This window comes from Mastomys coucha, unplaced genomic scaffold (genome assembly GCF_008632895.1).
Source record: "Mastomys coucha isolate ucsf_1 unplaced genomic scaffold, UCSF_Mcou_1 pScaffold21, whole genome shotgun sequence".
Taxonomy (NCBI): Eukaryota; Metazoa; Chordata; class Mammalia; order Rodentia; family Muridae; genus Mastomys; species Mastomys coucha.
In genome coordinates this window covers 158286980-158431158 of record NW_022196904.1, presented here as the reverse complement: position 1 = coordinate 158431158, position 144179 = coordinate 158286980, and the positions used below count along the sequence as shown (strand labels likewise).

General features: G+C 41.5%; 2 long non-coding RNA genes and 1 pseudogene across 2 annotated transcripts in view; 1 reads left to right on the top strand and 2 right to left on the bottom strand.

The window, feature by feature from the left end:
- The window catches only part of LOC116101130, a 16243-nt gene extending 1323 nt beyond the window's left edge, over positions 1–14920 (bottom strand). The window contains exons 1-2 of the long non-coding RNA XR_004122799.1: positions 14693–14920; positions 1671–1804 (exon numbers count right to left, since the gene is read on the bottom strand). This is a non-coding gene — a long non-coding RNA (uncharacterized LOC116101130). The remainder of the gene's footprint in view (positions 1–1670; positions 1805–14692) is intronic.
- A 53910-nt stretch (positions 14921–68830) lies between these two features.
- On the top strand, positions 68831–100427 carry LOC116101129. The gene is made up of 3 exons (XR_004122798.1): positions 68831–68923; positions 99802–99904; positions 100386–100427. It is a non-coding gene; the product is annotated as an uncharacterized LOC116101129 (long non-coding RNA).
- A 32869-nt stretch (positions 100428–133296) lies between these two features.
- LOC116101128 lies at positions 133297–133674 on the bottom strand (annotated as a pseudogene).
- Positions 133675–144179: the final 10505 nt, after the last annotated feature.

Here is a 144179-nt window from a genome sequence, read left to right as displayed (position 1 = left end):
CAAGAGGAGACAAGAGAAGACAAGAGAAGACAAGAGAAGAGAAGAGAAGAAAAGAGAAGAGAAGAGAAGAGAAGAGAAGAGAAGAGAAGAGAAGAGAAGAGAAGAGAAGAGAAGAAAAGGAAATAGCTGCCATGGCAGGAGAGGAGCAGCTGCCATGCCTGAGAAGGCAGGACAGAGGACAGAGAGACAACCAATGTGTATGAGCAGGGAAAGAGCAGCCCCAGCCCAGCACCGCCCACCCGCAACTGGGTCTAGGCTGACAACAATGGAATATAGATCTCAGTAAGTAATAACTCAGGAGTATTGGAGGGGAGGTGTTAGTCACGTGGAGGTTTGGAAGTGGCCCAACCATTGAGCTGTTTAAGGCATATTAAAATATAAATCTGTATGTGTATGTGTGTGTGTGTATGTGTGTGTGTGTGTGCACATGTGTGTGTGTTTCAATCTGTAACCCAGAACATTGGGGCAGGTATTGAGGAATGTGTAGCTGCTGCAAGGTCGATTAGAGAAGAGATTAATTGGCAACTACTACCGTAGTCAGTGTTTTTGTTTGTTCGTTTGTTTCCGGGTTCTGTCTTAGGAGTTCTTACTCTGCGTGTGCTGGTCTATTACAGCCTGCTGTCTGCTTTACTCCAGTAGCATCTTCAACAGGTGAATCACAGTTGTCTTAACTTCCTGTCTAATCACCTAACTTCCTCTCCATCTTTGAGTCTTAAGTCTGACGCTTGTGTGCTCTCTCTAGCCTATGTTTTTGTTTTCTAGTGTGCCTTAGAATGTTTTCCTAGTAGCCGTGCATGAGGTAGTAGATAAAGTTAGCAGCTGTGAACAGATGTGAGACTAATGTGCTGAGGTGGGAATGGTAAGTTTTCTGTGACTGGCCTCCACCATTTAGTGGGAGGAGGCTTTTGAACTGTGAGCTCCGTGAGGGCTTCTGGCTTCTATTTTCCTCTCTGAGGTGAGCTAGGATGACTGGAGGGGGCTGGGATTGTGTGTCTCCCTTTTCCCAGGTTAGACAGATTCCAGTAAGAGCCTAGCATGTTAGATTCTAGTTAAACAGTTTCTCCCGGTGTCAGGCTTTATTAAGACAGCACAAAATGTTCTGATGTATTTTAAAATAGTTTTTTTCTCACCCCATGGAAGCATGAGACAATTTTCCTCCAGCATTCATTCTAAGCATCTGGTAGAGACCCAGGAGGTAAATTTGCAAATGTATGGGGCTCCTGATGGCAGGGTCTGGGGTCGAGAGGGGCACGGGGTGAGGTTTAAAGCGGTGGGGGTGGGGCTCACTGTCAGAGCTGACTATTGGAGGGCCTCTAGTTGATCATCAGTTGATCTCTAGCCCAGCACTGCTTCTTCCCAAGGGTTTTGAGTTTCTGCTTGGGAAAGCTGTGGTTCTCAGTGTCTACTGTTTTTTTTCTCAAGGGAAAGCAGTTTGTCTCATGTGGGAGCTCATTTCTCTTCCAGATTCAAGAATTGGTCTTGATTTTCAGTGTGTTCTCCTTTGGACCTACCACCTGCTGTTAGGATGTTGTGGCAACCTCCAAGCTCCTCATATGTTCAGTCAAAATGGTAAAGTCTGACGGGTTTTTAAAACACTCCCATGGACAGTTCTTAGACCAAATTTGTCACAGTCTAAACCTTCCCTGTACCTTCAGATGATTGGGTGGTACCTTGCTGTTGTGTGTGAGAACTCTAGCAGAGCTCCCTCCTTCAAGATCTTCACATCCTGCCTCTTCCCTTGTGCTAGTGTTGCTAGGTTAACATCATTTGGAAATGGTCTGTGTTTACATGCACATCTGTTTGTCTGGAAGATAAAGGATGAGACAGAACATTATTGTTATTATTATTATTATTATTATTATTATTATTATTACTATGACTATTATTTATTATTATTATTATTATTATTATTATTAAAAGGAAGAAAAGATATAAACACACTTATTTGTGGCATTCCCGTCTTTTTATCTTGACTGGTTTATAAAGGATCATGATATAGGATCTATTGTGGGAAATTTAACAAGGCAAAGAAACCTAATAAAAGGAATGGCAGTCACTGTGATCCCTGCTTAGAGGTTACCAGGCATTAATACCTGGCTGTGTTTCTTGTTTCTTGATATGCTTGTTCAGTATAGAAGCACAGGCATGGTTTTGTTTTTTGTTTTGTTTTGTTTTGTTTTGTTTCTGTTAAAAAGTTACAATGTGGTAAGAATTCTTGTATGTAGAGCATTTATTGGACCTGGGCTGTGCCTTGCATGTATATTAAATTATTTGATTTTTCATTATAACCTTAGCTTGGTGGTTCTCAGCCTTCCTGATGCTGAAACCCTTTAATATAGTTCTTCATGTGGTAGTGACTCCCAATCATAAAGTTATTTTGTTACTATTTTATAACCGTAATGTTGTTACTGTTGTGTTGTAATGTAAATATCTGATAGGCAGGATATCTGATATGTGATCCCAAAGAACTCGGGATCTAGAGGTTGAGAACCTCTGGCCTCGGTGCTACATTCTGAATTGTTCTCATGTCAAACTGATTCAACAGGGCCTAGAGAAGGAAGCCACTTTCCTGGGGAAAGATGAAGTCTCAGGCAGACAAGAGGTTATAGTGTGTTAGTTCTGTGCTAAGCGAGTACCATTGACACTATATTTTACTATGTAAATTGAATACATTCATTTGTTTATTTGTTTAAAATAAAATTAGTTTAGATCAATTCCTTATTCAGCTGTGATCAGAGCTTCCTCCTGCAGCAGATGGGAACAAACATAAAGACTCAATGCCAGACATTATGTGCGCACACACACACGCACACACACACACACACACACACACACAGAGAGAGAGAGAGAGAGAGAGAGAGAGAAGTAGACAGAGACAGAGAGATAGTGAGACCTTGTACACAGTTCTAAATGAGATATATTCATCAAATTCCCCCCTTTTGCATTCAGGGAACCCCACAAAAGAGAAGGCAGAAATAGTGGGGGAGATAGAGGAGATGGAGGAAACCAGGCCCTCTAAAACAACTGAGCAAAGCTTATATGAACTCATAGAAACTGAAGCAGTAACTGTAGGGCCTATACCAGTCTACCCCAGGACCTTTGCATATGCACCATAGCTTTCAGTCTAGTAGTTTTATGAGACCCCTGAATGTGTAAACAGTTTGGCCTCTGATTCCTCTGCCTTCTCTTGGGACTTTTTTATTTTCCTGTTGGCTTGGTTGGTCCAGCTTCCATACGATGGTTTTCATTTTATCTTATTATATTTTATTTTGTTATGTTCTATTGTGATATCTTAGAGGCATCTTCTTTTCTAATGAGATCCAGAGGGGAGAGGAGATAGGGAGGAACCAGAATGGGTAGTGGGAAGAGAGATGGTAATCAGGATGTACTGTATGAGAGAAGAATCCATGTTTAATACGGAAATAGGGAAATAATCAAAGGAGTTATTAGATTTTGATCAAATAATTAAAATTATAATATTTGTGGTTCAAAACATGTAAGTTTCAGTTTTTGACAGAAAACCTTTCTTGCCTCCCAGAAATCAAAGCAAAGAAGAATTAGCACGGAGGACACCAGGGCACACTCCATTCTTGTCACTACCCTTGTTTCTCATCATTTTTCAACTGTCCCAGTAATCAATGAGTTTGTCATGTGAGAAGGCGAAGAGGAGAAATGATTTCTCTAGCTAGAAGGATTCACATTAACTTCTTCTTCCACTGCTGCTCCCAGACTCCCTGGCAGAATGGTCCTCACACTCTGATAGGCAGGAGCTACATGTCTTGTTCCCACATCCTCTTCTTCCTAAGGGACTCAAGGGGCATCATTCGTAAAATGGGCAGAAAACAGGAACATTTGTCAAATAACCAAATTTACTTACCATATAGGGAGACTTTAATATATGAAATATTGAATTTTGGGGGCCTGAATACCAATTATATGTGAATCAGCATCTACTATACATTTTCTTATATTTGGTGACTTAAAAATAGTGTTCTACCACAGTATTATCAGAAATGCTGAGGCACCTTAATCTAAAAATATTGCTGGGAGCTAATGTTAATCTAATATCCTTATACTTCTGTGCATGAATAAAGTATCTTGTTGTGCACTTTCTGTGTGCATCTATGTTCATAACGCTGAGCTCAGAGTTATCGGCACTGTGTAACTCACGCTTGGATGGAATTTCAAGCACACTTTCCTGTCTATCACAACTCTGTGTCTAGTAATACAAGATAGCACTTTTCCCTTAAGGTTCAGTTCAATATGAACAGCAAAATGACCAAATAAAGCACAAAAGTATACAAAGTCTGGCACTAAATAGACTATAAAATAGACATCTCCAATAGGAGAGGCAAAACAAGAAAGCAGAAATGCCTGGCTTAATCTCTGCTGGGGGTATACACAGGGATGGTCACTCTTGTTTGCCAATATGTACATGGCTGCAAAGTGTCGATATTGGAGTTATAGATGCACTCTAGTATATACATAAATCCTCAAGTATGCAATAAAGAATAATGAAAACCAGGCATGACAAAGAAGTGACAGTTCCTTTCTACATGAGTACATGTGACAATAATGCTGGACATAAACAATTGTCACCAGGAAGCCCCCACTGTGATCATTGTTACAGATGAACCCACTGACCAGTGCTGAGCACAGCGGGCAGAAGCTTGAGGGACAAAGAGAGTGACATAGTCTCAAGGTATGACCCACAAAACCTTTGTTGACTTCAGAGAGAAAGAAAATACATTGACATTTACTTTAAATCTAATGTTTCATAATTAGTTTGTCCAAGTATTTGCTTAGTAGTAGTAGATGTTGGCCAGAACATGCAAATACATGTGTAACAGAGCCCAAATTCTCATTGAAAAGGGATGCCTACATTTTGCATTTTTCTTAACAGGTAATTAGCTGGTTTCCATGAGAGCTGTTGATTTATGTCTGCTGTGTGAAGCCTCACACTAGATATGCTTCAAAATAGGACACATTTCCAGTAGGAAAGCCGAAATGCAGAGTCTGATGATGCCCTCCTGACATCCACTCAACGTGCACTGAGAAGTTACTTACACTTGTTAGCATTTGCCTTCTGGAGGAAGGAGGGAGGAGGGAGGCTCATCAAACTCAGGAAGCTAATGAAGCTTTCTAGTGTGAAGTGCTTCCCATTGCAAACAATTGTGGGAGAAAGGATGCTGGCTCAGATGGAGCTGCCAAGAGTTGCTCCAGGAGCACTAGCAATGTAGCATTCCTGGCTAGTCATCCATGATGGGGATGACTTTCCAATGAAGTAGGTGCCCTTGAGTCACCCACACTCCTTTAAGGCATAGCTCTTGGTTATCGGTTTGCTACTATAGAATTGACTATGTGTGTGCTTCTCTTCTGAGCAGGGTATACCCAGTACAGGGGCTGCTTAGTTCATGCTTAAATCACTAACGGCAACATAGCCATTCACAAAAAGGACCCTTAATAACCTGAATCACAAATGGAACTGGTTAGAATTAGATTCAAGATGTTGTATGTGTTTTGGGCAAACCTTATGCATATTTTCTTATGGGCTAGTGGTTGAACTAATAGCATATCTCTAATTGGTAATGTATACACAGATCACACTCAGAAGTGAAAACTGACCTTTTCAAGTACATTTGGGGGAGAAGAAAGACAGCTTTGCCATAAGAGCACTGGCTATTTTTCCAGAGGACTTGGGTTCAATTCCTAGCATCTAGATAACAGGTCATAAATATCTATAACTCTAGCACCAGTGGATCCAATGTTCTTTTCTAGCCTCTATAAACAACAGGTATGCATATGGCAAACAGACATGCATGCAGATAAAACACTCATACACATAAAATAACAATTTGAAGTGCATTTGGTTCAAAAGAATGCACTGACTTCATATATACTGGTTCAGATGTGATCTTTTTATTTTTTATTTATTTATTTTTATTTTTTTGGTTTTTCGAGATAGGGTTTCTCTGTATAGCACTGGCTATCCTGGAACTCACTCTGTAGACCAGGCTGGCCTCGAACTTAGAAATCTTCCTGCCTCTGCTTTCCAAGTACTGGGATTAAAGGCATGTGCCACCACTGCCCGGCTCAGATGTGATCTTAAGGATGTTATTCATATTCCCGATTTTCTGTTAGAAATGGTGCTTCTGTGGCCTTGGAAAGGTAGGTGAGAGCATCACTCCAGAGATTTTCTAAAGCAGTTTATTTGGAAAAGCGCGCAGTGCTGGGCTAGGTCCTAAGCACTTGTGGCTTCAAGTTGAAGCAAATGCATTCACCAGGTTAGCTGCTGATAAACCACATCTAAATGTCAGAGGCTTAGCCATATTTCCTTCCTTGTGTGGTTGCTAGAGTTTCTGGTCTGGCATTGTTCCACTGAACAGAATTTTAAGGATGCAAACTGCTTCCATTTTACAGCTTTATCTTCCTACAGAACTTCTTGCCCTTCAGTCCTTCGGCTGGTAGGGTTTTTTGTTTTTTGGGTTTTTTTTTTTTTTGGTTTTGTTTTGTTGTTGTAGTTATTGTTGTTGTAGTTTTTGTTTTTGCTTTTCTCTCACTATGTAGCATCGATAGACCTGGAACTTGCTTTGTAGACTAGGGTAGCTTCAAACTCACAGAGATCTGCTTGTCTCTGTCGCCAGGGTGCTGAGATTAAAGATATGCAGCACCACACCTGGATAACTGGTGGTTTTTATAGGCCCGTTCCAGGGTAGTTTCCTGCCTCTGCCCATGTTAATTTTATGTAAATCAATCATATTTCCACATCCAGATGGAAAACATGAAAGTAGAAATTTCTGGTTTCTTTGGAAACTCAGTTATGTCATATAATGTTTTGCTGAGACAGACAGGTGAACAGATGTTTTGTTAAAGCAGACATGTGAAAGAATATTGAAGCAGACATGTAAGAGAATGTTTTGCTGAAGCAGACACAGGTGAGAGGATTTTTGCTGAAGCAGACTTGTGAGAGGACACGTGACTGGCACTGGTTGGCTTTGCACCGCATTGCTGATCTTCGCTTGTCGTGACTTTGTAGAGAGTAACTGAACAATGAACTTCTCATTGCTGTTTTCCATAGACTCACATGGTTTATTCTGCTTTGAGCTGCAGCTGCTGCTTTATGTGTTCCACTCCTTAAGACATTGTCTTTATCCATTAACACTCAATAGTGGGGCTGCAGGATCAGTCAGTGAAGTAACTGCCATACAACATGTAGACCTGGGTTCAAATCACTGACACCCACATAAAAGTCAAGTGTCGGCACACCTGTCTTTTACCGGAGTCCTTGAAGGTGGAGGGTACAAACAAGCAGATCAAAACTTGCTGACTAGTGAATCTATTCAATCAGTTAGCTCTGGGCTTAGGAAGAGACCCTATCTCAAAAGGTGATGTAGGGATCATCATTGCATTAATTACCTTTGTGTTGCTGTTATAAAACACCATGACCAAGGCAACTCATAGAAAGAAGAGTTTATTTTGGCTTATGGTTCCAGAGGGAGAGGCCATATTGACAGGGGAAGCATGGTGACAGGGAGGCATGGGGTACAATGGCAGGAGAAGGGAATATGAAGCAGACATAGGGAACTGGAAGCTGGAAGAAGCTAAGAGCTTTCAAACCCATCCTCACTGCTGTACCTCCTCCAACAAGACTACACCATGTCAACCTCCCCAACCAGCATCACCACCTGGAGACCAAGGGTTCAAACACAGAAGCCTTTAGGGACATTCTAATTCAAACTACCACAGCAGTTAACAGAAAACTCAAATGAAGATTTACTTTGAAACTCAGTACAGGTCCCCTTGTTAACTTTACAGTATTTGGAAGTTACAAATATTTGGGGTTTTTTTTTTTTTGCATGTATTCAGGGTCTCTCTCTCTCTCTCTCTCTCTCTCTCTCTCTCTCTCTCTGTGTGTGTGTGTGTGTGTGTGTGCACATGTGTTTGTGAAAGTATCCATGGGCACACACAAACCATAGCTCATGTATGGAAGTAAGAGGATAATTTGCAAGAATTGGGTTTCTTTGTCATCTATGAGCGTCCTTGGCATCAAACTCATTTATCTCCTGTCTTAGTTAATCATCTATTTCTGGGAAGAGATACTATGATAATCATGCTAAGTCTTACAAAAGAGAGGATTGAATTTGGTCTTGCTGACAGTTTCAGAGATTTGGTCTATTATCATCATGGCAGGAAGCACGGTGGCATACAGGCAGGCATGGTGCTGGAGAGGTAGCTGAGAGTTCTAAATCCTGAGCCACTGGCCCAGAGAGAAACTCTGGACTTGGCATGGGCTTTTGAGACTTCAAACCCCACCCCTAGTGATATACTTCATCCAGCAAGGCTATATACCGCCTACTCCTTTCAAAGAGTGTCACTCCTAGTAAATGAGCATTCAAATCTATGAGCCTATGGGGGTCATTCTTATTCAACACATCTGTCTTGGCAGCAAGCAAGCTTTACCTGTAAAGCCATCTCTCCCAATCTCTCATTTTGAATATATTTTTTTAACCAAGCACAATTATCAATACTCTCAGACAAGCACTTTTAGCTACTTAGATTTGCAAGTTTTGCTCCAAATATTCATCTGCTACTCACCCACATGTTAATGCAATGTCTATTCATAGACCTTCTAAAAATAAGCATAGGTAGAGATGAGGCTTAAGGCAATATATAAAAAGAAAAAATTTTAATTTCCTCCTAAATTTAATTGTCTTTGAATAACTGGAAAGGGTATTATTCATGCCAATTAACAGATTACAAGAATTGAAAACTACTTATCTAGGCCCAGCTATCCGTGTGTGTAGAACTCTTAGTAGTACATAGGCAATTCAACGTTGGAGATGTAGTCTAACACAGTTATCTTTACTCCTAAATACTCTCCTTATTCATTTAACTCATCACATCTTTTAAATAAGAGCTCTAATTTATATAACTTTAAATATACCTATTTTAGAAATGCTTATTGTCTTCCTATCCACAAACACATCTTGTTAAGGTGTGTATACTCTTGGTCTCTTTTCTCTGTTCAATTGCATTAAACATATAGATAAACGTTTCAAAAGTCCATCTATGTTTTAGTTAGCAATTTACTGCTGTGAACAGACACCATGACCAAGGCAACTCTTATAACAACATTTAATTGGGGCTGGCTTACAGGATCAGAGGTTTGGCCCATTATCATCAAGGCAGGAGCATGGCATTGTCCAGGCAAGCATGGCACAGGAAGAGCTGAGAATTCAACATCTTGTTGCAAACAGGAGGAAACTGGCCTCCAGGCAGCTGGGATGAGGGTCTTAATGCCCACACCCACAGTGACATACTTCCTCCAACAAAGTCACACCTCCAAATAGTGCCACTCCCTGAGCCAAGCATATTCATTCCACCATAATCTGTTAATGTCTTTTGCATACTACTACTGTATGTCTTTTTGTATGACTCCAAGAAAGCGACTCTCGTGTGCAGTGGGGTAACCAAGACAAACAATAGGACCTTGAGAGTAGCTAAGGCCACTTGGGTTCTGTGATAGTGTAGTGCAGGGCTCAGCGATAGCTCAGCCTCAGGCTAATGTTCAGAGTGAACACCATCATAGTTCTTGGTGTAGATGAACTTTGGTGAGGAAAATAGTTACATTTGGGTTAACCGTTCACATATTTATTTGTGAAATAAATTCAGCATCAGTAGTCACTTATCCTGGTTTTATTTTATTATCCATGGTCCTAGTAGCCAAGGTGTCTGTAATGTGAATAGTGAGTACTATTGTCTACTTCACAAGGCTGTAATGTGAATGATGAGTACTATTGTCTACTTCACAAGGCTGTAATGTGAATGGTGAGTACTATTGTTGACTTCACAGGGCTGTAATGTGAATGGTGAGTACTATTGTTGACTTCACAGGGCTGTAGTGTGAATGGTGAGTACTGTTGTCTGTAATGTGAGTGGTGAGTACTATTGTCGACTTCACAGAGCTGTAGGGAAAAGGGAGTAAGCACACAGTGAACTATTAGCCCATTACCTATTAGTTATCATGGTGCATGTGTGCACTGAAAAGAACACACAGTAGTCTTTAATGTGATAAAGCCTGATTCAAGAGTGATGCCCCCGATCTCACTACATGAGTCGTTGTTGCTGTGACCAAATTACCTGACAGAATTAAACTTAGGAAGAAATTACTTATTTGGGCTTTCACTATGTGGAAAGATGAAGTTTACCACGGAGGAGAGGGCCTGGCAAATCAGAGTCGCTCAACTCATAGCAGCCAGGAGGTAGAGCAAAGGGACACAGAAGTGGCAGGACAAGATAGAGACCCCTAAGACATGCTACTACAGTGATCTGCTACCTCTTCCTAAAGATCCCACCACCACTCAAAACAGCACTGTCAGCTGGGGATGGAGTATTAGACACATGAGTTTGAGGGGACATTTTATATTCAAGTCATCTCACCCAGCTCCCCTTAGGGAATATTTGACAGTATCTAAAAATACCTGCTGATTATAGAGAGCTGCTACTGAGGTCTAGTGGTTAGACTCATGCATGATGCTAAACGACCCACAGTGAACAGGACAGTCATACAAAGAATTATCCTCCCCATAATGCCACTAGTGCTTGAAAGACTTTAAAACAGTGGTTCTCAGTCTCCCTAATGCTGTGACTCTTTCATACAGTCCCTCGTCATATAGTGGGGGCCCCAACCACACAATTATTTCACTGCTACTTCATAACTGTACTTTTGCTACTATTATGAATTGTAATGTAAATACGAAATATGCAGGATATCAGATATTCTACCACCAAAGGGGTCATGGCCTACAGGTTGAAAATCAGTGCTTTAAAAGTATGGATACACTGTCATGTGGAGTTTGCCATCAAAGTCCCAGAGTCAGAATATAACCTCTCAGGTTTTCTCTGTGTATCCCTGGCTGTCCTGGAACTCACTCTGTAGACCAGGCTGGCTTCAAACTCAGAAATCCGCCTGCCTCTGCCTCCCAAGTGCTGGGACTAAAGGTGTGCGCCACCACTGCTTGGCCTTCAGATTTTCAATCTATACAGCCTGGAAAAAGGATTCATTTCAACCAATTGCTATTAATCACCTGGAGTTCTTGTTTTTCTTGTTGTTTAGATGCAGCATCAATGACTGTATTGAATTGTTTGTAGATTGATAAACATAGGTGCTAAACATCCTTGAGGGAGCATTGGAGGAAGGAAATGGGATGGAGGGATAAGATGTAACTATATTTTAATTAAAAACAGAAGCCAGGCAGTGGTGGCACATGCCTTTAATCTCAGAGCTCTGGAGACAAAGGCAGGTGGATCTCTTGTGAGTTTGAGGCCAGCCTGGTCTACAAAGCAAGTTCCAGAATAGCCAGGGCTGTTACACAGAGAACCTGTTTTGAAAAACCAAAACCAAAACCAAAGAAAAAAGTTAAAAGTTTTCTTCAAACCGCCCCTCCCCCTTTTTTGCCGCCATCCTCTGTGACATGTTAATGGCACTGATATGTTGTCCACCTGTTTGTTTCCTTGGATATGGCGGATATGACTGAGGTTTTGGGGCTATACATCACTATGATAGTCGCGTTCAAAAGAAACTGTGGACCAACAGCTGCGGTGGCTATTAACATACTGAAGTTATGTTGCCTTCCAGGCTTCCTCTCTATCACAAATGTGTGGCTCTTCTCAGAGCTTCTCACCCATTCCTACCCTAAGCCTCTTTCCCCAGCCCCAGCTCCTCAGGCTACATTGTGTAAGCTATGAGCTCTCTTTGTCTTCCTCTCTTGGTCCCCTCTCTCTTGCCATGTCTCACTTGCCTGCACTCTCTTTGTCTTGATCTCTTGCTCTTCCCCTCTCTCTCTTGCCTCTTGTGGCTCCATCCAGTCTGCTGGCCTAGTCTACTACTTTCTCTACTCTGGACTCTTCCAGAGACCTCTGGCTGGTCTCCCTCTCATAGCTACAATACAAATCTTTGCCCTCAACCATACCTTGACCACAGTTAACACATTGATCTGTATGTTTGACCTCTTAAAGACAATTTTTGCACTCTTGGGGAAATTTTCCACCATGGAGGTAGCTTCTTTGAATGAAATTCGAGCAAACTCAGCCATGTGCTGTTTTGCATGCTGTTTTAACTACCTGCGCAATTAAAAGTACCATGATAACCGTGGTCTGCATTTGGGATCAAATTGAAACAACCGTTTAATGTTCAAGAGATCACATTATTGATTTCAGATGCTCACACACATGAATGGCACTTCACTGAAATCTGAGAATGCAAAATAAATAAGTAAAGAAAGAAAGAAAGAAAGAAAGAAAGAGAAAGAAGTCAAAGAAAGAAAGAAGTCAAATCTGATTGTGACCCAAATACAGGATAAACTGAAAAGGAGATTAAAGTTTTCCTGAGAGACAAGTGATCTGACTACAACATCATAAAAAGGAAGCATAAAAACTTTCAAGAGGCAATACGAGGGCAGGGTAATTTGATGGATAAGGAAGCTGAAGGAATAATAAGAACTTTTCTTGTTTGTGGGTCAAAGCTTGTACAGTAACTAGGTGCCCCTCCTCCAGCCCGAGTATTGTTTGAAAAGTAAAGATTAAACACAGTTAAATCTGTAGAGTGAGAAACCTGCCACATCCTGTATTGGGGTGGATTGACAACAGACAGCCTGTAGGCTATCACCTGGTTATCAAACCACAGGGCTGGGATCTCTGGTGTTTTCCTGGATGAGCCTGTTTACATCCATTCCCTTTGTTCTACCGGCTGTCACTTGTTTTATGATGTCTATGAGCCCTCAGTAAAAGGCTTCTGTCTGAGTACAGCCTTATCTCTTACCACAGCATCTCCCTGAATGCCTTATTGTCAGCTTCCCTGACTTCCTACCAATTCTTGTGGGTTTCCACATCCTTAACTTCAGACAATCCAGGCATTGCTGTAGACTGCCTTCTCCAGGCTTCATTTTCAAACTGTAGACCTTAATTCTTATTTCTCTCTACTGAACGGACTTTATAGGGGAAGATAGATAGGCACATGACTGCCCATCCTGATCCCCTTAAATCACGGAGCTTCTGTGGACTAGATGGGCTGTTACATTCAAATTCTGACATAGTCTAAGCATGCAATCTGGGCTTAACCTAGCACCTGTGCTGGTAGGATGTCGGAACCTTTTGCTTTCCTGCTTCCCACTAACAAATATATAGATAGAAACCCCTTTCTTTGCAGATGAGTGAATGGCAGTAAATAGAAATACTAAAGTTCTCTGTAGTATATATTTTAAATTTTATACCTTCCTTATTTGCTAGCATCTAACAGCCACTGGGGATAAATCTTTAAGTCTTTGCCTTTTTGTTTTGCTTTGGATTTTTCTTACTGTTCAAGTTGATGTTGACGCCAGGTGTTCATTTTTCTGTGGTACACTACAGCTTTTTAGGTGTACACTGTGGGTAAGTGACCACATACAGAGGCCTAACTCCTATGCTGCCTGTGACATTTTCTGAAGGTAGAAGTTGTCAGCTTTGAAATGTTTGTTATTTATTTATGTGTGTAAGCATGTGCGTGTATAGGTGTGTGTGTGTGTGTGTGTGTGTGTGTGTGCGCACATGGGGCACACTTGTTGGTGCCTGAGGTCAGAAGAGGTGGTCAATCCCCTCAACCTGGAGTTACAGGGTTTCTCACAACACTCATTGTGAGCCACGTGATGTAGGTGCTGGGAACTAAAGCCAGGCCCACTGGAAGAGGATCAACTGATCTTAGCTGCCGAGCATCTCTCCAGCCCCTGAAGGTAGAGGGTTTTTCTTTCAATGTTTCATATTTATGAGCCTGGCCCTACTCAAGAACGTGGTTGTTTCTTGACACAAGCTCACTGAAGCAAAGGAGCCATTGTTTCCCGCCTTCTCCGTGTAGGCTCTTTGCCAAGTTTATAACAATTCTCCTTTCTCTGGAAACTTGAAATTGGTGTTTGCTAGTCCTTCCTTGAACTCCTGCACCCATCCACCCCCACTCACACTTAACTGACTAGAGGTGAACTGTCCTGTATCGGGGTTGCATTCGCTTCTTAAGATTGAGAAATTGAGAGCCAGTCTATGTGACCAAGCCCAGATCACATAAAAGGCAAGAGCTGTGGGAGTGAAGAGTAGGGGAAGCCAACCCTCTCAAAGCTGAAAAGCAGACATCGCCACATAGGGAAGAACAGGCAAAAATGTGGTGAGAATCCAGAGGCATTCCAATCCATTTCTGCTTTGGCTGTATTTCTACAGTGTCTGCAAGACACCTTTATATTCTTATAATAAATTCCCTTTAGTATTCAAATGGATTCAAGGTACTTTTCCATATTTGTGCCAAAAATCCTCCATTATATCAAACATCCAGATTTCCCACTTCAATGAAGGAAATTATACTTGGCAGAAAAATAATGATCAGAAATGTTTTTAAAATTATGAACTTGACTGGAGATTGTTCTTGTTCAGTGATAGAGAGCTTGCCTATCATACTCAAATCTTTAGGTTGTCCCTCAGCACTGAAATAAACAAGAAACCCAAAACCTTGTAAACAAATCAGGGATTCTTGGAGTATTGAAATGGATTTGGAGTTCAGAACACTGGTGAAGAACTACCCAGGGGCTTTGTGCATTCTTGGTTTTGAAACAATAGGAAGATTTTTTTCCCCCTTAAGATAAAGAGAGAAAAATAATAAAAAATCTGAACTTACCATTAAACATTAAAGCCAAGAGCCCAGCAGTCTAAATAGGATCCGTGCGATATGCATGTTGTTTTTTCTACTTCTGCAGTTCTGTCTTGCTGCTCCACCTGTCACCAAATCCCACGTGTTCTTCCGTCTCATGGTGTCCTGAGCTTGCCTCCTCCCACCTGAACATGCGGCCATCACTTCTTATGAGAACTGCAGAAGCAGCCGTATTTGGGAGCCTGTTGACAGGTGCCCTTGCTATCCATGATTCAGTTCCTGAGGAAGCCAGTGACCTTCTCAACTTCCTAGCTGTCCCGTCACCTCTTCCAAGTGAAACTTTTAATGACTGTGTTTACTTTTCTTCTGTCAACTCCCACACCTGTCTGGCCTCATCTTGTCCTCCACTCCCTCCCTGTCCATACCCTGATAGGGGTTCATCTTAGGCCCATGTCTTGTCAGCTTCCGTTCCTCTGGGGCTCTGACACATGGTATCTCTTCTCCTGGAATATTTTATTTTCTGTCATCCAGTTTTTTTTTTCCTCTTTCACGAGGATTCCTGCTAAGTAGGACTACGCATCCAGTTGTTTTGGTCACAGCAGCAGAGTATATATGATTATATAATGGTGTCGGCAAGTTTCACTGAGACAATGAACGCTTAAAAGGTAGACCAAGAAAAAAACAAGCAGAACAAAGCTGTCTTCAACTTAGCTTTTGTTTTTAGACACTGAATGCATAACTCAGTTTGAATAGTTTCTTTTAGACCAGTGGTTCTCAGCCCTTCGGGGGCTGAGCAACCCTCTCACATGGGTCGCCTAAGATCATCAGAAAACACACATATTTACATGATGACTTGCAACAGTAGCAATGTTACAGTTACGGAGTAGCAATGATAAAAAGTTTATGGTTGGGGGGGAGTCACCACAACATGAGGAACTGTATTAAAGGATCGTAGCATTAGGAATATTTCGAACCATTGTTGTATGACTCATGAGCTACATCATTAAGAATGGTAATATCTCTTTTACAAGTAAGGATATAAGAGTATTAGCATATAATACATTGTTATTATTAGCTTTGGTCCTAGCCAAGCTATAAATTGTAATTTAACAACTTGTTCTTGTGGTTGTTATTGGTGGTGGTGGTGATAGTAGTGGTATGTATGCATTTGCACATGTGAGAGTGAGCATCTATAAGTGTCTTGGCCTCTTGTGGGCCAGGGGTCAGTGTTGGGTATTCTTATTTATTTATTTATTTATTTATTTATTTATTTAAGCAAGGTTGCCCTGGACCTGGAGCCCACTGATTTGGTCAGGCTAGCCTGGGCAGTGAGATCCAGAAATCTTCTGTTTTTTTTTTTTTTTTTCTTTCCCCACCCTGGAGTCCACAGATATGCATTACTTTAGTGCCTAGACTGTTTATGTGGCTTCTGGAGCTATGAACTCAAGTCTCCAGGCTTGTGGGGCAGTCATGTTACTCACTGAGCCATCTCCCTAGTCATTACTGAAAGCTTACGTCATTGAGACAGTGATTTAATCCTTGGGGCCTAAGTTGCTATGGCTTGGGAGGTCTGCCAGGGATGTGGAAGAAAGGGGACTCTACTAGTAAGTAACTCCCAGAGGTTCCCAGAAGAAAGAGGCCCTCAGAGCCATGGCTCGGGTCTGCATCCTGGCAGTCAGCATGAGGTAGGCAGGCTGCATTGAGGGAGTCCTGGGGACCCTTCCTCATGTCTACGTATGTAACTGAGAGTATGTAAACCTCCATAGAAGGCAGCCTGCCCCACTGGGAGAAGACTCCCCTCTAGACTCCAGGAGTGACCAGATGCCTGGTGAGACTTTCTGTAAACACTTCCTGATAAGAGGAGGAAGATGAAAGATCCCAGAGGTTCAGAATTGCTCCAAAGCTTCCTGATAAGGAGAGTAAAGGCAACTTGCAGTGTGATGACAGACAGTGACCACCAAAGAGAAAGGTTGAGAATCTTTAGGCAGTGATGAGAAAGGACAGGAAAGGACACAGAAGGCCTGCCTGGGAGCCAGGGACACAAGCCGGCAGCTTCTGGTCAACAGGCTGTCTGACAAAGATTCCCAGAGTAAAGCTGGGTAGATTTACATGCTTCCAGTAAATCTTTGTAGATAGAGGGTTAGCTTTCTTTCTTATGGAAAGACTAGTCTGGCTGAGAAGTTAAGGAAAGGCTAGCACCTAGAAAATGCTCAGTTATACAATTACGGTGTCATGATTCATTTTCATGAAATGAGCTAAGACCACATACTCTAGAAAAATGCTTCATTGTTAAAATCCTGATCAAGTAAAGGCCGGAGATGTAGCTCGGTTGGTGGAATACTTGCCTGGCTTGCAAGGAGCTCTGGTTGGATCTGTAGCACTGCCTAAACAGGGCACAGTGCTGCATCCCCGTCAAGCATCCACACTCAGGAGAGTGGTACATCCCCGTCAAGCATCCACACTCAGGAGAGAGAAGCAGATGAGAAGTTCAAGATCATCTCCAACTACATTATGAGTTCTAGGCCAGCCTGAGCGACATGAGACTCTCTCTCCAACAAACAAAACAAAACAAAAGCCAAAACAACAAAACCAAAAATCCAACCAAACAAAGAACAAATAAAAACAACCAAACAACAACAAAAATAACAATCACCAAAGTCTCAGCCAAGAGCATTTTCTGAAATTGAAGACCAAATGCCTGCAAATGCTGTCCATGCAGCAAGAACAAGAATCCCGAGGAGAATGTATCTTCAAAAATTCATCTCCACCTTCCCTTTCACTCAGGGGGTGGCCTCTTATTTGCAGCTGTGGGATGGAATCAGTGAACCAAACACTTGAAACCAATTTGCTGGTTTTCGAAGAGGTTATTGATTCTCACAGCGGGCATCAGCTTAGAAAACTTCATTGTTTAACTCTCCGTGCGGATGATTCTTGCCACGCACTATTTTAAGTTGGGCAGACTGTGCATAGTGTATATTCTATCCTGGCTTTATTGGCATCTTCAGAGGAGTTGAGAAATGTTTAACAGGTCTGATTGTTGCCCTGAGTTAAAAATACCTGTATGTGCTCCAGAGGAAATGTCTGATTTGGTGATAGATATTTATTATAAGCATATGCCTTACTTTGAGACAGGATGCTGAGAGAGAGATTTCTGGGCATTTTGTACAGTGCCGAGAAGACAATAGAAATGATTGATAAACACACAATTAAGTAAATATATTTTGGGGTCTTTTTGTGTGTGTGAAAGAATAACTGCTTGAGATGTTGGTGATTTATGGCTTTTCAGAAGCCCTATTCTTCATACAGTAGAGTCATAGTTTAGTGACCTGAATTTTTACTCTTCCAGTAAAAGGCATCTTCCTTTTTCACCACAAAAGAGGTCTGGGGACACCCGCACTCCCTGCGGGATCTCAAGTGGGCCGTCCTGTTTGTTTTACTACATAGTAAAAGTTCAAGTAAGTAACAGTCAGCTTTGAGTGGGTGAGAATGAGCAAAAGCTCAGTATGTTTTAAGTTAGTTCCTGCTCTGCTGTTTTATGGAAGCTGGGGGCGGGGCCTGTACCTTACTGGGAGAGCACCTGCTAGCATGTCTAAGGCCCTGTTGAAATTCAATGCCTGCATTGGAGGAAATGAAACAGAATAAGACAATGAGATAAAACAAATATATATAAGATGATCATGGTACAAACTGCTCATTGCTTCCTCTCACACTTCGTAACATGGGTCCCACTTGGCAGCAGGACGCCTGACATTTTGAAGCAATCTGAGTAGCCTGATTAGCATGGAGAAATTACTTCTTTTGCCACTGACCATTGGTAAAGTGATCATTATGAGCCAGTTGGCTATCACGTCCTTAACACACGAAGGCTTTCATCTGTGACGAGGGGAGTTTCTTTCTGCCTAATGGGGAGTGACATCTTTGTTCCCTGGCCCTTAGCTGTGAGCACTTGTGGTGGGAGAAAGTCATCCCTGTGGACATGCAATCAACGCAAGCTGGGGAGCCTTTCTGATAAAGCATTCTATTCATGAATAAAATCCAGAGCTGCACCTGGGGAAGTAATTAGTGAAGAAAAGAATCAAGGTTCTGATTCTCTCAAACGTCTGCAACATCAACAAGAACAAAAACAAACCACAAACGGCAACAACACCGAGTTATTTCTGTTTGGGGTCCTGCCGTGAGGCGGGAGGGTAGCAGAGCATCCTCTAAACTTTGAGAAGAACAGAAACAAACAAACACAAAAATCACGGGGAGCATTTCACCCAAGGTGCAAGCCAGGGATGGGAGGTGAGCCAGCAGGGCAGGGCCATGCATCCCAGCAGCAGGAGGAGGCATTTGAGTGTACACAGCTTGTCAAGCCAGCAGCCTCAGATTGTAGACCTTACCCTGTGGTTTTAGGCAAAGCCTGGGTGGCAGGCCACTGGTCGCATAACTGTCATCACAGCTGTGTGTCTTAGGCTTTGATGATTGAACTTAAGGTCCTTCTGCTGAATTTCTTAGGAAACTTGCGGAGAATCCTCAGGGATGTGACCCCTGGGGCAGCAGGAGTCTCCCTTTACATTTGTTAAGGTCTCCTTGTTATAGCACCTCCAGGAGTCTGCAGCAGCCACTAAGAAATGAAATGCTGAGACCAGAGAGCCAGGAGGAACCATTCATTCCTGTGGAGAGAGAGGTGGAATGGTATTCCCAACGTTAAAGTAAACGTAAAGTGGTATAGAGAGAACCTGGTTGCAGGATATTTTTAATAATTGACACCCATACCACAACAGCTCTGTTTCTCCCCTCTAATCCATTCTGGAGAAGTTTCATCAGAGACCAGGAGAAACAGGCTTTGGCTTTAAAGTTAAGGCTCTATGGACAGGTGGTCCAGAAGCTGTGTGGGTTCTATGGCAGGATATGAGATTTCCAGAGGCACTGATGAGGCAGGGAGGGCAGAGAAGAAAGAGAGCTGGAGTATGCTGGAGGGAAGTGGGACAGAAAGGCAGGGAGGGCAGAGGAGAAGAGAGAGCTGGTGCATGCTGGAGGGAAGAGGGACAGAAAGGCAGGGAGGCTGAGGGGACTGTGGTGAATGGTGTATGCTAGGCCCAGGGAGTGGCACTATTAGGAGGTGTGGCCCTGTTGGAGTAGGTGTGTCACTGTAAGCGTGGGCTTGAGACCCTCACCCTAGCTGCCTGGAAGTCAGTCTTGCACTAGTGGCCTTCAGATAAAGATGTAGAACTCTCTGCTCCTCCTGCACCAGGCCTGCCTGGATGCTGCCACATTCCAGCCTTGATGACAATGGACTGAACCTCTGAACCTGTAAGCTATTCCCAATTAAATGTGGTCCTTGTAAGTGTTGCCTTGGTCATGGTGTCTGTTCACAGCAGTAAAACCCTGACTCATACAGGTGAAGAAGGAGAAGCAGAGAGCACTCAGATGCTGTGGCCCTTGTCTGCTCTGAGAAAGACTCCCTAACCTGGTCCCCAGAGGGAACAGCGCTCAGTGACTGTATCCAGATGGTTTGGTGTTGTCACTGGTTCCCAAGTGGAACCCAATGTGACCGCAAACCCGAAAGCCAAAGTGGGTGAGTGTTGTGTGGGGAACACGCGATCTAAGACAACCCCCAAAGACAGTGCACACTGTAGCACAGCATGCAAGTGTGTGAATGGGCCTTCTGGGTCACTGAAAAGGTGACAGAGGTCCCAGAGAGTTTCCTAGAAGCCCTGTGATATGAAGATCGTGGTGGAATGTGCCTTACTGTGTCAGAGGAAGTGTGTCAAACCTGGAAGAGTCCTGAGCAGGAGGCAGCTCAATTGTAGAGATCCATCAGCTAGAAGGACATCTCAGCCAAAGCTGATGCAGCACAGAGACAGACAGACAGACAGGCAGGCAGACAGACAGGGGGAGAGGGAGAGGGAGAGGGAAAGGGAGAGGGAGAGGGAGAGAGACAGAGAGAGATAGAGAGAGAGATGTGCATCCCTTCACTGTCCCGGCACTAACAGGAATGAACATGTAGATTTGAGTGACATTATGATTCTTACACCAAAGGCAGGCACTGCATTGATAAGTCATCACAAAAATATAGAGTTAAATCTCTTTACAATTGTGTTTCTAGACGGAGATGTGAACTCAGAAGTAAAATTATTCAATAAATTGAGAAGGAAGCTAGGGAGATGCCTTAGTAGTTAAGAGTTCTTGCTGCTCTTCCAGAGGACGGATGTTCCATTCCCAGCACCCACAAAGGATGGCTCACAGTCACCTTAAGCCTCAGCTCCAAGGGGTCCAATGCCCTCTTCTGGCCTTCCAGGCACCCACACACATATGGAATTCATTAATACAGACATACACAAAAACACATAAATACAAATAATAAAAAATATATCTAAAAGGTCTCCAACATGTGTTTTACAAACCTGCTGGCCATGCAGCCTGAACCATCCCAGGAGCTCTCTCTGTTTTGATTCATTCAATCCTTGAGAAACATTCAGCAGATCACAGTTTATTCCCATTTTACTGACAGGTAAATGTAGGCTCAGTGAGTGAGGCTGGGAGAACCCGTGTAACTGTGCAGTTTGTTGTTTGGGAACACAGGTTGTTCCCACATTTACTGGCACCCCTCCTTCAATCCTCCATTGACACAACTTCCTCTGTCTTGGGTGTCCCTTGGGTGTCCCTTATGGTGACCCACTTCTTTGCTTTTTCTCAGAACACTCCTAATTTGCACACTGCCCCCTTCCTGCACTGTTCAAATCCAACAGTTCATAGATACTTGCCTAGCCAGCCCCCTACCTATCCCTTTAGCACTTCCTGTATTCATCTGATCCCTTTATCAAAGGCAGCTGTGCAGCCTCAATGCTTGGTTAAGCTCATGTCAGCTACTGGAGTGGGAACCTTAGGGGTGTTCTGACTTGTGACTTTCCGGCACTTTAGCATTCTGAGCTGGCAGGTGGTGTGGGCCTTGTCTGTGTGTGTCAAATGAGATTGAAACCAAAATTCTAAAACATGGACTTAGCTTGGCCTGGAGCTTGACCATGTGCTTGGTCCCATGCTGCTTCTCCTCTTATTTTCCCCCAACTTGTTTTTTTTTTTTTTTTTTTAAACCACAAAATAGTTTAAAGAATTGTCCAGTGAAGAGTGACATGACCATCTAGCTTCTGTAATACCTACTCTCTTGTATGGGTGTTATCATATCTATCCGTCTGCCAACCCTGCTACCCAGCCTCTCTGGCTTTCAAACTCGTCCAATGCCTGAAAGTGCTTTGGACCAGATGTAGGATTAAGTCCCTTCCTCCCTCCATCTGTGTGTGGCTTTGATTATGTTTTTGGTTTTGTTTTTATCTTAACCTGTGTCTGATACCCCCTTTCGAAATTGAAAGTGGACAGCAATGCATGATTCGTAGAGTATAGCAAAAGCCACGTGAGATGGAACAAATATGGGGTCTGGGGCCTGGTATGTGTTCAGCTAATGGGTGTGGTGTGGGGTGGGGTGGGACACAATGCTTCCACTTGATCTGGGATCTGGTATGTGTTCAGCTAATGGGGGTGATGGGGTTTTGGGGGGATGGGACATAATATTTCTACCATCAGCACACTTTCTAGCAATTTGGGGTTTGGGCCACTCTTAGTTCCAGTCTCTAGTTTAGTCCCTGAAGAAAGAGAAATGCATGGAGCTGTCAATCTTAGGCCCTTCCTTGATGACGAGAAAGAAGTCTCTGGTTCTACAGCGTGAGGTGAAGTGATCTGCTTCAGGCTTGGAAACTGCATTAGAAATCCGGGCTCCCCCACCCCTACCCTCCACCCTGCTCCAAAAGCCATAGAACCACAGATCATTTGCTTAAACCCAGACAAGACCCAGGGTAGAGTCAATACTTGTTGAAATGTAGAACTTTCCTGGAACTTGAGAAGATTAAGGGAGAATGTCAGAGCTCTTCACAGCCATAAAATCCAGTTCCAGAGCTCCTTTATGCTGGGATTTGCGTATTTCAGAGTCTGAGCCCTCATTAGTACAATCCTCTAAGGAGCATCCCTATTATAGCGCCATCTTTTAATTAGGCTTCAGATCATCTTGCCCCTGAAATGGCCCTGTTGATGGCTGGAGACTGCAGGATGAGATCATGTTCTTTGGGGCTTTAGACCGGAAGGTATTTAGGACATTAGAGCTTTGGTAAGAGAAGCCTCATCCCTATTTGTTGTCTGTATAACCACAGTGCCCATGCCCAGACTCAGTCCTCACAACTTCTAGCATGCCCTTTAGCCAGTCACATTAGGGACATAATGGTGTGAATATTCACACTTTGGATATATGAATTGTGGTTCATCCATATGAAGTTTTCTGTGGCACATGCAGAATTGGACCTGCCAGTTTCAAATTTGTGTTCATGGGTGACAGGAAGAGTTGTTCACAGGTGAGCTGGAAAATGTCTAACATCCTTAAAAATCTCAACAGATTATCTCAGCCTCTTAGCTTAGTGCATGGTGTCGTATACCCTTAATTGCAGCATCCGGGATGCAAAGGCACGTGAATCTCTAGGAGTTCAAGGCCAGGATGGTCTACATAAAGAATTCCACGGCAGCCAGTACTACATGGAGAGACCCCGTCTCAAAAATAAATAGACAAATAAATAATTGTCTCTTGATTCTACATGTGTATGGTTCTTCCTAATAAAATCTGTGAGTGATGAAGTGTGTCTAGTTTTGAAAAGATGCTTTTTTGTTTTGTATTTTTAATTATGTGCATGGCGGGGGGGGGGGGGGGGGGGGGGGGGGGGGGTAGGTACGTGCATGTGAGCTCACTGCAGGTCAGAAAGGGGCTGTAGAATCACCAGGAGCTGGAGTTACAGGTAGCTTTGAGCCATCCTATGAAAGGGCTGGGAACTGAACTTGGGTTCTTATAGGATTGCTGAGGCATTTCTCCAGCCCCTAAGTAAATGGCTTTTTTGGTGTGAAGTACTTGTTGTTGGTGGTGGTGGTGATGGTGCTGGTGGCGGGAGGACGAGGAGGACAATGAACCCAGAGCTTCTCAAAACATAGGCAACCAAACATTCTGTAACTGTTGTCCTTTGCAGCCCCAAGAACAGCTTCTTTTAGATACAAAGTCTTAGTTGACCTTTTCATTTTTTTGCTTTGTTTCTTTTCAACTAAGAGAAAACTAATTGAAACAGAAAGATTGGGAGACTTTCTGAGATGGAATAGATTGGCTATGAAATAGAAGGGAAATGCAAGGAACCCAAGGAGACTCAGATAAGGAAAGCAGTGCTCTGAGGGAGGCTATCACAGATGCTGGGGTTATCAGCAGAGGGTACAGCCTAGAACACAAAGGCAGACATACAAAGGGAATGGCTGCACTTGATCTGTTTGAATAATACATCTTTCACATTTCATTATCCCGGACATCCACCAGACTAGTGCCATTAGGACAGAATTATAATTGCTCATATTTAGTGAATTTTCTTACTAGTCAAGTAACATTATTGGATACCTCCAACTCCTCAGAATTTCAGTCAGTAAGCCAGTCACAGACCATTTGGAGGAAAATGAAGACATTGTCATTGTCTAGGAATCTAGTGATATTACATGCTGCTGGTTAGATATTCTTTTTTAAGATGTAATATTGTAAAAACTTTCCAGGTGTTAGTTGCTTAGAAAAGGATTCTGTACATGATCATGCAATATTTCAAAAAAGATTTATTTTGGTGTGTGTGTGTGTGTGTGTGTGTGTGTGTGTGTGTGTATGAGAGAGAGGGGGGTGGATGTCATGTGTGTGGATGGACAAAGATGCCAGAAGAGGGTATCAGATCCCCTGGAGGTGGACTTCTAGAAGAACAGCAAGTATTACTTAAAGTCTCTTTGCTTGCCTGCCTACTTTTCTCCCTCCTTCTCTCCCTCCCCCTCCCTCCTTTCCTTTTTTCCTTCCATCCCGTGTAGGTGTCTGTGGAGACCAGAAGAAGACATTAGAGCCTTTGGAGTTAGAGTTCTAGGTGGTTGTGAGTTATGTGATATAGTTGCTAGAACCAAATTCTGGTCCTTTACCATAAAAATGGTAAGTCTTCTTAACCTTTGAGCCATCTCTCTAGCCTCAATGATCACGATTCCTTTAAAGTGAATGCTCTATCCCTAATACTTTTGATGACATGGATACCAATTCCATAAGTATCCCAGTTATGTTTGAAAGGTGACTGTAGGGCAACTGACTCTAAACATGGCAAAGTGTCAGGTACAGTGTAATTTTACATATTTTCTCTTGGTGGTACATAGTATACTTTTAAATAAAGCTCCAGGCAGTGGCGGCGGCTCATATTCAGTGTAATATGGAATTTACAAAAGAGAATATAGAAGGTATTCAACTTCAAACCATTTCCTATTCTTGATAATGGTTACCACCCAGAATTGATAAACATATGTAGAATTCTAGGAGAGGACCTACTGACTTGAATATGCCTAACTTTCAAACAGCCTAACTTCTAAGAAAGAAGCAAGGAAAGACCCCATGTACCTGAAGTAAATTGGTGATCACCGATCTCTCTCTACCTTCCAAGCATATCTAGAAGCCAGCAATTTGGACCGTGCACGGCACCATCCCCTCATACTAAGCTTGGGGCTGATGGCAGCCATCAAGACTTCTCCACACTCATTGCCACTAGTGCTGGTGTTCCTTGGCCTTTGTTCCTACTAATCTTCATGACCCTAGTGTCACCTAAAACACTTCCTTCTTGACACTCCAGTTAGCTGAATATCGTGCTGTGCTCTTTCTGTATCATTATTAAGACTACCAGTTTCAAACCTGCCCGGAAAAGCCTTCCAGGCTCTTCACTTCTCTCTACTTTGGCATTTGCCATTCACAACATAGAGGCCATTCAGCATACAATTTATTTAATTATAGTGTGGTAAAAGACACTTCTACCTTTTTCATAAAAATATATTGAAGACCCCAGCAAATGTCTTACAAAATACCAGCTTATAATAGTCTATATCTCTCTAATAGGTATATCTAAATCCTGGGCCAAAATAACAAGTAAAGTAGAGGAAGAGAAGAGAGGAAGCATTTGAATTAACCTGATTTCACCTTTCAGAAATTCTATTTTATTTAAGCTTCCGTAGACCGAGGTATTGCACGGCGCATGGACTAGATGAATGATCAAACAATGCTTTTTAGAAGGAAGCACAGTATATCATTGACAAATATGTAGGAGATCTGGCTGGCTGGTGGCTCTTGCTGGGGGAAGGTCTCTTCCTACCCATCAGGAGCATCTGTCTGGGGATGTTACCTGCATAGCTTAGGTCTATAGCAGAGCATGATAATGAACTCCTGCCTAATCATGTAAATATTATTGCTGAAGGGGAAACATGAGTGGGGCTGGAAGGGTGATCCAGATGCAGAAAGTCCCAAGTCTTTTATGTAAGCAGTTAATTAGGCAGCAACTTCAAGTCTGGAGACAGGTCCCATGGTGTTAATCAAGTGGAATATCACCAGCTGCTAAAAGAGTAGGCTCTTTCCAGACAGGAGAAGCATGCAGCCGTGGGAGGAAATCGTCTAAGGATCCAGTAGCTAAGAGTCCCAGTGGAAGAAGTGTGGGAAGGTGTTGAACAGGCATCACCATGACAGATCAAACACCCTGGAGTCGGTGTCGAAGTTTAGGGACAAGCCTACATTTGGAAGCATTTAGAGGTGAGTTTAACTCTCAGTTCCCCTTTTGCTAGCTTTGGAAAATTTAAATGAACAAGGTCAGCCTTAGTTTCTTCAAATTTAAGATGGAGGTGGCAAGGCCTCCCTGATGAGGCTTCTTAAAGATGAGAGGCCTCACCAGGGATACCCAGGGGCAGGTGGGAGGCTGTGACAGTGGGACGGAGTGGGGTCTGGATTTCTCTCTGCTACTAACTTAGCCTCTGCGATCCTGGGTGTACGTTTATGTGTTTAAAGCTTGTTCTTTCCTTTTTCTGAAAGGGCAGGAGAGTTCTGGCTGGTGCTAGCAGATGAGCTGCTGGCTACCCTGACAGAAGAAACTCAGAGAGATAAAAATGGGGTGAGACATGGCGGGATCCACTGCTGTGGGTGACAATGTGGTCATCCCAGGCAAATTCCATGTTCACTTTCACCTCTGTAACTTCCTTTCTCTAGGTCTGGCTGGAGGCCACCTGAAGTCAGCTATCTTCTACCTTTACTATATGGCTAGCTGGCTGTTGGGCATCACAGGTGGCAATGCCACATGGAGCATGTCTGTTCAGGGGGTAGAGGCTTTCAGCATACAACGAAGACACCTGGGAGGAAGCCATGAATTTTGGAAGGTAGGTGGGACCTGTCTTGTACTATCAGCATTAGTTTCTTTCCTTACATTCCTCAGCATGCCATCTTGCTTCTCTCCCGTCCCCTTGTCAATGCTAAGTTGCTGATTTCCCCTGATCGTAAGACTTTCCCTGATGGACGGAGGTAATCAGGGTGCTATGTTTCCTCCTGGAGCTTATATACATACACAAGGCATGGCCAGGAAGCAGAAAGAATAGTCCTAATTCATGCTTTTACTTTTACCTCTTGTTTTTAAATCTCAGAGTATACTTAATAACATTGTCTGTAGGTAAAGAGTCACAAGCTGGGATGGTGGCCTAGCAGCTGGCATTCCTTCCATCTCTCTGCTACATCCAGGCCTGTGAGATAGCTGCTACGTGTTTATATTTTGTAGTCACACCTACAGCTGGAATACCGAGGAAATGAGGTGGGGAGAGAGAATGGTTTTTTTTCCTATTGAAACTTGACTCACATTCAAGAAGAGATTTCGTCCCAAATTGGCCCAAACTAACGAAGTTGAGGGGGGAAAACATTCACAGTCAAGATTCTAATTTTTCAGTTTGTGTTTCTCACGTGGCTTACTCACAGTGACTCATAGATTCTAACACAATGTGCGCCTCAGCTTTGCTTTTGATAGAGATGACTGCCTGCAGCAAGGTTGCAGTTGGTTAAATAGCTTGAATTCTGCTCATTCAACATCCCCGTTTTGGTGCCAACAGTGGCGGCAACAACCGTGATGATAAAATTGCAGCGGTTTATTTTTTTTAAAAGTTTAAGTCCTCATCGGCTTTGGAAAAAGAGCCAAGAGCAGGGGCAACTGTGAACTCCGTGGAATATAGGTGACTTTCTGTCCCTAGGAAGACATCCCCAACTTGCTAGGCCACTTCAAGGGGATATAGATGGGAAGGAAACACATCTACAGGGTGAAACTGAGAAACAGCACTTGAACGATGGTCACAGATCAAAGCAGGACTCAGGGGCAGAGTAACTGTGGACAGGAGGAGACTCTGGCAGTGAACGAATGAGAGAGGAAGGCAGGGCAAGCAGAGCGGCCTGAGTGGTTTAAGCTATAAAGAACACTAAACAGGAAACAAGATGACCAGGAAAGAAATGAGAAGGAATCCTTCAGGTGCCTGAAACTTGAGAAAGACGATCACTCCGAAGGACCGGAAGTTGGTTCTTCACAGGGAGGTAAGTCTCCGGAAGGAGTAAATAGGACATCATGCAGTGAGGAACTACACTTCTTTCCATCCACTTCTATAGACTCACAGGACATTCATTGGAAGTCTAAGATGGTTCTGCAGAGGGTTTGGTAATTTTGAGATGTGGAGACTGATAGAGATCTGTTGGAGATTGATTTTAATGAACTGATTCAATTGGGAATCTGCATGCCCAAATGCTAAAGGTCCTTGTCCTAAATTGGTTTGTGATCAATCAATAAAGATGACAATGGCTAATGGCTGTGCACAGAGCAGGGCACTTAAAGAGTTGGTTGGGTAGGACAAGAGAGGAACGGGGCTGATTCGCCATGTCTAGGGTAAGAAGCATGTAACACAGTAATGGCAGGACATAAAGCCAACCGGCCATGTGAGATTTCAGGTGAGTGGCCACTGGCCACTTCCTCGATCGGGCCTGGGGTTGCAGGGGAAATTTTAGGAGTGCCCAGCCTTTGAGGTAGCCAAGGCATTTAAAAATAAGCTAATGTGTATGCCTGTCTTTCATTCGAGGATCCAAATATAGTTCCTGGGTGGCTACGCGTGCATGCAGTCCGCTGGGAGCGAAAGCAATGGAGCAAAAATTCCCGAAACAGAGATCAGCCAAGCTGGGTACTCTAGGTTCTGTAGTACTACTCAGTGGTGTTTATCCTGCAATTTGCAGTAGTTCTTCATGAATGTGTAGGAAGTAAACAGGATGCCTATGAATATACAAGATGCCAACATCATGTACAAAAACAAAACAAAAAATTATTAATACCATCCTCAAACCTTCAAGCTTTCCCCAATGGGGAAAGTCATAGACAACCCCAGTATCATTAGCCCATTGGTATCTGAAGAAGCAAAAGTGTTTAAGAGCAACATCAGTGTATTTGAGCTAGATACATTTTAACACAGAAGAAGTTGTTATCAAATAGGACATTATATTGGAAAATAAGTTTTTTTTTTAAAAGTGGGAATCAAGGAACACACACACACACACAAATCCAGTGAGTTTTCAAGGAAAACAAATAATTGATTTCTGAACACATATTTTGAAATGATGTAGTTATTTTACATAGCTCATTTTGAGTGTCATACAGCACATTTTAATGCTCCTAAATTCTCAAGGGGGAAGCAATTAAAGAGTATATAATGCACTTTCTTCCTTCTAAGCTAGAGTGAACCTAAAATAGAACTTTGTAGATGTTGAATAAAGAGTCACATATTAGATTTAAATTTTGGCTTCTAGCGACAGAACACCTTGGTGAGGACAGTGGCTCTACCACATATCAGCTGTGTGAACTGAGTGAAAATCACCCATGCATATTACATGATCAACTGTCTTCCAGGATGGTTTTGAGTATTAAATGAGATAATCTATGTCAACCTCACTATAATAAACATTCTGAATGTTACAGAAAAACATGGAGGGATGCGTTGCCTAGCTTTCTATCACTGTGACAAAATGCACAAGAACCATTGGCTTGGAGGAAAGGGGTTTTGTTGTTGTTTTGTATTTTGTTTTTCCAAGATGTCAGTTTCAGAGGTTTCAGCCCATGGCTGATTGGCTCTGTTGATCTGTGGAAAGACTGTTGTGGGAGTCCATGGTGGACCAAAGGTCATGTTGTTTGGGAAGGAAAAAGAGAGAAATAGTTAAAGACTGTTGTTCCAATATTCCCTTCAAGAGCTTGTCACTAACAACCTATCTTCCTTCCACTTGAACTCACATCTGAAAGGTTCTAAAACGTTTGGTCTTGTTTTTAACAAGTACAGTTGGTATAGCAATTGGTAAGCAGCATCTTTCCTTGATTAGTTTTATGTATTTTTTGTTTGAATTTCCTTATCAGGATTATGAACCTTTTTAAAACTTAGGAGCCATTTTCATAGGCAACTATTCCTAAAAACAAACCAGCAAAGAAAAACCAAAAAAACCCAGCATCATCTCCTGAGGTATCTGCCGTGTTAACTTTTTATTTTAGAAGACAAGGTCCTTACCAGATTTTTGTAGATATTGAGATGACATGACCATCAAGAATGATAATTATAGTATGAGATTTCTGGGTCCTAAGTCTCACTAGATTCAACTCATTGAGAAGTTGCTTAATATTGATGAGCCCCTTTGTCCTTATCTGTAAAATTATTATTATATTAATCTTGATTCATGAAATTAATATGGCAGCAGTTATTCCTTAACCAGCTAATTCTCCAACAACCACACAGAAATACTCAGGTCTATTAAAATTGTCTTGAGCCAAATACTGAGCATTCCTCCATTCTAAACCTCCAAGCTAATCAGGCTTTCTTCCAGGCAATACTCTTTTCTTCCTTGAATTTTTTCATCCTTTCTTGACTCAGCTCTCTTCTCCTGATGTTTTCTCGAACTCCTTCATGACTCCTCTTTACTTCCATCACTTTCTCCATGCCTCCTAGAGTTGGAAATCCCACCTATTCTCTCTAAAGCTCTGTTTTGGCTCTTTGGCTTTTATTGATTGTCAAGGCAGAGAATAAAGAAGGAACAATGCTTATATAAACTTGAGGTGGGAGCTTCTAAGAATAAACATAATAAAGCCATGTTGGGATTGAAATAAAATTCAAATAGGGGAAGAGAAATCGGCATTTGAAAACACAAGGGTGAACTTTACACAATGAATGAAAACATTATGCTACATTTATCTTTAAAATGGGGATCCTAGCTGAATAAGATGGGAATGCGCCTTTAATCCCAGCACTTGAGAGGCAGAGGCAGGCAGACCTCTGTGAGTTCAAGACTAGACTGGTCTACATAGTAAGTTCCAGGACAACCAGATTTTGTAGTGGAACTCTGTCTCAAGCAAGCAAGCAAGCAAGCAAGCAAGCAAGCAAGCAAGCAAGCAAGCAAACCAACCCTGGAGATCCTATGTTCAATGATTGGTTTTCATTTATTTATTTACTTATTTTTCTTTTGAGATAGAATATTGCAATGAGTCACAGGCTATGTATCACATCCTCCTGCCTTTGCTTCTTAAATGCTAGGATGAATCATCATGCCTACTTTTGACTTATACTATTAGTTGAGCATTTTCCACAAGAGACCATGGAAATGAAAGATAATATAATAAAACATTTTTCTTTATCTTATAAATAATATAATAAACATCTGGACTCCAAATTTACAATGAGAATTTGAATGGTGTCTTTGTCAGCACTTTCTATTTTCTCTTTTAGTCAGATAGACTCTCTGAGAGTATAGTTAGATAGACTTGACAAACACAGGATCTACCCATACCCCTTACTAGGACTGTGGCAGACATTACTAATCTATCTGGAATGTCTATCTATTGAATTCATAGTTGCCTCCAAAGTTTTCTCCAAGCAATACTCTAGACACTGTTGGCAATTTGATGAGTATTTATGATATAAGTAACTAAAATTCTTTTTGAAAGGTGAGTCAATTTCTACGAATTAGATTTGCTTAAGGAGAACCGGATTGATTATTAGGTTGATTACTAGAGTTCATTATAGATCTTGAGTTATTTTTCAGATTTTTTATCAAGTATATATAGTATTTTAATAACGATGATGACATTAGAAAGAGTTTAGAAAAAGATGACTTTCTTTTTATTTAGTTCTGTTAATTGTTTTCCACATAACATTTTTATTGATTCTCTGGGAAAGCTGTATCATGTACCCCATAACAATCCCTTCCCACTCCTTCCATGTCTACCTCCCCTTTTGTGACTGACCCCAAAAGAAGTAAAAATAAAAATAGGTCTACTCCGTGTTTTCTATATACTCGTTGGAGCATGGTCAAACTTTTAGTGGCTTTCCCTTTCAATAGAACTGAGTTTTTTCCCCTCCATATCTCTGCTAGAGGCCATCAGTTGTGGAATGCTGGTCTTCAGTCTCTTTATCACCTCTAAACGTTCTCTTTGGTGGTTTCCTGTCTAAGCCATTATGTTTTTAGGGGGATTGTCACAGCAGCCTTCCATGTCTTCTTAACTGTGCATCTGCAGTCATCAATAGCACAGAAAAAGTATCTTCCTTGCTCTCCACAGTCAGTGGGAGCATGGATCATGGACCGCTGCATGGTTTCTGGCAATAGCACAGACCACTACAGTAGGACCATGGACATAGACAAGGCCCTTGAGGATGCCTGGACCGCACCCTTCAACATGGCCTCAGGTGATAGTGCAGCTGGTAGCAGCAAGGACCTGGACATTACCATGGACACAGAAGGCAGTGTAGGGTACTCACATCAATATGGCCGCCAGCAGCAGAATGGCCTATGGACATGGATGTGACTTCAAGCTTCAGCACAGACTGTGGACATCTGCATGGCCCTTGTGGCTTACCACAAACATCATCCCAGCTCCCAACAGATGTGCTGTCTTTTCTGCTGTGTGCTGGTGCCCAACCACCAGTTTGGTTTATTTTTACATCTTTAAAATAAAAAAATAATTATGTCATTTCTCTCCAATTTATTTTTTTCTTCCAACCTTTCTCATGTCTTCCACCCACCTTCCTCCCTCTCAAATTCCTGGCCTCTTTTTGTCTTACTTTTGTTTTGTTTTGTTTTGTTTTGCTTTTTCAAGACAGGGTTTCTCTGTGTAGCCCTGGCTGTCCTGGAACTCACTCTGTAGACCAGGCTGGCCTCAAACTCAGAAATCCACCTGCCTCTGCCTCCCAAGTGCTGGAATTAAAGGCATGTGCCACTGCCGCCCAGCTTGTCTTACTATTACATGTATATTTTTGGAACATAAATGTATAAATACAACCTTCTGTATCCTTTTAGTTTGTATGTATGTATATGACTTCAGAGCTGACCACTCAGTAATAGATAACCAATGTTGGCACTCTATGCTGGGGAAGACTATTTCTCCCACTCTCAGGATTCTTTAATCGCCTGTAGTCCTTTGTCCATGGATGGGGTCCATGAGATTTCCCTCTTCCAATGTGAGCATGTTTGTTGGTATGTCCTTGTTCATATCTTGTTCAGGCAACTATGCTGTTATCACAGGTGAAGCTTTCCTGTAATTTATAGGAGACACGATCTCAGAGCCTATTTCCTGGTCCTTGGGCTCTTACTATCACTCTAACTGCCCTCCTCCTATGATGTTTCATGAGCCTTCTGAGCAGGAATTATATTGTAGATCTGTTTATTGGGGTCGGGCACTCCATGATCAGTTGTTTTCTGCGTTTTGTTGAGACCCAGTTGTAGTTTCCTGGAATGGTCTCTGTCTGTATCAAAAAGAAAGAAATAAATGGTTTTCTACTCTCATTCCAGTAATATATCTTCAGAAGTGTCCTGCCCACCCCCCTCTGGAAGATGTTTTCAAGCAGACTCCTTCTGAAGGTCCAGTCAGAAATGATGATGAATAATCCTCTCTCGTGCCTTTGAATAAACAGAAAGAGCTACATAAAAGAGAGGGAGAGAGTTGGCTGGCAACACTCTGGATCTACTCTTTGTGCTGCTATGGAAGATTCTGTTGAGACAGATGACACTGATAGCTATGGTTCTTAAGAAGAGATTTGCTACAGCCTGAGAAAATGTATTTGGGATGTGGCTCCTGCAGCCATTGACTTGGTGAATAATTTCCCAGAATGGTAGCTTAGTTGCCATTGTTTAATGCATCTTACAGCTGGGTGCCTTTTATTGTACCTTGGAAGAAAGATGCAAATGATAAGTGTGAAGATTGGCTCCTCTGTGCTGATTGGTTTATAGACATTAAACTCTGCATTCTGTAGCATCTTGTAATCAGCATTGTTACATATCATCATGGGATCCTATTCTTCAAGAAAGAGTAGTTTTGCTCAATAGGAATCACTTTAGAAGACAAGAAAATCTGTGCTTCAGAGGAAGCTCTGTCTCCTACCAATCAATACAGAGAGATACCTCCAATGGAAAAGATTTAGAGGGTGTACTGGCTGATTTTGTGTGTCAACTTGACACAGGCTGAAGTTATCACAGAAGGGAGCTTCAGTTGGGGAAGTGCCTCCATGAGATCCAGCTGTGGGGCATTTTCTCAATTAGTGATCAAGGGGGTAGGGCCCTTTGTGGGTGGTGCCATCCCTGGGCTTGGAAGTCTTGGGTTCTATAAGAGAGCAGACTGAGCAAGCCAGGGGAAGCAAGCCAGTAAGAAATAACTCTCCATGGCCTCTGCATCAGCTCCTGCTTCCTGACCTGCTTGAGTTCCAGTCCTGACTTCCTCTGGTGATAAACAGCAGTGTGGAAGTGTAAGCTGAATAAACCCTTTCCTCCCCAACTTGCTTCTTGGTCATGATGTTTGTGCAGGAATAGAAACCCTGACTAAGTCCGAGGGTTACACTGGGAAGAAGAGGAGATTCAAGAAGTTGGAAAGTGTAGGAAGAGATGCTCAAAGTAAAAAGATACAGAGTAAGTTAATTATGCCATATCATTTTACATGTGTTAGGTAAGCAAAATCAAGAAGCTGGCACAGACCTAGGCTCATGGAAACCCTCGTGCACTGCTAATAGGGTAGAAACTGGCATAGACACACTAGAGGCAGTAGAAAACTAGATCTTTGTTTTCTCTCTGATACAGCAGGCCAAGTCCACTTCTGGGCATCTGTTTCCAAAAAGGAATGATCAAAACCCATATGAATCAGATACAGAGGTGTCCCAGCTTGCTTGGAATAGATATAGTAAGCATCTCTGGTATTGGTATAATTACTAACATCACTCTTTCATTTCAAGAGTATACATCCTCTGGGGTTATTTGTGTTTGCTACTGTTCTCATCTTCACATCACTGTAACCAATAGCTGACAAGAAGCAACTTAAGGGAAGAAGGGGTCATTCTGGCTAACAATTAAAGTGGAGATGCTGCTTATAATGGTGGGGCAGGCATGGTGGAGGGCAGGTGAAGTGACCAGTCACACTGAATCCACAGTTAGGAGGTGAAGGGTAGACAATAGTGGTAATGAGGTAAAAGCATCAAAACCCACCTTCAGTGACCCACTCCTTTTATATATGAGTGTATATATGTGTACTCAGTCTCTCTCTCTGTGTCTCTCTCTCTTGCTCCCTCCTCTCTCTCCCTTTCTCTCTCTCAAAACTATAAAGGTCCAAATTCTTTTCTGACACTCAGTGCAATCTCGTGATTGTATTTCATAGGGACTCCTGTAAAAATATTTTTAAAAGCATTAGAAGTTACATACTTCTAATATACAATGGCACAAAGTAAAGATTTCCATTCCAAAGGAGGTGGTGGGAACATACAAAAGAAAAATTAGAACAAAGCAAGAACTCAACCCAACACACTAGACCACAAGACTCTGCAGCTACATATCCAACAGCTAGGACTCATGACTCTCATCTGGGCTCCAAAGGCCTTGGTTAGCCCTGTTTCCTCAGCTCTTCTACCCACAGCACACAAAGCTTATCTCTTGGGCCAGCTACATCCCCACCTGCTGCTTACATTGGAAGATGGTCTACTGTCCTGACATCACCACCATTGTGGAATCTCCACTGTACCTTAGACTTCACCTTCAGAACATCACAAAAACATCTTTTCAGGGCCTGGCTTCAGTGATTTTCTTTTTGGAGCCTTGTCATGAGACTCTATTGGTCCCCTACTGTTGTATCTCACATGCCAGTGCTCACTGTGGCTGCTGCTGCAAAGTTTTACAAGCAGCTTGAGATGGAGTCTGGCCCCTTCAGATCAAAGCTGCAGTATCAGTGTATGTCTAGGAGGATGAATATGGGAAACTATTTTCAGCGGGAAGTTTTATTTGATCAGGAAACTCCTTGGGCAACATTTTTAGCTCAGGCTACCTCTTTTCAAATGAATTAGCCTTTCCACCAATTGGTTCCATAAGTGGGTGGGACCTTGTCATTGGGGCACATGTCCTGTTGTCTCATCTTTTTGGTTGCTTTTTCTCCCTCATTATCTGAAACTTCACAGTCACTCACTGCTCTTCTCAACAAGTTGCCATTTGTCATATTTTTTCTGCTCCACTTTTCACTCTCTCCCATAGCAGAACCTGATTAAGAGCAGAGAGCAGTAACCATGACATGGCTTAAACCCTATCCTGTCTTGTGATTTCCTCTGCCAAACAAATTAGTACATTACTTTTGAATTCAGCCTCACAGTTGGTAGAATGAAGCCAAGTTGCTGTTGTTGTTGTTGTTGTTGTTGTTGTTGTTGTTGTTGTTGTTGTTGTTCTTCTTCTTCTTCTTCTTCTTCTTCTTCTTCTTCTTCTTTTTCCTCTTCCTCTTCCTCCTCCTCCTTTTCCTCCTTCTCTTCTCCTCTTTCTTCTTCTCTCCTCCTCCTCCTCTTCTTCCTCTTCTTGCTCCTTTTCCTCCTCTTCCTCCTCCTCCTTCTTCTTTGTTTTTCTCAAAAAAATGTGTGCACTCATTTTTTTTAGGGGGCTAGTCAGAGTTAATGGATTTGGGTTTGTTTTTCTTCCACCTTTACATGGGTTCTGGGGTCAAACTCTTACTTTAGGCTCTCAAGACATACTTTTCCTGCTGAGCCTCCACTGTCTGCATGTCTCTCAGCATTCCTGTCTTCCGACTCCCACTAGCATGGCCCATTAAGCTTATAGCAGTCTAGGGCTTCTGTAGTCTACAATTCCAAATTATTTCACATTCCTCCTGAAAACCCACCCTCGAGGCCTACAAGCCACACCATCAGGCTTATCATAGCAGAACACTTCATACCAATGTTCTCTGTCATTTGCTGCTCTCATTGACTAAATCCCTGCCGGGAAGAGACTTCAGGGAGGAAGGATTTATTTTGGCCTATGGTTTAAGATGCAGACCAACCTGACAGGGAAGGCATCACAATAGGGATAGGAGGTTACTGGTCTGCAGGAAGCAGAGAACAAACAGGAAGTGGAGCTAGACTCACCTCCTGTGACCCACAGCCTCCAGTGAGGTTCCACCTCCTGCACTTTCCACAGCCTTCCAAACAGTGCCACCATCTGGGGACCAAGCGCTCGACCACTCCAGCTCTGGGGTAGCTCTGGGGTACATTTCACACCCAAACCACAGCTGTGGTCTTCCCAGCACATTTGCCGTGGCGGGAAGTGGAAAGGCAAAGTGTGTTAGTTAGGCTCTTGTTATTTAGCACAGAGAAGCAGCAGACTAAATGTGCTTGTAGTAAAACACTTGCATCTTAAAAGCAGAGCTGGATGGGAAGAGAAACAGATTGAGTTTATAAAAGTTACATTTGCATGGAGTTAAGGCCACAGCAAAAGCTGTACATTCTACAGAACTATAAAGCAGCCAAAGGGTGTGGTCAGTACTGTTATCCTGTGGCAGGAAAGGGAATATGCTGGATGCAAGAGACAGAGTGGGAGGAGCCTTGGCTGGACCAAAAAAGCTAATGAACACAGAGAAATGTGATGATTCTACCTCAGGTCCTGGGTTTAAAAAGTAAGAATTCTATCAAAATACATGGAACTGAGGGAATTTTTAAAAAGTACTCAAAAGAAAAAAAAAAAGAAAGAAAGAAATACTCAAATGTGAGCTTTCTTGGGAAAGAGGTATTTATTTAGTTATCCTCCTCCCACCTCTTTCAAGTTCCACAAAGTGCTGGATGGCGGCTGCTTAAATCACTGTTTGAAATTGGACAAAATGAATGTTAAAATGTTTAGACAAAGAAGCAGACGCGCATGTATATGGAATTACAGCATGTAAGGCAAAAGCAGTGTGAAGCTAAGATCTAAAACCCACAGCAGATGGGCTTGGAGAGATGCCAGGGATGGGTTTCAGATTTGGCACTGAACTGGCCAGCAAGCAACATACAGAAAGGAGATGCCCTCACATACAGGATCTGTGTTGTCGAAAGGAAGAACCACCCACAAACTTGAGAATCCTAAAAAGCAGCGTACATTTCCCATTCTGAAGCCAGAGAAGTTTGTTTCCAAGCTCATTAAAGAGGGCAGCACGTGATGGACTACTGACCCAGAGAACTCGTTTCCGCAGGAAGATTCATTTCAAGGCTGTGTTGAAAAGCAGAATATTAATTTACTCTAATGGAATTGAGGACTCCTTGATTTCCATAGAAAAACCAGGTTGCAGCTTGGTTGAAACCCCAGGACATGTTCCTTTGTATCCATAACCCAGTAGCCTTCAGAAACATGGGCTCTGCCATTAGGTCATGAATCACAAGGGCGGGAGACTCCTGGTCATTACAGCTCTGGCTAATAAGAACAGGAAGAGAAGGGTCCTTCATCCAGATTCTGGGAGAGGTGCCATCTGGGCCCCTGAGGAGCAGGTGAGAGACTTTCCCCGTCTCTTTCTAAATAGTTTCAACTGCCATTAAATTTTTATCGACTGTAAGCCAAACCTAGTAAGTGTAGCATGCATAGAAAGCAAATCTGTCGCGGCTGTCTAGGGACAGGGCTCATTGTTTAGTGGCAGACATGTGCAAAAGGGGTTTACTCTGAGAAATGCTCTTCAGATGTACACTTGGAGGAAGAGAGACAGAGACAGACAGATAGACAGATGGATGACAGAGACCAATAGAGATAGAAGCAGAGAGACAGATACAGAGAGAAAATCTATGACATTCTGTTTTACCCTAGGTTTGGGGCCAATACAGTTCAAGCTATTTTGAAGCCTGGTATAAATAACCCTTGAGCATATCCAATTATACTTGATTTTGTATTCACCAAGCAACTCCTGCTTATTAATTCAATTTCGAAGAGTCTGAGGAAGGAAATGGTGGATGTGCCAAAGCTGCTGTAATTATTCCCTCCCTGTAGCCAGGCCTCATGCAGTGTGACTTTGAGATTTCTCCCTGCAATTCATACAGCACAATTCCTTACCTCTCTCTGGACTGGCCTTGTGTTATGTTGTGGTCAGTGGACCAGTGTGCCAATGTTGAACCTAGGTCTCAAGAGGCCCTGCATGTGCCTCTCCCATTCATTGAATCATACACAACCACCATGAGATGAACATGGGGCAACCTGTGCCACGATGAGAAGGAAGGTGTATTTGGTCTATTTGCTGGCAGGCTAACCTGCATAAGGCTATGGGATTTTTCAAAACACTCCTCCAATTCCAGTTTACCTGTGAGGAGAAGGATCTAGAAGAGAGGCATTGTAAGAATTCAATATACAGACATGAAAATGGTCGGAGGAGAGTGGATGCTAATTACTCCCACTGGATCAAGCAAACCTCCTGTGCTGGTTAGTTTGCACTGTCAACTCAAGAAGTCCAAGATCACTCGGGAAGTGGGTCACGCTTGAGGAACTGTGTGAAGCAGATTGGCTTGTTAGGCATATCTGTAGGAGATCTTTCTTGATCGTTAGTTGATCTGGAAAGATTAGTTGATATAGAGTGATTGTTAGTTGATATAGAAAGATGTAACTCAGTGTGGGTGATGGCACCATTTCCCAGGCAGGTTAAGAGCAGAGAGCTAGATGAGAGCAAGCAAGCAAGCAGGCAGTGTGCATGCATCGCTTTCTCTCTGCTTGGGAAGGAGATTGTGCTATAACTAGCTGCTTACATCCGTACCTTTGGGCTGGAGAGATGGCTCCATGATTAAGAGCACTGTTTGCTCTTCCAGAGGACATACATGTGATTTCAGCATCCATATGGCATCTTATAACTATCGGCAACTAAACTTCCAGAGACTCCAACATTCTTCTAGCCTCCCCAGGCACTGGACTCCTACATGGTGGACATATTATACATGTGGGCAAAACACTCATACATATAAAGTAAAACAAGTCTTTACTGGGTGATGGTGGTGCACACCTCTGATCGTAGCACTCAGGAGTCAGAGGTGGGTGCGTCTCTGAGTTTGAGGCCAGCCTGGTCCACAGAGCAAGTTTCATGACAGCCAAGGCTATACAGACAAATCCTGTCTCAAAATAAAAATAAAAGTTCCTGCCTCTACTTCCCTCAGTGATGGACTATGACATGCAAATTGTAAGCTTAATAAACCTTTCCTCCCTTGTGTTGCTTTTGGTCAGGATGTCTACACACACACACACACACACACACACACACACACACACTGAAATATGCATTATGCTGTAATTGGCATTTTTTAAAGAATGTATTAAATTCTTAGAATTTAGGTCACCTCTTTTCCATTCCCTGCTAGCTCCAGTGACAGTGGCAGAGGGTTGTTTTCTGTTCGAGTGTCTTTAATTCCCCAGACTTTCTCTGCACCTGCTGTGGTGGCAGCCACAACAGCTCCTCACAGAGCTGTGCCTCTCTGCTGGGCTGTAGCTCATCACCTCTCCTCTGGGAAATGACAGGGAGTTGTGTACCAAGTACCTGTCAAAGATTGAAGCTGGGAAAGCCAACTTTTAATTGGGTTCTGTAGTGGTTTCCGTGGCCAGACCTGACCCCCTGGCATTTTCCTTTTCCTGGTGTCAGTTTTATTGTGAGGAGTTTGGTAGGGCCTGGGTGCATCTTCCCTCTGAGTCCCTGCTTTCTGTTAGGATGTGCTGAGCCTCATAATTGCCACTGCTGTTGGCTGGCAGATCTTTTGATAGCTGGAATGGAGGCCCATGGGACTCACTAATGACACATAGGGAGATTCTCCAGGTGAGACGCTGCCTAGGAGATACCATGTTGAAAACGTGCCTGTCTGTGTCCAGCAAGCCATGAAAGATTTCCTCCTTTTAAAAACCACTGAAGGAGCCAGGCTGGTGTTCTTCAGGCTCCCCATATAGCAGGATGAGGAGTTCAGGTTCAGGTTAGAAATGTCAAGGAACTTTGGGAATATTTTGTGAAATTAAAATTTTATTCATGCTCATTCTCCTGTGAAGACCTAGAAATAAGAAATTAAAGACCTAGGCCATTATGGTGAGGTGATTCCTGGGACGGGAATGTGGAGCCTGGATTTGAGGCTCACTTGGGGAACATCCTGGCTCTGCGGTGCTAGCTGTGTGCCCCCAGGCAAGATACGTGCATAGCTTTTCTGAGACTCTATGGAGTGATATTGGTATTAAATTTGTCATGAGGATTAAGTAATTTAAATGTGTATAATATCTAGTATGGGGCTGAGAGCGTATATGCACTGGATAAATGTGAGCTCAATTTCTCACTCTCTTCTCACCATTTCTAACTTGATTGTATTACTGTTGTTTGTTTTCCTGCTCTCTCTGTTGTGGGTGTGCACATGTGTACACACACAGATGTACACACATTAACCCCCCCCACACACACACACACACACATCCACTAGTGGTAGATGGGTTTTTGGAGAACAAGATAGCCTGTATATATCAATCTTTAAATATATATGATTTTTCAACCTAATAAGTTCACATAACTGTGTACTAAAACTATGATCCAAATTTTAAAAATTTACAAAGCTATAGTCATAACAAGACTGACTGTTGCTTTAGCCTGGGGATCCATCCCATATACAGTCTCCAAACACAGACACTGTTGTGGATGCCAAGAAGGAGCCTGATATACCTGCCTCCTGAGAGGCTCTGTCAGAGCCCGACAAATACAGAAGGGGATGCTCACAGCCAACCATTGGACTGAGCACAGGGTCCCCAATGGAAGAGTTAGAGAAAGGACTGAAGGAGCTGAAAGGGTTTGCAACCCCATAGAAAGACCAACAATATCAACCAACCAGATCTTCCCTCCCCCAGAGCTCCCAGAGACTAAACCACCAACCAAAGAGTATACATGGAGGGTCCCATGGCTCCAGCCACATATCTAGCAAAGGATGGCCTTGTTGGGCGTTAATGGGAGGAGAGGCCCTCAGTCCTGTGAAAGCTCAATGTCCCAGTGTAGGGGAATGCTAGGGTGGGGAGGAGGGAGTGGGTGAGTGGGTGTGGGAACACCCTCATAGAAGCAGGGAGAAGGGGAATGGATATGGGGTTTCGGGGGGCGGACTGGGAAAGGGGATAATATTTGAAATGTAAATAAAGAAAATATCCAATAAAAGAGAAATGATCTTTTTGATCATTTCTGATTTGGCTTATTTTTTTAAAAGAACTATATCGTCATTGCCCTTTAAATTATGCCACCTGCAGTTCTTTTATTAATACCTCTGAAGAGAGTCAGTAGGTTCTCATTACCACCCCAAGTCATTAAAAAAACATTGATTTTAATTCCCCTGTGGGCACACAATGAATCACTTCTTCTACAAAGTTTGTCAAATACGCTTATTTTCTTTACCCAGGGAATCATTTTTCTAAGCAAAGCTTCACTCTGAACCATAGTCTACATTCAGTGTTGAAGTATTTCATGATACTAGATATGATGGTCCTTCATGATGCTTTACAATTAGGTGGTCAGAGCAAGTACACTCTGTGTGTTTGCAGTCATGGACGTGTTGGAAGCAGAGGAAAGGAAAGTGATTTTTGGGTGGTCAGCTGCTCATCCCAGAGCAGGGCTCCTCCATCATTCTGTGAGGAAGCATTTGAAGATAGAATTTTCTGAATAGGAAGCTGAAGCCCAAGATTGCAAATGTCTTGCTTATAGATCTAGAATGGTAAAGGCAGCGTGACCCTAAAATCCATATTTTTTTTCTGTCCCCAGCATCCTCAAAGGCAGAGATCCATGCCTTTGGGTATGCATTGAAATAATTTTGAATGGTATCAAAAGTAGCATTGCCTGATACACCTCTGGATAGGAGCAAAGCTAGTGATGCCCTATACCTGCTTTAGGTATAGTGTTCAGTATTGAGATATACTCTATCCTTCAAAGATTCCACTCTATCAAAGGTCAGTAGAGCAGAGAGGGTAAAAATAGGCATTTACAAATTACAAACACATTTAAACTGTCATTTAAGACTGGAGTAGTGCTCAACTGGAAAAGAGCTTAATAACTTGAGGGTGAGTCCCCAGAAGCCATGTAAAAGAGCCAGGTGTTGGCTCACATGTATCTCCAGCATTGGGGAGGCAGAGACAGGCAGATCCCAGAGTTCCCTGACTAGACAACTGACCACACTCAATGAACATAGCCTGAGAAGAGACCCGATCTCAAAGATAGAACAAACAGAAATGCGAAATGGTGGCACATGAGGAGAGACAGCTCCCCGCCCCCAGAACAGAGGCATTGTGAAAAGGCTGTGTGTTGTATATTCCACCCTATAGTATTCTAGAGAAAGAAAACCAGTAAAGGCTCTAGAGAGGCTGGTGGTTTCAGGGCCTTAGGAGGCTGCAAAGAGGAGGTAAGTGAAACGTGGGCAATTGTTTAACATAGTGAGCATATTCTACATTATATAAAATAATATATTAATATAACATTCCATTATGTATTATATTATGGTATTTTGTATTATATATTTCTTAATTATATAATATTGTGTATTTTCAAGGCCCACAGAAACTCAGCAACACAAAGTATAAACTTTATTGTATACCAACTAAATGAACCATGCAGGAGGTTGGAGGAGTCTTGGGGTGAATGTGGAATTGTGACAAATCTCTCTAGTTACTAGATAAGTTGTAAATAACCTCACTGAATGGTATGAAGACAAAGTAAGACTAGCCTAAGTAAGTGGGGGAAATAATTGACATCTATAAGGCAAAAGCCAAGAGAAATATAAATATACAGAAGCACTGTGCTGGAGTTGATAACATTTCTCATGATGGTTCACAATAGCAATTTTATACAGCTACACATGCATACTAGACTTGAACATCTAGAGGCACAAACAATGAAAGAATCCAGGTGTCTCATGGTTGCCACGGGATATTACAATTAAGAAAAGGAAGGGTTCTGGAATCAGCCGTGTGAGACTGGATTAGAGTGGAGTGTTTCAATGTAAATTTTGTGCACTGTATACAGACCCAGATTGTTACATATGGAAGTATCTATAGATAATACAGAACTATGTATGTGTGTGTGTGTGTGAGTACACACACAGATATTTGTGGGACTCAGCAGCTGGGATGCCTTTTATTGACACCACCCTAAGGGTAAATCGACAACTACTATGTAGATCTTAATTTCCAATGTTATTCTTTAGTAAAAGGAACATATTTTGGGTAAATGACTGGTTCTAGGACTAAGGTGAGAAGTAGAAAAGATAATACTGGAATGAAGAAAATACTCATAAACACAGGCATGTGTGCACACAAATGGGGATATGCCAAATTAGCCAGAATTAACCAAGTTAGCAACTAGTAGCTCAGCGTGGCACATTTGAATAATAAAAGAAATAAATCCAAAGTAATATATATATGACTATATATAATATATACTATATTACACACAGTGTATATAATAAATGCACATATGACTATGCCAAAAGGATTAAGTTATTAAATAAATAATTTATTTTGTCAAAGAATTCCATCTAATATGTGTGGATACTCTATTCTCAGGAATTCCTTGTTGCTTAAGAGTCAGTTGAACACAATCCTTTCCTTCCAAAGACGATAGTTTGGAAAAAAAATACCAAAGCACATATACTGGAAGCTAAATCATTAGGGAGACATCAACAGACTCTATATGAGGAACATTTTCTTTTCAAAAATCTTACTAGTGCTCCTCAAAAAAAGAGTTAAGGGCATTAAAATCAAGGGAAACATCAGAAACTATTACTATCAAGAGGAGTCCAATGAGACATGATGCTGTTGATGTCGTGGGATAGTTTAGAAGAGACTCGAGAAAAGAAAGATGGGGATGTTGGGTAAAAACCTGAGGAAAGAAGTGTGGAGTGTAGTTAATGATACTGTATAAACAATAATGTATCCTTGGACTAACAATCCAGCTCAGTGGTATAATGCTTGGATAGTATTTGAGAGACCCTAGGTTCAATCCATGAGAGGCAGTAGAGAACGGAAGGGAAAGAAGAGGAGGCAGAGGAGGAGGAAGAGGACGAGGAGGAGGAGGAGGAAGAGGAGGAGGAGGAGGAGGAGGAGGAGGAGGAGGAGGAGGGAGAGGAGGAGGAGGAGGGAGAGGAGGAGAAGGAGAAGGAGGACGAGGACGAGGAGGAGGAGGACAAGGAGGAGAAAGAGGAGAAGGAGGAGGAGGAGGGAGAGGAGGAGGAGGAGGGAGAGGAGGAGAAGGAGAAGGAGGAGGAGAAGGAGGAGGAGGAAGAGGAGAAGGAGGAGGAGAGGGAGGAGGAGGAGAAGGAGGAGGAGGAGGAGGAGGAAGAAGAAGAGGAGCAGCAGGAAAAGAGAAGAAACACTGACTTAATAATAATAAATGTACTAATGTAACATTAATAATAACAGAAATTGTGTGTGGTGTGTATATAAACTCTATACCATTTTCAACTTATATACAGACTTAGCATTAATCTCCCAAGAAATATTCATTTGAAATATTCGAATACCTCATCATCACCCAAAGACTCTGGATTTCAGCCTGAAATTCAGGACCTGTGAATGCTCCCGAGCTGATGCAAAGTTGTACGCTGCTATTCACTACTGGGTGGGAGAGTAGGTGTCTACAAGCAGGCTGCTCTATCTCCCCACACCCATTAATTATAACAGGTATCGTGGCCTGGTAGAATAGTCAGACTTAATGAGTTTGGCTATTTGGATGCAGCAGTTCTTTAAGCTAGGGCCAGTGAGATGAACCTTAGAGAGTACTTTTACCTGCTAAATTAAAAGTCTTATCCAGAAGCTTAGCACACAGAATTTAGGGAAGTAGACTGTGAAGGACAGAGTATGTGAAATCTGCTATGGGTTGGATCTGTATGTGGTAAGACTGTCTTTATCCCATTTGTATTCCCACTGTGTGTTAGAGGTGAGACACTCCTAGGCATAGAAAGGTTGGCCTTAATTAGAGAGAGAATTTTCTCTGGGTTTTGGAGGTGAAAAAGTGTTAAAAACATATGACCTGTGGCTCTGGAGTCACAGAACTGAAGCCATTCTGTTTGTCTCCTGCAAGGGTGCAGAGCAGCTGGCAGCTAGGGCTCCAGGCACACCCCTTACCCTGCTCTGGAGATGATGGACCTCATCAAGCAGAGAGGGAGAGACTGCCACAGCCTGACATGAGCTGGGTGAAGAGAGAAGGCAGAGAGGTGAAGGAGTCCCGCAACCCCTCCCTGACAATTTGGAAGTGAGGAGATGACATTCCTACACTCAGACTCCTGGCTGAAAGTCCTCAAAGGCCTGGAGATCACCTCACCCACATCAGGATATGAAAGAGGCCTATTTTCTCTATTATTTTCTTCCTCAAACAATCAGTTGTGGGAATTCTTGCATTTTCTAAAAATATTTAACTTGCTAGAAAGCATTTTCTGATCAGATCGTATACAATGCTAAGCCCTGAGGAGGAATGTTTAAAAATTAAAAAATAAGCATAGCTCTTATTTATTTATCCAACCCACTATTAATTTGTGTCTCATGCACCGGTAGGTAGTAGAGATTTAATTAATAATAATAATAATAATAATAATAATAATAATAATAATAATAATAATACAGAAGCAGTTTCTAGCCATCTAAGAGTTTGCTATCTAATCCAGGTATTCCCAATGTCTCAGTCATAGATATTGGAGGTCTGGGAGACAGTACAGTAGTATTGTAGTTGGGGTATGAAGTACCTACCCAAAAGAGTTGAGGGGAGGGTCCCCTTGGTGGATCTAATTAGTAAGAGATGACAGACTCACAAGGACTCTGATGTCACCAGTGTCCTAGCAGAGGCTCTGAGGCACTGCTCATTACTGTGTCAACTCAGCTTTGTTGTTGGTTAGCAAGGCACAGCCATGTTCAGCTATTGGGACCATCTCTTTATTGACATGGAATTTGGAGAGTGATTTACAGGACAGCTTTTGGTTGCTGATCAAAAGATTGAAGATTTTCAGAAAACTGTTAACAATATAAAATTTAAGTAGCTAAACCCTGCAAGGCATTGCTGATCTAAGTGTGTATTATTAAATAATTGTTCCATTAAGGCATGCCAGTGGGGAATTAAGATGTGACCCAAATTTTGTACTTCTTTTTAATAACTCCATGTAATGTGGAGCTGACACTCAGTGGATCCCAGCTGCAGGTATGTGGCATGAAGGAAGGGGAAACGGGTGAAGTGCTGCCCCTGGGGAGCACTTACCAAGTGTACGAGTCACATCTTGGAGGTGTAGGCCAGTGGGTGGGGTAGCACCCCCCCCATCTCTCTCTTTCATGTATTTGTGTGTATATGTGTGTGTGTGTTCATTTACGTCTCTGTGAACTGTGCATCACCATGACCAAAATAGAGAGTAAGTACCTAATAGAAACAGATTGAAAGAGACAAGATTTATGCCACTCAGGGTTCTAGTCTTTATGTTGCTCATGGTTCCAGAAGGTTGGGTCCTGACTGCTTAGCAACACATACTTGGGCAGAACATCATATTAGCCAGAGTGTGTGACCAAGGATAGGGACAGCTTTGTGCTGACTAGAAAGTGGAGATTGAAACCGGAAGTGGCTGGGAACTGGATACCCCTAAGGACTCATCCCAGGCGACCTACTTTCTCTAGCTAAGGCACACGTCTCAAAGTGAGAGGAACCTACTGGGAGTGGGATGGGGGATGGAGAGGTTAGGGTGGAAAGAGACCTGAAGTGTTCAAAACAGGAGCTTCGAGGAGGGAGAACGTTTCATATTTAAACCACAAAATTTGCAATCTAAAACCATTCAGTTTAAAGCTGTGGAAAGGGCAGTTAGTGTGTCTTTTGCTGTTGTCAGAAGGGGTGTGTGACCTTTAAAAGGCACCACCCTCTAGACATTTTGAGTTAGTGCGGCTCTGGTGAAGCCTGAAACCCCTATTCTCTAGAAACCCTATTCTCTCTGTGTCCTTCTTTGTGGTCCACTCACCTTTGCAGCCATCCTCCCTCTGAGTCAAGTATGAGCATCATCAGTTGAGTTTTTGAGCAGTGACTTTAAGGCAGTTTCTTTTTTCCCCAATTGAGTATCTGTCTTAAACTTTTAAGCTGCGTATTGCAATCTGTTCTTAGAGACCTGAAGTGATATGATAGTATTGTGCACTGCTGATCATAGGTTGTAACAGTGTTCATGGAGGCAGCATCGGCAGCTGATGGTGTAGGATCCTGGCTTTTCATTCAAGCTGAGGGGCGGCCCACTTCTTCAGGATAGTGAGCTATGAGTATCAGGCAGAGTGTGAGCTGCCCTCTGAAGAGATCTCATCAAGTAGCTGGATACATATTTTAGTTAAGAGCCTAGAGTTTGCCTAGAGCTTTGTCTACCTTTGTTACCATCAGAAGGTGGTTACTAGCCATTAATAAACCCACTAGTCCAGGAGAGTGGTATTGAGTTCCACCAATGAAGGGAAAATTTAATACCCTTCTTCTTGTGCTTAGTTTTCTTCACAGGGACGAGGCATACTCTTACAGTTTCTTGTCTTCACTTATCTCCTTGGGCCAGACGCTACTGGGTGGTCCTCTATGGCGATTCTGTTTTGAATTGTCTACCACAGGCTCATGTGTGTGGGTGATGTGTTGTGGCTGCTGCAGAGTAGGAGCCAAGGCTGGTAGAGGTGAGTTCCTGGGGATAGCCTTTGAGGGCTATACCCGAGCCTTGCTCCCAGCTGAAGGTGGTCTCTGCTTCTTTTCTACCATGGTGATGTAATGTGCCACTGTAAGCTCCTACTCTTGCAGACCAGGCTGCTCCGGCCATCTTGCCTTCCCCACCACAATGAGGTACAGCTACTAAACTGTGAGCCAAGAGAAAATCTTTCCTTCCATAAAGTGTTTCTGCTGGGAGTTTTGGTCATAGCAATGGGAGAAGTAAGTAATACGCATACCTGCCAGAGACATTTCCTGTGGTCCGTAGAGCTATTTCCCTGGGGGGAGACATGACCACCTGGCTTGCAGTCGTGGAAATGAAATAAGTAAAACAATATAGTGACACCAGATCTATGGCTATGAATATTTCCTTGTAGGTGGCAAAGGGAGACCATGCACAAGATACTCCCTTGAAATTTCAGGCCACACCCTTTCCTGATCATATGCCAAGCTGCATGCAGTCTTGGGTGATCAATGGTAGAAGGTTGCCTAGAGATCCTGTGACTTTGTTTTTGTGAGTCATTGCCCATGCTGGGGTTAGACTTTAACATGGTGCAGACAGCTCTGAGTTTCCTAGGCTCCTTGGGTTCTTCTCTGTGTTTCTGTAAGCACCTACAGTATACCCATTGGTTCAGCATCCTTGATTAAGATGGAATCTTTTCTTTGGTATGTCACTGTCCTTTCTGGGGTGAATGGATGCTTTTTTATATGTTCCCACAACATGTGATGAAACAGTTCCACACTTGGCTTCCACTATGTTCCAGCACATTCCTGCTGTGGGTACACTGGTTTTATGGTAGGCTGGATGGGTTTCTACTGTGACAATAAACCCACAAATCCTTGACTGGGTCTTTGGGGATACCTGGAACCTTATGGTCATCATTTACTCAGAATTAACTGAACCTGAGACTCTGCACATCCTGGGGTCATTACTGTATGTTAGCTTTCCTACAGCTAGTAGGATAATTGGCCAGTCACAACTAATGGGGAATTTCCTATGTGCCCTTTTCTCCTGGTAAGAACAAGTCTGAAACCTGCTCACGTTTCCACGTTCCTTCAAATGAACTTCATTTACCTCTTGGATCAGTAGCCACTCTGACTATGACTCTCTTTGTTTAGTATTGTAGCTTTACGATGTAAATACCTAGATCCATGGCTTGTCTGAGTGTCCAGCAATGAGACATCTCCAGAGTGTCTGAGGACCATAGTGCATGTGTATGTGTGTGGGGGGGGTTCCCTTGAAATATTGGGGGATAACAGGCCATGGAAAGTTTCCCACATTCAGGAGCCACAGTAGGCAATGACATCATGTCTGCCACACTTTAGTACTCATCCTCTTCTCCAGAGATTCCACTTTATGAAAGTTCCAGGCAGCTACTACATCAATGCAACCAAGCATGCCACATGTCAGCATGTTCATCTCCTCTTACAGAGAAGACACAGGATCCTGATGCTGCTGTAGCTCCCTTCTGACACCCATTTAACATTGAGAATTTTGCATCTTATGTTCAAAGTGAGTCATATTCTTGACTGGACCACATTTGTTTTCCTTTTCTTCCCTACCTTCAAGTTGCATTAGAAAACTCTTACTGCATTTTGTTTTGCTCACCCTTGATTTTAGATCTTCCTTGATTTAGAAATCCAACTTTCCCGTGGTATGTAATACTGATCACCTGAGTTTTTCAAGTGTTAGGTGAGATCCAAGGTCTTGGAGACTATCTGAATATAAATACTTTTGGGTAGCATAATATACAATCACTATGCCACCACCCATGAACATACCCAACCCCAGTCTCCTCCTCCTTTGGGGACATCAGAGCTTGTGGATGATGTTGAAAGAAAGAGATAAAGGGTAGGTAGGAAATGAATAGGTCAGGTTTGTCTCTGAAAGACCTTCAGGTTCCTTCCATCTGTCTTCCTGTGTCTAAGCTGTGAAGAGTGTGGAGAATCCTTAGACTCTGGGAACCATCAAGCTTTTTCTTCTTTAAATTATCCAACTAGAAGGGGAGGAGGCCTTTAAAATTGGAATTTAGATTTATGTTTTTCATTTAAAATTCTTTTTATGAGAAGAGAAATAAGAAGTAACTTCAGAGTAGCCTACTAATGATTACAATATTCATTCACAAGACAATATTTTCTGACCTTTGTGGGCCAGACACGGTGATACAATGTGCTGCTATGACATGGTTTTAAGAATAATTAGTCTTGGTTCCCATTTCTCAAACAGAGATCCCGAAAGTTGTGACATTTTCTGGGTGAGAGGAATGTTTATATATGTTAATAAGGCAACTAAGGTAGGGGTGGACACAGATGCCTTGAAGGAAGAAGTTGATCTCCAAAGGAACCCAACATGTGGTTGGAGGAGTAGAGTTCTGAGTTCTGCATGTGACCTCTATTTCCAGGGGGTGTTCTAGAGGCAGAAGATAGAGGATGGTTTAGTAAGTTGTGCCTACAAAATAAAGCTTCTATGAGAGCCCTGGGTCTAAGCGAGCTTCCTGATTGGTGGACACAGACAGCAATTCTGAGAGGCTAGCATGCCCAGAGACGGCATAGAAGTTGGGTGTCCCCAGCCACATCTGGCTCTGTGGAGCTCTTCCATTGGCTGTTTCTAGGTTGTACCACTTACAATAAAATTGAAATAGAAAGTAGGCAGCTTTCTTGAGTTAAGTGAGTCAATGACTGAGCAAATGACTGAGTCTGTGTGTAATGTGGAGAATGGTACCTAAGTCTGTGGTAGGCTAGACTGAAGTCTAGGTGTCTTTGTAGCTAGTACCTATAGCAGTGATATCTTCTGTCTCTCTATTCCTTTACTTGTGAGGACCGCCCTAACTGAGAAGTGTCAAAGGAATTCCACTGTTGGCCATTCAGTTGTTGTTATAGTGAATTGAAGAAGTAGCTGCTTTTTGAATAATGTATCAGGGGATAAAATGGTGAACAGAAACAGAAAGCTTCCGTTCTCAAAGTCTGCAGCTATGCAATGAGTTTATTAGAGTTCTTTAGCACAATGTCTCACATTATCCATGTATTCACTCAACTCTACTCAATCTTTGTGGATCATCACATCAGTGGGCTTTATGCTTTCTATTCCTATTTGTGTGAGCTCCCTGGGGGTCCAGCTTCTATCAGGAAGTTGATGGGAAGGAGTTATGAATAAAAGCAAGGGGATGAGCAACATGGTCTTGCTTCCTCCTTGTGAGGCCACCATTGGCCTTGTGTTTTTTTCACAGTACCTTTCTTCTTTTACATCCTGATAACTCCTTCTGGTCTTCTAGGGGCTGGGAGTGGTAAAAGTGTCTCAGTTTCTTGTGGTTCTATTATACCTGTATATACACTTGTAAATAAATGCATGAATGAATAAATAGATAATAAATAAATCAAGCAAGCAAACAAGCTAGCTTCCTTAAATATACCATGTCGAATTACTCTCATAAGAGTGTTTCATCTTGAAGAGCAGTGGTGGCACATGTCTTTAATCCCAGCACTTGGGAGGCAGAGGCAGGCAGATTTCTGAGTTCGAGGCAAGCCTGGTCTACAGAGTGAGTTCCAGGACAGCCATGGCTATACCTTGTCTCAAAAACAAAACAAAACAAAACAAAACAAAACAAAACAGAGTGTTCCATCTCTTTGGGTCCCAAACCCAGAACTGTTCTTATGAATTCTGGATTTATGTTTACTGAGTGTGTTGACTCTTCTTTTAGTTTAGTTGATGCTATGCCAGCTGTTTGGCTGGCTGTTACGAAGGTCATACAGTCTGTCACGATAACAACGTATAGAGCAAAATGCTTATCTTCCAAATTTCCTTTGGCACAAGAGAGCAGAGAAGGGGCCAGAGCACCAGCTCTGCTTCATAGCATTTAGAATTGCACTTTTCATTGCCAAAATGCACATCTTACTCATTGAGATTTTGGCATCAACTCTATATTCCAGCTTTGAAGATGCATTAATGATCTGGGTTTATAGCAAAGTGAAGCATGCCCATGAGGGGTTAATAAATGATGCAAAGGTTATTAAATTAACATTTTGTTGGTGATATGGGACAGGATAGCAACACTCACAAGTCTAGTAGTTATTCCTGAAACATGGTTCACGATAAACATTTTAGTGAAAGAGAACCCAGGAATAGACCATGAGAAGGGGTGGAGAGATGTGTTCCTCTCTTGTTTACAAAGGTTTTACTACAGAGAATTATATCATAACCTTGATATTTGTGGTTGGTCTCACTGACTGATCGACACGCTAGCATTTATCTTAGAATCTATTAGTTTTTCTGATGAGTTTCTTGTGAAAAGATATGAACGTGTATGTTTTTCTCTTTTCATGAACATCACTTCGAGCCTCTTTTTCTTCCTAAGTCATTACTGAAAAATGCATTAGGCTGGTCAGGAAGTATATATTTAAAGATGGTTTCAACTGGTCTCTGATCCATTCTCATGAAGATAAAAGGGGCAGCTTACGTAAGAAGTTCTCTGAAAAGCTGATGAAATGCTGTCTCCATACCTGACCTAACAAAATGAAGACTTTCAAAGGCCATTCACCCTGCAGTGCTATAGAGAAAAGATACACCTAGACACACAGTGTGGTGGTTTCATTAAATACCCTTTGGTGACATAAGCCAAAATAAACTCTTTCTTCCATAAGTGAACTTTGACCATGGTGTTTTGTCACTGTATCAGAGAAGAACTAATACAAAAGTTGGTACCAGAGAGTGGGCTGATGATGTTAAGAACCTAACAATTCTTCTTCTTTTTTTTTTTTTTTAATATGGAAGACTGGATTATAAGTGTTCTATCAGCAGAACTTAATGGGCCATTCTAGTAGGAGTCTATGAGACAGAAATGCTGAGAATAATGTAGACTATAGAAAATCATGAGATTTCAAACAATATCTTGATAATAACTGGGACAGAGGCCGTTCTTATGATTTTTAGCAAAAGTCTGTCTGCCTATGCCCTAAGAACTTGCATAATACTAAAGGAAAAGAAACAGTCTCATCCTTTGGTGGAGGAAATTTGAAGACAGTGCAATGCTGAGTGTGTTGCATAGTGGTTACTGGCAACTCCTGTGCAGGTCTACAATGATAAAGAATGAGTGTGGCAAAAAGAAATATAAGATGTACAGTTTAGAGAGAAAAATGAGTACTAGGAAGCCTAATTAACAGCCAAAGATTGTGCTGAAAGAGAGAACACAGTTGTTCAGGGGCTTAATGTCATTGAAGAGAGACTTCCTGCTTTGTGCTGGGGTACCGAGAAAGATGCCCTCAGGGTGAGACCCCACTGTCTGCTAAGAGTTCAACTTGTGAAAGGAGAAAGAATTAAGGGTTTCTTGTTCCTAGAAAGCAACTGCTTAAACATATAAAAGCTGCTATGAATGTGGTTGTAGGGGACCATGTCCACCCCAAGCAGGTAGCTGAACTTGGCAGTGGCATCCGTGTGGCACTGGCTATGGAGGCATGGGTGGGGTTATAGTCTGCTTCCATGTATTCAGGATGCAGCTGAAGTCAATGTGTGGCATTGAGTCGTTGCAGAGTAACACCCCCAGGAAGCCACGAAGCCACAAGGCCATGCCAGGCTGTTGCATGAAGTTGTGAAAGTGAATCCCTAAGTTTTAGGAAAGACCATAAGATGTTAAAGATGCCAGAGATGGTGAGAAACCTACCAAGGAGAACTTCATATAGAGAGTGGAATGAGTAGGAAGGCATGCTGCAGACAGCAAAACTGGAGGGGTAAAACCATATAAGCCTTTTGCAAATAGAGCCATAGGTATCAGACATAGAGCTAGAGAATTTGGTAACCGTCCTACTGGATTTCAGTCTTGCTTTAGTCTAGTGTTTTAACACTACAATCCCGTTCCTCCTTTTCAGAATGGTAGTATATATTTGATGCCATTGGATGTTGAAAGTATGTAATTTGTGTTTTTATTAACAGGGGGGAACCCATAAGAGAATGTGCTCAGTCTCAAGAGACTTTGGATTAAAATCAATAGTGAGATTATAGAAGCCTATTGGGACTTTTGAAATTGGAATAAATGCATTTTTATTATGCTATGGCCATGGGTCTATGATTACCAAGGAGTACCATGCTTGGAATGAGATATGTCCCCAGTTGGCTCAAGTATTTGAACTCTTGGTCCCTGGTTTGTGGCACTATTTTGGTAGGCTATGGAATCTTCAGGAAGTAGAGACTTTCTAGAGGGGGTACATTACTGGGGTGTCCTTTGAGGATTCATAGCCTCACCCCCTTTTAGTTCTCTCTCTGTCTCTATCTGTCTGTCTCTGTTTCTCTGTCTCTTTGTCTCTCTCTGTGGTTTGTGTTTACAGTTGACAATGTGATCTCTCAGCTTCCTGCTCCAGCCAACTGCAGCCACCACGCCTCCCCTGTCATTATGAGCTCTCCCATGGAACCACTGGTCATGATGGGTTATCCCAGCAACATGGCCGCAATGACCTCATTTTAACTGAAGTACCTCTATAAAGGTTTTCTACCCAAATACTGTGATGTTCTGAGGTTGTGGGGACCAGGATTTCAACAGTGGATTCTGGGAAAGATGAAACAGGGATAATTGAACCCCTAGCATCAACTGTCTAAAGATGGAGTACAACTCAGTTCTTCAACACCCTTGTTGGCTTTTATTCCTGTTATACTCATTTTAATGTTGTCATTTCCCATTTCCTCTTACCGTGAGATAGCATACCAGAGTGTAGTTACAACTAAGAATTTTTACAGACACTTCAAAGAATTCAATTTAGGAGAAAATAAAGCTGAAGAAAAATTCCAGGCAGCAATGACTATTATTAATATAGCCCAGAAATACTTGTTTGGGGGATAAACATGAACTTTTCATTACTCCATGGTGGATAGATGATGTTGAAATTTGTAGATGTAATTTTTAAGAATTATTTTATAAGCTGTATTTTATGTTATTAAATTGTGATAATAAGAGCAAGTATCTGTTTCCCCTCCCCTTTGAGTCTCTTTACTTCTGAGAAACGAGATCTCCCATGGAGGCAAGCTTTTTTCTCCCTATGTCCCTTGGGTACACTTTTGGCAGGACCATGGACAATACAGGCATTAAATTCATCTAAAATGGTTTTGTCAGTGAAAGGATGCTGAAACCATCAATATGAGGGCAGGAGGCAGCTGTGTCAGTTGAGCACTCTGTAGAGGCTTACCTGCACATTGCTAGGAGGATAATTTTCCTGTGTTGAACCAAATGCTCTCTTGTGGGAGGAGCCTCTAAATAAGGCCACACGCTTGTCAAGGTCAGTGTGGCTTGATCAGCCTCACATCAACCCCAAGGTGTTTTGATTTGTGGTTTCAGAAAACAAATATCAGAATGTTGAGCTCCACTCCAGAGACTCCATTCTTCTTCATCTTGTGTGGCCCAGGATACTTGCTGGAAGTGGGTGGCCGCTGACCAACACCAGTATGCTCCTTCTGAGCCCACAGTCAAAGTCGTAGACCTGCATGGCTTCACCAGGCTTCACTTCAGCAGCAGTGTTTCACAGCTGAGGACACCCCACAACCTCCAGAGCCCAGAGGAGGCTTTTGAAACTAACCCATAACACAGAACATGTTTCTTGTGGGAACCTAGAAGTGTCCTGAAGGAAGCTGCATCTTCATGGTACCTTTGGCAGCATTAACTCGTTGATGAGAACTCCAGCAGTTTCGGAGGGGATGGAGAGTTGCAGGTCTAGAGCCTAATTATAGATTATCTTGGGCAATCATTTTTTTAAACAGTCATTTGTTGTCTGCTTCTGTATGTGCCCTAATAGCTGTATCACTATTGGGGAAAGTCCTTTGGACTGTACTCATAGAATACCAGTTTCTAGTGAACCAAACAGCTGTCAGCCCCTGAGGCTGGAACATGTTTCCCTTTTGCCTTTAATCTACTCACTTGATGTTTCTATGGATGTATTAGTAAAGTGTCTTTATTTATGACTTCCTTTGTTCTATTACCATAAGAACATCATCAAACTGTCACAACATTGGGACATAGACTTTGAAGTAACTTACCTTTGTGTTCCTGAGCCATGGTCATCCATATTTGGCTTCAGAATAGGTGATCTCTTCCCTCTTGTTTATAGGAATATTTTCTAAGCAAAACTGCTACCATGTTTTCAAGTCCAGCTTGGCCAGCTTGCAAAAAGCCTTCACAGCTCGGCTTGTTGACTGTTGACTTTTCTCTCTTGAAAAGAGGGTAGAAGAAGTCTCATAGGATCCTTAACTGAGTGCCCAGCTACCCTACTCTCACCCCAGCTAGTCATATGCAATTTGGCCCTAAGTGCGCATGGGTCTCTGGAAGATATTATGGGTGGAGAAGGGTAGAGGGAAGGGACTCCATACACGCCGTAGGAGAGTCATTATCTGTGCTGGATACAGATCTTCCAGTGTGGCTCCTCCTAACCTCCCCCATTGCTCTGTGAGTAAGCCTAATAAACTCATTCGGTCCTCAGGGTGAACAATATTTCTAAACCTCAGTTTATCATTGAGATCATAGGACAAGGGGATGGATGTTGTCTGCAAGAGAAGGAATTTTAGCAATGTCCCCTTTGTGGTGAGTGTTGTGTTTTTGCATCAATACTTGATACCTGACAGAGGTAATAGTGGGTTTTAGGCTGTAACACCAAACAACACTAGCAGGTGCTTCTCAAGGCAATTGTTGAGATTGACCCAGTCCATGCCCTGAACTGGAGAGTTTGCAATTTCTCTAGGGATCAGACTTTTGCCATGTGCCAAGGAAAAGCATGTTGGTGACTAAACAGGTTTGGAAGATGCCATATAGTATACACTTCCTTGATACCTTCCTACCTATTGGAATATAGAAAGCTTTTAAATATTTGCATAGCATTGACGAGGAGGTTTCAGTTTAAGCAGATGTGTCCAAGAGTTTCTTGATCAAGACACCATTTGTTCATACAAAACCTGCAAGGAGGTTTTTGAGAAATCCTGTTTAAAATCTGCATAAGCTTAAGGCCCAGATATGCATTGAAATAAGATGTATGTGAAGCTCATAGGTGACAGAGCAAGAGCTTCATAGGGAAGGAAAATCCTAGTACTATGACACAGAACATTGCCATGGCCGTGGACATGTACAGTAGGCCGGTGAGGGGCACCCTGAGCTGGACTCACAGGCTTTGATTCTCATGGGAGCTTTCCTAATTGTGGGAGGGGTGAGAGTATGAGTCATCGTGAGCTTGGCTTTAACAAGTAGGTGATCCTGGACTGGCAGTCAGAAGGCAGAGCATACATGCCTTGGCCTTTCTCACCCAGCTCTTACTGTGCTTCATTGGTTAGTGTCCCACTGCTACCCAGTCCCAATGCTCCAACACACCCAGGTCTTTGGTGTCTACATGAGCTGTCTCTCTTCGAGAGCTCAGCACACAGTGTCTGAAGGTGAAGAGGAAGGTGTCACTGAGCTGATGACATAATGTCTACACTTCCTATGTCACCCCGGAAAAACAGCATTTGGTCCAGTGAAGCTGCCAAGGGAGGCACGATGACCACGTGACAGAGCCGGCAGGTGGATGCTCCTGTTACAAAGACTCTTTGGTTCTAAATTACAGAGACTAGCTTGATTGAGCTTAAGACAAGAAGATTCCTTTGCAGGAAGGTAATGAAGCAAGGGACAGAATTTAAAGAGCAGAAACATTCTCCTAAGGTTTGAAAACACAACAGCATAAGAGATGTTTAAGACTCAATTGTTGTGTGTCTTTTGAGGAAGGGGATTTTCTAAGCCCAGTCTGGGATCAAATGCCTAGTCTTGTCTACCCAGCTCTGGCAGATCCAATAGGTAGTACTCTCATCCCGCCTATAGAAACCCTAGTTTATCCAGAAGACTTTGTTAATAACTCAACATTAGAGAAAATGGACTTTTTCTAGTTGTTTATACTCCCTAGGTGATTGGCCATGTCATCTAGTCCTAGCTGGATAGAATTCTGAGTACCTTTTATTTTCTTTAGGTAATGGGACATATATTCACCTCACTTTCTGTCCTCCCTTTTCCTTTTTTTCTCTGGATGCAGACATGATGTCTGGTGGAGCAGCAGCTGCCTGTGACCATGTTGTGACAAGCATGGGATACCACCCATGCACTCGTGCCCAGAAGAGAAGGCACAAAGGAGGTGCCAAGGTCCCTTGTGACTGCCTGGCCTTCATGACACCAGACTAGGATCTTCCTGCTTGTTTCTTATTTGAGGAAAATGAAACCCTCTCGGTTGAGCTCACATCTTGATTATTGTTCTTACTTAAAACAACCAACGCATTCCTAAGTGGAAGAGTTATGCAGTGAAAACCTGGGTGCCAGGGGACAATTATGACTCAGAGTGATTCAGTCTCTATTAGGAGAGAGGAGTGTCGGCTCATGAGGGAATGAGATGTCCCAAAGTGGGTGCTGAGGCTCGCTGCTGCTGCAAAGCAGAGAGAAATTCTCTGCATCCCTGTCCTAGCTTGAATTCATGAATTAATTAAACTGGTTTTGTTCATCCCTCCTTACCTGCTAGGGGTTTTTCTAGTGCTCGTGGCAGATGGCTGCGGATACTGGCTCCCATTAAGCTGACATTCCAAAAGGGAAGAGACAATAGATATGGAATGAAATGAATAGGCTTATTCTGGGTGGAGAGGAGCCTGCTTATATAATGTAAATTAGAGCATCATGTTATAGGATCAAAGTCTAAGAAATTGCTATTTTAAAGGATACTTGAGTGATAGAAAAAAAAAAAAAAAGACAAGTGAAAAAGTCCAGAGGACCAGGCCACCCAGGAAAAAAAGATCAGTGCAGAGACAGCAAGACAGGAGAAGGACAGGTGGTGGTGAGTGGGTATCTGCTGTGAGAGGTTTGGGATCTCATGCTGCACTGGCATCTCCACACTTTGTCCTTCACAAAGCTCAAGTTGCTAACTGAACTCCATGCAATACAGTATGGATTATGAGTTTTCTATCATCTGCTATAACTGTCAGAGTCCAGAGGAGGGGGATGCCGAGGTCCACATGGGTAGGTAATACCCTCTCAGACTAATCTCCTTCTGTCCATTCAAAGCACTGGGGATGGATTCATCACTCCCAGCCACAGCTCCCCAGGGGACTACTTTTCCCATGTACAACTAGGGCTGGCTTCCTTTGGAATGGAGTCAGGCTTGTGCTGGAGGGACTGGCAGAGCATTCAGTGGGCACACAGCTGCTTCCAGGCCACACTCCAGCCACCCTGTCAAGGTCCTGCTGTCACATCAGACAGCACATGTCTCCTACTGGTGGCTACCCATGAAGAGACCTTTGCAGAAAAAAAAAAAATTCAGGGTGTCAGCGAATGCCCCAGGCTATGGCATGCTGCCTAGGGTGGCTCACAGCCTGCCACAGCTGCTCATGCTTGGCGTCATTTTCAAGTGATAGTTATCAGAGAACCAGTCACATGAGATCATAGGACCACAGTCTCCCTCAAAGGTCATCCTGTATTACATACCTCATTCATCTATCATTACCCAGAGCAAAGTGTTGAAATACCACCACCTCTGTTTCTAACATGGTGCCTGCTAAGCTGGATCTCTACTGGCTACGGGAGAAAACCACTTCTCTTTCCTCTGACACTAACTTGCTTGGCAGTTGGATTCATGACATCTCTATGCAGTTAGTTACCTTTCTTATGGGACTTTGGGGATTTACAAAGGTGATCACTCACCTTAGGTAGATGGAATTGCCAAGAAGTACCAGGTTACCTCTTCAGATAGCTTGGATTCACAGTCCTAGTCCTGGGATGCAAAGATACCAAGTGCCAAAACTGGGGAGAGGTTAGGATTCCAGATGTAATATAAAATAGAGGTAGTCCTAGACTGGACCAGGATTGATGCTCATACTTCTAAGGAAGCTTCTTTGAGGTCTATGCAGTGCTTTCACGGATAAGTGGGGTGCTGTAATGTGATGACCTCTTTGTCTTATGGGACAAACAAAAACAGACAAGGAAATGAGACCAGAATCATCACATATATTTAGCTGGCATTAGCAAGGCAGGAGGCAGTTGAAGAGTTCTAATTCAAAGTCTGCCCGTGTTTCCATCCTCTGGGGGAAGGAGGGATTCGATGGCATAGCAGAAGTGAACCCTGATTTAGGTAGGGTGGAATGCACACAAGTTCTGTGAGGTCTCTACTTGTGAGGGTGGGTATTCTGGGTAAACCAGAGTCCAAACACAGGCCATTGGCTTTGGGTGGTGCTCCTTCATTATTGGAAGTGTCCCATCAGAAAGTATACCAGCAGAAGCAGGGTCCATGAAGCCCTCTAACAAAACATGGTATCTTCTCAGTATCTCTTCATGATCAGAACATTTTTATATAGGTGTGAGTAACTATGTGTGTAGCAAGCATGCGTGTGTATGTGTGTTTTCCTGTATGATGGCAGGTGTCTTCCTCCATCACTCTACATCCTAACACAGGGACTCTCGCTGGACTTGGAGCTTGATGATCTAGCCAGCCATCTTGCCTGGGGATCCTCTGTCTCCTCTGCCCTAATGATGGGATTGCACAAGGGCTGCCACACCCCTGAGCGTTCATGTGGATACTGAGGATCTGAACTCCAGTCTTCATGATTGCATGGCAAGTGCTTTATCCACAAAGTTTTCTTCCAGCCCTTACCCTTTCTTATTTTAATCACCACTGTGAGACTCAACATGGAATGTCACAAGCCAGTCTGTTAGAACTACATGGCTAGATGTAAGTCCTGCTTCTGATGCTGAAGTATGTGAAGGAACCTGCTTGTGTCTCAGTAGTTCATGAGCAGCACAAAGCAGCAATAGAGCCTTCCTAAGAAGGTGGTAAAGACAAAGGAGGTAACTGAGATGTATGGATGCTCAATAAAATTAAGCGTTATCTGTGGCTGTTGATCCAGCTGCAGGAGTATGAACCCAGAGCTGGGTGCTCCACACTACTACAGAAAGACTACATCCATAGGTCATAGCAAGGGCAGCTTTTCTAGGGCAGGAAATATTCCAAAGACACAATTGAGGTCCATTTCTCTTAACCCTACGGACTAATCTGCCCTAGACCCTGAACTCCCAGGGTTATCTTCATTTTCTGGCAGCGTCACCCCTATAACAGCAGAAAGCTCAGCTTGCCTACTTGAAAAGCAAACACTGACCTGAAGGTTATACTAAGTATTTGATCTGAAAAGAGAAGCAGAAGTAAGAGCCTCTTATGTAACTTGGAGGGCACAGAGGAGCCAACGATAAAACCACTGGCCTGAGTTTTCCTGAAGCACCATAAATCTCCTGTACTAGTTTCCAGTTCTGGCTAATGTGCCTGTTGTCTGTTGTTTTGGTCTTAAGATAGACTGGGGGTGGGAGGGAGCTAATTTGTAATTAAAGGCTACAGCATGCTACTATTTGAAGTTAGTCCTGTTATATCAAACAATTCTCAGTTTCTTTCCAGTTTCTCGACAATATTCTGACTTAAATAGATTGCTTCCTGAAAGTGTACTGGTTCCCCACACAGAGCGGTTTCTTCCTCCTCCATTCTCCCTTTCCCTCTCTCTCATATACGTATACTCTTTTCATATTTAGATCATTTCTCCACTGGCCTTCCCACAGCTTAACATTCTGTCCTCAAATCTGAGTAAAGTTGAAACACAGAGCCAAGAGAGAAACTTCGATGTAGCAGCTTAGCCTTTACAAGGCAAACGCACTCTGGGCTATTTCTGGTCAGAGCACATGTGGCCTTGATGGACCGTGGGCAAGAGTGTCTCTCAGGTAAAAACAAGTTATTAAGATTAGGACACAGATGATGCAAGTCCTTCAGTCCACAAACTGGTCATGAACAGGGAGCCACAGAGAAGGAAAATTGGACCCGGACTCATGGGAGATCCTACACCAACCATCAACCGATGGCTCTCAGACTACATCAGCAACTAAACCAAACAAAATCAAAAAGCTCTGTGCGCTATCATCCAACTTGGCATGGCGCATCAGAGTGACAGGCTTGCGTCAGAGACAGTTGAAGTTTCCTGAATTCTAGCTCTCTTTTTCCCACCCCAAAGATAACACTGTATTCAGCATGCATGCTTACGCATTTCCCCATGTACATGTGTAATTCATGCTTACATGTTTTCCTGTGTATGTGTGTGTACATATATAATTCAGTAAGATGAAATATTGCTTTGCATAAACAGACCTTCTCAAAAGCAGACAGTACATGTTATTCTGCAACTTGTTTTAAAATGTCACTAGAATTTTTAGCAATTTAGCTTTTGGCACATGTGGAACACAAAGCAGCAATTTATTGAGCCAATTTGTAGAATGCCGTCTCCCAAACAGAACACTATATGTATTTAGCCATTGTTCAAGTGAGGACCATTCAGGTTGCATCTCATTTTCCTTGGTTCCAAACAATGCTTCAAAATATGATTTTACAAAAGCCTCTTCAAGATGACAGTATTTTCTCTTCTCACAGGAAAAGGTACACTTTACATGGCAAACCAGCACACATCTATGCTGTATTTGTGTGTGTGTGTGTGTGTGTGTGTGTGTGTGTGTATGCAAGTGTAGAAAGAACATAAATTTCCCAAAATAGAATCTTATTTTTATTCAATTACAATTTAGTTTAGGAGAATATAGTCTACTCCCTGCCCCCCGACTCCAAAACTCAGTACAACTTATTAAAGTATTCCCACTACCAGCAGAATCAGTTCCTCTAGCGGTCTTGGACACATGCAGAGACAGGAATTTCTTTGTCTTGGAGAGTGCCCATGGTGTGCAAATTTATGGTCCTGTCCTCGTGAGTTCACAAATTAAACAAGTAAATGGATATTGTATGTATTTAGGAGCATTCCATGTACTGCTAGAACACAGCTTTCCAGCTATTCAGTGTGCCACACAGCTGAAACAGAAGTCCTATTTTAAGCTTTCTGGGTCACAGTTTCTTATTGGTTCCAAGACACACACACACACACACACACACACACACACACATACACACACATACACACACACACACAAGGGGGTGGGTGGGTAGAGAGTAATAGATAGAGATAGAGACAGACTAAGGCAGAGTAGAGTGTTTTGCAGAAACATTTTTTTTTTTTTTTTTGGAGCCCCAAGGTCCTGCTGACAGCCTTAGAGTCTACTACAGTGTGTGCACATTCCGGAAGGGGAGAGGGACAGGGCGTGAGCAGGGGATGTTCTTGACCCTTCACCTCTGTCCTTACCCAAGAAGCCCCATCTTAATATTTGACCACTATATTTCCTTTGAATGTAATTGACAAAAATGGATATACCCTGAAAATAATTATTAAACTATGGATTTAGATATCTTTAAAAATATTTCAAGATTTAAACGGATAAAATTTACTTGTGAGTCTCTGGAACATTTATAATTGCATTCAGAATTAAAGAACAGGCTTGCTTAGGCATGCAGAATTCCCTGAGTTGGGTCTAGACAATTCAGGTTGGCTCCTCAACCTGACAGGTAGCCCCTTCTTCCTGTCACCGCAGAGGTTGCCTTGCATAGGACAGGGCGACAAATTCAGTCCCATCGTGGGCTGCAAACGCGCATCTTTTCAGTGGTTGTTTTTTGGTTTCCTTGGCAAGAAGCGACTCAGAAAAAATGCAATCTCTCTGCACTGTGCTCGTTTATTCTGTGAATAAGGGGCTAACGTAAATTTTCCTGAAACCTGTTTCCTGTTCCACTCGCTCATGATAAAGCTTACTTGCTCAGCAGGGTGCTCAGACGGTTAAACGATTATATTCGACTATTATAGTCACAGAGATGAAACTTTTATTATTATTTTAATGAAAATATTCAACTCCTCATGAGTTTATCTTGCATTCTCAAATACAGTGAGAACATTTACAAAAGAAAACTCCTAGGCAGTGACTTGGTGGTGAAGTGAGTTAGAGGTAAGTATGTGTTAATTAATTTGTACAGATTGATAATTCTCCCTCCAGCCACCCCCCTGGGCCTGGATTACTGCCTCCTCCTCTTGGTGTTGGGTGCTTCCCTCTGATTGGTTCTGTTTGTATTTCATCTTCCCCAATCACTCCTAGGCTCCTAAAGCCTCAAGGGACCACATCAAACCTAACTGCTGCTGCCTGTTTTCACGGCTCCTCCTAATCTGTTTATTCCTTACATCTCCGACTTTATTTCTTTTGCCAGATGTGATCCTGGTTCCTGTGGTTTGGAGATAATGGAATTTTTGTATACCTCCCAAATTGAAATCTGAATCATTTTTCTTAGGCATAATTCAGCCCTGTTCCCTTCATCAAAAGCATGCATAGACACTGGACTCTCCCTATCAGGCTATGAGAGAAAGGTCATATGGTGGTCCCATGGGGCTGGGGTAGAGGAAAACCTTTTATAGACCATTATTTTTCAGTGTACAGAGAGGAGATCTAGGCCAAAAGGGTGGCTTTCTGGAGCAGTTTGTAAAGCTCTGCCATCTTGCTACCTTTGGCAGAATTCAAGCCACATATGGGCAAGTGGGGAAATAGTAAATATACAACCAGCAGAGGCTGGCTCCGAAACCTATGAAGTGTCATACTCACATACCCACATGAAGACTGAGCAGGTCACAAAGCTCCAGAGAACATGCCTGAGGGGTAAATGAGAGTAGGGAGAAGGCAATGCATTGGAGGAGGCATTTCATGGCTGTCTCTGTTTTGTTTGTTTTGTTTTGTTTTGTTTTTGATTTTCAAGATGTGGTTTGTCTTGTAGTCCTGTAGTCAGTGTTTCTAATACTGTGGTAAACACCATGACCAAAAGCAACTTGGGGAGGAAAAGGGTTTATTTTGCCTCACAGGTGTCAGACTATCATCAAGGGGAGTCAAGGCAGGAACTCAAGGCTGGAATCTGGAAGCAGGAACTGAAGCAGAGGCCATGGGAGAACTCTACCCACTGGCTTGCTCTTCCCAGCTTTCAGACCCAGATTACTTAAACACCCCAGGACCACCTGCTCAGGGATGATACCCCTCCCCCCCAGTGATCTGGGCCATTCCATATCAATCCCCAACTAAGAAAATGTCCCACAGACTTGCCTACAGGCCAATCTTATGGAAGCATCTTCTCAATTCATAGTCTCTCTTCCCAGATATGTATAGGTTACTGGCAAGCTGACAAAAACCAAACTGTACAGTACCTTTGAATCTAATCAGTTTTTGTTCGGCTCTTATATTTCAAAAGACTATGCTTTGGGAAAGTTTCTTTACCCATAAAACAAAGGCACTAGTGACATAAAGAACATGCAAAGGGCTGTTCTACAGCTAAATGACAAATATATTCGTCCATATTTGCTTCTAGTTATCTGTTGCATATCTATGCTGTCAATTATAATGTCTCCAATTTTGCTCCTTGTTTTATTTGAACCTTTACTCCTTTTCCCTTTTTCGTCTGGCTAAGGGCTTATGTTTTGCATATGTTTTTTAAAGACCAATGCTTAGTGTTGCTGATCTTTTGTCAAGCTTTCCGTGTCAAGTGCACTGATTCCTGTTCCGCTCTTTCTCTGTGCTTTGTTGTGTTCTTATGTCTTTAATGCCTTTAACAACAACAAGTTCGGGTGGTGGTGGTACATGCCTATAATCCCAGCCCTTGGGAGGCAGAGGAAGGCAGATTTCTGAGTTCAAGGCCTGCCTGGTCTACAGTGAGTTCCAGGACAGCCAGGGCTACACAGAGAAACCCTGTCTCAAAACAAACAAACAAACAAACAAAACAAAACAAACCCAAACAACAACAACAACAAAATCCCAACAAGTTCTTTGAGATCTTTCTGACTTTTAAGGCAGTGATGAGTTTAGATATCAATTGCTATCAATTTATTTCTTGGTACTGATTTTGCTTTTTGTGTGTTCTATTTCCATCTTAATTTGTTCCAAGAAATTTTTTCTCTCTTTTTTTTCATTGATCTATTTAGCAATCTGGTATTTAATTTCTATGTACTTTTTATGATCTCTAAAGTCTTTATTTTATTGATTTCTGATTTAAGTACATTGTGACCGGTGGTTGAAGTCAGTCTGCTGAAGAGAAACCTGTACTTGCATTGCCCTGTTCACAATAATTAAGTGGAAAAAAACATTTATTTATCGCTTGATGGGTGGGAAAAAAGTGCATTTGTAATGCTCTTCAGCCATAAAAAGAAAGTGCTCCTCTTATTTGCAATGACATGAGGAGGCTTGGAGGACTGGAGGACTGGAGTTCACTATGTTACATGAAATAAATCAGGCACGAGAGGGGCAAACCTTCATGAGCTTCTTTAATGTGAAATCAAAGATTATTCATCTCATAGACTGAGGAACAGAGTAACTGCCAATGAAGCTTGGGGACAGTAAGGGACAGGAAGGAGCAAGGGAAGGCCACTGGGTGAGTAGCAACTTGACAGCTAGTGGAAAGAAGCGCTACTGTCCCATTGCAGAGAAGGCTGACAATAAAGATAGTGTATTGTGTATTTCAAAAGTATAGAAGACTTTGAATATTTTCACCACAAAGAATAGCAAGTGTTTGGGGAGCAAATATATAGACTCTGAGTTGGCCATCACAGAATGAATACATGCATTCAAACACAACACGGTACCTAATAAAACGTATGATCTTTATGCCAAAACCATGTTTAAAGATGATTGTAACGGAGCTGAAAAGTTCCTAAAGTTCCTATCATCTAGGGATGATGAGACAATGCAATGGATTAGTCATGTGTTTGTGTATACCACACATGTGTTTGTAGTGGTGTACACAAACACCTACTGTGCACACATACCTACTGTGTTCACAGCCATATAAAAGTACAATGCATACAACTGTGGATAGTCCCAGCACTTGATAATAAATGAGTTGATTATTGGTTTATGCATTTCCTCTATTTTATATCTTTGTCATTATTTTAAAGTTTACTCATTCTACTTATAAAAACTTTTTACTGCAAATAGTATATTGTGTTATGGATACAGGAGCCCTATAAATCGTGAATTTACTTCATCTATTGACGGCATCATTTTCTCTTGTGCTTCATTTAACTTACAGTGTTTAAGCCACAATTTCCCTAGGACCAACAATGCTCTGCACCATCGGACCAGTAACTGGCACAGGTAGCAGACTATATGTAATATCCAGCTTTGCCTAAGTTCATATTGTCATGCTTCCACAATGAAACCCCTATCTATATATTTCTCAGTGTTGTGCAACATAGGCCGAGGCACCTCTTTCCATGCATTGCCCCTTGTCAAACAACAAGGACAAGAGAGCATCTAATAACAAGGACTATTTTTCAAACATTTAGGTTTATTCTGGGAAGAAGCAGAAGCTGAGATACAGCAGGGATCTCACAGCAATAACTCCTAATGACTCACAGAGTTTTGCAATGATAAAGTACCTACACATGCTAAATAGGAGGATCATTGAAAACATTAAGTAAAACAAAGCACAAGTGATTGTGTATTCCATTATTCAATTTATATAAAAGGACCAGGAAGTCTGGAGTCTGGTGGTGTTAGGATGTTAGGTTTGAGACCTAACAAATGCCTGAGGTTCCTACTTAGCATATCAAAGTAAACCTGGCTGCCAGCTTCTACCAGCATCCCACAGCCCCTCCCTGTTACAGGGCTCTCCTGGCTTATAGACCCTGCCCCTTACCCTAAACTCTCCAGCCCAGGGTACTGGGCTGCTCTTCCCTAATAATCCAACCATTTTGGTTACTCTGCTCTCTTTGGGTCTCCCGGATGCTCCACCTGGTTCCTTTTTCCCTCTCTCTTCCTCTCGTTTTCTCCTCACATGGCTCACAGTTTTGTCCACTCCGAACTCTCCCAGATATCCCTGCCTCTGGCTGTGTCTCCCTTTTATCTACAGTAACTTTCTCCTCCACCAGACCAAGGAGCAGTCACATCCATTCCTTTTTATTTTTTATTTTTTTATTCATCTGGTTTCAAAGCCTGTAACCAGTTATATCATTTCCTCCTCCCTTCCTTTTTCTATCCAGGCAGTAGACTGGTATTACATAGGGCTTGTTATTGGGAAGGAAACTGTGAAATGACTGTTATAGAATACGAAGCTCTTGCTTTGAGATGATGGAAATATTTTACAATGAGATGTGGTAATGATATTTTACAATGAGATGTGATGATAGTTGTATACCTGTGAATACAGCAGACACACTAGGTTGTATATTTTGAAAGAATAAAGCTTATGACCTGTGAATTATATTTCATTAAAGCTAATATTTTTAAAAACTCCAAATATCTTCTTGAATATGGGACAATTAGTTGGTCTTTCCTGATTTAACTCAACATGATACTTTTGAAAATTATAGTTCTCTTATATATTATTCCTGTTAGATTATTATTACTTTTTGATGCTTCTTCACATTTGTCTTCACAGCTTAGTGAGGAAGATCTCAAAGGGGACCCTGGATTATTCTTGGATTTTGTGTGTGGCTTTGTTCTCTTATCACTGGTTCAGCTTGACTGAGGTATTATAGTTTCTATTAAGCATCATTCCTTAATGTCATTTTCTCTTTTCCTTTGAAGTCATTTTACTTTATGGAAATGCACATTGAGACTCTCGAAATATTTATTTGTTTGTTTGTATCAGAAAAGATGCATGCTTTCACAGCTAACACGCTGCATTATGGTGTGTTTCTAATGTTACCTCTTCTGGTCTTTAAGTTACCTCAGGCTTGGGGCCATTGAGAGCCCCATCAGGCTGGCCACTGTAGCACTGATGTGTGTCTCTGACTCCTCACTACCTCCTCACTCTTATACAAGAAGATGCCTCCTTTTGTTTTGTGCTCTGTCTGCCTTAGTCCCAGAAATAGCTCATTTTCCCAGAAGTCCCTGCTTCATTTTGCCGTGTTATGTATTTATAGACACCAAACTTTGACCACGAAGGCCTGTACACTGCTGGGTGTCACTGCTTCTGGACCTTCCTAGTCAACTGAGCAAGAATAGATCCTTGTTTATTTGTATATTATACGTTTATGTCTCTCTGTTATCCATTCTGGGTATGTGCTCATCCACCCGCCCTCCTACCTCACCATAGATAGAACAGTTCACATTAATGCTTTTACTCCACCTCCACACATCTATTCTACTTTCTCTCTTTCTACCCAAGTAACTTCAACTTTTTGAGGCTGAGAAACTTTGTTTCCGCTGTCCTTGAGATAGTTCTGTGTCTGGTAGACACCCGTGAAATGGTCAGCTGTCCATTCTCACACCATTCAAGTTCCAAACCCCTCCCTCCTTAGACCTGGATGATGACTTTGGGTTGAATTGTTTAAAAAAGGAAAAAGGAGAGCAGTAGATTGAGGAGAAAGCTGTTTAGTAATACTAGCATCCACCCATCTGTGCTTTGTTTATTCTTCTTTTATTTAATAGTTTAATTTTATGAATTTATTATTGTGTGTACATGTTTGTTTATAGACATGTAATATGCATGGTGTGAGTATGTGTGTGTGTGTGTATGGGTGTGGGTGTGTAGTGTCTGTAGCGATGAGGGACACATCACAGGGCATGTGTAAAAACCAGAAGACAATGTTGTGTAGTAAATTTGTTCTCTTTCTCCCTCTCCCTGTCCCTCTCCTTCTCCCTCTCTGTCTCTAAGTTTATTTATCTTTCTGATATGAAAAGGCTTTGGAATGCTAGAACTTTCTCAGATATTCCTTTAATGGCCTTCTTCCTTGGATTCCATAGGAATTCCAAGGAATACAAGGCTTCCTCCTGACTTCTTCATAGTTTCTGAGTGCTTTTGGCATGGACACTCTTGAGGAACGGAGGGTATGCTTTCACCAGTGAACACCAGTGATGAGCCTCATATAGCGTCTGCTTGCTGTGGTGACTCTGGCTAATGCCACATGAATGTTTATTACCGCAGCATGCATTCTCTCATGGAGACAGACAATAGATTTCCTGGAGTTTCAAGAAAAGTTCTCAAAAATTCAATTGTATCCCAGTATTGTTATCCAGTATTGGACAGAGGGGATTGTAGAACATGATAGGTGGGAAGCAGGGTCAGCACCAGTGCTTTTGGCTTGTTCCATGTCCAGACTGACCCTACAGAACTTCAGGGACCCCAGAAGAAAGTTAATCAGCAGCATACACCTGCTTTGGGAGATACTTGTAATTTTAAGCAAAAGTGGAATCCGAAGACATTCTGTGTAGACTCCTGCCACTCTGTAAGTCATGATAATTGTCAGACTGAAACCTGGAACACAATGCTTAAATGATGTCTGTAGTTGTTCCCTTGGTGACAGCTGTTGTCCTTCCTTGTTGTTACCACATTTTCTTGGCTTTGTATCTAATGTGAGTGACTTATTTCTGTTTCTGTGGGTGGCTGGCTAACCTTGGAAGTGAGCTCTCTGTGGCTCTCAAATCTGTCTCTAGCAGCTGATAAAGCCTGAGTTGCTCTACTATTTTCTTTTCATGGCTCACAATTTCTTCTTCTCCGTCTCACACCAAATATTCTAGTTCTGCTTAAAAGAGATCTTTATTATCTATTAGAGCCTTCCAAAAAGATCAGCATATGCCTATGTGTGTTCATGTGCACATGTATACACATATACTTCCACAATGTATGTGTACTTCTGTATATATTTCCATAATGTGATTACTTCTGGGGAAAAGTGTGACTTATAAAGCTGAAAAGATGAGGACAAGGAAGAGGAAGTAATCGGGTGATAATCTTTGGTTTGAGGTCTTTACATGTTGTTGCATCAGTAACTGGCTGTTGGGCAAGTGTGCTCCCCAATCACTCACATACTTCAAGCAGGCCATTGGCTCTGATGACCCAGAAAGACATGCGTCACGCAGGCCATTGACCCAGAGAGACTGCAACCCACTTTTTTTTTCAAGGCAAGGTTTCTCTGTGTAGCCTTGGGCCTTAGCTGTCCTGGAACTCTCTTTGTAGATTAGGCTGGCCTCCAACTCACAGCGATCCACCTGACTCTGGCTCTTGGGTGCTGGGATAAAAGACATGCTGTACTATCTGGCAACAGTAAACTACTTTTAAAAAAAAAGATATAAATGAAAACAAGGAACAAATAATGGCACCCATATTTCTGAAGCATGATCACCCATAAAACTGGTAAACTATATCCCTTATATATCCTGGGAATACAGTTTACTTCTCTCTCTCTCTCTCTCTCTCTCTCTCTCTCTCTCTCTCTCTCTCTCTCTCTCTGCCTCCCATCTCGTCTTTCTCTCTGGCCAAAAGTTTGATCAACATCCAGGGTAAATTGAGGAAGGCAGTGAGCTGTGACATTGGGTGATTGCAATTGTTGCTGATAGAAGCCCAACTCCTGGAGGAAAACTTAATTATCTGGGTTCAGGCAAGAATGCTGGGGAGACTCTTAAGTGACTGACAAGAAAGAAAAGTATAGAGAGAAAGTCATGCACACACACACACACACATGCACAGACACACACACACACACACACACACACACACACACACAGTCAGTTGGCCCAGTCACCTGTTTCATCAATTTCAAAAGTGCATATGCATATTTATATACATACACATATACCTATATAGACATGTATGTACATATACACACATAGATATATATTGTACAGTGAGATAGACATATATACATATACACATATACTCATTTGGTAGGTGGAGGAGAGCCCCAAAAGCCACATTTTTTTCTCTTAGCCTTTTTATAGCTTCTTAGATGAAAGTCCTTTATAAAATTACCTCACAGATAAAAGGTTACACAAAATGAAGTTACAGAAGGATTTCAATAGTAACTTCAGAGTACTATTTCATTCTTTAAGCTGATTATAAGTTCAAAACAACAGTTCCATATGGCCTTGTTTTATCATGGTGCACATTTGTGGCCTCTTCCTTATATCTAACCTAGAACGAATGTTTTTCCTTAACCACAAATCTGTCTCAAGCTTTTCTATAATTAGTACAATTTATGAAAGTTTTTGTATTCCTTATTATGAAGCCTTTACTTACTATTTTATGAGAAGGGGACACATTTTATTCTTGATTCTAGTTTTATTATATCTTTCTCACAAAACAACTAAAGCTATTTCCTTAAACTTTCTTCCTTAAAAAGTATTTGAATCAAATCAGGAATTATATAAAGTCTTTAAGTCATCTAAATAGCATTAATTCAATAAAAGTTCATTTTCATGTTGATCTGCAGGAAATTTGTCCAACCGGGTGGACTGAGGCCCGGGATTCATTAGACTATGTAGTACTGGCAGGAAAGGCATGTAAGCAGTGAGAAGCAATCCTGGGATGAAGTCTCTGAGTTCCTTGCCTCATAGAGCACATCCTTTGCAACTATGCAAAATGGTGGACCATCCCCAGAAAACTCAATTACTTGCCATGTGCCATAGCCTTTCCTACATGCCCTGTGCCTCTCTCTCTCTCTCTCTCTCTCTCTCTCTCTCTCTCTCTCTCTCTCTCTGTGTGTGTGTGTGTGTGTGTGTGTGTATGTGTGTGTCTCATTGAGCTCATACTCGTTGGGAGCCTTGCCTATATTACACTGTGTGAGTGCTGCAGATATGTTACTAAGTGAAGGCAAGTATTCTTCCTGCTAGAAAATGTGTAACACCTGGGTTTCCAGAAACAAAATCTTCAGTCAGTAGGATTTGACAGTTTCTGTACTATGACTATCCCACCATAGCCTCTTGCCAACCATCTGTGTCCTGCCCTACCAGAAGATGTAGACATAATCTACAACTGCAAGCTAGTGTGAGCTGGCTCCTACCTACAGCTTACCTGCCATGGGCTGACCCAGTCGGGGTCTCTCAACCCAGGGAGAATCAGGGTTCCGGTACTCAGGTGGGTAAGGAGTCAGCGAGTAACAAACAGACATGAACACGAAAGAGTGCTGAATCTGAGTGTAATTTCTCAAAGTAAGCATCAGACTTTTATAGTTATTACAGAAGACAAAAGGAAGTTAGGTAATACACCAGTCAAGGTACATTGAGGTCCTCTGATGCATAATGATTCTATAGAAAATATATACATGAGAATTGGCAGGAACTAGGCAGTGGTTACAACTCAAATAAGGTCAGCCTTATCTAAGGACAGCTTATTCTTAGAAGCCAGGTATAAAGGATTCACGCCCTAGCCATAGTTCCAATTCTAGTATATTGTATAACCCACCACCTGCCAGCCCTTAGTAAACTCCCAGCTATGCTATTCTGCTGGGCTAGTACGCACCAGGGGTCCCATTCTTGCTAACCTTTCCATGAATAATACAATACTCTAGCTCCTTCCTAAGGCACAACCCATCTTCTTCCCAGACCATAGTAAATTCCTGTATGTGGGAGTGACTCATTTGTGGTGGACCTCAATTTGCTAGAGGAGCCCACCAGTTTTCTTCTGTTATGCAATGTAGTCTGCCATACATGACTGTCATCTGAAGGAAGCCGGCCCACAGCTTCACTTCATCTCGTGGGAGCTCCACGAACGGAAACTTGAGGTCCTGCAAGTAAATGGGTGATAAGAGAGACAAAGAGGCATGACACCAGGAGAGGTTCTCATCGAGGTGCGCTTTACTAAATGACAGGGGAGCATTTATACTCAAAGACAGTACAGGTATGCAATTGGCATTTAGGTGAGAATCAGACATTCGGCAGGATCAAAGCTAAAACTCTAACACAAAGGATTCCAGGACAGGATAGAGAGATCAAAGGTTCACGGCTTCCTAGGGAACTGGTATCTGGTCCTTGAGTCATTTACATAGGCTCCAAACCCCCAGCGAGCTAAGTCTCTGGTTTCGGTTTTGAGTTCTTCCATGAACACAGCAGGGCCACCACAACTTTGTTGAACTTTGCCCTGGGATTATTAACTCTTATCCAGTAAACTACAATGCCTGATTTCTTTCACTATTTCTCTTACAACACTGGCGGGCTGGAGGCATTTCGTTTGAATAGGTAACGTTCTTATGAAATTCCAAGCTGAGGGTCAGCTCAATATTGACTAGGATGTTGGAACACTGGTGGAGGCCAGGAAACAACATCCAATCTACCTTGGCTATGAGTCAAAGCATTTCTTGGGGGCACCTCTATACCTATAATAGAACAATACTGAAAGAAAGCATGCAAAAACCCTCCATCGACTATCGCAAGGACAAATCTGGACCACATCCATGTTAGAGGACGCCAAGGACCTCCAGGAGACCAGTGCCCTTGGAACTTTTTGAGTCAGGACTGTGGCCAAGCTTTTGGACATGACATGCAGACTCCACTGGAGTGGGTGTGGTACTTACCCTTGATGGCCAAGAGCTTAAGATCAAATTGAGGAGACATTACATTTAAAACGTTAAAGTGTCACTTCAGCCTGTGGTAAGGACAGTGAAAGGGGACTCTGGAAGGCTAGAATGAAATAAAGTAGCCTGAACTAGATTGCAAAACATCGTGTTTCCTAGACAACTATATTTAAGTTTATTTAAGTTTAGATCCTCTCAAAGATCTTGGGACCGAAAACCAAGGGGAGAGATACATATGATGAGTCTGAAATTAAGTTATAAGACCGAACAAGAGTGTGGATTTTCATACTAAAAGTAGGGTCTAACCATTTGTGAACTTTAAGCTTTGAAGGGAAATGATGAAATTGTATTTTTTTTAAAAAGTCACTTTAAAGTTATCTCATTTAGGGCTGAGCACCCAGAAGAGTGGCTTTCAACAACAGTTAGCATTTATCTTTGCTGTTTGGTGGAGGAACATTTTGTCTCTGCTTTTCTTGACCTCAGGTGGAGCTATGAATGGTGGAGAGTGGGATTATCTGCAGGACTCTGCCCCCCCTCTGTCTGACATGACTGTTGACTAGGGGCAGTGGCTAGCAACACTGACTGGTGACCTTCCATATGACTGGTTGTCATCTTCATATGATTGTAGCAGGCCTGCAAAGATGACCATCCCAAGAACCAGGTGGATGCTCTATTAATTACTAGGACTTAATTGAAGTCACCTAGTATCATCCCTCCTCATTCCTATAATCAAGACAATTATGACCAGGCTCAAGGAGAAGGGAAACACTGTTTCCCCCTGATAGGAAGTAACCATTCTGCAAGAGCATGTGAAACTGGGAACGCTAATGGGCATTTCACTTTTTGAAAACATAGACTGCTGCAGTTCTCTATTCTCCACAGATGCCAAATCTATAGTGAAACTATGGAAAAAGAGCCAGATGCTCTTAGTTCCATGGCTGCATGTGAGAATTACAGTTTTATCTTGAAAGACAGGATTTATGCATTATAAGGACTATAAATCCTTAAGTGGAAAAAGCAGAGGATTTTTAAATTTTAAATTTATCTTCAACTATTAAGACATAAATATTACACATTTATGAGATACCATATGATATTTTGATAGATGTATATGTTGCACATGTGATAGTTTTATCAGGTTAAATATAACCCTTTTTATGTCTTAATTGTAAAAACATTCCACTTCTCTGGCTTTCTCAAATACAGAGTACATCATGGTCATTTATTGTTACTATATGGTAAAACATCTTCACTCATAATTCACTGTTTCTTGGTATTCATAGACCAACCTTCTCCTCCTAACACCAAAGGATTTTGATATTGCCTCACTGTCTTCCCAATACCTGGCAAAGCTATGCTTTTAAAATTTTAGCTTTCCTGTGTGCCATGAAATTTATATTAACTTAAATGTAAATTGATTTATTCCAACATTTGGAGAAATCTACCTTTTCCTGAGCTAACCCAGGAGCTGGTGAGTTTACATCATTTGATTTTTATGTCTAAGCTTAATCCTCAAACACCAAAAAATGGGGCACAGAGGAAAATTCCAGAGAATGAATATTTTGCAGAGGAATTTGAAGTGCTTGTCTTCAGTGAGTATCAGGATCTTTCTATCCACCATCGTTGTTTCATGTGAGGCTGTGATACACTTAATATGCAGTGTGAGAGTCAAGCACAGTTCTCATGTTATTTATTTATTGAATTTGAATCAACTTTTTGGTTCATATCCCCATTGCCCTTGGTTCCAACTGGGGCAGACACACAGACCATTATTAACAAGAGACTAATCACTGTGTCTTTATTGACTACTGCAAAGCCATGCTTAGGGGACTGACAGGAAACATCCCATTAGCAAGGCTCACTGGATCCAAATCTCTTTTCATTTTGTGGTTTGAATTGCTAGTCCAAAACAAGGTATAAATTACTTCTGCAGGGATCCTAATTTCTCAAGACACTATTATTATACATTTTTATATCTTTGAACATACCCAAATTCTTGCCTCATTGAGAAGCTAAGGTTATTACATAGTAGAAGCTTAAAAACTAAGTGATTTTGTCATAATTACCCATGTACAACAAGCTTTGTATGTAAAACAAGTAAGCAAACCAGAGAACTGGTATAGAGCTGAGTGAAGGAGCGCTTAACCCTGCATGCACCAGGCCTTGGGTCCAATTCCCAGGATTACTACAGTGAAATTTACAAAGCCTACACACAATTTGTAAAACCTAGGCATTCAGATTATTTTCTAAAATTGGAAAAATGACTTTTATTCATGATCATATCATTGTTTGGTGTACGCACATTTGTGTGTGCTGATATACATGGTTTTGGTGCACACGTGGAAGTGAGGAGAATTCTGGGTGTACTGGTCTATCATTCATCTTGCTGCATTGAGATAGGTTCTCTCAGTGAATCTAGTGTCAGTCTGAGCCAGTGTTCTGCCTGTCTGTTCTCCCACAGCACTGAGGTTCTGGGTTATACTGGCTTTTTATATGGGTGCTCCCCATAAAAAGCTCCCACATTCAGCTCCTCATGCTATGCTTCAAGCCATCTTACTCATACCCTTAAGTTAAAAATTTTAATCTACTTTTTAATTTTTGAGATTATAATATAATTATATCATTTCCCACTTCCCTTTCCTCCCTTTAAACCTTCCATGTACACATCTTGTTCTCTGTCAAATTCATGGCCTCTTTTTCTTTTTTATGTATATGTGTTATATATATATATAATGCATACATGCATATATACCTATATGGATATATGCATACATTCACATACATATGTATGCAATATACATATATATACATACATATATATGAATGAATATATAGGAATATATATTTCTGAATATAAAAATACAACCTGGTTATTCTTTATAATGTCACTTGTATGTCTATAAATATAATAAAGTTTTCCTCCCAAATATTTTCTTGTTTAGACCAAAAATTACTATTAAGTAAACACTTTATATTCCAGACATTTATTAAGTTTCAATTATTTTATTATTTAGCCACCCCTCTTCTCACAGAACTATGGGACTGAAATAGCAAGACTAGTAAGTGTATGGGCTGTGTCCTCTCTGAGTTGACAGCATAGATAGAATCCAACTATTTCGGTGTGCATTTGTACTTCTAGGAGTCATTTCCTGCTGTGTCCAACACAGATATTTCGTTATAAAATCTTTCAGTTAAGAGTCTCAACTTGGCTGTTTACCAGCCTGCCTAGGGGGATTTTATGAATTATGAATTATGAACTCTTGGCTCCCACATTCTGAAGATGTTGGCTCACAGTGAAAGTATGAAGATGAGCAGTGTGTAATGTCCAAAGGTTCCCCCAAATTCTGGTATCAGCCTGGGCTGAGAGTTGCTGATCTGGAGTGCCGGGAATCAAGACAGCTTGCCTTGATCGAGCCTCTTCAACTTTGGAATGATGTTACATTTAAATGTCCTTGTTACAGGCTACCAGTGAGATAGATTTACAGTAAACTGTTTTATATTCATGTGCTTTACATGGAAGCCACAGCCTGATAACAAACAAGGAAAGGCAATCTAATTTAAAGCTTTCATCATTATTTCTCTTTGAGTTTTGGGTATGGACTATAATACATTTTATATGTAAATATGTGTAGTAATAAAAATAACCATAATAATGATAATCTAGCTAGCTTTCTTTTTTTTAGATACCTCAGCCCCTCATATCAAATACAGAATAAATGAACAACTATCAGCAATGAATGTACTTAGAAATACACCATTCCTCATCAAAGTAAATATGGCTATGTGGCACTTCAAAACAGATAGAGGAGATAAAAAATTATTTCCACACAGGGGAAACTAAGGCACAAAGCAATAGGCAAATACTTGGCACAGTCACAGATCTGTGTGAATTGTTCAGTGTGGCCTGTGTGGCCTTTATGTGGGGGGCATATATATGTTGGCTTAAACTTATAGGAACAAAGAATTTTGTTGGTTCTCTCTGCAGTCGTGTGGTGTGGTCTTCTGAGGGAAGTGGGCGAAGATGGATTCTAATTCTCCCTCTGGCCTTGAGGTTCCTTTGAACTGTGGGCATGAGAAGGGCAGCAGCAGGGAGACTGATGCCATATATTTCTATCCCTAGGCCATATGATACAGACTTTTATGTCTTCTCAAAGTGTGCCATCCACATTGTCCCTTAACTTGGTGCACGGTTCAGGGATTTGGCCCTACACTCTCAGTTGTGGTCTCTTAGAATGGACCAGGATTCCTAACTCATGTCATGTTCATCTGTGGATACAGATATAGATGTCATGTGTGTATGTTTGTTTTTTTAATCCTGTTGACAAGCATTGCATCTTGAGTGTGCCAGAAGTCAGCTATGTGGTAGAAAATGTGAAATCCAGCCTGGTGTTCACCACATGGCTTCTGAATGCTCAGATTGATGGCTAGCTGATGAGCTGGTCCTCAGATTTTCAGATCTGTGTCTGAAAGCTGTGGGCCAGGCATCTCCTTCAAAACAAAATGATAAAAAAAAAAATGGAAAGTACATACCACATAAAGCCACAAACACACATGCTAGTCAGCCTAGTAAAATTTCAGTTCGCTAGATCCAAATATGTTAAGTGCATCAAGAAATTTAAAAAATGCATTTGTGTCTTCAAAACTGCAAGTTATGTGAAGGTTCCTTTGTTATTGCATTTTGTTATTTCTTTTGTTATTACATTTCAGCTATCTCTAGACATGCCACTTAGACAAAATTCATCGGCTCTGCACCAATACCGTTTGAACATTTTATTTTTCTTTGAAAATTTTATTTGCAATTAGCATGATACTTTGATTCTAAGGCTTTCTTCATGGTTATTCTTTAGCATTCTGAAATAAAATTACAATCTGGGTGGGTTTTCTGTCTGTTCCCCGCCCCTGTACTTCCCGCTCCCACACTTAGTACCAAAGGGCTGCTGAATCAATGTTGTTCTTGGCCATTTTCAAGTTGAAGAGATGTGGGAAGTGCGGGTGTGGAGGATGGATTGCTCTTGGTGACTTTGCAAAACTGAAATGAGAACACTGGCTAATAAAACATAAAGAATTCCTCTGAAATTTTCCAAACCATTGTTTCTCAGTTTGTACTTGCGTGTGGCCGTGTATGTGTCTGATAGCCGGGGATGCCAGATGACTCTTCTACGGTATTTAAAGGAGGCTAAAAACCCTGTGAGGTGACTTAAGACCACATTAGCTCCAGCTTCGTAGGTTTATTTTAGTTAGCAGAGAAGGTCAATTGGTTATTCGTGCTAGAGGGAGCAATCTTCCTCTTGCCTATAGATTAGATTTAACACAAAATTGAGAGCAAGGGAGATTGAAGAAATTGTTCAGCAGTAAAGAGTACTTGATGTTCTTCCAGACGCCCAGAGTTCAGTTCCCAGCACTCATATCTGAAGGCTCAAAACTGATGTGTGAGTGTGTGTGCATGCATGTGTGTGTGTGTGTGTTTGTGTATGTATCTGTAGACAATGTTAAATTTAGAGACATTTATTTGAAGCTTGTTTAGCTGAGCTGAAACTTTGGATATGGGGACTTGCCCTTCAAGCTTCCATTCTATTTGGAATTCTATTTGATAATTCCTCACCCTGAGGATTGTAAAAGGTTCTTAGAGACTTTCTGTCTCTTACTTTAACCTTAGAATAGCATCATTTCAGCCCTTTAAGTTTTCTGGTTGCCACAGATGGAAAGTGGAGGGGAGATTTGGAGGTCTCACAGATGACAGTGCGAGCCTCCGAGCCTCCGTTGTGCTTTCTCCTCAGCTTTGGGATGGGTCAAGTTACTTAACATCTTTGAGCATGTTTGCATAGCCATGTCCCTCAAAAGATGGTTGTCATCATGAGATTTGCGCATTAGAATGTGCCAGCAGGAGCTCGGAAGCTGGGCAGACATCATTAAACCCAGGAGCTTGTTCCTACGCTCATGGACTGAGCTCAGGAGAATACGTGAGAGAATTAATTGTCAATGGTTAAACCTAGGACTGGGTCTGGGGTAGATATAACCCTGACTTGGGGATGAAGCCCACTGCTTGCAAGCCTTTCAGAGTAGTTGTATCAAATGGAGGCATAAATAACAGGAGTCATCAGGCAGTCAGGAGAAATAAGGAATACCTTGTCCTTCTTCCCTATAAAGTGGACCACTCATTGCATCCTTCTCTTCCTTGTTGGGCTATAGCAAGAAGCAGACAATGACCAGGACATCCCAGGGGTTGGGTTCAAAAGCATGTAAGATGCTAGCTCCATATTTCTAAGTCTGTATACCCAAAAGCCTGTCTGTGGGTCCCATGTACTTCTGTTACAGCTCTCGTTTCATGATATGTTACTTGCTTGCTTATGTGTCTGAAGCTCAAGGCCATCAATGTAGGTGTTTCTTGCTTACTCGTGGTGGAATCCTCGCTGTACAGCCATTACAGCAGTTCCTAGTGCTGGTGAGCCTTTGTTATCCACCGTTCTTCTGCCATAGATGCAGTATGCATCCTTCTTTTCCTGACCTTATCTATTTACACCTGCCAGCCTTTAAAACTGCCAGCACCTGTATGCTTTGTCTGGCTGCTGAGCTCCTTCAGCTCCCAGAAGAGGGATGCTGCAGATGCTGAGAACTGAGCCTCATCCTCAGCTAGTGTCAGTGCTATCACATAGCAATGGGTGGATTGGTATCCCATATGCCTGGTCTCTTTGGAGAGAAGAGTATTATTAACTGAGACTCCCTCCTTGAGGAGGATAGAGGCTCACACGACTTGGGAAACTAATGATACTTAAAGTTACAAGAAGCCAATGCAACTTAGTAATTGTAGAAAGTAACAAGATTCACAAGCTCTCTCTCCCACTGTATAAAAGCAGTAAGCTATTTCTCAGGGAGGAGATTTTCCTATCAGCTGCAAGCTGTGCAGGAGATGCCTGAGATGGTGTTCTTGAGTTCTCACCCATGATGGAGATGGTGCTTTGGTGAAACAGCTGACTACTTCGGAGTCACTCACATGCCCACAATCAACTCCAATAAATTCATTGGTGCACCAAGCTAGACTTTAGTGGAATATTTTTTTTTGTTCTATTGTCTGTGTTTTGGGATGAACAGAAATGTACCATGTCTCTACATGAGAAGTCATACAATACCTCTGAGTTATGGCTCCCAAGTTGGTATCTAAGACCCCCTTAGTGAAAACTTTCTTGATAATTTGACATTATTTTTATTTTCTCTCTTATCTTACTTTTTTCCCCAATGACCCTTGGAATTCTTCCTTCTCCCCCAAAAAACCATTGACCCTGGAAACTGCCTCAGGCTCACTCAAACTAAACTATCCATTGAGCTTCTATGCCCCTATTTTATTTATAGGCAATGTTGTTCCTATTATGAGACCGAAAATGCCAGTTTCTATGGCTTCCCTTGCTGCGAGGCTTCGACTTGGTCCACAATCTGTCCCAGGATGATCAGGTATATCTATCCCAGTCTCTAAATTGGAAGCTCATATCAGGAAGAGTGAAGAAGTGTCCAGAGATATTTCTGTTGACATACAGAGGCAGACATCTTGAATGGCAGCTTCCAGAACCCAACATTAGTGGCACCTATGGTGAAGCCTTAAATAGCAACTGTGGATGTGATGGTGGCTTCATAGAAAATTCTGCTTTAATTTGTTTTGAAGGCTACTTCTCTCCCACCTCTGTGACTGATTCTCTAATCTCTCCAATGTCTTTTCTAATAAATCTCTTGTCTATAAAATATCAGTGTTAGTTTCTGTAGCTTGTAACTGTGAATTCTGTTTGTATCCATCAGGATCTAGCCAAGAAAATAACCCTTAAGGTCTTTTGAACAGATGGAATTTAACAGAGGTAGTTGGTTAGAGGGGTGATGGAAAAGCTGAGACACCAAAAAAGAAGCAATGAGGCGACCAGGATGAGGAACAGCTGGAAGATGCTGCCTGCCTTTTCCCAAGGCCAGAGGAACTATAAAAGAAGTATGCATAGAAACCATTGTCTGACAAGAGCTGCCTGGACAGACTGACAAGCTGGGCTAGAAACAGAAAAAAGAAGAGCCAGAAATAGAACCCGAAGGCCAACAGGCACACATAATAGAAACACAGATATTTTTGGCTAAGTGACTGAGAAGAGTCAGGGAGACGTCTGGTTTCCAAGCCTTACAGAAACTCTTAAAGGATTCCCTCAAAGACACAGAGAGATCTGAGGAAAACCAAGGATGAGCAACCTCCTGGAAGCCACAGCTCAGAAGCAATCAAGTCTGCCAGAACCCTAACTGGATTTCCAGGAGCTGGTCTTCTGAGTCATTCATTGAGTCTAGCCACAAGACCCCAAGCACTCATCCATGAGCTTTGGGCATCATAGCTTCTAATCCAGCTATTCCCTGGGTAATGTGACTTCCTAAGTGAGGATAACAACAGCCTGCCAAGTTTAGGTAGGAAGGTGAGAAGCAATGAATAAAGAAGATGTTTAAATGCTTGGCAAACAGAGCAATATGTTACAGCAGCATCTTAATTGACAAACTAGAGATAAGTGCATTTACTTTCACTTTGAATTTACAGACTCTGCGATGTAGCTTACAGGCACAAATGGGATATATCACCTGTCTTAATGGCAGCCCTACCTTACTGTGTAAAATAAGCAAAGGTCTGACCTTAGAGTTGATCAAAAGAAACAAGATATACAATTTAAAAAAAAAGAACATAGATTTCTTTTTCGCTCATATTTTTCTATTATATTATTTTAGATTGGAGGTCCAATATTGAGTTTATTGTGTATACCATAATATTCTTAAACTGCATACATTGTAGAATGTTTCAAACAAGTTAACTACCTGGAACAGTTATCACTGTGGTGGGAACACAACCTCCTCTTTTCTGTGCAAGCACCTGAAGCCAGATTATTACCTATAGTCACCTTGTTAGACAATGGATCTCCTGAACATAGAGTAATCCTTCTATTTGAAATTTCATATCCTTTGGCCAATGGCACACTCAGACCTTGTCAGTCATCATTACAGTCCCTATTCCTGTGAGTTTGGCTTTTAAAAATCCCACTTACAAATAAGGTCATGTGGTATTTGTTTTTCAGGGCCTGGATTCTCTAGCTTAGCACAATGCCACTTGTGTTATGGCAAACAAGAAGAGTTACTTCTGTTTCTAGGGCTGAATAGTATGCTGATATGTGTGTATCTATTATATATCATATATTATATATAACATATAATATATGATATATAATATGTCTAATATGTCATATACATATATAGATAGGCATGTGTATATATACATTTCACAGTATTTATTCATTCATGAACGGCACTTAAGATGAACCTGTCTCTTGGCTATTGGGAACTGTGTTACAAGGCACACAGAAGTGAAGGTATCAAAGCATAGGATCAATTTAAGACTCAGGAAGATCTCATGCTAGCGTATCAGCTCAGTTGTTTGTTCAACTTATAATTTAACATATATCGTGAACTTCTTTTTAGTTTATTGTTTAAGATTAGTACCATAACACAGTTAGTTCCCTGCCGAGAATCATGGAAGCTTGCTGTGATATCATCGGCAAAGCCTTACACATGGTACTCAGCACACCTCTCCCTTCCTCAGTTGACCTTCTTTTCCCCATAGCTCTAACTTGGATGAGAACAGAGCAAATATAAACTGAAATGTATCTTTCTGGGGGAGGCTACGGTGAATTTGGTCCTATAGAAAAATGCTTGAAGGAATTAAATCCAAAGCCCAATGTCCTGCTTATTGATGAAAACATCAAAATCCATGAAATTATGCGCACGTATGGCCATTAACTCTGGATTTTAGATGAGTAAGAAGAAGTTCATTTGTGCTTCTGACCACTGCTTTAAAATGTGTGCTGTCTGATATTTTATGAGGTTTTTCCTTCAGATAGCTTTTGGGGTTTCTGTGACCCAAACAAAGCATCCTCGAGGCCGCACACTGTTTCTTTTGGACACTGTAGGAAATGTGATCACCTCAAGGACCTGCATGCAATAAGGAGCTGCACCTTTGCTATATGTCAGCAGCAGCCTGATGTTGCTAAGTTACTCTGCAAAGCACAGGGCCTGGAGGCCATCTGGTTTCTGGAGCAGCCGCCTCCAGTTCAGCTGCTGAAATCGTAACACCTTTAATGAAAGACAAACACATCTGTGCTCCAGGCAGGAAAATGCTTCTTGATATGACTTTCCTCATGTTGGTTCATATTAATTCAATTGATTCAGCATGAGTTTTAATTACCCAAGGATGGAGACTCCCCATGATGAAGATTCTCAGATGGAGAACTATGTACACCTCACACTCATAGTCACTAGGATGTTCCCTTCCCTGCTGGCCTTGCCCGTTAAATGCCATGTGAACTCAGGTGAAACTAGATCTGCCTTCAACCTCATCTTTACAAGGACAACCTGCATGGTTTCTCTCATCCTTCAATTAAACTTTTTTTCTTTCCCTAATTCTTTGGCAGCTCTCCTCTTAACCATTTCAGTTCCCCAAACAGTAGGGATATATATTCCTTCACAGGTCACCTACTTTTAAATGGTAGGTGTGTAATGTGACTTTGTATTATCCCAAGAGCTCAGAATACCCAAGATGCAATTCACAGACCACATGAAGTTCAAGAAGAAGGAAGACCAAAGTGTTTGGTCCTTCTTAGAAGGGGGAACAAAATACTCAAGGGAAGAAATATGGAGACAAAGTGTAGAGCAGAGACTGAAGGAAAGGCCATCTAGAGACTGTCCAACCTGGGGTCCCATCCCATATACAGTCACCAAACACAGACACTATTATGGATGCCAAGAAGTGCATGCTGACAGGAGTCTGGTATAGCTGTCTCCTGAGAGGCTCTGCCAGAGTCTGACAAATAGGGGCAGATGCTCAAGCCAACTGTTGGACTGAGCACAGGGCCCCCAGTGAAGGAGTTGGAGAAACAACTGAAGGGGTTTGCAACCCCATAAGAAGAAAAACAATATCAACCAACCAGACCCCCAAGAGCTCCCAGGGACTAAAACACCAACCAAAGAGTACACATGGAGGGACCCTTGGCTCCAGCTGCATATGTAGCAGAGGATGGCCTTGTTGGGCATCAATGGGAGGAGAGGCCCTTGGTCCTGTGAAGGCTCAATGCCCCATTGTAGGGGAATGCCAGGGTGGAGAGGAGGGAGTAGGTGGGTGGTTGGGGGAACACCCTCATAGAAGCACGGGAAGGGGAGATGGGATAGAGGGTTTCTGGGAGTGTGGAAGACCAGAAAAGGGGATAACATTTGAAATGTAAATAAAGAAAATACCCAGTAAAAATTTTTAAAAAATTTTAAAAAGACCTAATTTCAACTCAAAATTTATTCTTTTCATTTAGAAGTAAATGTAATATAATCCTATGGATCAGAGCTTTTTGAAAGAAAAAGAAAAAGGGAAAAAGAAAGTGAAAAGAGAAAAATATTATCTCTTTATCATTAGGAGGCTGGAGTCATCAGAATGCGAATGTGCCCTATAGGATCTGGAATTGAACACCTGGCCCCCAGTAGTGGAGCTGTCTGGGGAGGTTGTGGGACCTTTGGGAGGTAGAGCCTTGATGGAGAAGTTGGTCACTGGGGGCGGACTTTGAGGACTTATAGCCTCACTGGCTTTCTGTTTCCTCTTTATGTGTCATCTCTCAGTCTCTTGCTTCCACTGCCATGCTGAAGTTGGCTGCCTCTTCCCCAAGATCCTGTCAGGATGGATTTTTTCATTTAAAGAGATTAATTTTTAATTGTTCTTAATTAGGTGTAGGTGTGTGTGTCTGCATATGGGAATGTTTATGTAAATACAAGTGACCACCAAAGCCAGAGGTGTTAGATCCCCAGGATCTGGAAAAAAAAAAAAAAAAAGGCTGTGGACTGCCTGATGTGGGTGCTAGAACTGAACTTGAGTCGCCAGGAAAAGCGGCAAGTACTCTTATTCACTGAGCCGTCTCTGTAGCCCTATGAGGTACTCATATTAAGTTCCCTTTGTGGTGTTTCATCACAATGAACAGAAAAGTAAGGAATAACAGTGGCCCCTGAACCTGGATTTTACAGAAAGAAAAGAAAAAAAGGCCTTTCAGGGCAGTAGGAAGCCATGTAAGGGGCCTGAGGAGTGGATGGCAGAGGGTAACTCCTCCTTCTGGGTTCTTCCTGAGCAGACACATCTTGAAACCTGCATCAGAATCCCCACTCCAGATGGAATGCAGCTCTGCTCACTTCCCTAAGGATGCCTTTCTTACATCCCTTTCTCCTTCAAGCCTTTCCTCAGTTTGCTTGTAATCTAATTTTTAACGTTTACATTATTTCTCAAGACTTACTTTTCTATTCTTACTATTCGCGCAGGGGTGCCTGTGCTAGGCCAGAAGAGGGTGTCAAGTCTCCTAGAGCTCGAGTTAGACAAAGAGTTGTGAGGTGTTCAGAACAAAACTAAGGTCTCTGCAAGACCAGCAAGCGCTTTTAATCACTGAGCCCACTTTAGCTCCGAAACCACATTCTCTTTACAAAGACTTGAGATTTTCTCCATCTTCAAATAGTCATACCAGAAAACCCTGTGGTACTTAGGAGACTGAGGCAGGAGGATTCTATTTCAGGTTAGGCTGAGCTACCTACATAGTTAGGTCAAGGCCAGTGGAGCCCGAGGCTATACAGTGAGATCTTGGTTGATTTTTCTATGGGTCTTTGCCTTGTCTATTGACTTTCAATTCAATCCTCTACCAACCCCAAATCTCCAAATATTAGGGAAACACAATGCTCACTAATACACCATCTTTGAATATGGTTTCTTTTCTTTGGAATCAAATGTTTGGTTCTCTAAAATTATTCCAAGCTCCCTGAATTTATTCTGTCTCCTACTACTTTGGCTTTGCTTTTCCAGTCTCCTCTGCTACATCCATCTCCTCAGCTAGACATCCAACATGAAAACAGCTCAGGATCCTGTTTTCAGGCCCTCTGCTCCTGGCACTGTTTTATTCTGCCCTGTCTATATTATCATGGACAATGATGGTTCTCATGTCTGTACTTTCCCTCATGTTTTACCCCCACTAGTCACTCTAGTGGCACGTTAGACATCATCCCTGGATGCTCAGCAGACATCCAACACTGTGTGGCAAGCACAGAAGTCTCTAGTATCTCCCTTTCTGCTCTCATCCTCACATACATCTCACTTGGAAAACTGGAACCAACACCCAGCAATACTCTTGTTCAAGCCAGGAAAGTTTCCTTTTGCATAACACGTGGAAGTATATTTAACTACCTATACTCATGATTCTACTTCCCACAGATGCCCCAATTATGTCCACTCTTTGCATTTCCATGATGGCTTCCTTAGCAAAGACATCAATGATATTTGTTTCTCTGACCCAATACAAGAGCTTTCTGTCAGGCATCTAAGCTTCCAACCTCATACATAACAACTCCCCCCATCCCTGAAAAAAGTATAAATAATATCATGTACTCAAAATCTTGTCACCTCTTTCCATCTGCATGGCTTCCAGAATCCTCCATGCTCTGCCTCTTGCCCACTAAGCCTTTGTTTGATTCCTTACAGTACAACTTTCTCCCGTGACCTTTAACCAGCACTTCCTCTGATTGGAATCAGCATCTATCGTCTATTCCTAGATGTCATATTGTCATTCCATCTGACGTACCACCTCCTCAGAAAGTCCTTTCCCAAACTCCCGCATCCTTTCCCAACAGCCTACCGTACTTCCACAGGTCATTATTCCTGCTTGATGCATTTCTCGTGCACTTTTTTCTTTTGTCTGTCTAGCCCCTTCCTGAATGTAAACTGTATAAGAGCAGAGACCTTGTCAGCCACATCATAGAGCTTGTCATCGGTGTCTTGTACTAAGAAAGCACTCAGTGCCTGCCACTGTACACATGAATTCATAGACAGGTGAAATGCACTTGAGACACCATCTGTCAATGAGTTTATATCTACAAGTGACAAGGCCAGGAAGCAAAAAAGAAAAAGGCTTGCATCAGGTCAAGTAAGTAGTGGACTAATTGGCCTATTGTTGTAAATACGTTCATTGTTATTGTGCTCTTGACTCTATCCCACTGGACCCATTTTGAGTTTTCCTCTTTGTTGTACCAAGGTTATCAGTTTGCTGCTTCTTGGAGGCAGGGATAACATTCAGCCTTTCTGGCACTGTTGTACCTGAGGTTGCTGTAGGCAAAGCCAAGAGCATGGTCTACAGTGTCACTTGTCAATCATGGCTCAGTTGTGTCCCGAGGCAGTTATACCAGCTCTAGCTATAAACTCTAGAAACTAAAATGTTGGCCATCTCTCCTGTGACCCACTGAAACTCACGATTCTTTCAAACCAGATATTTGATTGCAGAGGGAAATATTAGAGATTTATTTTATTTTAGCTGTCAAGGACAATTTTACAGAGAATTTGTCATTTAATGGAGGCAGCTTGCACATTGTAAATTGGTCTTTTCATCTACTCTGTTATCTGAAACGAGCCTCCAATGCTCTAAGCTTCAATTTTGTCCAACTATCAACTTTCTTGTTAGTTGTTTAAGAAATAAAACAACAATTACAGGGATACGAGGAAGATAAGAAAGAATGTAAGGGAGACAGAGTAATCAGAATATCTTACAATATATGAAATAGTCAACTAACAAAATTAACCCATGGAAAAATAGAGGGTGAAAATAATGCAACAACAAAAAGGAAAGGAAGGAAGGAAGGAATGAAGGAGGGAGGGAGGGAAAGAAGGAATCAAGGAAAGAGAAAAGAAAACCCCCAAATTCAGAACTCCCTTTTCTCTACTTATACAACAAGAGAAGAGAGAAATTCTGGTAAGAATGAGACAGGTCTATGGGGTACAAGCACATTTGTTAAGTTTAAAATGCATCACAAATTTAGGGGGCTAAATATCAAGTGCTGCTCAGTTGATAATGAATTGAATATACAATCAGCTGGAATAACTGATTCTTTTTTAAAGTCCCTGTCACATGCCAAACTCTTAGAGCAACTGTCTTGTTACCCACTACACTTTTAGTGGCAATATTTAATTCATTATTTCAATAAAAATGTGCTCAGTGGAAACAATTCAGATAGTATTATAAAAAAAATTGAAAGTACCTTTCTCTTCAAGCCCCACAGTCTCAGCCTCCAGATAACTAAGTCATGCGGGTTAGTTTTAATTTAATGTTAACAGTTATTAACAGTGCTTTGTTATGAATCAGATAAGGTCATAAACACATGATGTATTAATTTCGGTCAAAGCTCACAGTCAGTCCCTCTATGTGTCAAACAGTAGCACTTTCCTTACTTTGTATTTGAGCAAACTAAGGCTCAAAGAAAAGGAGAAACTTTTCCAGTGCCACAAGCATCTGAGGTTGGGAAGTTTGGCTCCCAAGTTCATGTCACAACAGTAGAATTGGATAGCTTTCCAACCAAATGCTACATACAATTCTGCATGATCTTAGCACTCACTTGACCAGTTCCCAATCAATGAGACTTTTTTGTGTTTCTTCTTCATTTTTAATCATTAAAAATAAATAACAAAAAGGCAAAGCTATAAAATTCAACTATATTGGTCATCTGTCTATTCTTGTACGTGTCTCTATTGGCAAAAATCTAGAAGTGTGTGGTTATTAGATATGTATACTTTTTAATACCACCAAACTGCCTTCCATAATGAAAAACCATTTTCACCCACCAAAAAGCCTCAAGAAACTCTGAGAGTGTGAGTTTCTATGTGCCTCCACTGTGTGGTTTTTATGTGTCTCCACTATATCATTCCACTCTTTCCATGGCTCTGCTGTTTGACGAGGCCTTCTACTACATATCCAAGCACATGGGGAAATGTGTTCATGTTTCTATAAGGTCTAGCTCTGCACACAGGGGATGAGCAGGCTTTGGCTCCTCTTGGCTCATGCTGCCTGGCACCCTGAGGCCATGAGAGAATTACTGTGAGGGCTGGCTCACCTGGGTTTAGCCTGATCTATGCTGACAGCTTTATTGGCTCTTAAACATTTATCTAGCCAGAACCTTAAAACCAATCTAAGGTTTCATTTAGTTTTACTCTAGGGAGAGAAGAGAAATGAGAATCATGCTGAGTGAAACTCTACAGAGAGGTGACCCCATCCCACCCCCTTCCTTGAAAACTTCTTACAAAAGGGAACTCACCCTTTCTCTCCAATTGTAGGTCACTTTTCTACCAGCATTTCTCTGAATCCATTGGTAGATAAAAAGTATACTTGTAGAGGGAGATTACTGAGCTCTTTCAGTCAGTGTCTATTTAACTCTTTCATGAATTACTTGCTTTGTTAAGGAAAAGTATCAAATAAGATACCATCTTGGCTTCCTTTCCAATTGCTGGGATAAAATACTATGACAAAAGAAACTTCAAGAAGGTAGAGACACTTATTTTAGTTCATCGTTCAAGGTATAGCCCATCATGACAGGGAAGCCATGGCGGCAGGAGTGAAGCAGCTGGTCACACATCGTCCACAGTCAGAGACCACGAGCAACTTGAGCAGGCATGCTACTCAAGGCAGGCTCAGTTTCCTTTCTTATAGCAGGGACTGGGGCCTCCCATAGTGGGTGGGTCTTCCCTCTTTAATCAATGTAGTCAAGATAATGTCCCATTATCATGGCTTGGAAGCCCATCTCCCACATGATTCTGGAACATGTACAGTTAACAATTGGCACTAGCCATCACACATATGATACCTACATGTGTAAAACATGTAATCTTTGTCGGCTTTCCTAGGAATGGAAGATGGAGAAACTGGGTCCCACATAAACAGGAGGGAAATTAGGGCAGCAAGGAAAAATAGGAGAGGCATTTGCTACCCTTTATTTATTGATGAGGACACTAAATGCTAAGCAAATGAAGTGACTTGACATTCTTTACTCAGTCACCAAAGAGGAAATCACATCTCAAACTCTGGTTCTAGTTACAAAACTCATGTGTCTTTCCTTGTACTAGTGTGTGTTCTGCAGACCTAATGTCTTAACTACTGTGCATTTCCAGGACTTTTTACACAATGTGACAACCTCTGCTCTACAGATACATGTAAACACGGAGTGAAATGGAGCAAAACTATTTTGCATACACATGCCTAGAAGCCTCTGTGGAGTCTATCATGGAATGGGGAGGGATGAGGCCTGGCTTGTCTCCACCCAGCCTTCTCCCTTAGTCTCTGAGTGGACAGGCAGCTGCTGTCAGAGCTTGGCACTGCTCTCATCTCCATGCTGTAGTGTGCTTGCTTTCTGGCCTGTACTTCCAATTGCATATGCTTTTCCTTTCCGCTCTCACGCAGAGGCTCCTTGGCTGCACCAGTCAGCTGTCAGCAGGTGGCTGGTCGGCCCCAAAAGCTTTCTGCGTGATTTACTGTGTGCATTTTCTGCACACTGAAACTTGGCACGCTCCCCACCACACACACTTCCTTTACCCTACTTTCTCTTACATACTTCGTGTTCCCAAAGAAGCCATCCAGATTCTCACTGAGGGTATTGGGCCAATGCCAGGCTTTCCTCAAAGACTCAGCTAGTTTCCATTATAAGATGCAATTCCTTCTCCACTTACCCAAATAAAGCATCTTATATATAGTAACTTGCCATCTTCAAGGACCCTCTGTTTTCTTCTATCTTTGATTCTACATAGCCACTGAATGAGCTGTTCATAGCATCCCATCACCCTAGAGTCTTCCATAGCTCTTGTCCTACTCAGGATAATGAATAAATGCATTCCATAGGTGGCAAGCAAGTTTCTTCAAGGTAGCACACCAGCTCACCTACCCAGTCCCCCTGTTCTCCACACACATTTCCCTTCATCTATTGTCCTAAACAAGGGGCTCTGCATTCTACTTGCTTTCTCGTTCATCATTGCCTTTCCACATCCCATTCCATTCCCTGTCCTTTCTCCACTCTGTTCCCTGGTCAATGTTTCTTTATATTTCAAAATGTAATCTCAGTGTCACATCCACTGGGAAGCTTTATCCTAACTCTATCCCCAATCCTATTCTTCCACACAGCCCAAAGAGTTCTTGCATACACCTCTTAAAGACAATGAAGAGTATCTGCTGGCCCATCACTGCCCTTTACTGCAGCTTAATGCATTTGTGGTTAGATTCTAGTCTTTCCATGATTTTATTCCAGTGCCTACTTTCTAGTATATAGTTCCAAAACTATCTGTAACAATTCTATTCAAGGGTATAATACAAGAATGTTCATAATTGGAGCTAGAGAGATGACTCCACCATTAAAATACCTAGTACTCTTTCAGATGAGCCAAGTTAAATTTCCTAGCACACACCAGGCTACTCACAGCTGCCCCTAACTCCAACTTCATATACGCATACCATCTATAAGCACCCACACATGAGTGGCCCCCAACCAGTCCCCTGCCATTTACACAAAATAATAATTCTAAAAGTCTTTTAAAATGTTCAACTGTCACTTGAATTAGTTCCAAAATACAAATTCTATATAGTGAAAAAGAAAGTCATAATCTTTTAAATAAGTAAAATCTACATGGCAATGAATGAATTACAACTACACGGTGCTAGATGAAAGAAGCCAGACATAAACAGTCATCAGTGTTTAATAAGCTCATATAAGCCCAAAGGCATGCAGAAGTCACCACTTGTAATGTTAGAAATCACAACAATGGTTGTCTGATAGGGGTACCAATGACTCAAATAATGTTCTCTCTTTTGATCAATATACAGGATACACAGGAATTTTCATGCTATCAAAATTTGAAGACTTGCATATTTGTGATTGGTACACATACCTGAATCTTGTACCTCAATAAACACTTTGATTTGGAAAGGTCCTCTGTGTGAAGGACATTTTCCTTGGGGTTCAGATCTGAGTCAACAATGAAGAGTATGGTCTGTACTCAAGTGACTCACTTGAATGGCTTGTCCCATTCAAAATGCCCTCACCTGGGAAAAAGGAGAATTAAAAAAGAACATGCTCCCTGGACAGAATAAAGCATTTGTTTGGAAAATACAGAACTCAATTATGACAGTAGGTATTCTGTGCCTGGCTCAGGGTATCACCTTGAATTTTAGCAAGTTCAAATATTTTTAGGTTAAGTCACAGTACAAATAAATAGATCCGGACTCTGGAATTCCACTCTTGCAGAGTTTGCAGGTCTGCATACATCAGTCACATCTGCTCACCTTGTTGCTTCACCTCTACAGCTTAAAATGTGTAGACCTGTGATTTGTTACCCAAAGAACCTCTTTGAGTCAGTAGATGTTTTTTTCCTTCAAGTTTGTTGAGGTCTAGAAATAGCAGACTTCAGGACATTTTCAAAACAAAATATTTCTTCTCTTTAGACAAGCATATGAATGTGGAGCAAGAGCCTGGAAATCCTTGTCTTGGCAAAAGTGTCAGTGACTGTGGCTGCTGCTTTCTGTGGGCCCCGACCCTGGAGCCAATCCAGCCTTCACTGCAGGGGTTTCTCTTTCACATTCCTAATAAAGGCTGCTCAGTACCAGCACAGATGGGGATTCTTATCCACCTTTTCCCTTCATGGTTCCTGCACTTTCTTTACTATGGCCTTCACTGCCCAAAGTAGAATCAGATTTTTTTTTTTTAATTTGAAAGTCATTGTGTGTGTAATTTGAAATTTCATGGGAGAGTAAACCGGGTGTGTGTGGCTCCCTTTAAATTACCACACCCTAAGGTCATTTTCCCTATGGGTTAGAAGATAGATCAATGGTGCAGAAGAATGCTTGGCGCTCTCTCAAAAAACCAACATTCCATGGTCACAAGGGATGGTTGGAATGTCCATCCTGAATCAGAAAATAGATACAGAGACCAAGTGAGCAACGAGGAAGGAGAAATAGGAGACTTTGCCTTGTCGGATACTTTGAGTTAGCTTCATGAAGTCCTCTGGTCTTGTAACATCACCACTCGAAGTAATATGTATCCCCTTTGTCCAAAAAAATTTTATTAGGCTTCTACCAAGACTATTTCCCATGCTCTTCTCTGTCAAATTGGGTTTCCTCTATCCTTCAAGGTCTTGCTCACACCTCAGATCTTATGGAAGACTCTGAGGTGGCTTGATGTGGTAGGTTGGCCTAACACTGATTGTATTCTAAAGCTAAGTGCTGGCCTTCAAGATTTGGAGTCAGCACATAACTAAAATATTAATACTACAGCTTGATCAAGAAGGAATTTTCTTACTGTCTAAAATACTAGAGCCCTTGATTGCTGGGTTTTCTGATGTTCTCCATATGCAGGATAAGTTATAGTAATGGTATCCAAAATAAATAAATAAATAAATAAAATAACAGAGTAACTGAAAACCTTGGTGTTAGGTATTAGTTTCTTCAGAGGTATATAGTCAGGATCCTTCCAATGAAACCACGAAGAAGGTTGTATTATTCTTCCCATCTTACAGATGAGGCTCAAGGCCTAAAGAGGTCTCACATCTCCCTAACCAGATTGGAAGCTCCATTTACCATCACCTTGATTTATCGATCTTTTTTCACTACACAAGATTTAGCACCTTGGTGGTTGGTAATTACTCACCCAATATTTGTTCAACTAAACATATGCATAGTTAGTGAAACCTAAGGCCATGAGGAGAGGATTTAGGAAAGAGTTCTAACAGTCAAATATGCTACCTTTCTACTTCTCTCAACACAGTGAAGCGGGCAAGGTTGATCAAAACCAGAATAACAGCAACAGAGCCTTAGTTGCTATGTAGTGTACCCCCGGCCTTGTCGCAGGGATGCATATTTATATACTCTTTCTCAACTATTTCTCCCCTAAAAGGATCATAACTTTAGAAAGGCAAGCAAAATCTGGGGTTCATCATTACTAAAACCCACATGCTTTCCTTGGCAGGGAGCTTCAATAGACATTCAGTTGTGGTACCCACATGCTATCAGATAAAGGTAACTAGTCATCTAGGCAAGACACCATAAATATTGGTAATTATTGTATCAAACTCTTATATACTTACTTGCATATATGTCTGCATATGTATATGTGTGTGCACATGTATGTGTGTGTGAGAGGTGTTGCTAGTCCTTGTGGAGGTAAGAGTTTAACATTGGTTGTCTTCTTCTTTCTCTCATCACCTTATATTTTTAAGACAGTCTTTTATTGAACCTAAAGATCATTGATTCAGCTAGGTTGACAGGCCAATATGCTTAAAGGATACACCTTCATTAATCTCATAGTGCTGCAATTACAGCCAAATACACCATTACACCCAACAGGTGCAGGTGTAATGCAGGTGTTGAGGGTCCAAATTCAGATCTTCTGCTTGTGAAGCCATCACTTTAGTGGCTGAGTGATGTCTCCATTCCCATCAGCAAACAGCATCAGATCTTCCACTTGGGAAGCCATCACTTTAATGTCTGAGTGATGTCTCCATCCCCATCAACAAACAGCATCTTGTTCTTCTTCTTTGCCTCGGTAGCGGGTTGACCTGTGAGTTGTGATCTCTTTAGGGGTTGAATGATCCTATCGCAGAGGTCACTTAAGACCACTGGAAAACACACCATTGGCATTAGGATTCATAACAGTAAGAAAATCATAATTATGAGTTAGCAATGAAAAAAGTTTTTGGTTGGGGGGGGTCACCATAACATGGGGAACTGTAGTAAAGGGTCACAGCATTAGAAAGGTTGAGAACCACTGGCCTAAGCCAATAACATATGACTGAAGATTAGAAGAGCAGGCACCTTTTTAGGAGGCAGCAACCTGTTGAGGCCAGTATACATGTGAAGTTGTTTGACTTATTAGATGTGTCAACTGAGCAGATTTTAGAAAACTCTGTGAATTCTGTTTCCCATAATCATGATTCCATGCTATGTATTCAGGGAATTTGTCCTTCTCCCTTCAATCACATGCTACATAGGTGTTAGAGAATACCATCTATGAACATTCGATAGAACTAACGTGCCCAGGAATAATAATAGCCCTTGGAACACCTGGTACTATAGGAAATCTGGTTCTTTGAAAATTGACTTTCCAGTAGAGAAAATGAAATCCAAACTTCTTTGCATGATTTATGATGCTCTTTACAATCCAGCCTCAACTTGATTTTACAGACCTAATTTATAACCTTTCTTTTCAGTGTCTTCATGCTTCATTCAAACCAAACTATATAGGAGTCTGTGGTGATGCTCAGGGCTTCCACTCCCTGAGCCTTCATGGATGCTTCTGAGAATTCCCTCTTCTCTTCTCCTTACCCCCTAGCCCCTCTGTGTAGAGAATCTTAAAGGATGTATCCTTTCTTGTGACCCCAGTCCAATTCCATTTACAATTAATCTCCTTTATTACTAGAGTCCCAAGGATATCTTGTTTATGGTATGTTTTATTATCTTCATTTTTTTTTCAGCTTCTCTGATTTCTCTGACAAACTGTACACTCATCCAGAGTGGAATGCATCTTAAATATATGTGTCTTTGTATTCCAGTTTTGATAACACACTCTGACCTGAATTTATTTCACCATTGTATTTTATGAAGTGCTTCCTGCACAGAAAAAAAATAAGTGAGGACAATTCCCATCATGTAATGCTAGGTTTAAGAAAACAATGAGGTACTCCACAAGGACCTAACTTTGCTTGCATTGATCTCTGGACCTGAGTCGTGGATCCCTCAATGTAGCTCAGGGTTGAAGTGGCTAGTGAATGGGCTGCATCATAATCAAATCACTGGGAAGTCTTTTTTGTCCCACTGTAGAATTTCTCACATTTCAAACACTCCAAAGGAGCCTGTGCTTGGATGCTACCCACTTATTCCAGACATATTCTCTTATTTGTATAACATCTTTCATGCCAAAGAACTTTGTGAATATTTCTGGTATGTGGATACTTCCTTCATCCACCAACAGAATGTTTTATTATGTAAAGTAAACAGACAAATTATCTTAGGGGCTTTGATAGTGTTACAGTAGAACTAAGAGCCTAGTCCCAAGGTCCCAAGGGGTGGAGAAATGCCAGCTACTCCTTTGGATGGCCAAGTAGAAGTTGACCTTAAGAGAAAGAGCTAGCTGGGCAGTGGTGATGCACGCCTTTAATCCCAGCATATGGGAGACAGAGGCAAGCAGATTTCTGAGTTCAAGGCCAGCCTGGTCTACAGAGTGAGTTCCAGGGCTACACCGAGAAACCCTCTCTTAAAAAAAAAAAAAAAAAAGAAAGAGAGAAAGAGCTACTAAATAAATTCCATTGTCATAGAAAGATCCTATGTGGGTGGCGTTAACTATAACTTGAGCAAATCTGATATTGTTTTGGGACTGGAGAGTTTTTTATCCATACAAAAGTCATACTGTGAATAGCATGAGCCACGTGACTGCAAAAGTATGACAATATTGCCATAGACAGAGTTTTGAAATGCCTAAAGGAATAGAAACATTTGGATCTAGAGAGCAGCAATGCATTTGAAAGCTGGTTTCTATCCAGTTATTGACTGTACATTAACCAGCTCAACAGTACCAGAGCCTTTACTAGCAGATACCAGTATTGAAGAGAATTGACATCATTTTATAACATTGGGCTCTAGGGATACATCTGTAACCTTTTTAGGTAAAGAACAATGGAATAATTCTGTAGGCTCAGAAAGATTTTTAGATTCTGAAGAGTCAGGGTTCTCATACTCAGCCACCTTGGATTACTTTATCCTAAGTCCCAGAGTGCATCCTTTTTCCCTGTCACAGTTGTAGCTTTAGAACATTTAGGGCTAGGGAGGTGGCTTAGCAGGTAAAGCACTTGAGAGTTATGCAAGAGGACCTGAGTTCAGATCCCCAGAACTCACCTAAAAGTCATGTGGGTGTGACATTCTACCTATAATTGCAGCCTCAGAAGACAGATACAGATACTTAGAGCCATCTGGTTGGCAAGACTACTTTACCAGTTCTGGATTTTGTTGAGAGACCCCTGCCACAAAGAGTTGAAATAGTAACTAGGAACATACTTGCACACACACACACACACACACAGACACACACAGACACACACACACAGACACACACAGAGACATACACACATAGAGACACACACACTCAAAGGGAGGAAAGGTATATGAGATTTCATGAAAAAAATAAAACTTTCGATCAGCAATAGAAGGAGAGAACCTCAGTCCTGTGAAGGTTCTGTGCCCCAGTGTAGGGGAATGCCAGTGCCAGAAAGTGGGAGAGGGCGGGGTGGCAGGCATGGGGAAGTGGGAGGCAACAGGGGTTTGCTTTTGTTGTTTTTGTTTGTTTCTTTGTTTTTTGGAGGGGAAACTGGGAATGGAGAAATTTACATGTAAATAAAGAAAATATAAATAAAGAAAATATCTAATAAAAAATATCAAAGAATTAAAAAAAAAGAAAAAAATATTTATTTTTATTCATTTTACTTTTTGTGTCTATCTTGTCTGTGTGTATGTATGTATACCCTATTTATACTCAGGGCCCTTAGAAGTTAGAAGATGTCAGAAGATCCCTTGAAACAAGAGTTATAAATTGTTATGGGGCACTGTATGAGTTCTGTGATCCAAACTCATTCTTCTACAAGAATTATAAGTGCTCTTAACCATCAAGCCATCTCCCTAGCCTTAAATTAAGCCTTTTAAACTTGACATTCACAATCAGATCATGCATCTTATTTTCAGGCAAATCTGCCTTCCATATACCATAACCCCCCTCCCCCCCCGAATACTGTGAAAGAGGCTTTGTAGTTTGTATTTTGTGTTCTGGATTAATGATTGTTTATACCTATAACTCCACAGGCCTTGTTGTTATTATCATCTGTATCCCATATTTCAAATCTTAATGAATTTTTGAAGGCCTATATCCTTTCTCTCTTGGTCACTGGTGAGTTTCCTAGTAATCTGAGCTATTGCAGTGTGTCTGGACACATCAGTAACCTATGTTCCTCCTACAGTATAGCTCCACTATAGGAACTTCAACATCTAATACTAGAAGCATTGGCTATAATTTTTAATTAAAAAGTATTTTTTATTGCAAAGTCAAGATAAAATATTCTAGAACTCAGGCATATATATGTATGTATGTATATATATATATATATATATATATATACATATATATATATTCTTGTTTGTGAGCTTCTGACATGCATGTAAATTAGTTGAAGCTCTTTTTCTTTATTCTTTAATCTTTTTTTTACAAACCAGATGTTATCCCCCCTACTGGTCCACAGAGCTCAAGAAGGCTACTAAGAGGGCCCAAGTGAGGATGCCTCAATCACCCTTGGGAGGGAGAAGAAAGAAATCACAGGTGGGGAGTACAAAGGGAGGGACCTGGATGGGAAATGCAACAGGGAGGGGAAGAGGGAAACATGATCAAGTATTGGTGGGGGAACAGGACTGAAGCCCTGAAGGCCAGCAGAATGGAAACAGGCAACCTTGGGAGGTAGGAGATGGGGGGTATCCTCTAGAATGTACCAGAGACCAGGGAGGTGAGAGACTCTGAGGACTTAAAGAGAAGGACCTTAGATAAAATATACTACAGTGGGGAGAGGGAACTTGTAGAATCTATCTCCAGCAGAAAGACAGGGTATCGTGTGAGAGATGGGTTTCTATCCCACAGTCAAAAATTCTGACCCAGAATTGCTCCTGTCTGAAAGAACTGCAAGAATAAAAATTGAGAAGAGCCTGAGGAAAAAGAGGTCTAGTGACAGGCCCAAATTGAGATCCAGCTCAGGGGGAGGCCCCAGGGCCTAACACTATTACTGATGCTGTCTTGTGCTTACAAACAGGAACCTATCATGACTGCCCTCCAAAAGGCCCAACAAGCAGCTAAAAGAGTCAGATGCAGATACTTACACCCAACCAAAGGACAGAAGCTGGTAACCTCTGTGGTTGAATTATGGGAAAGCTGGAAGAAGCTGAGGAGGAGGGTGATCCTATAGGAAGACCCGCAGTCTCAACTAACCTGGACCTCCAGGATCTCTCAGATACTGAGCCACAACCAGGCAGCATACACCAGCTGATATGAGGTCCCAACACATATATAACAGAGGACTGCTGGATCTGGACTCTGTCAGAGAAGATGCATCTAACCCTCTCGAGAGACTTGAGGCCCCAGGGAGTGGGGAGGTCTGGTGGTGTGGGCGTGGGGGACATCCTCTTAGAGACAGGTGGGGAAGGTATGGGGTGTGGAGAGTGGACCATGTTTTCGTTAAAATGTTTTTCTCCTCTTTCTTTTTCTCCTTTTTATTCTTTCTCCTCATTTTCTCTTCCTTTCCTTCTCCTATATTCTTCCTCTTTTTTCTTTCTTTCCTTCCTCTCCCCCTCCCTACCTCCTACCCCTTCTCCTCTTACTCCTCCCTTCTTCATGTTTATCTTTCTATACAAATAAGGTCTCATTGTGTAGTTCAGACTTGCTTGGAATTCCCTTTGTAACTCAATCTGCTATATGTATGTATAATGTATAGTATTACCTACATGTCAAAGATTTGCAGCAAATAATTTTTTGTGTCAGTTGACCACCTGTCTTCTTTTATGTCTTTGACCTGTAAAAACAAAACAAAACAAAATAAAACAGAATTGGCTTGGAATTCCATACACGTATTTATTACTTATTGCCTTCTGTGTACATTGATAATTAGTCTCTGAACCTTTTTTTCCCAACATTTCAAATATAGGTAATAAAAATATATGCTCGATACCACCCCAGCACTCCCTGTTGATGTATACCTCACCATGTATGCCCATATCTCTCCTTTGCTATTGTTCTGTGTTGCTTTTTCTTCCCAACAGAAAGGCCCTCCTGTCACTGTCCTAGTTGCTGACCTTCCATGCTAAGTTGGGATTTTCCTTAAGTCTGAGAGGGCTGTTTTAATCCTAGATAAAATAAATTACCTGATGAACTTCAATGACCCTTTACACAATATTCTTTAACATACACATCATGCACTGTGATTATTTTAAGAGTGAATATAAAATACTGTGTTTGTGTATCCAGCTAGAGATAGCCTTTTAAAAATGCAAGGCTTGGCATAAAATAAAATCTTAAGAAAGCTATTAGATAAACAAACATCTCAATTTACTTTATTGAGCATGGCTGTATTAATATTATAGTATATGTAGACAAAAATTAAATTATATTGTTCTTTGAACTATAACCCAGATATAAATATTTCATAATTTTCAAAGAGTTTTTTAGGTCAGTCAGTTGATACCAAACCAAAATATTAGTATCTCTGTGAATTGCATGGATTTTAAAATATAATAATGCCTCAAATGCTTATGTTTATAATTATTGCATACTTTCTCAATTATGTCAGATACATTAGCTTAAGTAATTGAATTGTGGGTACAGTTTGAATTGTGAAAGGATAATACAATTTGAGAGATCTGGATATATAAACAATTAATATATAATGTGAAAAAAAGCCTTTCCTGTTTCTATCAACCAAAACTTTTAAGTCTCCTTGATAATGAATGGAGTTAAATGGGAAAAAGTAGTGTAGACCTCAGGAGTTTCTGAAGTGTCAGTCACTCTTTGAGCCCTGTCTTAACTGATTATGGCATATCATGAGTTGCTTGCTGCCATCATGTGATGTGCTTCTCATTTCAGAAAACATGAAGCACAGAGTCCAGGGGGCAGCTTGGTACTCTACAACCTGCTGAAGGAAGGAGACCTCACAAAGCCACAAGCCATCACTTACCATCCATTTTGTTCCCAATCATCTGGCATTGCAAATCAAGAAGGCTCAGATTTTGAATTGCAAACTGATGCTCTCAAAGGTGCAGCTCTAACACAGATCTAGGGCATGAAGGGATCAGTCAGACAGTAGACTGTTAGAAGAAATTTGGCATGATGCTTCTATGCATGAGGGAAACTTACACTGAAAACCTTTTCAGAAACAATATCTTTTATAACGACAATTCTTCCATAACATCATAACCATCATAGGTTCTAGAGTTATCATGAGGAACAGAAGGAATGATAATGTTGGTTCCTAAGGTTTATGAAATTGCCAAGATCAATTACAGGTCCATCTTTATGCAATAATGTGCTGGCTGTCATGGGTGCAAGCTAACCTCTAGCTCTTTATCCCCAAGGTTGCTGAAGATGCATCCTCCTAGGTTGCCTCTGCTGGAATATAAAAGACAGGCTGTAACTGAAGAACTCAGCTGGTGAAACCATTTGGATGTCAATCACTTTTCACTTCATTTAGAGTCAAGATAGGAAAGAACAGAACTGGGTTTTATACATTTTTAGCACCTCCAGTGTGATAGTTTATACTATATGTATTAATTTATCTTGTTGAATCATTTCTGTAGAACTTTGTTGTTTGGAGGGTTTTGTGTTTTTAGATTTTTTTTTTTAAAAACTAAGGCAATGACTATTGGGGAGATGTCAAGTGAAAAATGTAACACGGCATGAATATAAACCCACAGCAAGGCTCATAAATGGGAAGTTTACTTCCTATTGTAAACTTTGCCTTTTGCTTGAGGTATAGCAAAAAGCCAACCTCATTTATATTAAGGCCAATTTGTCTGACATAGAGAAAGTGCTCCCTATTTCAGAATTCACCTCCATGAAATGTTTCAGGATGGGTTAGTACCACCTACAGACGTTTCTAACTAAGGTATCATCAGAAAGCCCCCACTGGGTCTGCTTCTATCAGTGATGATCATCAGGAGCTAAATTTGGTTTCTGTTGGAGACTGTAGACTGAAGCTAGCTATAGCAGGAACTCTTGCCAGCAGTAGTTTCTCTGAGAAGTGGTAGCTCACACCAGGTTTTCTCACCACATCCCTTCTCCTATTAATGCAACCTCTTGGTAGCAAGGCAAACTGTCATCCATCATGGGCTCTTCAGCCTCAGGGAGCTTTGTACACTATACTTTGAGCTGTGCCTTTAGCGATGGTTTCCATAACCTAAGGTTATGAAATACTCAGCCTCCTTTTCATTTCCAGTGAACATTCTTCCCTCCTAGAGGTGGGAGCAAAGAAGTACTTGCTGTCTTCTGGAAGGATCTAGGTTGAGGTTTAGTGCAGGATAGTCTTAAAGTCTCCCTTCTTGGGCTTAGGAGGATCTAAATAAATTAATATCCAAGGAGATACCAATTTTTTTTTCAGTGATTCTAAATAGTTACAAGAAGGAGTATGTTGGAAGGAAACCCTTCAGAGTTCATGTAATTATCAGTTACCACCACTCCCCTGCTAACACTGCATGGGGGAGAGAGAGATAAGTCTCCCCACTGATGCCTGGATGAAATGAAGAATCATGATTTTATTAGTCAGGGTTTTCTAGAGTCATAGAACTTGTGTCTCTATATGGTAAGGGAATTTGTTGTTGACTTATAGTCTGTAGTCCAACTCCCCAACTATGGTCAGCAGCAGCTGTGAATGGAAGTCCAAGGATCTAGCAGTTGCTCAGTCCCACAAGGCAAGCAGGCGAAGAAGAGAGAAAGCAAATCTTCCTTCTTCCAATGTCCTTATGCAGGTCTCCAGCAGAAGGTGTGGCCCAGATTAAAGGTGCGCCCCACCACGCCTGGATCTGGGACTTGCTTTGTCCCAGATGACCTTGAACTCAAGAGATCTCCCTGTCTTAATCTTCTGGGATTCATAGCCACTGTGCCTCAAGATCTCCATGCCAAGATCCAAGTCAGAAACTTGTATCTCCCAGCCTCCAGATTAGGATCACAGGTGAGTCTTCCAATTCTGGATTGTAGTTCATTCCAGATACTGTTAAGTTGACAACCAGGAATAGCCACTACAATGATATAGGGCTGGGGTGATATTCTTTATAAGAGTTTTGACTAGAAAAGAAAAAGATCACTTCAAGCCTACAGGCCTTATTTTCCTCTGAATCTTGCTGGACTACTCACCTGTCACTAGAATATGCCATCTCAGAATTATATTCTAATGCATGTATGTATTAGTAATGCGGGGATGGGTTTCTTGGAAACAGCTATCTTGTTGAGTCATTTGTATCTTCTGATATGGTGAATTTCTAGGCAGGAGGTGCTCTATAAATATCTCTTAGCTAATTAAATCAGATGCTGTGTTATCTAGAAAATAAAACCACCTCTTACTGTGCAAGTTTTGTAACATAAGATATGGTACAAAGCAGATTTATTAAGGTCAGCCTAGTTACTGGGTGTGAAATACATTGACCTTGTAGTCTATGAGCATTATAGACAAGGCATATAACCACTGATTCCTCATCGCTTTGCTCACTATTTACTGCTCCATTGCAATTTGATATCCAAATCTTGAAATTTATTTAAGAAGTCAAACCACATTAGAGCCCCATCATTCCATCTACCTTTCTAATTAATGAGTCACAGCACAAATGAAGCAAGTTTTCAGTTAATGAGCTACAAATAAATCTATGTGTAGATACTAATTGCCACTAATATACAAATTAGTTACACTCCAGGTTTGTTCTCTTTGAATTTACACTAATTTGTCTCCTTTACCCTAATCAGTTAAGTCTCATCTAAAGATAATTGTAGGGATGTGACTTCCAGGATGGAGTCTGCAGAACACAACTTTAACGGGTAACATCATTAAATAAAAACAACCTGGCAATTATTTAATGTCTCTGTACATGGCTGAAGGCCATACAGAAATGAAGAAACATTTATTCAAGGAAATCTGTGTGGTCAATTAGTGTAGACAAGGGTAGTAAGAATATGCAAAGGAGAAAATAAATGTTACTGCCATCAATGGTGCCAGGGAAATTGGATAGCCACATGAAAAATTAAATGGAACATGGACCCTTATATCCTATAATGATAATTTTGAATAGATTAAAGGCAAGCAGGTAAGATCTGAAATCATAAAACACTTAGAGGAAGACAGGGGAAGAACCCTCGATGCTGGACTTGGTAGTGGGATTTATCTAGAACATCTGAAGTCTAGGCAACAAAAGCAACAACCAAGCTGGCTAGGTCAAAGTACAAAGCATCTGCATAGGGAAGAAAATGTAACCTAAATGGAAAGACAACCCATAGGAGGGAAGAAAACTTGTAAGCCATGTGTGTGGTAAGACGTTCATACTCTACACAATGGAATACTATTCAGCTATTATTTTTGGTTGCGAGCCTATCCTTTAATGGTTGAGTCATCGCTCCCCATTCAGCTATTAAAAACAAGACATCATAAAATTTGCAGGCAAATGAATGGAACTTGAGACTATCATCCTGAGTGAAGTAATGCAGACCCCGAAAGATGTGTATGGTACGTGGTCACTTATAAGTGGAAATTAGCCATAAAGTGCAGGATAGCCATGCTACACTCCACAGACCCAAAGAAACTGGGTAATAAGGAGGGGCCAAGAGAGCATGTGTGCATCTCACTCAGAAGGAGAAACAAAATAGTCATTGGAGGTGGATGGAGAGAGGGAACTGGGTAGGAGAGGGAGTAAGGAGGGATATGGGGATGGTGATCAGGTGTAGGGGGAAAGAGACAGGAGAGGGCTGGGAGTGAGAATGAAAATTGTGGGTGCTATCTCTGGGGCTAGCTGAAAATCTAGGATGGAGGAGGTTACAAGGAGTCTATGGGAATGACCCTAGCTAAGATTCCTTCCAGTGGAGGATATAGAGACTGAAGTGGCCACCTCTGTAGCTAGGCAGGACTTCCAGAAGAAGGAGGGGGACATCAACCAATTAGAAAACCTTTAACCCAAATTTTTTCCTGCCTATAAGATGTGCAGGGATAAAAATGGAGCAGAGACTGAGAGAATGCCCAACCAATAACTGGCCCAACTTGAGACCCATTGCATGAGAGAGATCCAATCTCTGATACTATTAATGTACTCTGCTGTGCTTGCATACAGGAACCGAACATAACTGTCTCCTGAGAGGCTTCATCAAGCAGCAGAAAGAAACAGGTGCAGACCCACAGCCAAACATCAGGCAGAGCTTGGCAATCTTGGAGAAGAGTGGGGGAATAGAAGTGATTGAGCTGGGGGTGGGGGGAGCGTTTCAAGGACACCACAAGAAGACCTACAGAGTCAACTAACCTGGGCCCCGGGGAGCTCACATAGATTGAACTACCAACCAAAGAGCATACAGGGGCTGGACTTAGGGCCCCTACATATTTGTAGTAGATGCGCAGCTTGGCCTTCATGTGGGTCCCCTAACGATTGGAGTAGGGGCTGACTCTTACTCTGTTGCCTGCCATTGGATCCCCTTCCCCTACCTGAAGTGTCTGATTGGGTCTCAGTGAGAGAGGAGGTACTTAGCCCTGCTGGGACTAGATGACCTGCAGTAGGGTGGTACCCAAGGGGGGCTTCCCCTTCTTGAAGGAGAAGAGGGGGTATTTGTAAGGGCAGGACAGGGAGGAGATGAGGGAGCCAGCTGCAATTGGGATGCAAAGTAAATTTAAAAAGTAAATTATGAAAAAGAAAAATGTTAATATTCAAGATATATAAGGAACTTCTGTGAGTCAATAGCAAAGAATAAATAATTGAATTTATAAATGGGCAGAGGAGGCCCCCAAAACAAATATCTCAGTTACACTAATACGTAGAATCTAAAATAGCCAAAACAAGTAGTAAAAATCAAAACAGCTGAACCAGACAGTGGTGGCATACTCCTTTAATCCTAGCACTTGGGAGACAGAGGCAGGCAGATCTCTGAGTTCAGAGCCAAACTGGTCTACACAGTGCATTCCAGGACAACCAGGGCTACACAGAGAAACCCTGCCTCAAAACAAAACAAAACAAAAACAAAGCAAACAAAAATTGTTAAGGAGAACCAGGAAATGCAGAGGTGGTTGGGAGAAATTGGCCGACAGATACAGAATCACAGTCAGATAATTTATAGTAGTACAATGATTACAGTCAAAATATTGTATGGTAGAATTCAACAAAGCTTGACAAGAGGATTTCTAATGTTCTCACTGCAAATAGATGATAAATACAACAAATGATAAAGACTGGGGATGGCAAATAGCACAAATATCTCGAGTTGAAAATGATGTAGTGTATAAATGTACTGAATCATGGATGCTTTGCTCCTGAAAGCTATGTAATTACTGCCAGTCAATAAGTAAATAAGAATGTTTGAAAATCAAAAGGACCAAAGGACTAGAACAGATATTTTTCCCAATTAAGATATGACAAATGATCAATATACATATATAAAAAAGGTGTTTGAAATCACTGATCATTAGAGAAAAGCAAATTAAGACAAAGCGACACATCACTTCACTGGTTAAAATAACTCCCTCGCTCAAAGAAAGATGACACACTTACATAGTGGGAAGGAGATGGGGAAAGCAAGCCCCCCCCATACCTTTGGTAGAGATCCTTGCTAGTTCAGTACCTGTTCAAAACTACTCAGAAGTTTCTCAAAACCATTAAAGTTAGAACTACCATATGGTACAGCAATCCCGCTACTGAGGAGATAACAAGGAAATGCAATCACATCAAAGAAATATCCGCTGTTGTGTTTACCACTGCACAGTCTCAGTGGCTAAGGTACGGAGAGATGCCAAGGAAGCACTGACAGTATGTGCAGCAGGTCCCATTCAATCACAGAGGAAAACATGGAGGAGACTAGGGACTATTATGCTAAATGAAGAAGCCATGGCAAAGGCAAAACTGCCACGTCATTGACATGTGGAATTCAAAGAAGTTACCTCAGACAACTGCAGCAGAGTAAGGGTTCCTGAGCATGTGGGCAAGAGAAAACCATCTACCAAAGGGCACACGATGTGTCTGTGTGTCAGTGTGAAGAGGTCCCGGAGATCTAATTCAAAACAGGGGTGGTGATAGATGTATCGATTCATGTGATAATCATTGTGCACTGCATGTGTATATTAAACCAGTACATTCTATGCTTTGAGTTTACAAAAAGCTGTCAGGACTTGCTGATAACAGCGAGTGACTATACCGAACTCCAGTCCACTCTTCTTCACTCTTCACCCTTCCCTCAGCATGCTGGGAGTTCTCCTCCAGAGGAACCTCCCTCCCACAAAGCACTCAAGTGCTATTAAATTTCTCTAGGATAAATAAATGGCCAACGCTTTCCAACCTCGCTTAGCTGCCTCTTCCAGAGGCAAGTTTCCAGATCAGTGTGGCCAAGATATCAAGGAGTTCTTTCTTCCAGAAGCCCCACTGAGAGCTCCACTGGTTCAACCAGGAACAGAGAGTTCAATCATCCTTATCTCAGCTTTCTCAGAGGAAGAATTTTGCACCCTGGGAGTGGAAATTCTACAGGGACAGATGCTACTGCTGATGCTCAGTATCCATAAAGCCAGATCGCTATGGAGGAGAGGTGGATTATTGTCTTGCTCTCGGAACCAGGGAGTGGCTCAGAAATTTGGTCACAGCAAGTAAGATACCACCCTCTGAGTTGATTCAGAACTGTGTGAATAGGAAACTCTTCTCAGAGAACAGTGGATTTTGGTGACAACAGCTAAGAGCTTGCAGCTGGCTCAGTAGAAGCAACCAGCACCACAGGTCACCTAGGTCACCATGGATAGCCAGGAGAAGGAAGTACTGTGAAGATGAGAAGCTCTCCCTGAACCAGACTTCAAATAGATCAGACCGTGAAGCAATTCATGCCACAGAAGCATTGTCTGAATAACGATTAGCAACAATTAGTAAACCTTTACAGCTACTCTAACCAAGGCAGTCCTGCAGCAATCACAATGGAACAAAGAGCCCTGCCAAGCTCAGGTACTCCAGGTAATTGCACCTATGCCCAAGGCTACAGTCCCTCAAGATGCCACCAGACAGTTCATACCACAGGCACTAAGCTTCTGTTAAGCTATACCAGCCAAGCAACTTCACAATGAATGTCAGTAAATAATTATGGAAAGGGGAAATCAGTATTTGGAGTTGCTTCATATTAAAAGTTCTGTTTCCAACAACAAAACCTATGAGATACTTTTAAAACTTATGATCATAATCCAGAATGGGGACATGAAGTTGGGTTTTAGAAATGTCCTATAAGACAACCTATAAGACTAAGTAGGTCTTTAATGCAGCCACGTCACTGTGTTCAAAACTAATGAAAACCAGGCTGACAGAAGTAAAGGAAGGTACAAAGAAATAGGGAACCAAAAAGAGTGAAAATGAAGAGAAATTGTAACCAATGAACTAAACAAAAGTTTTAGAGTTGAAAGTACAATAATTAAAATAAAACATTTAATCCTGCCTGGAGAGCTGATGGGGACTGCCCAGTGAATCAGATTTGATTTAGACTAAATCAGAATTTAGACTAATTGGATTTAGACTAAATCAGAATGATTTCGTCTAGGTAATCTAAAGTAATGGCAGGATCAATAGGGAGAAATGAGAAGAGTCCTACAGAGCCATGAGAGCACTTACAGATAGATGTATAGGGAGACATTAGAAGGGAGAATGATGGGAAGGAGCCAAAACCTAACTGGCTGAAAAGTCCTCAGATTGGACAAACGATGGTACTCTGAACATTCAAGAAATTCAGCCTGGTCTAAGAAGGGTGATATCAATGGTTCCACAGCCACCACTTACGGTGACTTTTAATAACAAAGATAGAGAGGAAACTTTAAAAGCTGTAAGACAAAATGACACAGCACATTCAAGAATGGCCTCTAAAACAGAGCTGCTGACCAACAAGGCCACAGAATGGAATGAAGCATTTAGGGCTGAAGGAAAAACAAAAGCTGTCAACCAGAAATTTACATACGCCAACCATCTTTCAAAATGGAAGGCACAGTCACAACATTGCGGGACAAAGCAGAGAGAATTTGTGCCTATTAGAATTCTTTACAACGGATATAGTGAAGTATGTTCTTTGGGATAAACGTGAGCAATCAGAGGGAGTCATTTAAACCTCCATGAAAAATCGAAGAGCCCTGAGAGTTAATTAAGTAATTACGAAGACAGCACAGATGCCAAGCCCTCTCATTTTTGTCTTAACCCACCTAAGAAGCACCTGTGTGCGACGGAATGCAAATCATCCCATATGGGAACCTCTAACTTATAAAGATGTGATTGATCTGATCATCACAGCAAAAGGGAGGTTAGAGGAACAAAGCTGTGTTGAGAAGACATTATCTGTGACCCAAAACTTTAGGACCAGAAGAGGTAAACAAGATGAGGAATATCACAAGAGCACACACTAAACCAACTTACCCCCATCAGAGGCTAGAGAAGACCCAAACTAAATAAATCATTTCAGCAGCATATTGCATTACAACACAGGTAGTTTCAGTGTGCAGAGTACTCGTAACACAAAAATGAAGGAGCTGACTTCCAAACATTCGGAGAAAGTTAGCACAATCTAAAATGGGCCCTGAAAACTTTTATGCTGGATACAGTGATCTTAAAGGGACCGCTAAGAAAAGAATTCAAATATCAGGAAGTGGTGTTAGAAAGGATTCCTTAAAGCAAGAAAGCAGAAAAAGGAAGAAAAGAGGAAGGAAGGGAGGGAAGGAGGAAGAGAAGGAGGGGGAGAAGGAAGGAAGGAAGGAAGGAAGGAAAGGAAAGAGAGAGAGAGAAGAAGGGAGAGAGATACAGACAGAGAGAGATAGAGAAAGAAAGAAAAGGCTTGAGGCAGATCATTATGTTTTGTGCTGTGTCTCTCCCCAAATTCCCTTGTTAGAGTTCTGAGCCCCAGTGCCTCAGATATAACAGTCTGGAGCTAGGATTTTTTTTTTTTTCAGAGATATTTATTTTAAAATGAGGTCATCAAAATCATGGTTGACCTTAATCCAATATGTCCAGTGTTCTTACAGAGAGTGTGAATTTGGACAGTTTCAGACAGAAGGAAGATGACATGAACAGGACTGGGGACACGGCCACTTTCAGGCTAAGGACAGTTCTGGGTCAGCTGGTTCTCTTACAGCTTTCAGATCTCTCCAAACCTACTGACTCGTTGATCTTGAACATCTAGTTTCCAAAACTGTGAGACAAGTTTTTATCATTTCAGTCACCAATGTTATGATAATTTTTATGGTAGCCTTAGCAAATGAAAACAGGTGAAAAAACAGAAAAGCAAAATGCCAGTTGCAACTGTGACTGTACCAGGAATCACACACAGGGGAAGGATGTTGAGAGTTTCAGATCCAATAAAATGACCATATTCTATAGCATATTGCCTGCAAGGGACACATTGTATGTCCAAAGATGTAAACACTTTGAAAGTAAAAGGATGGGACACAGTCTTCCTTAAGAAAATCAGAATATTTATATCAGGCAAAACAGACTTTTATACAAAAATCTTACTGAAGGTGAGGAGAAAAAAATGTCATGCTAAAGGGGATGTTCCACTAGGGAGCTACACATACTCCAGTATAGAGCCAAGTGTAGAGTGTATGAACCAAAACTGAAATGAAGGAAAAAATTTTAAAATGAAGCCAGAGACTCAGTGATGATTGTTGAAGACTCCAATGCTTCAATTTCAATACCAGAAGGAACAGTAAAGTCCAAGAAGAGCCAAGTCAAGCTTAAATGAATTATACCTGACAGGTCTACAGTCCCTCCGCCTAACAACGGATGAAGCAAGGACATATGAGACATTCTCCAGCTAGACCATATGTTGCATAAGAAAAAAAGAATCAACAAGTTAGAAAGGCTATAAAGCCTATGTATGTATAAATATGGATGTATGTGATATACTGCATCTATGATGAAATGAGATATGAAGCTAATAAATGCAATTAGGTGACAACCATATTATATGGCACACAACTCAATAACCAACAGGTCAAAGAATACTCAACAAAATAAACCACGTTGAGATAAAAATTTACATATAATACAGCAAAACTTAAAAGAGTCAGCTTAAATGATACAGAGAGAACAAACTAAATTTATTATTTAAAATAAAAAAGAAATATTTCTCACTTTCTGCTGGAGGTGGGCTCTACAAATTCTATTTCCCCAATGTAGGCCATTTCATCTAAGGTCCCTCTCTTTGAGTCCTGAGAGTCTCTCACCTCCCAGGTCTCTGGTACATTCTGGAGGGTCCCCTCAACCTTCTACCTCCGAAGGTTGTCTGTTTCCATTCTTTCTGCTAGCCCTTAGGGATTTTAGTCCTTTTCCCCCCATCTAATACCTGATCATGTTCCCCTCTCTGCTCCCCCCATCTCCTTTTCCTCTCAGGTCCCTCCAGTACCTCTTGTGGTAGATAGGTTTGCCATGCCACAGTCAAAACTCTGACCCATAATTATTCCTGTCTGAAAGAACTGCAGGGATGGAAATGGAGAGAAGCCTGAGGAAAAGGTTTGATAAAACCAAACTGGGATCCAGCTCAAGGGGAGGCTCCAAGGCCTGACACTATTACTGAGGCTATGGAGCGCTCACAAAAAGGGACCTATTGTGACTGCCCTCTGAAAGACCCAAAAAGCTGCTGAAAGAGTCAGATGCAGCTATTTGCACCCAACCAGTGGACAGAAACTGCTGACCCCTGTGGTTGAATTTGGGGAAAGTTGGAAGAAGCTGAGGAGGAGGGTGACCCTGTAGGAGGACCAGCAGTCTCAATTAACCTGGACACTGAGATTTCTCAGACACTGGATTACTAACCAGGCAGCATACACCAGCTGATATGAGGTCCTCAACACATAGACAGCAGAGGACTGCTGGGTCTGGGTTTAGTCAGAGAAGATACACCTAACCCTCAAGAGACTGGCGGGCCCAGGGAGTTTAGAGGTCTGGAGGGTTAAGGGTGGGGGGTGGGGACATCCTCATGGAGACAGAGGGGCAGGAAGGAGATATGGGATGTGGAACAGTTGGAGGGTGGACTGGGAGGGGAATAAAATCTGGAGTTTAAAATAAATAAATAATAATAATAAAAAGAAATGTTTCTCAAATCAGTGACTTAGTTTTCTGTTGTAAGAGTTTGGAAGTAGAAAACAGAAAGCATAAAATAAATAGAAAAAAAAGGTAACAAAACTTCAAGTAGAAATTAAAAGAACAGACAAATGATACAGGATATTAAGAAAACAGCAGATGATTTGAAAAACCAAACCTTTAACAAAACTGAGAAACTGAGAGAATACTCACAATACTAAAACCAAACTAGAAGGGATATAGCTAGGAGCCACATTGAAATGAGAAGAATGTGAAAGGGCACTATAAACAATTATCAACAATTGTATGGCAACAAATTAAGCAATATGGATTAGATAAATAAAGACCTAGAAAAACCTAGTAAACCAAAAGGGACTCAGGGAATGTTTTAGCTTGCTTTCCATTGCTTTGATAAAACCACAGCCAAAAGCGTCTTGGGGAAGAAAGGGTTTATTTGGTTTATACATCCCCATCCAGCCCATCAGTGATGGAATTCAGGACAGGAACTCAAGCAGGAACCTGGAGGCAGGAACTAAAGCAGAGGTCATGGAGAAATGCTACTTACTGGCTTGTTCTTCATGACTTGTTTACGTTGCTTTATTGTACAACTCATGACTACTTCCTAGTAGTGGGCATAGCCCATAGTGGGCTAAACCCTCCCATATCAATCATTAATCAAGAAAATGTCTCCATAGACTTGCCTACAGGCCAATTTGATGAAGGCATCTTATGAATTTAAGTTTCTTCTTCCCAGATGACCCTGGCTTATGTCAAGTTGACAAAAACCAACCAGCATGGGAGGCAGTAGGAAATCAAAGTAGACCTGTAAAAAATGCAAAAATATTCAGTAATAGTGATGATAGGTATAGTACTTATAGGAAATATGCATACAGAAAAGCACAGGACCAGATGGCTTTACTGGTGAATTTTACCCGACAGTAAGGAATTCATTGTTTTAGTTCTCAAGGTCTCCCACAAAACAAAAGAGGAGAGGAAGCTTTTTATGTCATTTCAGCTGTCAGTATAATGCTGCTACCAAATCAGATAAAAAACATCCTAAGAAAAGACAATGAGAAAACTATACATCATCTTTAATAAATATATACACAAACCTCAACAAAACTTAGCCAGCCCCATCAAGTAGTCCATAGTAAAGATTATATTCATGTCTATGAAAAAAATAGACATAGTAACTAAGTAGAGATTGTCTTGGGAATACAAGATTGATTTGGTGTCAGAACATCAGTTAATAAAACACACATATAGGTGAATAAAGAACTTTAGCAAGGATCATTTCAACAGCTGTTGGAAAAGCCCCTACCAAAACCTTCCTCGTGATTAAAAGGAAAAAAACAAAACAAAAAAAAAACAAAACACCACTACATAAATGGAGGGAGCAGCATCATTCAGAGAGAGTCAGCCAGGCTACTCTAGATCTGTTGTCCTCTGTAAAGAGACAAACCTTAATGTTTCCCCACAAGCAGGGTTTAGACATAGGTGACCGTGGATTCTCACAAATCGGACACTTAGAAGTTTTACTGAGGGCAATTTAAATAAGAAAACAAGGCAGAAGATAACAGATAATGAAGGAAGAGGTGGCAGTATACAATCCACTTTGTATAAAGAAAACTCGAAAATACCCTCTAAAAACAAACAGAAATGATGGGTAGATTTAGCAAGTTGTCAGAATCTCATGGTGATACGAAAAAGCAAACCAAACCAATCATACAAAAAAACTAGTATCTCAATACAAGGGCAATAAATAATTCAGAAAACAAGATTATGAAAATCTATTTACAGTAACATCAAAGAGAATAACATAGGAATAAATTTCAAAAATGAACTACTAAACTTGTACTCTGGAAAGTATAAAACATTACTGAAAAATAATTAAAAGACCCAATTAAACTGAAGGACTGAAGGCACTTGTGGCTATGCTTCTGAAGATTTAATATTTGAAGATTATGTGCTGGTTAGATGACTCTCACATCACTTGGGAGTGACTTGGGTATCCTTTGATACATGGTCCTTTGAGGACCCACCCAGTGTGGCTGGCACCATGTCCAGGATTAGATCATGAACTCTGTATGTGTAGAAATTGAGTCAAACGGGGATGCTTCATAAAAAAATGCCAGAAAGCAAGGAAGTCCACTAATCATTAAGACAAAGGGGTTTTACAAGAATTCACAGAACAAACACCCATCCCCAAGGAATGCATGCTTCCAGGAGAGGGGATCTCCCCACGCGTCCTGCGAGTCACAGGTTCTTATCCTAACCAGGAGGAGAGAGGTCAATAAAACCAAAGAACAATGAACAAGATAAAGTGTAACCAGCCCAAGTTGCAATCTGTAACTAGCCCACATTGTAAGCTGTAAAACTCTGTGTAAAAACTGAGTGCTTTGTTTCCCGGGGGTGGCTCTGGTCCTGATCACAGAGTGACCCTGGTATACCAGTTTCAATTAAAAATATTAACCTCATGTTATTGCAGCGGCCTCCTTCTTGATTCTTCACAAGTGGGGTACCCACGTCATTTATAACATCTGTATGAAGAAAGCAAGCATGCAAACCCTGCCCTCAACCCTGCCTGCTCGCTGGTTTCATGTGATACGAGAAGCAGAATCAATCTGCCACTTACTGACTTCTCTGCCCTGATGTGAATTGCGAGGCATCATAAATGCTTGACTCTGCCTTTGTCTCAGAAACAGGAAAAGAAACTGGGACAGGTGGTGAAGCCTCTCAAATTGCCCTACAGAGTCAGCACACCCATTATCAAATTCAGCCTGGCCTTATTTTTAGAGAAATTGAAAACTAGATCCTATAATTCAAAGGAAGCGTAAGGGACTCAGAAGAGTGAAAATATTTAAGAAGAAAAAAAGGAGAACATTTACTTACTAGGGTTTTACTGCTGTGAGCAGACACCATGACTAAGATAACTCTTATAAGGACAACATTTAATTGGGGCTGGCTTAAAGGTTCAGAGGTTCAGTCCATTATCACCAAGGTGGGAACATGGCAGCATCCAGGCAGACATGGTGCTGGTGGAGCTGAGAGTTCTACATCTTCATCTGAAGGTTGCTAGCAAACTACTGACTTCCAGGCAGCTAGGATGAGAGTCTTAAACCCCATGTCCACAGTAGCACACCTACTCCAACAGGGCCACACCTTCTCATAGTGCCACTCCTTAGGCTGAGCATATACAAACCATCACAGTAGTTTTAAATTTTACTATAAGGCAGGTGTGGTTGTGAATGTCTGCATTTCCAGCAATTGAGATGCATAGGAGGAAAGATTACTACAGGCTTGAGGCTAGCCTGGGTTATGAGGTTGAAGCCAGCCCAAGCTACAGAGTGAGGCTTGGTCTTAATGAAACCAAAACAAAATCCCCATAGAACTCTCAACACAAAGCAGTCAGCAGAGCAGAGACCAGACAAATAAAACTTAGAACTTAGACTCTACCCTACATTTATATTCAGTCAATTTCCAACTAGAATGGTAAGACAATTTAATGAAGAAAATATTTTTGTCAAGAAATAACAATACTACAATTATAGAATCATATGGAGAAAATGAAATTGGAACCTGCCTCGTATACACACAAAATGAATTCTGCAAATAGATCAAAAATTCGATGCAAGAGCTGAAATTTGAGACAACATGAAGAAATTACAGATGTAAATCCTCATGACCTTGAATTAAGATATAGCTGCATGGGTATTGCACTAAAAGCCCAAGTTTAAAGAAAGAGAGAAAATGATGTGTAAACTGGATTTCAACACAATCTAATACCTTATGACATATGGACCACTACTGAGAAAGTTAACAGATAGTTCATATTCAGTGGCCTGAGAGCAGTGGCTCTACTCTAGGGCCTGTGACATTCCCAGCCATAGGTCCATGCCAGGCATTAGCTCCACAGAAACACATTACATGCATGTTTGAAGTTCTCAAACAAAGAGAAAATTGATAATTCACAGATCTGTGGCTCAGTGGTGACAAGTTTGCTAGTGCCAGGCCTTGGGTTTGATCCTAGACATCACTGAAAGAAACAATCCACTTTGTAAATGATACAAATCTATCTATTAAGATAATAATCTATTAAGTTTGTTATTTATTATATTTATTAAAATTCCATTTGATATGGGTTTTTTAAAAAAAAAACTGAATGAGAATGGCCCTTGGAGGTTCATATGTTTGAATATTTAATCCATGTAAGTGGAACTATTTGGGAAGCAATGGGAAGCATTGCAAGGTATGGCCTTGGTGGAGGAGGTGTGTCACTGGGGGTGGGCTTTCAGGCTTTCAAAATCTGTGCAGCTGCTTCCTAGTTGTGCATCAGGATGTGGGCTCTCAGCTGACGCTCCAGCACCATGCATACCTGCATGCTGCCAAGCTCCCAGCAATAATAGTGATAGACTCTTTCTCTCTGCAGCTGCAAGCAACAAGTAAACCCTTCAGTCTATAGGCCGCCTTAGTGATGATGCTTTAATGCAGCAACAGAAAAGCAACTAAGACACTGAATAATCCAATAATAAAAAGTCATCCAATTAATAGTGGACCAAGGCTTTCAACATGCATGTTCCAAAGAAGATGCATGAGATACCAAAGGTCATTAGTTGTCAGAAAAGCAAAAATCAGAACAACTTTATAGCAACTAGGATGATTGTCATTAAAAATTCATTGCTAAAATGTTAAATTAGAACTCTCATATATAAATATCCATAGTATTCATCAATTGATAGATGAATGAATCAAGCATGGTTTATCTGTGTAATAGAACATTATTCAGCCATCAAGAGTAGAGTATAATACATTCTACAACATGGATAAACCTTACATACATTTTTCTCAGTGAATGTAGAAGGGTACAAAACCACATTGCATTAGTCAGTTTATATAACATTTCTAAATTAGGTAAACCTACAGAAAAAGGCACTGAGTGGTTTCTCAGAGCTAAAAGACTTGGAGGAATGTGGGACTTGCCTGCATATAGATTTGTTTGTTTGTAGATGTTATGAAAATGATCTAAAATTAATTATAATGATTTTGCCTCTCTCTGAACATGCCAAAACAATACTGACTTATATATATATATATATATATCAAGTTATATATAGAAGATGGCTAGACCATGTTTATTTGTATAAAGCATGTTCACTCCTGATTTGAGTTATCAAAGTGTCAGAGAAGCAAGTTCGCAATTCCTGATTGCTCTGTGGACAAAGTGTCTTGTGATAGAACAGTTTTAGTTTTAAGAGAATAGAAGCTGTGCTAACATCAGAATAACCTAAAGCATGACATCAATATCTCTGCCCCTGCTAACAAAGGGACTTGCTAAGAACTGGCAACTGTGCGTGACCTCTGGACTTTAAGAAGGGTCTTGAGACACTATTAAGAAGGTCCTTTGGGAAGAATTTTGTGTAAGTATGAGTTTCCCCAGGGGAGGCCCCAGAGAAGGGCTTAAGTAGTTTGCTTGTGTAGCACTCCAGGATCACAAGTGGGAAATGGAGAAACTGAGGCAAGAAGAAACCAGGGAAGTGTGCAGTTAAACAAGATTTCTGACTGAGGCAGGCAGTTGGGACTGGATTCTGATGGGGATGCTCTGAGAAGATGTAGGGTAAGCCTCCGTGTCATGCTGTAGTAGAACAGACTACACAGGCTGGTCCAGATCACATCTGCCCTAGGTGGGTAGGCCTCTGGAACACTGACTCCTCACATTTGGGCCATGTCTGCCCACTACTCTCTTCTGGTGAATGAACCCTAGGAAAAGACATGGGAGCGGAGGACAGGACAGCTATCAAGAGGCCAGGTGGGCTGTGAGGTTCTGTGGTCAGGAAGCATCTACTCCACAATGGAATAAACAAAATGGGTTAGCAGATGACCACTGCTTTGGCCAGAAGGTAGTTAATTTCTGGTTGACCCTGCCTGCTCCACCTTAATCCTGGATAAATTTCTCTGTTAACATTCTGCCCTTCAACAGTTAAGTTTGGGTACAAGTTTGATTAGATTAGGGAACAGCAGAAGCCTTGGTAAAGTGGCTGCTGGATGCTCTGTCAGTTTGTTTCCAGAGGAGATTCACATGAGTGAGGAAGATATCTGAAAGCCTGTACCAGATCAATGGGTCTCTTGCCCCCTCCTCCCTACCTCCCTTCCTCCCCACCTCCCCTGCTCCCCACCTCCCCTCCTCTCTTCCTCCCCTTCTCTCCTCCTTTATTCTCTCTTCCCCCTTTTCTCCCTCTTTATCTCTTCTCTACTAGAGATGGACCTCTCCCCTCCTCCTCCCCTGAACATCAGAGGTCCATCTCAGGCACTGGATTCAAGGATACATCTGCCTCCCCTATCTGCCTCCATTCTTAAGGCTTTCAGCTTCTTGCTGAATCATGTCATTGTTCCCTCTGGTTCTGAGCTGTGGGATATGGACTGAGCAGTGTTCCTAGCTTCAAGGCTACTGTATCTGTGAGCTCCAACCACCTAGTGAGTCCTCTTTCATCCATCTGTCTTCTTCCATAGCCTCATGATGCCATCACTGAAGAACTGTAAACAAAGGTAGGAGTAACTGTGTCCCTTTCCCTCTTTCCTGTGTGTGTGTGTGTGTGTGCCATTTTTGTTTTGTTTCTGTAAGGCTTGAGTGTCTAGGATCATTGGACACTAGCAGACAAGTCCATATGGGAGTTGTCTTATCCGAGAAACAGCAGTCCTGTCCAGATGCTCAGTGTCCTGTGGGTCCATCCCCGGAAGTCTGAGGCACACTCCTGGAGGAGAGGGATACATTGCTTTGATGCAGTGTCATCTTCTCTGAGCTTCCCACCTGTTTTTGCCTCGTACTGCCTTCTGTCTCCCAGTACATAGAGAGTGAAGGAGGAAACTGAACAGTTGTATCTAACTCGGAACTTGTAGTGGTTTGACAGTACTCCAGGTTATTTCTTCCTGTTGGGTCAGTAGATTTTCCTTCACATGGGGTTTCAAAACCGTTCTTTACATAGACAGAGAGCTCAACAGCCACATGTTGAATAGGCAATAGAGAGAAGAGACTGGATCCTTCCAGCTCCAAACTCTATCAGTACATCCCTTAGCAAGAACATGACATGTGATAAAATGTGATCGTGCAGAGATGGTTTGCACCTCACACATGGGTAGACCATGAAACTGTATTGGACAACCAGCTGTCACATCATGGTGCTGGGTGTTAAACAGTTTTTCCCGCTTTCCTTTTTTAGCTTCTTCCCCTATGCATTGCTAGCTGCTGACCTTGGGTGTGGTTATAAACACATCCATTCATGTGTTGTAGCTCTGAAAGGAGGATGGCATTCCTTAATGTCCAAACAAGTATGCTCATGGCCATTTTGTTGCAGGTGAGCAAAGGTAGCCTTTCAAAACACAGGCACTCTGGGATAAGGAACATCAGATGGCTTGATGTTTTTAAAAATTAGGGGACACAGAGTTGTTACCTTGACACATAAGAAGGACAGGGCAGTCCAACAGCACCTTCTCTATGCCCCATCCCTTCCCTCAGGAAATCACATGGGCTCACCCTATGAGGGTTATAGACTTCATGCTTCTCTCCATTCCCACCACTGGGAGCCCAGGCAGGCTCGCCTACCTCTGCGGTGGGAACGCTGCAAATGTTTACTAACTGGTTCTATGCCTTATAACATGAAAATAGGATTAGAACCCACTCCCCAGTCAGGGCTTAGAGCCTCTTCATTTACTCCTCGAATAGGAATCATAAAGTTTAACCCTCTCATCACACCACGCATAGTCCTACATGCCACCCTCTTGGCTTCATCCCTTCTACATCCCCAGATTCTAACTTCCACGGTTGTTGTGAACCTCTTTTGACTCTATGAGTGTATCCTGCCACTGAGCCATGGCAAATGACCCTCTCTGTTCCAGAAATGTCTGCCCCTTTCTCTCTTCCTTCCTATCCAACAGTTTAACCTCCATTCTACGTCACCACTACTTCCTCTGGGAAGGTTTCTCTGATAACCTCAGGCTATACTAACTTATTTTCTGTCCTCAACACTCTGTTCATGCCCCTTGAAGTAGGTATTGACTCTGAGGGTTGTTTCCTGGACATTAGTCATGGAGTGGGTATGTTGTTGTTGTTATTGTTGTTGTTGTTGTTATCTCTCTGTCTCTGTCTCTGTGAATGGTGCAAGTGGAAACCCATTTTATCTAGCAAAGAAAAAGCTCTCTATAAAACAAGAAGCAATGTTGGTAACTACTGGTAAAAAACACTATCACATTTTCTTGCATATTTATTTAATTCAAGTCCATAATAAAGGTTTAACATTAAATTTTCTAGTCACATACCTGTGATTCTGACACTAGAGAAAGAATGGCAGGAGACTGTTGGGTTGATATCAGTTAGGCTAAATGTAAGACCCTGCTCCAAACAAAACAACAATAACAACAAAAAGCACAACATCTCTGTGTTCTTTGAATACTTGGTTGGTTGCTTGGTTGGTTATTAATAGCCTAGGAGACAAGCTGGTACAATCTCATTTGCTCTCTGCAAGCGAGGGCTTGAAGAGCTTTATTTGGTCACGAGGAATAAAGTACACACAGGGTTAAGACTCTGGCTGTAGAGTCCTAAGTGTCTGGTTTGAGTTCTATCAATAGGATTGGCCAGCCATGTGACCTTGAGCAATAAATAATGCTCTCTAAGTCCTAGCAGAATGCCCGCAGCACAGTAAGAGCCCAGCAGCTGGGAGCAATGGCGATTAGTGTTATATTCTCCACAAAAGTAATATTAATTTCATCATTTGCCTGTTTTAATCTTGCTGTCGGAGGCTGACTAAGGCATCACCAGGGGCTTTGTACACTGTGTGCAGGAAAAGCAGTCAAGAATGACGAACTCAGTGAGGTTATGGGGGAAAGCAGTTCTTTTCACTGGACAGACAAGAAAACCCACACTGGGCAGGGTTTGGTGACCTGCTTCTGGTCACGTAGACAGCCAAGGCAGAGCTGAAGCTCTAAGGAACTCTTCTGGCTCCAACACCAGTTCCCTCCACACAACACCCTCTGGGTGTTACTGTTTCCATCTGTGTCCCACAGAGTCTCCAGCTGTTTAAGATCAAATAGGACTTTGGAGACTAAAGATGCATCCTGGGACAGCCTGTTCCTCTCTGTCCATTCATTCACAGTTTGCTGGGATTTTTAACCTAGGGGCATTCTGCTCATGCTCCAGTACACTCACTTGAGGTTCTCTTCACTCAGGTCAGCTCCCACAGAGGCAAGTGTACCTTTGGACAGGGTGGCTTTTGGAGGACTGGTCTACAAATGCCACCAACCCCTCACACTTCCAAGGCTCATAGATCCCAGGGGGGTTCTGTTCAATGGGTGTTTATCATGAAAAATGAACCTAACATTCAAGTGGACATTAGGGAGCTCCAAATCTCACTGTTAATTTCCCAAGCTGGGTAAGAACTGAGGACACACTTCAATGATTTTCCTTTGTAGAAATGGATATTGGGCATGGGAATAAATAGTACTCCCTGTTCAGGCTTTAGTGCAAGTGGTTGTGTGGTATCTCCTGGGCTTCATTCTGCCATCTTTTCCATCTGGGACATGATCACAATTGGATATACCCTCCAAGGACAGATGCCTGAGGCATGGAAAGCTGCTTTGCCTGTCTCCCATGGTCATGGAGAGTCCTTTTCTATGGAAGCAATGTTAGTGCTCAAGCCTTCTTAAGGATGGGATGAGTCTAGGAGCCTGTTGGCCCTTGGGGGCTTGTGTAATAAGACCTTCAAGAGAAGACAAGGGGAAAGGTGGAGAATTCTAGCTTTGTTTCAAGAGTGTTTCTCATCATTGCCTGTTCAATACACAGAGGAAAGTTCAGGGAAGGTATTCTGGTCATCAGTCAAGCCAAAAGCCAGATCCAGGAGAGTGGCTACGAAGTAATCAACCAACTATAGGAGTTACATATATCTTCATGGGGGTTCCAAGAGTAAAACAGCAGGCATTTACACTTCTAACAACCCATTGCCCCTCTGTAAGTGAAATGGGAATCTTTTATTGGTAATTTCTACTTGAGTCTTGAGGATTGAATCCAAGGCCTCATACAAGCTAGGCAAACCCTTTACCACTGAGCTATATCCTCAGCCTCTTCTGTCTTTTGTTTTTTACATGTATCTAATATATGTTAATCATATCCATTCCCTAATCCCCCCCCTCCCAACTCCCTCAAGACCCCTCCCAACTTGATGCCCTCTGCTACTTTTTCATCTAACTACTGAGTCCCATGGGTTCTGCCCATGCTCATATTAAGTGTAGATCCATCCACTGGAGCATGGGCAACCTACCAATAGCCACTAAAGAAAAATGACTCTCTCCTAGCAGCTACAGACTGCCAATAACTCCTCAGCTGGGGTGGGTCCTCCAAAGCCACGCCCCCTTCCATGCTGGGACTTTTGACAGGGTTGATCTTGTATGGGTAACCATAGCTGCTGTGCCTTCATGAGTGCCATGGTTATGACATGGCCAGAAGACCGTGTTTCACATCACTCTTCTCTATCCTCCAGCTCAGAACTCTGTAGAACAATGCCACTGTAAATGATTTTGATCTCTGAACATCTAAGTAATTAAGGTATTAGTATTATTTCCATTCCCCTGGGTGTCTTTGTAACCTACCAGAGGAATCTTGGTTGAATAGTTCTTGAATGTTTTGATATTTTCGAATCCTGTATCCTGTATTTGGTATCTCAAAACCTCCCTAGCGTTTCTGATCTAGAATTTGCTCCAATCAGAAAGGCCTGGGACTTATCTAACATCCTCTGTTCCCCACCATCTGTTTTCTGGGCCTCTACTCCCACAACTCTGTCAGCTTCCTCCAATATGGCAGTGCCTTGCTGAAGGGCCATTTAAGGCAGAATTCAGTGTTTCTTCTCAACCCTCTATTGTCCTCTTTGGTACCCAGTGCCTGGAAGAGCCTGCACAAACAAATTAGGCAAATGAATTGAAAGAAAGAATAGCAAGTACCTGACTTAGCAAGTTAATGAATATCCTTTCTAGATTAGAGAATGTCTGCTGAGAAACCTTGATAACACCTGCATATATTTGCATGAATTACAGGACAGAGAAAGAAGAAATACCACAACATACCATCTTCTCTATTCTCTTCAGGAACTTTTGTAAAACAAAGACCATAAATTACTTTATTCTCTAAACATTTAATATACTCTAGGGTGTTATTATTTTCATTCCCTAGCCTATTTTTTGTTTCTGATAAATGTCCTCCCACTCTCTCTGGTGTCTGGTCTGCCTTGTCTCTGCTCACTACCTGGACTTGCCATATCTAAGCTCATTAGTGCATTGGCTGCACAGAGATCCAATGGAAGCAAGAGAAGAAAGGTGAGACAGAGAACTGAAAAGCAGACAAGCCTGTAGTTCTGACTCCTGGGTCCACTGTTTATCAGAGAGACAGTGCACAGAGTAATTAGCCTCTGGAATATAGTGAGCTTGCCTTTGCATATGATTCTGAGTAATTATGTAAGGAGAGTACCTTGAATCTGTTTATCAAAGTCAGTATGTGATGCATTTTAAGTTATCATCAACATATTGCATTGTGATGATATAGATGACCCCTATATCATGCCATGCCATAGCACTCAAACTTGACATATAAGATTACATACAGTAATTTTACATATAATAGTATTGTACATAGACAGCCATGTACTTATTGATTGTACATTGCCACATCTGTGCTTATGTGTATTTTGGCCAAAGTTACATGTTCCTCCAAGTCCTGCAAGCATCCCATTGACTTTCTGTTGCAGACCTGACCTTTCCTTTTTTCTCCTGTGCACACTGAAAGTATAATCCAATGCTGTTCTTATTCTTCCACCTAAACAATGTTCAACCTGTAGCCCAGTTGCCCCTTTTTCCCATTCAGAGGAGGTCCCCTGAGTTCCAAGTCCTGTTATGAGCCTTCCCTGAAAGATTATCAGTCTCATTGATGGACCTGGCTTTCACCTCCCCAATAGCATTCTGAACTTTTACTTATCTCCACATATTAGAATGGAACTGTTCAGAATCATGGAATTTTATGCTCTTACAACTTAAGGGCTGGCCAGAGTTGGTGTGAAGTCATGTTTTCCTCCTTGCTCTGAGGTGGTCAAAGTCAGGGAAGCATGGGAAAGGATGGGGTTTTCTTACTCTGAGGAAGAAACAAACACAGAGCCAGAGACATGGCAGAGAAAAGATGGTATAGAGACAAAATTCTCAGGTTGGGCCCATGGCAAACACTGTTGGTTGATATCTGTCCTCACTACACTTTCCTCTAGGTTATAAAACAACACACTCAAGGAGGAGGGAGCCCTTCTTCTGGCCTGAAAAGATGCAACAAAGTTGGTTTATGCCACAGATGACAATCCTATCTCTCCTTTTTTTGAGACTGATTTGGAACAAGGCAGGTGATCTCAGTTCTGACCAGTAAGACCACAGGAGCAGTTAGAGAGTAGATTCTTCTTCAAGACCTTTGCTTCCTGTTACCAAAGACCACATGTAGATGCCATTGCTTGAGAGCATGGTTCTTGGAACTACAGCACTATGTGCTCAGACAAGCCAATGGCCCAAGGCTGCAACAGTAAAGCGACACAGAGGGTGGTGTCAGTGAGTAGTCTCGAATTGCAAAGCAATATGGGAAAATCTGCTTCTGGACTTTGCCTTGTTTGGGAGCCAACAAAACGTGTCTATTGCTTCAACCATTGTGTCTTTTATGTTATGGTCACTAGAGGCATCTTGTGTGATAGGCACAATCCAAATTGTGCTTTAATTTATTGGTGTTGCACCTCCATTGTTTCTGAATGATTTCTGTGTTCCTGGCACTGAGGAAATCTCAGTACTTAGGAAAACTTCCAGAAATAAACGAAAGACTTGTTCAGAAATGAAAGCTTGCAAAGTTGCTGAAATATGAAGATCAGGACCCATGGTCTCTGTGACTTTTAGATGCATTACTACCCCTGTGGTTCTGTCACATAGGAAAACACATAGGAGTTTGACATGTAATAAAAATACAGTGACATTTGCCAGTGAATAAATAATGACTGTTCTATTGACCACTTAGAATGCCCAGAAATAACATCATCCAAATGGATATTGCTATCCCTGTATGGATTCAAATCATGCATACAATTGCAGAATATTTAAAGTTGTTGTCCTAGGAAACCCAGGCATGTGCTTTATACATTTAGCAGGTCTATCTTTAACATCTTTCATCTATCAGGCACTTCCCAGTGCAGTTGGGAAGAGAGATGGGCAACTATGACACCTCTGTCTTTGAAGACTCGCAGTATAATACAGGATGAATGGCCCACACAAAGGCATCTACACACTTTAAGCCCTGTACTGTTAGCTGAGTGTGACTATCACCATGTTAATTAAGAAAACCAGAATTCTTAGACATCCATCCTTGATGATTCCCTATTTGCCCTTTCTTGCCTAAGTTTGTTTGGGGAATGCTTCTTTCTGCATTACTGCCCTTGGTCCTCAACATTCACCCCACGTGCTCCAGGAGCACCTGCTTCCCAGACTGTTGCTTGACCCAGAACAGCCACTTCAAGGAGAAATCAAGTTCAGAAACTGGTGAAGACTTAGGAGCATTTCATTTTTCTATGTAAGAGTATACTAAGTAGAGCCAAGCTTTACTACAAACAAAGGAATACAAATCAAATACAAATTAGGCCTCATTTAACTTCCTTCTAACTGTGCCTTCTGAAGGAGGCCAGAGCTTCTGTACTTAACATCACTGGAAAACTCATCCTCAAGACTACAACCCAGTTCCCATGGAATGCAGGTGCCCAAAGACAGCAAACTTTGCGCCCTTGATTTTGTGTCTCATCTGCTTAAAGCAGGGATTGCTGGAAACTGGTTTTCCTGTGCTTCTTTCAGAAAGTGTGATCCTCCTTCTGTGTCCTCTACTTCTTCTATATGTACTTAGATCCTTATACACCTTGCCTTCTGCTGGTGGCTTCAGCTGTATTTTTTCCTCTTTGATAGGCATGGATGCCACAGCCTAACTGTGTAGGAATAAATCCAAACTCCCCCACTTATAGATTTGAGATTCAACTAGAGATCAGTACCCGTGGCTGAGTTTGTACACATGGAAGATGGAATCTAACCACCTTTCCTCCAGGACTTCCCACACCATACACTTCCAGTTTAATCAGCTTGCATCACTGACTGCCTCCGGGCTGACCTCCTGTGGTCACTGTGCATACAGTCTCATGCTTGTGAAGCCACAAGCATGCCCACATGGTACTTGGGACTCAGTCTGCCGCTTGGTTTACACACTGTGGGCAGTCATTAGACCATGACCTTGGCCCTTTTCCGTATACTTGTTGTGCTTCAATAAAGCACTTAAAATTGTTCCTTGGTTAAGTTGAACCCACGGAGCCAGAGGCAGTGCTTTCTTTCTCACTCATGTATCTTTTTCTTTCTCTATAGGTTAAAGTGTTACTGGGAGCCAGCCAGAGAGGACCACTCAGACACAGTTTGTAGCCAAATGAAAGTCTTTATTCCAGCCAGCTGGGACAGGCTCTGGTATATGAGATCTAAGTGTAGCCCCTGAGCACTTAAAGCAAGGGGCTTATCAAGGTTAAAAGCCACATCGGGGTCTCTCACTCTGAAGCTGCAGGTAGGAGGATGTGTGCATATGTGTGTAAGCAAGCCGTTTAACAGAAGGTAAGTTAGCTAGGATATCTTGACTTCAGATTCCTGGAATAAAACTGCATAATTTTTCTATGGGGTTCTTTATCAAGGAGATCAAATTCTAGATCAACTTGCAGTAGCCTCAGCAAGAACACAAGATGGAGGAAACTGTACTGTCTTGCCCTGTCACAAAATGAGTATTCATGTAGTATCATATATATGTTATTTATTTTATAATTACATAAATTTATAAATAGTAATTATATATAGATGTAATTAATTTTTAATTATATAGAATTAATATTATTGATATGAGAAATAAAATATATATTAGAAATAAAAATAAAAACAGTACAAGAATAAAATTGAAAGGCATTCATGTTCATAGTACTCAGATTGTCATGGTTGATATTTAGTGTATATCCATTTTTACAAAGAAAAAAAGAAAAGAAAAGAAAGAAAGAATTTGTTCATGTTTTATAACCATTTCCAATGTGGCCTACTTGTAGTCCTAACATTCTGTTTTTAAAGGCGTCCTTGTATTTCATGGAAGGGGACTGCACAATTATTTTACCAGCCTCTATTGGGAAAGATATACATGGCTCCTAGTATTTAGCAATGCCTCTGTGACGAGCTTTGGTGCTAAATCACTGCATCTCACAGGAGCTCCACTCAACTTAAATTTCCATTTTTCACAGCGCTCCTCCAGGTCTTGTTTGAATTTCCTGGTCTTTGAGGGAATTCAGAATAGCTTTATTATGCACTACATCCTCTGAACAGTTCCTCTGAAAGATGTACACATCACTGGAACAAATTGTGAGCCCTTTACACAGATAGGATAGGAGGAAGCAAGGGCACCATTGGCTGGAGTGGGCTGGCACAGGAAACCACCTTTCAGCCCCAGACCTGCTGGGCACCCAGGCTACTCAGAAGCCCTGTTGTGACTCACAGTGCTATTTCCTTCTTGAGTGTTATTTGCTATGTTTCTTTGGTGCTAATGACTGCAAATTGCTAATGGCTGTGAAAAGCTAATTGTTTTGCAAGGTGTTTCTGTCCTGATTATCAGGGGAGCACACAGTCACAATTAAGCAGAGATTCATTAGCACCTCTGACATAGTACTCTTGGGGAATCTTCCTCTCAGGCTGGCAAAAAAAAAAAAAACAAGCCTCTACTGACCCAGAATCAGGAGGACTGTGCCCCATCAGCCAGCAAATCAAAGCAAAGGAAAGGAGTTTGGGGAGCATTTCCCAGGAGTAAACAGAGGAAGCAGGATACAGTGTACTGCACTTCGGACTGAGATCTAAGCAACAGAAAAGCTTCTCTTTGCAGGCATGTCTCCTAAAATGATACCATGTACTAAATGAGTCAAGCTGGACACCATGAGAGTCCTTTATGGCTATATCTCTTCTGAAGAGAATACAGAGCCTCAAAAGAATGATTTCCACCAAACTATTTAACTCCAGAGATTAGTGTCTAAATTTGTTTGCTTGATTTGTTTTTGAGGTTGAAATGGAATCTCACTATTTAGCTCAGGTAGACTGCTAACTCACCATGTAGCTCAGGCTGGACCAGTTTCCTGATGGTGGAATTACTGGCATGCATCACCATTTTAAGGTCTAGAGACTCGAATCTTAATCACTATAGAAAAACACTTCTTGGAAACTCATGAGCTGGTCTGAGGGCTTGACTCTGTATGCCTCTGTGTGTGTGTGTGTGTGTGTGTGTGTGTGTGTGTGTGTGTGGTGTGCAAGTGTGTGCTTGCGTGTCCCTACCTGCCTACTGGTTTTTGTGCTCTTGCCCACACATGTGGACAGACATTGATTAGGCATGAAAATATCATAACGTTGACTTTGATCCATTATAGCCCATGATTATCTCATGAAAGTTGGGCTGCTCAAACAGCAAAGAAATAACTCCACACTAGTTGCACTAGTTTATGAATGCTCTTTTCTGTTCCATTCCTGTCTGGAAGACACAATGTCTCCCCTACTTCCTCTGAAGTTCTGTAGTCTAGAAAACCTGCATAAAAACAAGTATTCGCTTATCTGTCATTGGCCTGTTCTTTGGGTTTGACAGCCAAAGTGAGGGGCAAAAATGCTTCTGGAATCTACACTACAGAAGTGATGGTGCAGTATTTGCATGGGCTCATAAAATAGAATCATGCAGCTGGAGAGAAAGCATTGTTGGGCATTACTATCTCCCGCCTGGAGAAGTGTCTCCCTGTCTCCCCACTTGCCCTAAACTTCAGTGGATAGTTCACCTAACCTCTGCCAAACATTCTTGGCCATCTAGCTATAGTGGAGGCCACAGGACCCTAAGACCTTACATAGTTTTTGCATTCTTCCTCCAAAGCATAGCAGAAAATTTCTTTCCTTCCTTGTGTCTGCCTTTTCCTCCTGGGATCTGAAAGTCCCGCTTATACCTTCCATCCAGCAATTGGCTCCGGTCTTCTTTACTGACAAATCAAGAACCAATTGGGGAACAGGATGTTAGTATCAGGCCCTCCCCCGACCTTCTTCCTCGGCCCCCAATGTCTTAAAAGCATCTCTGTGCTTAGGCCTTCCTTTCCCAGGCACTCTATTCACTAGTTGCTCCTTTTCCACTTGCAAAATTATACTTCTAATTCTTACAATTTTTCAAAAATAATAAAAAAAAGAAATAGAATTGACAGCACTAGAAATTAATGGAGAAGCTATGCCTGGTGCCTGGGATTGCCAGGAGGCGTTAGCTGGAGTTCATCTTACACATTCTTTGAGAAAACAAAGCAGAGGGGCCCATGCATTGGGAGAGCAGCCTGCTAATTCAGGGTAAAAAAACAACTTCGAAAAACCAAACACCACCATCTACAGTTAAAGGTGCCTGGGCAACCAGAGACTGAGGGCTGGGGGTGGAGAAGGGGATGAAGAACTGGACTCACCTGCCTTCCCCTCATCCTTTTCTCCTGCCTCATTAGCTTAACAGAGATAGCAGGTGCCTTTATTGGCTTGGCTATTAACAGGGCAAAGAACTGGCATTAAAGTTAATGTTAAACTCTCAACCAACTCAATCGATTCAATAATGAGATCTGGTGTGAGCAAAATGAAGTAAGGATAGAAGAGTCCGAATTTCCAGTTCTTCAATAAATGGTAGGTGTTGATGGGGGCTGATAAACTATTCCTGGCATAATTCTTCCAGGCAGATCATCTGATGCAGTAAGGGAACTTGATGCAAATGACTGACCCCCAGAGAAGCACAGAAAGCAGAAGGAGGCTTCTTTATGTTATATATATAAAACCTTCCAGAGTTAATCCTGTTGGATTCTGTCAGTTCTCAGTGAAAGATGAATTATTGTAGTTCTTCCATTCCTGTTAGTCACCATTGGCCAGGGCAAAATGAGGTCTACTTCCAGGATTGCTCAGTTGATGTTGCCAACAGCCACTCCTCAGAACAGGACAGTCACTTGGAGCAACAGTTTGCAAATGGCATCAGTAACAGCAATGCCTCTTGCTTGAGTATGAAGCAAAGCCAATGGCATTCAGTTTCCAGAAGAACCCCTCCTAGGACTCCTGAGGGGTCCTGCGGGAGAGAGCCAATGATTAGCTTTTACCTGCTACACCCCACCCCCTTACAATTTCTGCAGCTAACAGGTGTAACCTCCTTAATATTCTTTGCATCTTTCTCTGTCCCATGCTCAATTGTGCTTCACTGGTTCAGGATGCTACTTTTTCTCATTTGAATTACTTAACACAATAGACAAGTAAAGGTCTTCTGCCCCTCAGATTCATTGTCCTCTCTGCTTCAGTAGACCTTTTAAAATATCCAAATCTGATCGTGTTATTTCATTGTTAAAAATATTTACTATTTTCCAAAGTTTTGAAGCTGAAATTAAAAGTCTTTAGCTTGGCGAAATGAAAATGTAAGCAGACCTATGAGTCTTTTTCTAGAAGGGTATAGAAGGCCCCAGATCACAGGTGTTTCCTATACTATCTTCTCGTGACAGTAGAAGAGAGTGGACCTTCTGGATACAAGCTGTGTGACTAGACATAAGAACTGGGTCCTCTAAAGATAAAGCTTGGGTTAGAAGTTTCCATCTTGGTAGGATTATATAATGGGCTGAAGCTTCGTCCTCCAAAATTCACATGTCCAAATTGTGGTGCCTGGTGTGATGGAATTAGGAGGAGGGGGGCTCTTTAAGAAGTAAATAAGTATTAGGTCATGGTATAGAGCCCCCAGGAGTGAGGAAAAGGTTTTTACTAAGGGGCCACAGGGAACCCTCTAATCTTCCTACCCTGTGAACATGGATTGCATTACACATGGAAATGTTTTACCAAATCATGCTACACTTGAGTATGCCTAAAATAAAGGGCCCAGGGTCAACAGACTCTAGAAGTTTGTACCAATGCTGGCTACTTAATCATGCTGAACCAGATTTCCTTCTTTCCTCATGTGAATTGTTATTTTGCTGGAGGTGGCCAGTGCCCCAGTGATTCTTGAGCCCCATGCTCAAGAATCCCTGCTTCATGGCATCACGGCTCACCAGCTGATAGAATTAGCTTTTACCCCTTCAACCCAGGGAACAGACTAAGGCTTACCATTGTTTCATCCATTTCATCTATCAGGTTATCCTCCATTTCTCTGTTGTCTAATGGGGAACAAAGTCTCAGGTAGGTATTTGTTGGGCAGATAAATATAATGGTCTTCAGGAAACAATAATGTTGTTGAGAATTGCAGTCTCAGGTTAGGAAAGGCCTCCATATTGAGACTAGGTATGTGGGGGAGGGAGAGAAAAGTGTGTTTAAATTTCTCCTAAAAAGTAGAATGCATTCATTCATTCATCCATGAAGCTTATTGGGTATCATACTCTACTAGAAATAATATGGAATATTAGATAATGGCTTCTGTAATCTAATACTTTTAATTTTATTTTTTTTAGGGAAAATGTATGTATTAAGTCAATATTAAACATCTTTACAGTAGAACAAATTCATCACACCTATTAGAGGAATTAAAAAATCCAAACACAGTGCTGAATAGATGGCTCAGTAGTTAAGAGTGTTGACTACTCTTCCAGAGGTCCTGAATTCAGTTCCCAGCAATCACATGGTGGCTCACAACTATCTGTAATCGGATCCCACACCCTCTTTTGGTGTGTCTGAAGATAGATGCAGTGTACTCATATACATAAAATCAATAAATATATCTTTTTTAAAATCAAAAAAATTTTAGAAGGTAAATATGTGGGAATTTTTATTTTGTCTTCAGATTTATTGAAAATATGGCATAACAGATTAAATAGCTCCATGTGATATTTTGAAATTTATCCCAACTGTAAACTGAGTGACCTACCTGAAGGTTAGAGAGACTGCCAAAGTCCAGAAGCTTCAGCATTTCCTAGGTGTCAGGATCGAACAGACCTCTCGAACATAATTATCTCTCCTCTCTCTCTTCTTCCTGCAACTTGATAGAGATACCTCTCACAGGACCTCTCTGAATCCGCGTCATCAGATGCATGACCTATCTTGTTTCGAAGTTTCTTGCTGGGGATAATGGCGATCTTTTCACACAGGCACTTGCTGGTGTAGAAGTCATTCCCCCAGGCATGTGTAATACTTCTCTGTGATGACCTGGGCCATCTTCTTCACAGTCTTGGTGTGAACACAGCCCATGTTGGCAGGTAAAGAGGCAAATACATTATTTTAAAATTAATTTTTAATTAAAAATCCACCTACAGGGCTGACAAGAGGGCTCAGCGGATAAGAGCACTGACTGCTCTTCTAGAGGTCCTAAGTTCAAATCCCAGCAACTACATGGTGACTCACAACCACCCATAATGAAAGCTGATGCCCTCTTCTGGTGCATCTGAAGACAGCTACAGTATACTTAATGTATAATAATAAATAAATCTTTTAAAAACATCCTCATACAATGTATTTTAATCATATTCTTCCCTCTCCTCCTGCACTTCTCAGATTCCTAACTCCTGATCCCCATCTCAATGTCATACTTTCTTGTTCTCTCTCTCAAAAAGAGGAAATTAAAAGAAACTGAACAACAACAACGAAGCAAAAAGGCACAAAAACATACCACTCCCAATTGAATTCTCCTAGTTTCCCCTTTTGTCTTTTTATAACACTAGACTCCATTTCTCTTTCCTTGGATGACCCCCTCCTCCTTCCCCCTAGTCTGTTACTAGCTACCTAACCACTGTGGTTATTCTGATTGAAACATATATATCTAAAGCTTAATAATATTCACATATAAAAAAAATCATTTGATATTTGTCTTTTGGGGTCTGAGTTACCTCACTCAGGATAATTGTTTTTAGCTCCACCCAGTTACCCTGCAAATTTATTAATTTAATTTTTCTTAATGTTAATTGAAATACTATCCCGTTGTACACATGCCCCACATTTCCATTATTCAGTCATTGGTTGATAAATATCTATGCCACTTTAATTTTCTAATGAAACATAGATGTAATGAACGTGGATGAGCAAGTATCTCTATAGTAGGATGTAGATGTCCAAGAGTGACACAGCTGGATCTTATGGTAGATCAGTTTTCAGCTTTCTGAGGAGCCTCCACACAGATTTCCACGATGGCTGTTCAAGTCTGTAGTCCTACTAGCAATGAGTAAGTGTTTCCCTTTCCCCACATCCTCACCAGCCCATGATATCACTTATTTTTATTGATCTTGGCTCTTCTGACTTGAGTAAGATGAAATATCAGAATAGTTTTAATTTGCATTTCTCTGATGGCTAAAGATGCTGAATATTTTTGAAAGTGCTTTCAGTTATTTGTGATTCATCTTTCTAGAACTCTCTGTTTAGTCTGATACCCACTTTTTAATTGGGTTAATTGCTTTCTTGATGTTCTGCCTCCCCTCCTTTTTATAAAAGTTCTTTATATTACAGTTTTAGATACCAACCCTCTATTAGATGTGTAATTGGTAATGATCTTTCCCCATCCTTTTTAGCGTGCTGCTTTGTCCCAGTGATGGTGATCTTTGCCATACAAAACCTTTTCAGCTTCACAAGGGCCCATTTGCTAATTGTTGGGTTTGGTGGCTGTGTCATCGGTGTCCTGTTCAGAAAGCCCTTTCTTGTATCAGTAAGTTCCAGACTGTTTCCTCTTCTATCAGGCTTAGAAAATATGGTCTTAGGTTGATTCATTTGGGGCTGAATTCTGTGCCAGATGATACATATGGATCTGTTTTCAGTTGTCTACACACAGCTGTCCAGTTTGACCAGCACCATTTGTTGAAGATGCTGCTCACCAGTGTGAACACTTTGTGTTCTCCACACACAATTTCTCCAGTGTGTACTTTAGGCCATTGATTTGAAAAATCAATGTCCATAAGGGTATGGAACTATGTCTGGGTTTTCAATTCTATTCCACTATCAGTATGCTTGTTCTTATGCCAATGCTGTGCTATTGTATTACTATACCTTTGTATATATATATAAACTTGGAATATAAGATATTAATATCTCTAATGGTCCTTTATTATTCAGGAATGTTTTAGCTAACCTGGGTTTTCTGTTTGTTTGTTTGTTTCTATATGAAGTTGAAGGTTATTTCTTCAGTTGTTGAGAAGAATTGTGTTACATTTTTTGATGGAGAGTGTACTGAATCTGTAGATTGATTTTGGAAGGATGGAGATTTTCAAAATACTAATCCTACCAGTCTGTGTGGGAGATCTTTCCATCACCCGCTGTCTTCTTTGATTTCTTTCTTCAAATTCCTTAAAGTGTTTATTATTCAAGTCTTTCATTTGCTTATTTATAGCTAGCCTAAGATATTGTTAAGGCTATCATGAGAGGGACTGCTTTCCTGGTTTCTTTCTCAATATGTTTGCCATTTCCAAACACTTTTTCATTTATTTTATTGGGGGGGTGGGAGTGTTCATATGCATGGCCCACATGTAAAAGTCCAAGGACACTTTGTGGATGCCAGTTCTCTCCTTCAACTATGTGGATCCTAGCAACCAAACTCGAGTTGTTGTCCTGGGTGGAAATTACCTTCCCCCACTGAAGCATCTCACTAGCTTTTTGATTGGCTGCATCACACACCCAACTCTACATATGACTTCATGCAATGGGGCATAGTCAAATATAGCTATGCTAAAAATACTGTGCACAAGTACCATCAGGCTCTGTGTTTGAATTAAATATAAAATAAGGAGGATTTCATGTGGGTGTGAGATGCCACATACCAGTTATCAAGTGTTAAAGTGGAATTCCAGACAATGAGCTCAGAAATTAGACTTGGAGTAGTCAGAGAAGACTTCCTAGAGGAGGCAGCATTTGAGCTGCTTTTTTAATACATAAGATTCTGGTCAATAAAAACAGCTGGGATCTTCCAGCTAGAGGAGAAAGTGCAAAGCTGAGACTCAACCAAACTGGTTGGGGCACAGCTGATGTTAGACCTTGTAGGTAAGGAGTTTGAGCTAATAGGGACTCAAGTTAAAGTTACTGGAGGTACAGGACAGCATACCAAAGAGCTGGGTATAAAGGGAAGTTATATATAAAGTCTTCCCTAGATACCAGTCCTCTCTAATTACATCCACATAGAATCAGAAGCTCTTTCTACCATGTTCCAAAAGACTCTGTACACCCTGTGACAGCTCTTATCACAGAAAGTGATGACCTAGTTTGTTGTGGATTTCTCTGCCATCCCTGGAAAGATGAAGACCCAGTGCTATTCATCACCTGGTGATAGGCACAGTGAGGGACCGGGATGGCCTTGGTGAAGACCCTGGGAGTACGAATAGATGATGAGGCTGAGGCAGGCTCAGTGCAGACAGGGGTGTGCAGTGTCCTCTGCAGTCTCTCCCTGACTCCATCTCTGATGGTCACCAGCTCTCTCTTCAGCATTCTTAGTTACATTTCTCTGCTTCTGTCATTAAGAATCAGCCCAGAACCTGCCAACTTCTGTGCCCACACAGTGCTCAACTCTTACAGTCATCTTCTGCTGTGTCACCTGCTCTTCGATTACAGAATAACCCAGTGAACCAAACCAGCACTTTCCCAATCACTTCCTTTTGGTCTAGAAGGCCCATCTTCTAATGTGTATCTAGTTCTATCATCTCTCTGCCTGTCATATCTGTCATCTATCTGTCTGTATGTCTCATATCACACACACACACACACACACACACACACACACACACACATTCAGGCTTAGGTTTTTATAGTGAATATGAAAACTTTTGCTCCGAATTATCATCTGTTGATTCCCAACTAGCAACAAGGCCATCACGATTAGAAGCTATGTGCCTGCTCTATATTTACAAAGCAGTCTCTTGTTCTTCATTAGGGACTCTGCATACTCCTGGGAGGTGACTGGAGCCATGTAGAAGTGGGTCAGGTGACAGTGTGCATCCCACTGGGACGACTGAGCAAAGATTTCCCTGTATCTCTTATTTCTTTAATTACCACTGGTGGGATGTGGTCCACATTTAGCCTCATTCCTAGAAGATAGTCCACAACATAGGGTTCTCTTAAAGATTACCTGGTTGCCTGGTTTTCCTGAGATGGTAACTGCACAGCTCTTAGCAGCCACAGCTATACTGAAATGGCTCTACAGTCTAATGATACTAAAATAGAAGCACTGGTTTTTGTTTCTTTTCTCACCCAGTCCAGAATCACTCTCCTTTTCCTGGGAATAAAGAAACAGCTGGCACACCAGTTTATCCTCTCATTCATTTTATCTCACCCAGGGACAACCTCACACGCATAATCCTTTTTGAATGAATAGTATTTTGGGCTCACTTTTTTTCCCCTGTAATTCACTGAGCAGTTAGAGAAATAAAAAGCTAACAGAACTTCTTAGAGAGGCACAAAGGGAAAGGAAATAAGACATGGTTTGTGCCCTTGAGCCGCCTATGAAAGTCAGCAGGCACAGATGGGGAAGATGCCGTGCTGTGGAAGGTTTCATTTGCTTCCTGGCTTAGACTTACTCTCAGGCACTTTTCCCCCTGTGGTACTGTTTTGAGTGGGATATTTTTTCCTAGACTCAATCTCTGCCAGTTTGTTACTGGTGTATGTGACAGTTACTGATCTTTGCAACCTTGATTTTGTATCTTGCATGTTGACTGAAACTGGTGCAGGATCATTTGATATTTTTAATAGTATCCATCTTTTAATGAAAATTTAATGTCTGACTTACTAACAATGTCTAAACTTTATATAAAGCCAAAAATTTTCAAAATTCATACCATACCCACAAGTATGGCTAACATAAACGTGAGCTCCCTAGGTGCAGTGGTGTATGCCTGTAACTCCAGAGCTCAGAGGCCAAGGACAGTCTGGACTTTAGAACAAGATTCAGTTGAAGTAAACAAAAATAAGAATCAAAGCCTAGCTATCAAGCCCAGAACCCTTAGAATGTAACAAATGTGCTATGAAATCGAACTCTTGGCTGTGGAGGTGGAACTCAATGGTAGAGAACTTGTCTGGCATGCATGAGACCCAGGGGTCAATCACCAGGGCTACAAAAATCCAAACCAAGCAAGACAACAGCAACAACAACAACAGAAAACCTTTCATGAATTACTAATGAACTAATCATAGGAATGTACAATCATGTAGCCACTAAGGAAATCAGCAAGGCGGGTCCTCACAAAAGTAATACATATAATAGAACTTTATCCAAGTCAAAGGAGAGGAGTCCTGATATACCCTGTAGCCGAAAAGCATCCCTAAGATCATTGACTAGTTAAAGTAAGGCAGACAGAAGAGGCGAACATGGTGCCATTCCATCTGTAAAATTCTAGGTAAGTTCAGAGCTACAAGGTGCAGTAGAGGTTACTCGCATCACGGAGGAGAGAATACTGAAGAGAATAGTGAGGTCAATTCTGCAAGATGAAAAGTGTTCTAGAGTTTGGTGGCATAGCAACAGGAGTGAGTGCACATACTGCTGGACACTAAAAGATAAGTGAGATAGAAAAGCTCATACTTTGTGTATTTTATTAAAATGAAGTTTTAAAAAATTCTAACAGAAAAACTATTGGAGTATAAAAACTATCAAAGAATTAGTAAAAATATGGTTCAAAAGAAACAGAAAACTCCATATTCTAATCTCTCTGGTAATAATTATTGCTATACTATAAATTGCTCCTAAGTTTAGTTGCTCAAACTATAAAAAAAAACATTATGTACATTTCAGTTCATAGTGAACTCAAGTCTTGGATCAGGACTCTTGAACATAGAGTCTTGGAGTAAACCATGTCTACTGATCTAAGATCTGTCAAGATTCACTTTAAGAAAAGCTGCTTCCAATATTGTAGGTGCAGAATTCAGTTCCTGGAGACCCCTAGCCTTATAGTCTTGCTTGGTTTCTTACTGACCAAAACCTCCCTTTTGGTTGCATCCATTCATCCATACTGCCACTCAGCACATGACTGCCAACATATGCCAGAACAAGAGAGTAAAAGACCAAAGTAGATGGGAGGATTTTTATAGATTCATCTTGGAATGAGGAATCTGCTTCTGCTCTTTTTTCATTTCAAAGATGCCAGTCACTAAGTCCAATTCAGTTAGACAAACAAACAAACAAACAAAACAAAACAAAACGATAACAGATTGGCATGGGTAACAAACTGTAAGAACTGCTGAACATCAGTAAGAACTTCCAAAAATATTTCTAAATAAATGATAGAGTAAAAAGAAAGAAATGAGGAAGTATCAAGAATAAAGCTTATATATTTAATACCAAAAAACACTGGCCCAGCAACTGTGGAATAATTGTTTTCAAACATGCATGGACTATTTGTCAAATTTAACTTTATCTCTGTCCACAAAGCAAATTCTAATACATTTTAAGCATTTAAATAATATATAGTCCTATGCAGTGGAAATAATATAGAAATCAGTAACAAAAGACAAACTGGATGTCTGCCAATATTATACAACTAAACGGTATTCTTCTAAATATTTGACATTCTAAGGAAAAGTATAATCGGTAGACTTCAGAAAATATTTTAACTGATTATAAATATAATTTAAACAGGATACATTAAAACTTACAGAATATCTATCCTGATGTAATCTCAGTAACAAAACATCTTTAAACAACCAGAGGTAGCACACAATAATGAACTTTAAAATATTGAATACCAATGTTGCTTAGGCCCAGTAAGTAGCAAATCATAAACAAAGTACCACAGGAGTGCAAAGCAAACAACATTCCTGTTAAGGAAAACAGCTACTTGGCAGTTCTGGAGAGAAAGTGGGATGTCTTCTTACAAGGCAACTGGCATTTGAATTTGCACTTCAAATGCTGAGACTTCACAAAACAAATGATTAAACTAGAAAATTGTCTCTAAGATGAGAGAAAAAGCTATGGGAACTGAACCCAAGGGAGAAACTAGGAGCTAATGTTAGAGACTGATTCTGCCTCAAGGGCACTTATGAAACCAGTGACCCTCAAGTCCAGCGTTCCTTTATTGATCTGTCTAGACGATCTGTCCATTATCAAGAGTGGGTTATTGAGGTGCCCTGCTGCTGTTGCATGGACGGTCTGTCTCTCCCTTCAGATCATTTAGTGATAGCCTTCTCTAGTTAGGTGCTCCTGTATTGGGTGTGTAAGTTTTTATGACTGTTTCCTTGTTGAGTGTGCTTTATCGTTACATAATGGTCTCTTTTTACTGCCTTTGATTTAAGGTCTATTTTGTCTAATATGAGTGAAGAAGCTATTCCTGATTTCTTTCATTTTGCATAGAACATTTTCTGTACCCCCACTTTGCGTTGATGTGTGTCCTTACTTACACTAATGAAGTGGACCTCTCACATGCAGCACAGTTTGACTTTATTTTATTCCCTACCTCTTTCATTCATTCTTTGTCTTTTAGGTGGAATTAATTCAGCTGTACCCAGGGTGATCATTAGGAGGTAAGGACTAGCTGCCATTGCTTTGTATCTTGTTTTCTGTTCTATACACGCTTGCCCCTTCTTCGCGTTGTCTTTGTGATTTGAGGGTTGTACCACACTTTGAATTCTTTCTCTTGCTACTGCACGGATGGGCTACGGGTTTTTACTCTTTAGTGGCTGTGAAGCATACTGTCTTTGTAACTTGACTTTTTACTCTTTTGTGGGTCCCTTTTTCTTCCACCCTTTCCCACCCCTCTTCTTCCTTCCTTTCAGCACCCTCACACTAGGTAGGAAAGGAAACGGGATAGAGGGAAAAGGGTGTGTGTGTGATATCCTTAGACTACTTCCTGCTGATTGGGGCAAGTTCAATCTTTGCTGTCAGGATACCTGTTTTCTTCTTCTCGTTTCTTTATGCATGACCACTTGACAAACTGCAACAGAAGCAAGCAGCAGCAGCAGCAGGAGGAGGAACATAGACCAGAATGGAGGTGTGTGTGTGGGATGTATACTCTTTCAAGAGTCTCCAGAATTCCAAACATCATACACTTTGCAGAAACTATCTGCAGCTGGAAAAATTATGCCCCTGCTAGAGCACAAGGCAAATCATAGTCAGTTGTTGTGGACAGTCTAAAGCAGCCCCATGTCCCATACCTGAGATCAAAACAAAAACATATTCCTAAAAACATTTCTGTTTTTAAAGAAACCAAAATTCTCACTATAGTCTTAGTTAGTGTTTTTATTGCTATGATAAAACACCATGAACAAAAGCAAACTGGGGAGGAAAGGGATTTTTTTGGCTTACACTTCCATATCATAGTCCACATTGAAGGAAGCCAGGGCAGGAACTCAAACAGGGCAGGAACCTGGAGGCAGGAGCTGACACAGAGGCCATGGAGGAGTGCTGCTTATTGACTTACTCACATGGCTTACTCAGCCTGCTTTCTTATAGAAGCCAGAACCACCAGCCCTGGGGGATGTACTACCCACCATGGTCTAGCCCCTCACCCTTCAATTACTAATTAAGAAAATGCCAGCTGGGCAGTGGTGGCACACACCTTTAATCTCAGGATTTAGGAGGCAGAGGCGCTGGATCTCTGAGCTCAAGGCCAACCTGGTCTACAGAGTGAGTTCCAGACCAGCCAGGGTTACACAGACCCTAGTTATATAACCAGGTTATATAAACCCTGCCTCAAACAAACAAAGACCCTACAAGCTTGGCTACAGCCCAGTGTTATGGAGGCATTTTCTCAATTGAGGTTCCCTCCTCTCTGATTACTTTAGCTTGAGTCCAGTTGACATAGCCAACACACTTACATGGAATAGTGTATATGTGATAGACTAGTTCAGACTGGTAGCAATTGTGACCAAATAGAATTCCCACACTTTTGTTCCTCCCACTTTCTAGATTTCAGTAAAAAGTTTGTTTAACAGTTTATTGTTCTTACAGCTCTTCTTAAAAATTTGTCTTTGGGCACTCCCAGTTAAAACAGATACAATTTATTGTAGAGATAAACTGCTTTACACAACACACTTGAAGTGTTAGAGTGTTCTGAATGTGTCTGATATTACACTGCTGAGTTTTATGTATTCATATGTTTAATATTTAATTTCATATAAGAAAGGCCTTGTGGTAATTAATAGATGTTGCCTGTCTAGGCAACTTTTTATTTCTCCTGCATGAAGGACTCCACCAGGTAAAATATTAACTGGTAGTTTTTTCTTTAGCATTTTAAACATGTTACTTCATTCTTTTCTAGTTTGTAGGTTTCATGGATGGCCATTTTGAAACAACTTTGAATGTGAACTTTGTTTGTAAAAATTTTTCATTACGTTTTTATTTGTTTGGGGTGGGGGGAAGAGACATCAGAGGACAATTTTCCAGAGTCTCTTCTTTTACCACATGGGTTTGAGGCATCAAATGCAGGCTGCGAGGTTGAGCGGCAAGCACTCTTGCCTGTTGAATGATCCCACTGAAATGGTGTATCTTATTTCTTTCTCCTCCCAGAATTCTTCCTTTGTCTTTGGGTTTTAATAATTTGCTTATAATATGTCATGGTTCCCTGTACTTTGCAACTGAGTTTGGCTGGACACTCCTAACTATCTGGAATTTTGATGCTCTCTTTCAGTCATTGCTTCCTTAAACACAGTCTGGGCATTTTTCCCTTCTGTTCCTCCTGAATCAACTGTAACATGAAGGTTAGCTTTCTTGATGGTATGTCGTCACTCCTGTAAGCGTTCTTTTCTCTTTTGCCATACTTTTATCACTGAAACATTTTAATACTAGCATGTAAGAAGATGAAGCAGGACGACTGGCATGAGTTCAAGGCCAGCCTGGGCTACATAGTGAATTTCAGGCCAGCCTGGGCTACATAGTTAAGTTTCAGGCCAGCCTGTGCTCCATGGTGATTTTCAGCCCAGCTTTGGCTATAGAGTGAGCCCCTATTATACAAAGCATTTTGGGCCAATGTTCTTTCTAAGCTCCTCAATTCTTCTGTGTCATCCACCTACTGCTGAGGCTTTCCCTTGACCTTGTCAGCTTGGTTACTATATTTTTTTAAAAAAAAAAATTATTAATCTGTTCAGTTCTTTTAGTTTGAATTTCACTTCTCAAACTTCTAAATTAGTTGATGAAATTTTTCCTAAATTTTCCAGCTTGTTCTTTTATTATATTTTTATTTACTTGGAGGGGAACACAAGCTACAGCTCATGAAGGGGGGGAGTCAACATCAGCCTGCAGAGACTCTCCTCTCTCCTGCTATATGGATCCTAGGGATTGAATTCAGTTTTTAAAAACCCTTTATCTGCTGAGCCATCTCACTGGCTCTGGTTTTGTTTTGTTTTGTTGTTTTTAATATGAAGGAAACCTTTATCATTTATCAAAAATTTTCTAGGTATGGTAGATCAAATCCTGATCATATAGCTTGTTTCAACATCTTTCTGACTCATATTTTCATTTAAATATCATGGTACAAGGAAAGTAATGTAATCCTCATGTATAATTTTTAACCTTTTAAGGAGCAAAAACTACTGAATATAAGCTAAACATTATCTTACTGAAATCATAATAGCAGAAATATTTTTTCACTACTATAGACATTGAGTTATTTTACATTTTTTATTACTTCAAAGTTTTTTCAATTTCTTTTATTTTATTAGGTATTTTCTTTATTTACATGTCATACAGTATCTCCTTTCCCAGTTACCCCTCCAAAAACAAAAACAAAAACAAAAACAAAAAACAACGAGAACAAACCCCTGTTCCCTCCTCCTTCCCCCTGCTTGCCACTCCACCCTCTCCT